General features: G+C 45.5%; 6 protein-coding genes and 1 pseudogene across 6 annotated transcripts; 2 read left to right on the top strand and 5 right to left on the bottom strand.

Annotated features, from left to right (window-relative positions):
• Positions 1-10,381: 10,381 nt before the first annotated feature.
• LOC142396056 (trace amine-associated receptor 13c-like) lies at positions 10,382-11,488 on the bottom strand. Its single transcript, XM_075478597.1, has 3 exons — positions 11,319-11,488; positions 11,077-11,189; positions 10,382-10,800 (listed from the first exon to the last, which is right to left on the bottom strand). Exons 1-3 carry the CDS (start codon positions 11,486-11,488, stop codon positions 10,382-10,384), a joined length of 702 nt encoding a protein of 233 aa, XP_075334712.1.
• Positions 11,489-73,498: 62,010 nt separating this feature from the next.
• Positions 73,499-77,966, bottom strand: LOC142396055 (uncharacterized; annotated as a pseudogene).
• A 423-nt stretch (positions 77,967-78,389) lies between these two features.
• LOC142396054 (trace amine-associated receptor 8a-like) lies at positions 78,390-81,830 on the top strand. Its single transcript, XM_075478596.1, has 4 exons — positions 78,390-78,463; positions 78,554-78,892; positions 80,640-80,828; positions 81,017-81,830. The coding sequence occupies exons 1-4, from the start codon at positions 78,390-78,392 to the stop codon at positions 81,828-81,830; spliced, it is 1,416 nt and encodes a 471-aa protein (XP_075334711.1).
• A 4,048-nt stretch (positions 81,831-85,878) lies between these two features.
• On the top strand, positions 85,879-112,551 carry LOC142396269 (alpha-tectorin-like). Its single transcript, XM_075478824.1, has 19 exons — positions 85,879-86,052; positions 87,935-88,003; positions 89,432-89,529; positions 90,683-90,910; positions 90,978-91,061; positions 95,531-95,636; positions 95,714-95,843; positions 95,918-96,161; positions 98,451-98,607; positions 98,813-98,900; positions 100,193-100,255; positions 100,374-100,576; positions 102,356-102,493; positions 103,976-104,163; positions 105,518-105,672; positions 105,773-106,018; positions 106,960-107,122; positions 108,434-108,526; positions 111,774-112,551. Exons 2-18 carry the CDS (start codon positions 87,958-87,960, stop codon positions 108,524-108,526), a joined length of 2,430 nt encoding a protein of 809 aa, XP_075334939.1. The 5' UTR covers positions 85,879-86,052; positions 87,935-87,957; the 3' UTR covers positions 111,774-112,551.
• A 993-nt stretch (positions 112,552-113,544) lies between these two features.
• LOC142396053 (trace amine-associated receptor 13c-like) lies at positions 113,545-114,732 on the bottom strand. The gene is made up of 2 exons (XM_075478595.1): positions 114,539-114,732; positions 113,545-114,403 (listed from the first exon to the last, which is right to left on the bottom strand). The coding sequence occupies exons 1-2, from the start codon at positions 114,730-114,732 to the stop codon at positions 113,545-113,547; spliced, it is 1,053 nt and encodes a 350-aa protein (XP_075334710.1).
• Positions 114,733-127,823: 13,091 nt separating this feature from the next.
• Positions 127,824-128,996, bottom strand: LOC142396052 (trace amine-associated receptor 13c-like). The gene is made up of 2 exons (XM_075478594.1): positions 128,803-128,996; positions 127,824-128,667 (listed from the first exon to the last, which is right to left on the bottom strand). Exons 1-2 carry the CDS (start codon positions 128,994-128,996, stop codon positions 127,824-127,826), a joined length of 1,038 nt encoding a protein of 345 aa, XP_075334709.1.
• A 9,184-nt stretch (positions 128,997-138,180) lies between these two features.
• Positions 138,181-139,368, bottom strand: LOC142396051 (trace amine-associated receptor 13c-like). Its single transcript, XM_075478593.1, has 2 exons — positions 139,175-139,368; positions 138,181-139,039 (listed from the first exon to the last, which is right to left on the bottom strand). Exons 1-2 carry the CDS (start codon positions 139,366-139,368, stop codon positions 138,181-138,183), a joined length of 1,053 nt encoding a protein of 350 aa, XP_075334708.1.
• Between the last annotated feature and the right edge of the window lie 4,811 nt (positions 139,369-144,179).

The raw sequence follows: 144,179 nt of genomic DNA, 5'->3' as shown, positions 1-144,179 counted from the left end.
CACAACATCCCTAGTTGAGGTCATCAGAGCCCCATCCCCACCAAACACGATTTTGATGGTGCACCGCTTTCCCCGGAATCCGCCGGATGGTGGATCAGAATCTCCGGGAAGCAGACACCCTTTCCATTTTTAAGACCAGGCTTAAAACTTTCCTTTTTGATAAAGCTTATAGATAGGGATGGCTCAGGTGATCCTGAAACATCCCATAGTTAAGCTGCAGAATTGTGGTCATTAACTCGTGTTGCCCTGTTCCAACAGGTATCCTTTAAATGGTGTTACAGTGTTTTTTCCCATCTGTTCTGTCTTCTTAAACCCCAGCTGGTCGAGGCGGATGGCCACCCTTCCTGGTACTGGTTCTGCCAGAAGATTCTTCCTGTTAAAAGGGAGTCGTTCCTCTCCTCCTTTCAAGCGTCAGTCTTCAAACTAAGGCTGTTGGACAAAGGCACTTTTTCAAGTCCGACTTCTTAAAGGACGATCTTCGTCTGGACGGCACCTGTAGGTGTAAAGTGCCATCTTTTTACTAACCATGTGCTTCATTCCCGTTCTTTCCTCTCGGTCTCGGCCACCACGCAGATGCAGAGTCAGACCCAGAGGACTGGACCCCACTAACCTTATCCATCCTTCTCTCTCCACTCGTGTTGAGCAAGTGGTGGCAGGGGGGCTGTGGAACTGCCAATCTGCTGTGCAAAAAGGCTGAGTTTATCTCAGGCTATGCATCCATGCTCTCCCTTAACTTTCTTGCTCTAACAGAGACCTGAATCACCCCAGAAAACACTGCCACGCCCGCAGCTCTGTCTGATGCGTACTTTTTCTCTAACACTCCCAGAGCTGCGAGGCGGGGCGGTGGTACTGGCCTGCTGATTTCCAAGGACTGGAAATACTTTCTTTATTCCCTCTCGTAATTGTCTCCCTCCTCCTTTGAATATCATGCTGTCACTGTCTCTCACCCGGTCAAGCTCACCATCGCTGTACTTTATCGCCCACCAGGCCCTACTGGGGACTTTCTAGAGGAGCTAGACACTCTTGTCTCTCACTTCCCTGATGATGGCTCCGGCCTCATCCTTCTCGGTGACTTCAACATCCAGACAGAGAAGCTTCACCCTCTTGTTTCTTTTCTCTCCTCCTTTGACCTCTCTCCCCATCTCCTCCTACCCACAAGGCTGGCAACATACTGGACCTTATCTTCACCAGGCACTGTTCTAGCACCAACCTCTCTGTCACTCCTCTTCATCTCTCTGACCACTACTTCATGTCCTACACCCTCTCCCTCTCCTCTCCTCCCTCTCGACTTCCCCCCACCCACATGGTATCTAGTCATCACAATCTACGCTTTCTCTCCCCCACTGACTTTTCCTCTTCTGTTCTCTCTGCTCTCCCTGCCCCTGAATCTTTTTCTCTTCTATCCCCTGACACCGCTACTGATCTTCTTCTCTCCTCTCTGGACAAACTCTGTCCCCTCACCTCCAGGCCTGCAGGCTCAGCTCCACCTGCCCCTTGGCCTGCAGGCTCAGCTCCACCTGCCCCTTGGCCTCCAGGCTCAGCTCCACCTGCCCCTTGGCCTCCAGGCTCAGCTCCACCTGCCCCTTGGCCTGCAGGCTCAGCTCCACCTGCCCCTTGGCCTCCATGCTCAGCTCCACCTGCCCCTTGGCCTCCAGGCTCAGCTCCACCTGCCCCTTGGCCTCCAGGCTCAGCTCCACCTGCCCCTTGGCCTCCAGGCTCAGCTCCACCTGCCCCTTGGCCTCCAGGCTCAGCTCCACCTGCCCCTTGGCTGTCGGACTCAGTGCGTTCTGAGAGGCGGAGCTTGAGGGCGGCTGAGCCCAAATGAAAGAAAAGTAAGCTCCCTGAGGACCTTCTTGCTTTCCACTTTCTCCTCCTCTCTCTCTGCTGTTAAAACTGCCTTCTACTGTAACTGTAGCAGCATAGATGCATGACCAGTTCCCTCACCTGCCTGTAGGCATGCTGTCAATTATTCAATCAGAGGAGTGGCAGTATAAAAGGAGCCCTCCCTCATGCTTTCCCTGTCTGCTTCCATTGAATTGTCCGCTACCGGGTTAGGGGTCATTTTCTCGACAAGTGGTGGCCGTTGTGCATCCCTGGCTCCAGTGGCTCTCGGGGTGCTGTCTCCCCTCGCGGTGTTAACAGGTGGACTGCCGCCTGGGTCGCTCTCCTCTCCTCCTCCGGAGCGTGTGTCTGTGTCATAAGATGCCGTTGTAATTCTGGTCGCACTGACCGGTAGGCTGGAGACACTGCTGCTCTGCACGGAGCTTTTATCCTGCTGCTCTGCACGGAGCTTTTATCCTGCTGCTCTGCACGGAGCTTTTATCCTGCTGCTCTGCACGGAGCTTCTGATCCTGCTTTACTGACTGACAGTTCGTCCAACCTGCTCGGGGTTTTTATCTATCGCCGATAAGTATTGCCTGAACAAGGTCTTGCTTGGGATTCCCTGTTTTAATGTTGTAATCGAGTGCTTCAGCCTTAACGGCTGCGCCCGGCGCCGACGGACGGCGGTCTGAGCGCTGTGCCTGACGCACGGAGGGTCTCTGGCAGTTTTAATTGATTTTGAGGTTACACTCCCTTAGTTTCTGTTTTGTTTTCTTTGTTAGTTTCCGTTAGCTACTTTGAGATAATTTGTATATTGTTTTCTTTTGGAATACATTTGTATTTTGGTTTTGTTTATTTCTTTTTCAGTTACTAAATTGACCATTATTAAGATTTGTTTATCTCCTTCTCAGTGCTGGCGTCTGGTGGCTGGGTGCTGGTGGTCCGGGTGGTGGTCTTCCCCCTTTCTTTTTGCTGTGTTCCTTTGGGATTTGAGTTCTCACATTTTGGTGCCTTTAAGTTGGTTTGTTGTTTCTTTATATATTTTAGTTAGGATTCTGCCCCCCTTCTCACTAGCCCCTGTTTCCCCAGTCACGCTCAGCACTGTTTAGGTCTTCTTTTTTTCTGTATGAATGTTTTTAAATCATATTATAAAAAGACAACGATTATAATAAAAATTATATCTTTTTGTGTAAACATCGAACTACGTCTTCTCATTCCTAGTATATTGAACCTGCGTGTCCTTGAACCTAAACTTAATAATTCTCTGGGTGAAATTCCTGGACTGGCGTTGTTGGATCACACCGAAAACCATTTGAGCTTAACTTAGTCTGCTCGGCTGCCACAAGTTGGCGTTGTCGGCAGGATTTACTTTGAACGAAAGACGTATGTTCCATGTTTTGATTCCTTTATTGTTTGTGCACTTATATATATATATTTTTTTTCTTGTGAGCAGGTTGGAGTATTTCAGAAGCAGAGCAGCAGTGGTTTCCAGCGGATCATCTTGGGGTGGGGCCAGAGATGAGATCAGGTATCGCTCTAGCGTGGAGAGAGGGGACCCCGTTAGAATACTAGCCATTTTGCAGGAGCTGTATGGGTGTTCAGAGTCCTGTGTTGCTCTGCAGGAGGCTTTCTTCTCCAGGAAGCAGCAGGAGGGTGAAACTCTTCAGGAGTTCTCCCTTGTATTGATGGGTCTTATGGAGAAGGTGAAGCAGCGTGTGCCTGCTAGTATGACCAACACAGGACCTCTTCTGAGAGGCCAATTTGTCGAGTATGTGTTGGACAGTTCCCTGTGCCGGAGTTAAAACAGCTGGTTCGCAGTCCCGTTCCGCTTCAGTGTCGGAAAACTAGCGCCCACCGAACTGCTGAGTCACAGTTTGGGTGGGGCCACCACTGGCTCACAAGTGGTTCCCGCTAACTTGGAGGCTTCCAAGCTGATTGCATTTAGATATGTACATGTGTGGAGTGAAGGTTTCTGACTTGATTGATACTGGTTCCATGGTGTCTACAGTTTCTGAGAGCTTCCTCCACCAGCATTTGGAGCCATGGGGTCCAGAGCGTTTTCAATGCTGTCATTGGTTGGAGCTCAGGGCTGCCAATGGCTTAGCGATTCCTTACCTTGGTTACTAGGAGCTTTTTATGCAGCATGGGACCGACTGGTTGAGAAGGAGGGAGTCCTCTATCGCCAGATGTTCCGCCCAAATGGCGCTGAAGCCGTGCTTCAGTTGTTGCTGCCCAGCACATTAACTAGTGAAGCCTTGACCCAAGAGCATGGGCACCAGGGAGTAGAGCGGACGTTGGCGCTCCTCCGGTCCCGATGCTATTGGCCTGGCATGTCCTCTGATGTGGCTCGATGGTGCCAGACCTGTGAGGTGCCAGGTTGCCAAAGATGTCCATTCCAGGGCTAATAGCTACATGGGACGTTTGTTGGCATCATGCCCTAACGAGATCCTAGCCACTCTAGAGCCTGCCTGAAACGGTGTGGAAAATGTCTTAGTCATGACAGATGTTTTCAGTAAGTACACAGTAGCTGTTCCACCCATGATCAGCGTTCCCCCACTGTGGCTAAGGTTTTGGTTTTAGAATTATTTTAGACGTTTGGTGTCCCTGCTCGGTTACACTGACCAGGGCCGTAACTTTGAAAGTACTCTGATACAACAGCTCTGTACTTTGTATGCCTTAATTCATCCATCGTCAGGACGACGATGCAAATAGGGGGGGTAGAATGTAGCAGCATAGATGCATGACCAGTTCCCTCACCTGCCTGTAGGCATGCTGTCAATTATTCAATCAGAGGAGTGGCAGTATAAAAGGAGCCCTCCCTCATGCTTTCCCTGTCTGCTTCCATTGAATTGTCCGCTACCGGGTTAGGGGTCATTTTCTCGACAAGTGGTGGCCGTTGTGCATCCCTGGCTCCAGTGGCTCTCGGGGTGCTGTCTCCCCTCGCGGTGTTAACAGGTGGACTGCCGCCTGGGTCGCTCTCCTCTCCTCCTCCGGAGCGTGTGTCTGTGTCATAAGATGCCGTTGTAATTCTGGTCGCACTGACCGGTAGGCTGGAGACACTGCTGCTCTGCACGGAGCTTTTATCCTGCTGCTCTGCACGGAGCTTTTATCCTGCTGCTCTGCACGGAGCTTCTGATCCTGCTTTACTGACTGACAGTTCGTCCAACCTGCTCGGGGTTTTTATCTATCGCCGATAAGTATTGCCTGAACAAGGTCTTGCTTGGGATTCCCTGTTTTAATGTTGTAATCGAGTGCTTCAGCCTTAACGGCTGCGCCCGGCGCCGACGGACGGCGGTCTGAGCGCTGTGCCTGACGCACGGAGGGTCTCTGGCAGTTTTAATTGATTTTGAGGTTACACTCCCTTAGTTTCTGTTTTGTTTTCTTTGTTAGTTTCCGTTAGCTACTTTGAGATAATTTGTATATTGTTTTCTTTTGGAATACATTTGTATTTTGGTTTTGTTTATTTCTTTTTCAGTTACTAAATTGACCATTATTAAGATTTGTTTATCTCCTTCTCAGTGCTGGCGTCTGGTGGCTGGGTGCTGGTGGTCCGGGTGGTGGTCTTCCCCCTTTCTTTTTGATGTGTTCCTTTGGGATTTGAGTTCTCACATTTTGGTGCCTTTAAGTTGGTTTGTTGTTTCTTTATATATTTTAGTTGGGATTCTGCCCCCCTTCTCACTAGCCCCTGTTTCCCCAGTCACGCTCAGCACTGTTTAGGTCTTCTTTTTTTCTGTATGAATGTTTTTAAATCATATTATAAAAAGACAACGATTATAATAAAAATTATATCTTTTTGTATAAACATCGAACTACGTCTTCTCATTCCTAGTATATTGAACCTGCGTGTCCTTGAACCTAAACTTAATAATTCTCTGGGTGAAATTCCTGGACTGGCGTTGTTGGATCACACCGAAAACCATTTGAGCTTAACTTAGTCTGCTCGGCTGCCTCAAGTATTCAAACTTCTGCTTCCAAACCCAAAAAACTTGACAAGAAGGTTAACCATATCCGATCTTCCTTCCCTCACCCCCCAGCTGTCTACACCACCCACACTTGTCGTTTTCCCACCCCTCCCTCTCTGTCCCACTTCTCTCCCCTCTCTGCTAGGGGTGGAACGGTACAAAAAACTCACGGTTCGGTATATTTTCGGTACAGTGCCGAAGGAGGCGTGTAGCGAGGTTCGAGCTCATGTAATAGATATCTGAATCCTGCCTCTTCTACAGTGGAATATGGGCGCATAGCAGATGCGATGTAAATTCCAATTGCTTCGGTGATTTTTTTTGCTCTGCATGTATTCGTATCCAGGGGTTGTTGTAATACATTTGGGAGACGTAATTGGTCGGGTCTTTTCATGGTTCTATAGAATTCATCTGACGGAGGTGTGTGGTGGTCGGTAGCTACGCCCCATGTCATGCTATCACGGCTGAAATGTTTCCTCATACCAAACAGAGAGAACCGGCGTATGTTTAATAAGTTAAACTTACACGTTGTCTCCTTTGTCTGCGGCGCTCTGCTCTCCTTTCTTCCTTCATGAAACGAAGAAGTTTGGCCTGCGCTTGATCCTGACTCTCTGTGAGCTCTTCCAGCCTCGATATTAGACGCCTGATGTGATGTCCATGATTAATATCACCATCATGCAGACCATGAACACGGTGGCCTCCCCGCTCTCCATATTAGCTTCTTTGTGGTGTTTTTTCTTCTCTCGGGTTTTTTGTTTTGTTTTGTTGTTGAATGTGGCGCTAAACGGCTAACAGCTAACACGTCACTGACGCAGACGGCTGCGCACGGCGCATCAGTCCCGACTCATGTGCGAATGCAGACTGAAACAGTTCCGCTGGGGAAGGACAGTTATCAGAACGAAATTCGAGTAGGACAGTTCTGATAACTGCGTTCTTATAACTACTCTGTCCGAAAGCGTATATCTCTACGGACCAATCAGAGCTTGCATGTGGCAGTGTTTAAATGGGTCCTGAAGGAAACTCTTGCAAAATAACAGTTCCGCGTTCAGATCAATATTAAACTTCTGAACCGTGTGTATTCTGCGTGGCAATGCGCGTACCGTAACGTGACGGTTCGGCACGAATACATATACCGTGCCGGCCCTACTCTCTGCAAATGAAGTCCTTCACCTTCTAACATCTAGCCGTCACACCACATGTTCCCTTGACCCAGTCCCTTCCCCTCTCCCTCATTCTGCTGCACCTAATCCTCTTCCTTACCTGACCCACCTCATTAACACGTCTTTGACATCAGGCTCTTTTGCATCTGCTTTCAAGACTGCCAGAGTCACTCCTCTTCTATAGAAACCAGCTCTTGACCCTTCACACATGAAGAACTACAGACCGGTATCCCTGGGGTGTCTCTGGCTCTGCACCCTGCATGTTCTCATCCTACCTGACAGGTCGCTCCTACCAGGTAACACTGAGAGGGTCTGTGTCAAAACCACGTAGGCTCACCACTGGGGTTCCGCAAGGTTTGGTCGTGGGTCCTCTTCTTTTTTCTTTCTACACATCATCTCTTGGTTCTATCATCCACTACCATAACTTTTCCTACCACTGCTATGCAGATGACACCCAGCTGATTCTGTCTTTTCCCCCTTCTGACAACCAAGTGGGGGCACAGATTGCTGCGTGCCTGGCAGACATCTCGGGGTAGATGTCGATGGACCACCTTAAGCTCAAACTGGACAAGACTGAGCTGGTGTTTCTCCCGGGGAAGGGCTGCCCGTTCAGAGACCTGGCCCTCACCATGGATGACTCCGTGGTGACGTAAACTTGGACTGCGAGGAATCTGGGTGTGACCCTGGACGACCAACTGTCGTTCTTGGCAAACATCGCATCAGTGACCCATTCCTGCCGATTCCTCCTCTACAACATCCGGAGGATTTGCCCCTTCCTCACCGACAAGGCAGCACAGGTGCTCATCCAGGCGCTTGTCATCTCCCGCCTGGACTACTGCAACTCGCTCCTTGCTGGCGCCCCGGCTTCTACCATCAGACCTCTGGAGCTTATTCAGAAAGCCTCTGTTCGTCTGGTGTTCATCCTCCCCAAGTTCTCCCACACGACTCCCCTTCTACGCTCTCTACATTGGCTCCCTGTAGCTGCTCACATCCAGTTTCAGACTCTGGTGCTGGCCTACAGGGCAGTGGAAGGAACAGCTCCTTCATACCTCCAGGCTATGGTCAAGCCCTACACCCCCGCCCGACCACTTCGGTCTGCGGCCTCCAGGCGGCCGGCTGCCCCGTCACTCAGCTGTCACTGCGCACCATCGATACGGTCACGGCTTTTCTCTGTTCTGGCACCCCGATGGTGGAACGATCTCCCGACTGATGTCAGGACAGCTGAGTCGCTGCCCATCTTTTGCTGCATGCTGAAAACCCATCTCTTCAGGAAACACTACCCAGATCTCCTAAATTGTCTTTGTTTTCTAAATTATCTTCCCATTTGACTAGGTACCTAACTTACTCTAGCACTAGTTATGCTCTTAGCTGTTTGGTTTTGGAAGGAAATGCACTTATGATTTCTTGTGACCTGAAGTTCCTTTGCCTACCGGTGTGGAACACAATTATTGTAAGTCGATTTGGATAAAAGCGCCTTCAAAATGAGAGTAATGTAACGTAATTTAACAATCCATGGCTTGCACAGAAATCCAAAAACAATGCACCGCTTTGGTTCAGATAAGGGAGACCGATTCTACCAATCACACCTCTCCAGGTCACCCCATCATTGCCAACATGGACATTGAAGTCCCCCAGAGGAGCAATGGAATCCCCAGATGACACCCCCCCCCCCCCCCCCCCCCCCCAGGACACCACCCAAAGACTCCAAGAAGGCCAGGAAATCTGAAGTGCTGTTTGGTGCATACGGACAAACACCAGTCAGAATCTTCCCTTCCTGCAGCCCCAGTGAGGTGACCCTCTCACTCACGGGGAGATCTCCAGCATGGAGGTGATAAGCAGGGGGCTTGTGAATATCACAGCTCCAGCCCAACGCCTCTCACCCTGGGCAACACCAGTCTATTACAGTCCAGCCCCTCTCCAGGAGTTTGGTGCCAGAGCCCACTCTGTGAATGGAGGTACCAACTTTATCTAGTTGGTATCACCCAACAGCTTAACCCCACCTTAAGGTGGCGGTTCTATGGAGGGGTCTTTTTTTTTATGTCCTGTTAACCTTTTCAACTGCTGCCAGTCATTTTTTTTTTGATTACTCCGTACCTTTTCTATTGCAGTCAGGAAGACATCATCCTAAATTTCTTTACCATCTTATTCCTCAACATAACAAAAAGTCTGTGATGAGCTGACTTAGTGTTATTATCAGTTTTGATATGATCCCCTTCTTTCATCAGTTTTAAAATATTCATGTTTATCCAATGTGTTTGATATTTTTGTGATTCATTTCATGATTAAAATCTTCTATAATGGTCTTTGTTGTTTTGGCAGTGTGTCCCTTCTGTTACTGTTCTTTTGAAAAAAAAATCTGTCCAGAGGGATGATGAACTGTGTGAACAAATGGCTGAAGTGACGGCAGAGTTATGTTTCCCTCTACTGGCATTTCCTTCCCCTAAAACTCAACTGGACTGAATTGTTGTCACTCCTCGCCATTTACATTGTTAATCAAAGTGCTTTGACTCAACACTACTTCAGACTGAGCAGGCTAATCCAGGAGTAAAATACACTTCAAACTTCCAGTAAATCACATTCAGCTTCTCTTAAAAGAAAGTTGTAAAACGTTTACATTTTCTGGTAACTCCTGGTGCACCTTTATACGGTTTATCAGGGAAAGCGTTTGTTATTTTATTACAGTTTTTCTTTAACTAATAAACCTTTAATGCGTTTCAAGAAGCTGTTTATTGTACATAGAGAATAAAAAGATCACGCACATACACAGCAGAAATCAGTTTACTAAAACTATTGATTAGAAATTGATCTAAATTGTTATATCGCATACGATGAATATGTCACATTTTATCAAATGAAGCAATCTGTAAATCTGTAAGCAAGTATTTGAGATGATGGAGTTGATGATTACCCACCACTTATTATTCCAGATGAAAAATCTCCTCCACACTGATGTGCGAATAAGTTACTGCAGGTTTAAATCCAAATAAGTACTCTATTCAAACTCTTGATAAACGATTGAATGAAGATTGTAATTAAATGATGAGATTAGAGGTAACTTGTTCTTGTTTGTCACAGAAATGAAATGCATGTAATATCACCTAAAACAAAGAACAAAAGAGACTTATTTGAGTTATTAGATGTGCTTTAAGATTTTCTCTCAGTGACTCCGTTCTCTTCATTATGTTGACCTCGCAGGCTTCTGTAACCTAAGTGTGAGTGATAGTTTGACTAATATTCAGAACATGGGGTGAAACAGGGTATGAAAAATAGTAAAACTGATACTGTAAATAAGAAACACAATCTAGGAAAACACTGCAACAACAAAGAGCTGTGGCTGCTTTTATTTCAGATTTGTGAAGAACTCAGGGGTCTGTCAGTTGCTTTCTTATAGAAGTTAAAACAAATACTCACTTTTGGAGACTTACATGAGCTGTGCACTCTTTACAGGATGTTGTGCTGACAGGAGCCGGCCTTCAGTATCTGAAGGGTAAGAATTAGTTTAACAGATTTCCTGAACCACGGGTAAAACAGGGCATAGATCAGAGGGTTAAAGCAGGAGTTAGAATAGAACAAACACGTAAAAAATGCAGCTGATGCAGTACTGATCTGTGTTTCATTTAGTGAACTGCAATAATAAGGCAACAGACATGTTAGAAACACAGCAACAACGACTCCAAGAGTCCTGGCTGCTTTCAGTTCAGATTTCTTAACATTTACTCTCCCTGAGCTGTGAAGTGTGACAGCTGCAAGGTGAGAGCGCATGGCACGAGCCTGAGATACAGCCACCACAAACACCCTCAGGTACAAAACTACCAGGGTGGTTATAGGGATAATAAAGAACAACAATATGTCCAAAATTCCTACGAAAGAATCAAAAACAACCACACACTCTGCAGAGCAGTCATTTTCTCCGCTTGATATTTTCATATTATTTATCAGCCCAAAGGCAAAGAGAAACGAAAAGCTCCAACACACTGAAACACATATTTGAACTCTTTTTAAAGTAACTTTGGCAGGGTAGTGCAGAGGGTAACAAATAGCCACATAACGGTCAAGTGTTATGAGCATCATGGTTTCTATTGAGGTACAGGTAACAACATAGGCAACAATAAAATACACAACACACATGAGGTCACTGAGATACCAGCAGCCATCGATGAGGAAAATCTGAAGGACTATAAGGAAGCCGACGAAGAAATCTGAGAAAGCCAGAGAGAGGAGGAGGAGGTTGGTGGGGGTGTGGAGCTGCCTGGAGATGAAACAGTAGTATTATTTGACACTCACAGAAAGCACATGACATAAACCTAAAACATAAATCTAAAACACTTTTGCTTTTGTAAGTGTAGCATATGCAAAACACCTGAAAACATTTGATTACTTAAAGTGTGAGATGGAGATGATGACCAGCAGGTTAAGAGTCACGGTGAGCACAGAGATGCAGGACAGTGTGATGTAAATGATGATGGAAACTGAGCGAGGACGTCTGCTAGTCCTGCAGGAGGAGTTCAGAAGTTCTGGAAAGCAGATCTCAGATTCTTCAGTTTGCATCTTTAGAAAGAGGAGATCTGACTGTGTTCTGTCAGAAACTGTTTGTCACATAACAGATTTATTCCTCCTCACCTTCCACATTGCTCCTCCTTCACTTGACAACAGTTGTCTTAGTGACCGCCTGCAAACACAAGGCCTGGTCACAGTCCAAGGAAACAATCTTATCTTAGCAGTGGTTAACCCAGTGTGGGTAAGAAATTCTGTATCGGGGCTCTTTACACCAAACAAATGTGAAGAAACATTCCCAACAAGAGGCCTCTGTCGGCTCCTCTCTTTAAAACAGCATCTGAATAAACAAAATATGACTCAAATACACCAAAATGATGCTTTCCAACAACTTGGCAGGATGCAGAATATACATCTGCACAAGAAGACAGCTAACCAAAATCCTGAAGGGAAATCTCATAGCGGCAGTATCAATTATTAAGGATATGCTATTGCTGTAGCTAGATGATCAAATATAATACAAATCTGATGACAAACATATAGGACATTTAAGTGTAGCGGAGAAGCTGATGTGGTAGAATTCAGAGGTCAACATCGTGGGTTGGGGTGTTTTTATCGTCTGATCCTCACTTTCTTCCCACCACCTGACCACTTTGGGAAAGCATTGCTTGTTTCAGAGAAATGGAGATGACAAATAGGATGAGATTGTTTTAAGTTAGCCATTTACCTTCTGTTGTCACTGCAGCCTCTCTTCTTGTGCACACTCTCACTTCGCTGAGCAGCCGATCAGAATGAGCTCTTTCACTGACAGACATGCCACAATTCTACATGTTCATGTCATCTGAAAAATATGAGGATGGAGTCAGACAATGCTTATAGGGTATACACACCGAAGACACACACAAAAACAGACTTTCTGTCACAAGGTAGAGAGTTTTGGATGACAGTCAACTGTACCTGCTGCTATACACCAAACACAGTCAGCAGGTGGAGACAGTACAGAGAACACACATGAGGGAAAAGGGAAATGGAAACACAAGGGGAAAACTCAATATGCCAGAAGCCAATGACACTTTCACCAACAGTCCAGATGCTGGCTGCAGGGCAGCAGGATTTTGTTTGGTGTGGCATCTTCTATTATGCCTAGGAGCTCCAGGTTAGATAGAAGGCCGGAGTTAGCCCAGCTCCAATAGCTAACAACACCTAAATATGACTTGTGTGAAGTGTAGAAAGTGAACACACTGACCGAGCTTCTCACCCTATCTCTAAGGGAGAGCCCACACACCCTGCGGAGGAACCCCATTTCGGCCGCTTGTATCTGCGATCTCGTTCTTTCGGTCACTACCCACAGCTCGTGACCATAGGTGAGGGTAGAAACGTGGATTGACCGGTAAATCGAGAGCTTCGCCTTCGGGCTCAGCTCCTTCTGCACCACGACAGGCCGGTGCAGAGCCCGTATTACTGCTGTCAGCGCACCGATCCACCTGTCAATCTCCCGCTCCTTTCGTCCCTCACTCGTGAACAAGCTCCCAAGATACTTGAACTCCTCCACTTGGAGAAGGATCTCATTCCCACCCTTTTCCGGCTGAGGACCATGGTCTCGGATTTGGAGGTGCTGATTCTCATCACAGCCGCTTCACAGTCGGCTGCAGACTGTTCCAGTGAGAGTTGAAAGTCACAGCCCAAAGATGCTTACAGAACCACATCATCCGCAAAAAGCAGAGACCCGATTCTGAGGTTGCAAAACCGGACCCCCTCAACGCTTTGGTTGCGCCTTGAAATTCTGTCCATTAAAAGTACGAACACAATCGGTGACAAAGGGCAGCCCTGACGGAGTCCAACCCTCACCGGAAATACATCCAACTTACTGCCGGCAATGTGGACCAAACTCTGACACCGGTCATACAGAGACCCAACAGCCCCAATCAAGGGGTCCGGCACTCCATATTTCCGGAGCACCCCCCACAGGACTCCCCGAGGGACACGGTCGAACGCCTTCTCCAAGTCCAAAAAACACATGTAGACCAATTGGGCGAACTCCCATGCACCCTCCAAGATCCTGCTGAGGGTGTAGAGCTGGTCCACTGTTCCTCGACCAGGACAAAAACCACACTGCTCCTCCTGAATCGGAGATTCAACTATAAGACAGATCCTCCTCTCCAGAACCCCTGAATAGACCTTACCAGGGAGGCTGAGGAGTGTGATCCCCCCGTAGTTGGAACACACCCTCTGGTCCCCCTTTTTAGAGAGGGGGACCACCACCCCGATCTGCCAGTCCGGAGGCACTGTCCCCGATGTCCATGAGATGTTGCAGAGGCGTGTCAACCAAGACAGCCCTACAACATCCACAGCCTTGAGGAACTCCGTACGGACCTCATCCACTGAGGAGCTTTTCGACCACCTCGGCACCCTCAGCCCCAGAAATGGGAGGCCCCACATCCGAGCTCCCAGACTCTGCTTTCTCATTGGAGGGTGTGTTGGTGGGATTGAGGAGGTCCTTGAAGTATTCCCCCCACCGACTCACAACATCCCTAGTTGAGGTCATCAGAGCCTCATCCCCACCAAACACGGTTTTGATGGTGCACCGCTTTCCCCGGAATCCGCCGTATGTTAGATCAGAATCTCCGGGAAGCAGACACCCTTTCCACTTTTAAGACAAGGCTTAAAACTTTCCTTTTTGATAAAGCTTATAGTTAGGGATGGCTCAGGTGATCCTGAAACATCCCATAGTTAAGCTGCTATAGGACTAGTCTGCTGGGGGGCCTCATCTGTCACACCTTTCCTTACTTTATCTCTTTTTCCCCCATTTCATTTCCCAAATGATATTATGTATATGTGACATTATTGTGGTCATTAACTCGTGTTGCCCTGTTCCAACAGGTATCCTTTAAATGGTGTTACAGTGTTTTTCCCATCTGTTCTGTCTCCTCAAACCCCAGCTGGTCGAGGCGGATGGCCCCCGTTCCTGAGTCTGGTTCTGCCAGAAGATTCTTCCTGTTAAAAGGGAGTCGTTCCTCTCCACAGTCACCTCATGCACACTCAGGATCGGAGATTAGACTGAAGACAAGTTTTGGTGCAATCTGTTGGTTTCCTTAGCTAGGATATTGTTTTAGAATTGGCTCTCTATGAATAAATTGGATTAATTTGAAAATAATTATTATTAAAATTAATTGAATTCCAATTGGCTTGAATTGGACTATACTGTTTAAGTGCCTTGAGATGACATTTGTTGTATTTGGCGCTTTATAAATAAAACTGAATTGAATTGTTATTGGTCCTTAAAGACTTGGGACTTGGCTTGGAAAAACTTACTTGCGAACATGTCTTCCAAGATATTCCCAGTTCACCCCCACTACCAGTTTGGGCTTACCAGATATCTCCATCAGTCTTCCCTTTTAGTGGATCCAACTCACTACCAAGTGGAGATCGGTTGACAGATCAACCCCTCTCTTTGAGGTGACCTGGCACCAGGTACACTTATGGACAATTAAAAATCTCTTTTTAGTCAGCCCAGGTAGTGTATTAGCTCAGTGTGTGTTTTAACTTTTGGAGGTACTGTGAACTCCTTGATTCATCCAGAATAAGTAAGTACATTTTTTTTTGTGTACCAGGCTGCTTTTTGCTATACTTTGACTGCTAAGTAGGCTTGCTGCTGGTGTAGTTTTACTATGTGATAAAAACCCCCATTGAAAGTAGTTTCAGCCAAGAGTGGCCCATTTGCCTGTTAATCTGTAGGGGGACTCTGCATGACCCAAGTTCTTTTTAGACAGCCCAGGTAGTATGTTAGCTCAGTGTTTGTTTTAACTTTTAGAGGGACTGTAAACTCCTTGATTCATCCAGAATAAGTAAGTACATTTATCTTGTGTATCAGGCTGCTTTTTGCTATATTTTGACTGCTAAGTAGGCTTGCTGCTAGTTTAGTTTCACTGCGCGATAACAGCCCCCATTGAAACTATTTTCAGCCAAGAGTCGCCAATATGCAATAAGTGAAGCAGTTCAAAGAAACTCCTGTTGTTTGCAGCATCAGCTTTACAGCGTCAGTCTTCAAACTAAGGCTGTTATACAAAGGCAGTCTACTTTTTCAAGTCCGACTTCTTAAAGGACGATCTTCGTCTGGACGGCACCTGTAGGTGTAAAGTGCCATCTTTTTACTAACCATGTGCTTCATTCCCGTTCTTTCCTCTCGGTCTCGGCCACCACGCAGATGCAGAGTCAGACCCAGAGGCCGGGACCCCACTAACCTTATCCATCCTTCTCTCTCCCCTCGTGTTGAGCAAGTGGTGGCAGGGGGGCTGTGGAACTGCCAATCTGCTGTGCAAAAAGGCTGAGTTTATATCAGGCTCTCCCTTAACTTTCTTGCTCTAACAGAGACCTGAATCACCCCAGAAAACACTGCCACGCCCGCAGCTCTGTCTGATGCGTACTCTATCTCTAACACTCCCAGAGCTGCGAGGCGGGGCGGTGGTACTGACCTGCAAAGTTCCAAGGACTGGAAATACTTTCTTTATTCCCTCTCGTAATTTTCTCCCTCCTTTGAAAATAATGCTCTCACTGTCTCTCACCCGGTCAAGCTCACCATCGCTGTAGTTTATCGCCCACCAGGCCCTACTGGGGACTTTCTAGAGGAGCTAGACACTCTTGTCTCTCACTTCCCTGATGATGGCTCCGGCCTCATCCTTCTCGGTGACTTCAACATCCACACAGAGAGGCTTCACCCTCTTGTTTCTTTTCTCTCCTCCTTTGACCTCTCTCCCCATCTCCTCCTACCCACAAGGCTGGCAACATACTGGACCTTATCTTCACCAGGCACTGTTCTGGCGCAAACCTCTCTGTCACTCCTCTTCATCTCTCTGACCACTACTTCATGTCCTACACCCTCTCCCTCTCCTCTCCTCCCTCTCGACCTCCCCCCACCCACATGGTATCTAGTCGTCGCAATCTACGCTCTCTCTCCCCCACTGACTTCTCTTCTGTTCTCTCTGCTCTCCCTGCCCCTGAATCTATTTCTCTTCTATCCCCTGACACCACTACTGATCTTCTTCTCTCCTCTCTGGACAAACTCTGTCCCCTCACCTCCAGGCCTGCAGGCTCAGCTCCACCTGCCCCTTGGCCTCCAGGCTCAGCTCCACCTGCCCCTTGGCCTCCAGGCTCAGCTCCACCTGCCCCTTGGCCTCCAGGCTCAGCTCCACCTGCCCCTTGGCCTCCGGGCTCAGCTCCACCTGCCCCTTGGCCTGCAGGCTCAGCTCCACCTGCCCCTTGGCCTCCAGGCTCAGCTCCACCTGCCCCTTGGCCTCCAGGCTCAGCTCCACCTGCCCCTTGGCCTCCAGGCTCAGCTCCACCTGCCCCTTGGCTGTCGGACTCAGTGCGTACTGAGAGGCGGAACTTGAGGGCGGTTGAGCGCAAATGGAGGAAAAGTAAACTCCCTGAGGACCTTTCCACTTTCTCCTCCTCTCTCTCTGCTGTCAAAACTGCCTTCTTCTGTAACAAAATTCAATCTTCTGCTTCCAACCCCAAAAAACTCTTTCAAACGTTCTCGTCCCTCCTCCAACCCCCACCCCCCCTTCCCTCCTCCCTGACGATTTCGCCAACTTCTTTGACAAGAATATTTACCATATCCTATCTTCCTTCCCTCACCCCCCAGCTGTCCACACAACCCACCCTTGTCGCTCTCCCTCTCTACCACCTTCTCTCTTCACCTTGTAAAATCTAGCCGTCCCACCACATGTTCCCTTGACCCAGTCCCTTCCCCTCTCCTTCTTTCTGCTGCACCTAATCCTCTTCCTTACCTGACCCACCTCATTAACACGTCTTTGACATCAGGCTCTTTTCCTTCTGCTTTCAAGACTGCCAGAGTCACTCCTCTTCTAAAGAAATCAGCTCTTGACCCTTCACACATCAAGAACTACAGACCGGTATCCCTGGGGTGTCTCTGGCTCTGCACCCTGCATGTTCTCATCCTACCTGACAGGTCGCTCCTACCAGGTAACACTGAGAGGGTCTGTGTCGAAACCACGTAGGCTCACCACTGGGGTTCCGCAAGGTTCGGTCCTGGGTCCTCTTCTTTTCTCCCTCTACACATCATCTCTTGGTTCTATCATCCACTCCCATAACTTTTCCTACCACTGCTATGCAGATAACACCCAGCTGATTCTGTCTTTTCCCCCTTCTGACACCCAAGTGGAGGCACGGATTGCTGCGTGCCAGGCAGACATCTCGGGGTGGATGTCGATGCACCACCTTAAGCTCAAACTGGACAAGACTGAGCTGGTGTTTCTCCCGGGGAAGGGCTGCCCGTTCAGAGACCTGGCCATCACCATGGATGACTCCGTGGTGACGACAACTTGGACTGCGAGGAATCTGGGTGTGACCCTGGACGACCAACTGTCGTTCTCGGCAAACATTGCATCAGTGACCCGTTCCTGCCAATTCCTCCTCTACAACCCCGGAGGATTCGCCCCTTCCTCACCGACAAGGCAGCAAAGGTGCTCATCCAGGCTCTGGTCATCTCCCGCCTGGACTACTGCAACTCGCTCCTTGCTGGCGGCCCGGCTTCTACCATCAGACCTCTGGAGCTTATTCAGAAAGCCTCTTTTCGTCTGGTGTTCATCCTCCCAATGTTCTCCCACACGACTCCCCTTCTCCGCTCTCTACACTGGCTCCCTGTAGCTGCAGCATCCAGTTTCAGACTCTAGTGCTGGCCTACAGGGCAGTGGAAGGAACAGCTCCTTCATACCTCCAGGCTGTGGTCAAGCCCTACAACCCCGCCTGACCACTTCGCTCTGCGGCCTCCAGGCGCCTGGCTGCCCCGTCACTCAGCGGTCACTGCGCACCATCGATACGGTCACGGCTTTTCTCTGTTCTGGCACCCCGATGGTGGAACGATGTCCCGACTTATGTCAGGACAGCTGAGTCGCTGCCCATCTTTCGCCGCAGGCTGAAAACCCACCTCTTCAGGAAACACTACCCAGATCTCCTAAATTGTCTTTGTTTTCTAAATTATCTTCCCATTTGACTAGGTACCTAACTTACTCTAGCACTAGTTATGCTCTTAGCTGTTTGGTTTTGGAAGGAAATGCACTTATGATTTCTTGTGACCTGAAGTTCCTTTGCCTACCGGTGTGGAACACAATTATTGTAAGTCGATTTGGATAAAAGCGCCTTCAAAATGAGAGTAATGTAACGTAATTTAACAATCCATGGCTTGCACAGAAATCCAAAAACAATGCACCGCTTTGGTTCAGATAAGGGAGACCGATTCTACCAATCACACCTCTCCAGGTTACCCCATCATTGCCAACATGGACATTGAAGTCCCCCAGAGGAGCAATGGAATCCCCAGATGACACCCCTTCCAGGACACCACCCAAAAACTCCAAGAAGGCCAGGAAATCTGAAGTGCTGTTTGGTGCATGCGCACAAACACCAGTCAGAATCTTCCCTTCCTGCAGCCCCAGTGAGGTGACCATCTCACTCACGGGGAGATCTCCAGCATGGAGGTGATAAGCAGGGGGCTTGTGAATATCACAGCTCCAGCCCAACGCCTCTCACCCTGGGCAACACCAGTCTATTACAGTCCAGCCCCTCTCCAGGAGTTTGGTGCCAGAGCCCACGCTGTGAAAGGAGGTACCAACTTTATCTAGTTGGTATCACCCAACAGCTTAACCCCACCTTAAGGTGGCGGTTCTATGGAGGGGTCTTTTTTTTCATGCCCTGTTAACCTTTTCAACTGCTGCCAGTCATTTTTTTTTGATCACTCCGTACCTTTTCTATTGCAGTCAGGAAGACATCATCCTAAATTTCTTTACCATCTTATTCCTCAACATAACAAAAAGTCTGTGATGAGCTGACTTAGTGTTATTAGCAGTTTTGATATGATCCCCTTCTTTCATCAGTTTTAAAATATTCATGTTTATCCAATGTGTTTGATATTTTTGTGATTAATTTTATAATTAAAATCTTCTATAATGGTCTGTGTTGTTTTGGCAGTGTGTCCCTTCTGTTACTGTTCTTTTGAAAAAGTAATCTTCCCAGAGGGATGATGAACTGTGTGAACAAATGGCTGAAGTGACGGCAGAGTTATGTTTCCCTCTACTGGCATTTCCTTCCCCTAAAACTCAACTGGACTGAATTGTTGTGACTCCTCGCCATTTACATTGTTAATCAAAGTGCTTTGACTCAACACTACTTCAGACTGAGCAGGTTAATCCAGGAGTAAAACACACTTAAACATTCTCTTAAAACTTCCAGTAAATCACATTCAGCTTCTCTTTGAAAGTTGTAAAACGTTTACATTTTCTGGTAACTCCTGGTGCACCTTTATACGGTTTATCAGGGAAAGTGTTTGTTATTTTATTTCAGTTTTTCTTTAACTAATAAACCTTTAATGCGTTTCAAGAAGCTGTTTATTGTACATAGAGAATAAAAAGATCATGCACATACACAGCAGAAATCAGTTTACTAAAACTATTGATTAGAAATTGATCTAAATTGTTATATCGCATACGATGAAAATGTCACAATTTATCAAATGAAGCAATCTGTAAATCTGTAAGCAAGTATTTGAGATGATGGAGTTGATGATTACCCACCACTTATTATTCCAGAAGGAAAAATCTCCTCCACACTGATGTGCGAATAAGTTACTGCAGGTTTAAATCCAAATAAGTACTCTATTCAAACTCTTGATTAACGATTAAATGAACATTGTAATTAAATGATGAGATTAGAGGTAACTTGTTCTTGTTTGTCACAGAAATGAAATGCATGTAATATCACCTAAAACAAAGAACAATAGAGACTTATTTGAGTTATTAGATGTGCTTTAAGATTTTCTCTCAGTGACTCCGTTCTCTTCATTATGTTGACCTCGCAGGCTTCTGTAACCTAAGTGTGAGTGCTAGTTTGACTAATATTCAGAACATGGGGTGAAACAGGGTATGAAAAATAGTAAAACTGATACTGTAAATGAGAAACACAACCTAGGAAAACAAAGCAACAACAAAGAGCTGTGGCTGCTTTTATTTCAGATTTGTGAAGAACTCAGAGGTCTGTCAGTTGCTTTCTTATAGAAGTTGAAACAAACACTCACTTTTGGAGACTTACATGAGCTGTGCACTCTTTACAGGATGTTGTGCTGACAGGAGCCGGCCTTCAGTATCTGAAGGGTAAGAATTAGTTTAACAGATTTCCTGAACCACGGGTAAAACAGGGCATAGATCAGAGGGTTAAAGCAGGAGTTAAAATAGAATAAACACATAAAAAATGCCGCTGATGCAGTACTGATCTGTGTTTCATTTAGTGAACTGCAATAATAAGGCAACAGACATGTTAGAAACACAGCAACAACGACTCCAAGAGTCCTGGCTGCTTTCAGTTCAGATTTCTTAACATTTACTCTCCCTGAGCTGTGAAGTGTGACAGCTGCAAGGTGAGAGCGCATGGCACGAGCCTGAGATACAGCCACCACAAACACCCTCAGGTACAAAACTACCAGGGTGGTTATAGGGATAATAAAGAACAACAATATGTCCAAAATTCCTACGAAAGAATCAAGAACAACCACACACTCTGCAGAGCAGTCATTTTCTCTGCTTGATATTTCCACATTATTTAACAGCCCAAAGGCAAAGAGAAACGAAAAGCTCCAACTGACTGAAACACAGATTTGAACTCTTTTTAAAGTAACTTTGGCAGGGTAGTGCAGAGGGTAACAAATAGCCACATAACGGTCAAGTGATATGAGCATCATGGTTTCTATTGAGGTACAGGTAACAACAGAGTCCACAATATAATACACAACACACATGAGGTCACTGAGATACCAGCAGCCATCGATGAGGAAAATCTGAAAGACTATAAGGAAGCCGACGAAGAAATCTGAGAAAGCCAGAGAGAGGAGGAGGAGGTTGGTGGGGGTGTGGAGCTGCCTGGAGATGTAACAGTAGTATTATTTGACACTCACAGAAAGCACATGACATAAACCTAAAACATAAATCTAAAATACTTTTGCTTTTGTAAGTGTAGCATATGCAAAACACCTGAAAACATTTGATTACTTAAAGTGTGAGATGGAGATGATGACCAGCAGGTTAAGAGTCACGGTGAGCACAGAGATGCAGGACAGTGTGATGGAAATGATGATGGAAACTGAGCGAGGATGTCTGCTAGTCCTGCAGGAGGAGTTCAGAAGTTCTGGAAAGCAGAACTCAGATTCTTCAGTTTGCATCTTTAGAAAGAGGAGATCTGACTGTGTTCTGTCAGAAACTGTTTGTCACATAACAGATTTATTCCTCCTCACCTTCCACATTGCTCCTCCTTCACTTGACAACAGTTGTCTTAGTGACCGCCTGCAAACACAAGGCCTGATCACAGTCCAAGGAAACAATCTTATCTTACCAGTGGTTAACCCAGTGTGGGTAAGAAATTCTGTATCGGGGCTCTTTACACCAAACAAATGTGAAGAAACATTCCCAACAAGAGGCCTCTGTCGGCTCCTCTCTTTAAAACAGCATCTGAATAAACAAAATATGACTCAAATACACCAAAATGATGCTTTCCAACAACTTGGCAGGATGCAGAATATACATCTGCACAACAAGACAGCTAACCAAAATCCTGAAGGGAAATCTCATAGTGGCAGTATCAATTATTAAGGATATGCTATTGCTGTAGCTAGATGATCAAATATAATACAAATCTTATGACAAACATGTAGGACATTTAAGTGTAGCGGAGAAGCTGATGTGGTAGAAATCAGAGGTCAACATCATGGGTTGGGGTTTTTTTATCGTCTGATCTTCACTTTCTTCCCACCACCTGACCACTTTGGGAAAGCATTGCTTGTTTCGGAGAAATGGAGATGACAAATAGGATGAGATTGTTTTAAGTTAGCCATTTACCTTCTGTTGTCACTGCAGCCTCTCTTCTTGTGCACACTCTCACTTCGCTGAACAGCCGATCAGAATGAGCTCTTTCACTGACAGACATGGCACAATTCTACATGTTCATGTCACCTGAAAAATATGAGGATGGAGTCAGACAATGGTTATAGGGTATACACACCGAAGACACACACAAAAACAGACTTTCTGTAACAAGGTGGAGAGTTTTGGATGACAGTCAACTGTACCTGCTGCTATACACCAAACACAGTCAGCAGGTGGAGACAGTACAGAGAACACACATGAGGGAAAAGGGAAATGGAAACACAAGGGGAAAACTCAATATGCCAGAAGCCAATGACACTTTACCAACAGTCCAGATGCTGGCTGCAGGGCAGCAGGATTTTGGTTGGTGTTGCTTCTTCTGGGTGCCGCTGATCCTACAAACTGGATTATGCCTAGGAGCTCCAGGTTAGATAGAAGGCCGGAGTTAGCCCAGCTCCAATAGCTAACAACTCCTAAATATGACTTGTGTGAAGTGTAGAAAGTGAACACATTATCTTTAAGATACTTCCATGCGCATTGCACCTTGTATAATTCCTTCCACTTTCTAGAAAAATTTCTCTCTGATCCATCCATCCATCATCATCTGCCGCTTCTTTGGGGATCGGGTCGCGGGGGCAGCAGCTTGAGTAGAGAAACCCAGACGTCCCTGTTCCCGGCCACTTCCTCCAGCTCTTCTGGGGGGACCCCGAGGCGTTCCCAGGTCAGCCAAGGGACATACTCTCTCCAACATGTCCTGGGTCTTCTCCGGGGCCTCCTCTCAGTGGGACGTGGCCGGAACCCCTCATCAGGGAGGCGTCCAGGAGGCATTCTCACCAGATGCTCGAGCCACCTCATCTGACTCCTCTCGATGCGGAGGAGCAGCGGTTCTACTCCGAGCCCCTCCCTGATGACCGAGCTTCTCACCCTATCTCTAAGGGAGAGCCCAGACACCCTGCGGAGGAACCCCATTTCGGCCGCTTGTTCCTGTGATCTCGTTCTTTCGGTCACTACCCACAGCTCGTGACCATAGGTGAGGGTAGGAACATAGACTGACCGGTAAATCAAGAGCCTCGCCTTCTGGCTCAGCTCCTTCTTCACCACGACGGGCCGGTGCAGAGCCCGCATCACTGCAGACGCCGCACCGATCCGTCTGTCAATCTCCTGCTCCATTCGTCCCTCACTCGTGAACAAGACCCCGAGATACTTGAACTCCTCCACTTGTAGAATGATCTCATTCCCACCCTTTTCCGGCTGAGAACCATGGTCTCGGATTCGGTGGTGCTGATTCTAATCCCAGCCGCTTCACTCTCAGCTGCACACTGTTCCAGTGAGAGGAGTGTGATCCCCCTGTAGTTAGAACACACCCTCCGGTCCCCCTTTTTAGAGAGGGGGACCACCACCCCGATCTGCCAGTCCGGAGGCACTGTCCCTGATGTCCATGAGATGTTGCAGAGGCGTGTCAACCAAGACAGCCCTACAACATCCAGAGCCTTGAGGAACTCCGTACGGACCTCATCCACCCCCGGGGCCTTGCCACTGAGGAGCTTTTCGACCACCTTGGCACCCTCAGCCCCAGAAATGGGAGGCCCCACATCCGAGCTCCCAGACTCAGACTCAGATGCTTCCTCATTGGAGGGTGTGTTGGTGGGATTGAGGAGGTCCTTGAAGTATTCCCCCCACCGACTCACAACATCCCTAGTTGAGGTCATCAGAGCCCCATCCCCACCAAACACGGTTTTAATGGCGCACCGCTTCCTCCGGAATCCGCCGGATGGTGGACCAGAATCTCCGGGAAGCAGACACCCTTTCCACTTTTAAGACCAGGCTTAAAACTTTCCTTTTTGATAAAGCTTATAGTTTGGGATGGCTCAGGTGATCCTGAAACATCCCATAGTTAAGCTGCCATAGACCTAGACTGCTGGGGGGCCTCATCTGTCACACCTTTCCTTACTTTATCTCTTTTTCCCCCGTTTCATTTCCCAAATGATATTATGTATATGTGACATTACTGTGGTCATTAACTCGTGTTGCCCTGTTCCAACAGGTATCCTTTAAATGGTGTTACAGTGTTTTTCCCATCTGTTCTGTCCTCTTAAACCCCATATTGTCGAGGCGGATGGCCACCCTTCCTGAGTCTGGTTCTGCCAGAAGATTCTTCCTGTTAAAAGGGAGTCGTTCCTCTCCACAGTCACCTCATGCACACTCAGGATCGGAGATTAGACTGAAGACAAGTTTTGGTGCAATCTGTTTGTTTCCTTAGCTAGGTAAGTGTTTTAGAATTGGCTCTATATGAATAAATTGGATTAACTTGAAAATAATTATTATTACAATTAATTGATTTCCAATTGGCTTGAATCGGACTATACTATTTAAGTGCCTTGAGATGACATTTGTTGTATTTGGCGCTTTATAAATAAAACTGAATTGAATTGTTAATGGTCCTTGAAGACTTGAAACTTGGCTTGGAAAAAATTACTTGCGAACATGTCTTCCAAGATATTCCCAGTTCACCCTCACTACCCGTTTGGGCTTACCAGATATCTCCATCTGTCTTCCTTTTTCTATATTTTGACTGCTAAGTAGGCTTGCTGCTGGTTTAGTTTCACTGTGCGATAACAGCCCCCATTGAGACTAGTTTCAGCCATCTTTTAAAGTGCCATCTTTTTACTAACCATGTGCTTCATTCCCGTTCTTTCCTCTCGGTCTCGGCCACCACGCAGATGCAGAGTCAGACCCAGAGGCCGGGACCCCACTAACCTTATCCATCCTTCTCTCTCCACTCGTGTTGAGCAAGTGGTGGCAGGGGGGCTGTGGAACTGCCAATCTGCTGTGCAAAAAGGCTGAGTTTATCTCAGGCTATGCATCCATGCTCTCCCTTAACTTTCTTGCTCTAACAGAGACCTGAATCACCCCAGAAAACACTGCCACGCCCGCAGCTCTGTCTGATGCGTACTTTTTCTCTCACACTCCCAGAGCTGCGAGGCGGGGCGGTGGTACTGGCCTGCTAATTTCCATGGACTGGAAATACTTTCTTGATTCCCTCTTGTAATTGTCTCGCTCCTCCTTTGAATATCATGCTGTCACTGTCTCTCACCCGGTCAAGCTCACCATCGCTGTAGTTTATCGCCCACCAGGCCCTACTGGGGACTTTCTAGAGGAGCTAGACACTCTTGTCTCTTCCCTGATGATGGCTCCGGCCTCATCCTTCTCGGTGACTTCAACATCCAGACAGAGAAGCTTCACCCTCTTGTTTCTTTTCTCTCCTCCTTTGACCTCTCTCCCCATCTCCTCCTACCCACAAGGCTGGCAACATACTGGACCTTATCTTCACCAGGCACTGTTCTAGCACCAACCTCTCTGTCACTCCTCTTCATCTCTCTGACCACTACTTCATGTCCTACACCCTCTCCCTCTCCTCTCCTCCCTCTCGACCTCCCCCCACCCACATGGTATCTTGTCGTCGCAATCTACGCTTTCTCTCCCCCACTGACTTCTCCTCTTCTGTTCTCTCTGCTCTCCCTGCCCCTGAATCTTTTTCTCTTCTATCCCCTGACAGCGCTACTGATCTTCTTCTCTCCTCTCTGGACAAACTCTGTCCCCTCACCTCCAGGCCTGCAGGCTCAGCTCCACCTGCCACTTGGCCTGCAGGCTCAGCTCCACCTGCCCCTTGGCCTCCAGGCTCAGCTCCACCTGCCCCTTGGCCTCCAGGCTCAGCTCCACCTGCCCCTTGGCCTGCAGGCTCAGCTCCACCTGCCCCTGGGCCTGCAGGCTCAGCTCCACCTGCCCCTTGACCTGCAGGCTCAGCTCCACCTGCCCCTAGGCTGTCGGACTCAGTGCGTACTAAGAGGCGGAACTTGAGGGCGGCAGAGCGCAAATGGAGGAAAAGTAAACTCCTTGAGGACCTTCTTGCTTTCCACTTTCTCCTCCTCTCTCTCTGCTGTTAAAACTGCCTTCTTCTGTAACAAAATTCAAACTTCTGCTTCCAACCCCAAAAAACTCTTTCAAACGTTCTCGTCCCTCCTCCAACCCCCACCCCCCCTTCCCTCCTCCCTGACGATTTCGCCAACTTCTTTAACAAGAATATTTACCATATCCGATCTTCCTTCCATCACCCCCCAGCTGTCCACACAACCCACACTTGTCGCTCTCCCACCCCTCCCTCTCTACCACCTTCTCTCTTCACCTTGTAAAATCTAGCCGTCCCACCACATGTTCCCTTGACCCAGTCCCTTCCCCTCTCCTTCATTCTGCTTCACCTAATCCTCTTCCTTACCTGACCCACCTCATTAACACGTCTTTGACATCAGGCTCTTTTGCATCTGCTTTCAAGACTGCCAGAGTCACTCCTCTTCTAAAGAAACCAGCTCTTGATCCTTCACACATCAAGAACTACAGACCGGTATCCCTGGGGTGTCTCTGGCTCTGCACCCTGCATGTTCTCATCCTACCTGACAGATCGCTCCTACCAGGTCACACTGAGAGGGTCTGTGTCGAAACCACGTAGGCTCACCACTGGGATTCCGCAAGGTTCGGTCTTGGGTCCTCTTCTTTTCTCCCTCTACACATCATCTCTTGGTTCTATCATCCACTCCCATAACTTTTCCTACCACTGCTATGCAGATGACACCCAGCTGATTCTGTCTTTTCCCCCTTCTGACACCCAAGTGGAGGCACGGATTGCTGCGTGCCTGGCAGACATCTCGGGGTGGATGTCGATGCACCACCTTAAGCTCAACCTGGACAAGACTGAGCTGGTGTTTCTCCCGGGGAAGGGCTGCCCGTTCAGAGACCTGGCCATCACCATGGAGGACTCTGTGGTGACGTCAACTTGGACTGCGAGGAATCTGGGTGTGACCCTGGACGACCAACTGTCGTTCTTGGCAAACATTGCATCAGTGACCCATTCCTGCCGATTCCTCCTCTACAACATCCGGAGGATTCGCCCCTTCCTCACCGACAAGGCAGCACAGGTGCTCATCCAGGCGCTTGTCATCTCCCGCCTGGACTACTGCAACTCGCTCCTTGCTGGCGCCCCGGCTTCTGCAATCAGACCTCTGGAGCTTATTCAGAAAGCCTCTGCTCGTCTGGTGTTCATCCTCCCCAAGTTCTCCCACACCACTCCCCTTCTACGCTCTCTACACTGGCTCCCTGTAGCTGCTCACATCCAGTTTAAGACTCTGGTGCTACCCTACAGGGCAGTGGAAGGAACAGCTCCTTCATACCTCCAGGCTATGGTCAAGCCATATACCCCCGCCCGACCACTTCGGTCTGCGGCCTCCACGCGGCCGGCTGCCCCGTCACTCAGCTGTCACTGCGCACCATAGATACGGTCACAGCTTTTCTCTGTTCTGGCACCCCGATGGTGGAACGATTTCCCGACTGAGGCCAGGACAGCTGAGTCGCTGCCCATCTTTTGCTGCATGCTGAAAACCCATCTCTTCAGGAAACACTATCCTATCTTCTTACGCACTTATTTATTTCCTAAATTGTTTTATTTTTCTAAATTGTCTTCCCATTTGCCGCACTTACTCTAGCACTAGTTATTCTCTTAGCTGTTCGGTTTTGGAAGGAAGTTCTTTTGCCTACCGATGTGGAACACGATAAATTGTAAGTCGATTTGGATAAAAGCGCCTTCAAAATGAGAGTAATGTAACGTAATTTAACAATCCATGGCTTGCACAGAAATCCAAAAACAATGCACCGCTTTGGTTCAGATAAGGGAGACCGATTCTACCAATCAGACCTCTCCAGGTCACCCCATCATTGCCAACATGGACATTGAAGTCCCCCAGAGGAGCAATGGAATCCCCAGATGACACCCCCTCCAGGACACCACCCAAAGACCCCAAGAAGGCCAGGAAATCTGAAGTGCTGTTTGGTGCATACGGACAAACACCAGTCAGAATCTTCCCTTCCTGCAGCCCCAGTGAGGTGACCCTCTCACTCACGGGGAGATCTCCAGCATGGAGGTGATAAGCAGGGGGCTTGTGAATATCACAGCTCCAGCCCAACGCCTCTCACCCTGGGCAACACCAGTCTATTACAGTCCAGCCCCTCTCCAGGAGTTTGGTGCCAGAACCCACTCTGTGAATGGAGGTACCAACTTTATCTAGTTGTTATCACCCAACAGCTTAACCCCACCTTAAGGTGGCGGTTCTATGGAGGGGTCTTTTTGTTATGCCCTGTTAACCTTTTCAACTGCTGCCAGTCATTTTTTTTTGATTACTCCGTACCTTTTCTATTGCAGTCAGGAAGACATCATCCTAAATTTATTTGCCATCTAATTCCTCAACATAACAAAAAGTCTGTGATGAGCTGGCTTAGTGTTATAAGCAGTTTTGATATGATCCCCTTCTTTCATCAGTTTTAAAATATTCATGTTTATCCAATGTGTTTGATATTTTTGTGATTCATTTCATGATTAAAATCTTCTATAATGGTCTGTGTTGTTTTGGCAGTGTGTCCCTTCTGTTACTGTTCTTTTGAAAAAAAAATCTGCCCAGAGGGATGATGAACTGTGTGAACAAATGGCTGAAGTGACGGCAGAGTTATGTTTCCCTCTACTGGCATTTCCTTCCCCTAAAACTCAACTGGACTGAATTGTTGTCACTCCTCGCCATTTACATTGTTTATCAAAGTGCTTTGACTCAACACTACTTCAGACTGAGCAGGCTAATCCAGGAGTAAAATACACTTCAAACTTCCAGTTAATCACATTCAGCTTCTCTTAAAAGAAAGTTGTAAAACGTTTACATTTTCTGGTAACTCCTGGTGCACCTTTATACGGTTTATCAGGGAAAGCGTTTGTTATTTTATTACAGTTTTTCTTTAACTAATAAACCTTTAATGCGTTTCAAGAAGCTGTTTATTGTACATAGAGAATAAAAAGATCACGCACATACACAGCAGAAATCAGTTTACTAAAACTATTGATTAGAAATTGATCTAAATTGTTATATCGCATATGATGAATATGTCACAATTTATCAAATGAAGCAATCTGTAAATCTGTAAGCAAGTATTTGAGATGATGGAGTTGATGATTACCCACCACTTATTATTCCAGAAGGAAAAATCTCCTCCACACTGATGTGCGAATAAGTTACTGCAGGTTTAAATCCAAATAAGTGTACTCTATTCAAACTCTTGATAAACGATTGAATGAAGATTGTAATTAAATGATGAGATTAGAGGTAACTTGTTCTTGTTTGTCACAGAAATGAAATGCATGTAATATCACCTAAAACAAAGAACAAAAGAGACTTATTTGAGTTATTAGATGTGCTTTAAGATTTTCTCTCAGTGACTCCGTTCTCTTCATTATGTTGACCTCGCAGGCTTCTGTAACCTAAGTGTGAGTGCTAGTTTGACTAATATTCAGAACATGGGGTGAAACAAGGTATGAAAAATAGTAAAACTGATACTGTAAATAAGAAACACAACCTAGGAAAGCTCAACCTTCTTTTTCTCCTTTAAGTGCAATATATGGATATAATGAGACAACAAAAACACTGCAACAACAAAGAGCTGTGGCTGCTTTTATTTCAGATTTGTGAAGAACTCAGGGGTCTGTCAGTTGCTTTCTTATAGAAGTTAAAACAAACACTCACTTTTGGAGACTTACATGAGCTGTGCACTCTTTACAGGATGTTGTGCTGACAGGAGCCGGCCTTCAGTATCTGAAGGGTAAGAATTAGTTTAACAGATTTCCTGAACCACGGGTAAAACAGGGCATAGATCAGAGGGTTAAAGCAGGAGTTAGAATAGAACAAACACGTAAAAAATGCAGCTGATGCAGTACTGAACTGTGATTCATTTAGTGAGCTGCAATAATAAGGCAACAGACATGTTAGAAACACAGCAACAACGACTCCAAGAGTCCTGGCTGCTTTCAGTTCAGATTTCTTAACATTTACTCTCCCTGAGCTGTGAAGTGTGACAGCTGCAAGGTGAGAGCGCATGGCACGAGCCTGAGATACAGCCACCACAAACACCCTGAGGTACAAAACTACCAGGGTGGTTATAGGGATAATAAAGAACAACAATAAGTCCAAAATTCCTATGAAAGAATCAAAAACAACTATACACTTTGCAGAACAGACATTTTCTCCGCTTGATATTTCCATATTATTTATCAGCCCAAAGGCAAAGAGGAAGGTTAAGCTCCAACTGACTGAAACACATATTTGAACTCTTTTTAAAGTAACTTTGGCAGGGTAGTGCAGAGGGTAACAAATAGCCACATAACGGTCAAGTGATATGAGCATCATGGTTTCTATTGAGGTACAGGTAACAACATAGGCAACAATATTATATACAACACACATGAGGTCACTGAGATACCAGCAGCCGTCGATGAGGAAAATCTGAAAGACTATAAGGAAGCCGACGAAGAAATCTGAGAAAGCCAGAGAGAGGAGGAGGAGGTTGGTGGGGGTGTGGAGCTGCCTGGAGATGAAACAGTAGTATTATTAGACACTCACAGAAAGCACATGACATAAACCTAAAACATAAATCTAAAACACTTTTGCTTTTGTAAGTGTTGCATATGCAAAACACCTGAAAACATTTGATTACTTAAAGTGTGAGATGGAGATGATGACCAGCAGGTTAAGAGTCACAGTGAGCACAGAGATGCAGGACAGTGTGATGGAAATGATGATGGAAACTGAGCGAGGACGTCTGCTAGTCCTGCAGGAGGAGTTCAGAAGTTCTGGAAAGCAGAACTCAGATTCTTCAGTTTGCATCTTTAGAAAGAGGAGATCTGACTGTGTTCTGTCAGAAACTGTTTGTCACATAACAGATTTATTCCTCCTCACCTTCCACATTGCTCCTCCTTCACTTGACAACAGTTGTCACAGTGACAGCCTGCAAACACAAGGCCTGATCACAGTCCAAAGAAACAATCTTATCTTAGCAGTGGTTAACCCAGTGTGGGTAAGAAATTCTGTATCGGGGCTCTTTACACCAAACAAATGTGAAGAAACATTCCCAACAAGAGGCCTCTGTCGGCTCCTCTCTTTAAAACAGCATCTGAATAAACAAAATATGACTCAAATACACCAAAATGATGCTTTCCAACAACTTGGCAGGATGCAGAATATACATCTGCACAAGAAGACAGCTAACCAAAATCCTGAAGGGAAATCTTATAGCGGCAGTATCAATTATTAAGGATATGCTATTGCTGTAGCTAGATGATCAAATATAATACAAATCTTATGAAAAACATGTAGGACATTTAAGTGTAGCGGAGAAGCTGATGTGGTAGAAATCAGAGGTCAACATCATGGGTTTCAAAGTTAAACTGCGAGCTGCGTGGGAGCAGTGGATGACAGAAGGTGAACACACATTCACCAAGGGAGGGACACAGCGCTGGGCGACTTTCGCTACTATCTGCCAATGGATCGTGGATGCCTGGGCTAAGGTATCAGTCTCAACTGTGGTCCGAGCTTTCACGAAGGCTGGTGTTCAGTCGATTGGTACTACTTGTCGAGAATTGTTACTTTGTGGTTTTGCGCATGCGCGGAGCCGATTTTATAAGTTTCGTTTTCGAATCATCACTGAACTGCCAGGTAACAGCAACGACATTGTTTTGTTTCGCTTAATGCGCCTTATAGCCCAGTGCGCTTTATATATGAAAAAAGATCGAAAATAGACCATTCATTGACAGTGCGCTTTATAATCCAGTGCACTCTATAGTGCGGAAAATACGGTAAGTAAGTAATATTTATTTATATAGCACATTTCACAGACAATGAAGGTCACAAAGTGCTTCACAAGAAGTGCACAGAAAACACAACAAAAGTCAACAATAAAAACATACAGTTATTAACAACAATAATAATATTACAAAGTAAAAAACAAACAAAGTGGTCATAAAAACAGCCAATACACTGCTGTGGTTAGAATGCTTGTCGAAACAGATGGGTTTTAAGTCCAATCTTGAAAGCATCCACTGAATCAAGTGACCGTAACGAGAGTGGGAGATCATTCCAGAGCCACGGAGCGACGGCCTGGAAGGAGCGATCTCCTCGGGTCTTAAAATGAGTACGAGGGACCAGGAGAAGATTTTGGTCCTCTGACCTCAGCCTTCGCGAGGGAGTGTACGGACACAAAAGGGCTCTAATGTAGGAAGGAGCCTGACCTTGGAGAGCTATAAAAGTCAGCACCAGGATTTTGAAATTAAAACGAAAAGCCACTGGAAGCCAATGAAGGGACTTAAGAATGGGAGTAATATGGGCACTTCTGTTTGTGTGGGTCAGTAACCTCAGTGCAGAATTTTGGACATGCTGCAAACGAGACAGCTCCTTCTTGTTTAGACACGAAAACAGGCTGTTGCAATAGTCTAAACGAGAAGACACAAATGCATGGATTATCAACTCCAGATCATCCTTGGAAACAAAACTTCTAAGTTTTGAAATATTCCTGAGCTGATAAAAACAGTTTGTCAGCTGTTTTGTATGATGCTCCAGTGACATCTCTCTGTCAAAGATAATGCCCAGATTTCTAAGGCTTGATTTAGCAGACAAGCTTAGATCACCCAAGTATTGCTTGATTCCTGGGATTTCATTGTCAGGGGCAATAACCAGCACCTCAGTCTTTTCGGAGTTTAACTGCAGAGAGTTTGTGCCGAGCCATTGTTTTACTCTCACAATGCAATTCATTAATGAGTCCAGTTTGTGGATCTCAGAGGACTTAAAAGAACAGTAGAGCTGGATATCATCTGCAAAGAGATGATAAGAAACACCAGCAAACTCCTGAAGTATTTTACCCCAGGGAAGGACATAGAGCACAAATAAAATTGGTCCCAAAACAGAACCCTGGGGCACTTCACACAGCAAATCTGCAGAGTCCGAAGTGAACTGGTTTTCAGAGACACTAAAGGTCCTACTTGACAGGTGAACCATGCTAGTACAGGACCAGACAGACCAACCAGGTCACGCAGTCTTGTTAACAAGATTTCATGGTCGATGGTATCAAATGCCGAAGAGAGATCCAGCAGGACTAAGACAGTGCATTTCCTAACATCCGCAGACATCATAATATCGCTTGACACTTTGATCAGAGCAGTTTCCGTGGAATGATGCTTGCAGAAACCAGATTGAAAAGGGTCAAAGATATCAGAGTTCTCTAAAAAAGATGTGAATTGTTCTGCGACCACCTTCTCTAAGAGTTTGGACAAGAATGAAAGTTTTGAGATAGGCCTGAAATTCTTTAGAACAGTAGGGTCCAGATTAGGTTTTTTGAGAAGCGGTTCCACAAAGGCATGTTTAAAAGAGCTGTGAAATACACCAGAGGACAGTGACATGTTTATTAGCTTGGTAATCCAGGGGCCAACGACAGGAAATACTTTTAAAAATAGTCCAAAAGGAAGAACATCAGATGGACAGAAAGAGGGCTTCATCTTGGTTACCAAAGCTAGGATGTAGATCTGTGTTACAGACTTAAAAGAGGACCAGCTTTGACCAACAGGCTCAACAGCAACAGTGTTACACAAATAATTAATTGGAAATTTATCCTTAATGTCCTGAATTTTGCAGACAAAGGACTTTAAAAAATCATTGCTTTCTGCCTTGCAAAAAACAGGGGTACTGGGAGCAACAGGACATACATTAGATTTGATGGTGTCAAACAGAACCTGGGGTCTTTTCTTATTCAAAGTTATCAACTGACGAAAGTATTCAGATCTGGCATTCTTTATCATTTCATTTAAGGAGGAAATAAGTTCCTTGAAGTGCAGTCTATGGACCTCAAGTTTAGAGGACTTCCACAAGCGCTCAGTTTTACGACATACTCGCTTTAGTTCACGAATATTGTTGTTGATCCAGGGAAAAGTAGTCTTCCTACTCACCAGATTAGATTTGGCAGGAGCAACCTGATCTAAGATGGCCTCACAATGACTATTAAAACTGAAAAAGAAAGCTGTCCACATCATGGCAGTCAACAAACAATTTGGAATCGAATATTGAAGAAAACCCTTCAGCTGTATTCTCAGAGAAAATGCGCCTCTGAGACCTAATCACAGAGGACTTCGGTTCAGGGGTAAAAAGTACATCAAATAGAACACAGCTATGATCACTCATGTGGACGTCCTCCACAGAGAGATTGGCGACATTTAGGCAAAGAGAAAAAAACAAATCAAGGGTATGGCCCTTTTGGTGGGTGGGACCAGAAACATGCTGCTCAAAATTAAAAGTTTCTGTCAAGTTTAAAAGTTCAGAGGCTTCACTAGAAGTGCTGTTGTCAACATGAATATTAAAATCACCAATTAATAAAACATTTTCTAACTTTATTATTGAAGATAAAAAGTCACTAAAATCCTTTAAAAAGACGGCAGCATGGCCAGGAGGGCGATAAACCAGCACACAATAAAAACAGTCTGTAGAGCCCATCTTGACCATCTGAGATCAAGGTTTCGCCTGCTAAAAAGATCATTTGGTGAAAATTATTTGTTTGTGATGGAACGGGCGTTGAAAAGACGAAGTCGAGACGAGGATGACGTCACAGACTTTGGTTTCGCTGGACACAGCGGGATTTGCCGAAGGCAAGCGATGCGGTCACGGGGTCTCCAGCTGGGTCGGGAAGACAGCTGATTTGAGTCTACCGTAAACATGGAAAAGCAAGATGACGAAGTATCCCACCACTCGTAACCCCAACGATGCACTGGGTCCCAAAGACCGCCTTCGAGGTCCCCGGAAAACAGCGGCGAGGGCGCACAACACAGCGCCCATTGAGGAGCGGAATCAGCCGCAAACACCTGGCACTGTGATCCGGACCGGCGATCCGTAAATGTGGAGCGCGTCTGCGTTTAACCTGGACACCGGACCCAGAGCCACGTTTCCTCTGTTTCCTCTGTTTCCTCCACGATGCCCGAGACAGCAACACGTATTCAGGTGAGTCCCGTGGGCAAACAAAAGGGGGAGGAAAAGTTTGTTTGTACTTTCCCCAGTCACAAAAGAGGGATTCCATGGACTCCTTTATACCAAAAAGAGACCTACGGTCATAACTAAGAACAGCAGAAACGCATCCAATAGATAATCAGGCTGATATGACCACATATATGACATGAACAATCAGTATAGCTTTGCATAGGAGACGAGCAGTGGCGTGGTCAGGCACAGACGCCATCTTACCCCTGTATTTCCCCCACAACACAAGGAAACAATGGAAACATGAGGGGAAAACTCAATATGACAGAAGCCAAAGACACTTTCACCAACAGTCCAGATGCTGGCTGCAGGGAAGCAGGATTTTGGTTGGTGTTGCTTCTTCTGGGTGCTGCTGATCCTACAAACTGGATTATGCCTAGGAGCTCCAGGTTAGATAGAAGGCCGGAGTTAGCCCAGCTCCAATAGCTAACAACTCCTAAATATGACTTGTGTGAAGTGTAGAAAGTGAACACATTATCTTTAAGATACTTCCATGTGCATTGAACCTTGTATAATTCCTTCCATTTTCTAGAAAAATTGCTCTCTGATCCATCCATCATCTGCCGCTTCTTTGGGGATCAGGTTGCAGGGGCAGCAGCTTGAGCAGAGAAGCCCGGACGTCCCTGTTCCCGGCCACTTCCTCCAGCTCTTCCTGGGGGACCACGAGGCGTTCCCAGGTCAGCCAAGAGACATACTCTCTCAAACGTGTCCTGGGTCTTCTCCGGGGCCTCCTCCCAGTGGGACGTGGCCGGAACCCCTCATCAGGGAGGCGTCCAGGAGGCATCCTAACCAGATGCTCGAGCCACCTCATCTGACTCCTCTCGATGCGGAGGAGCAGCGGCTCAACTCCGAGCCCCTCCCTGATGACCGAGCTTCTCACCCTATTTCTAAGGGAGAGCCCACACACCCTGCGGAGGAACCCCATTTCAGCTGCTTGTATCCGCGATCTCGTTCTTTCGGTCACTACCCACAGCTCGTGACCATAGGTGAAGGTAGGAACGTGGATTGACCGGTAAATCGAGAACTTCGCCTTCGGGCTCAGCTACTTCTGCACCATGACAGGCCGGTGCAGAGCCCGCATCACTGCAGACGCTGCACCGATCCGTCTGTCAATCTCCTGCTCCATTCGTCCCTCACTCGTGAACAAGACCACGAGATACTTGAACTCCTCCACTTGGAGAAGGATCTCATTCCCACCCTTTTCCGGCTGAGGACCATGGTCTCGGATTCGGTGGTGCTGATTCTAATCCCAGCCGCTTCACTCTCAGCTGCACACTGTTCCAGTGAGAGGAGTGTGATCCCCCTGTAGTTAGAACACACCCTCCGGTCCCCCTTTTTAGAGAGGGGGACCACCACCCCGATCTGCCAGTCCAGAGGCACTGTCCCTGATGTCCATAAGATGTTGCAGAGGCGTGTCAACCAAGACAGCCCTACAACATCCAGAGCCTTGAGGAACTCCGTACGGACCTCATCCACCCCCGGGTTCTTGCCACTGAGGAGCTTTTCGACCACCTCGGCACCCTCAGCCCCAGAAATGGGAAGCCCCACATCCGAGCTCCCAGACTCAGACTTGGATGCTTTCTCATTGGAGGGTGTGTTGGTGGGATTGAGGAGGTCCTTGAAGTATTCCCCCCACCGACTCACAACATCCCTAGTTGAGGTCATCAGAGCCCCATCCCCACCAAACACGGTTTTGATGGTGCACTGCTTCCCCCGGAATCCGCCGGATGGTGGACCAGAATCTCCGGGAAGCAGACACCCTTTCCACTTTTAAGACCAGGCTTAAAACTTTCCTTTCTGATAAAGCTTATAGTTAGGGATGGCTCAGGTGATCCTGAAACATCCCATAGTTAAGCATCTATAGGCCTAGACTGCTGGGGGGCCTCATCTGTCACACCTTTCCTCACTTTACTCTCTTTTTCCCCCATTTCATTTCCCAAATGATATAATGTATATGTGACATTATTGTGGTCATTAACTCGTGTTGCCCTGTTCCAACAGGTATCCTTTAAATGGTGTTACAGTGTTTTTCCCATCTGTTCTGTCCTCTTAAACCCCATATTGTCGAGGCGGATGGCCCCCGTTCCTGAGTCTGGTTCTGCCAGAAGATTCTTCCTGTTAAAAGGGAGTCGTTCCTCTCCACAGTCACCTCATGCACACTCAGGATCGGAGATTGGACTGAAGACAAGTTTTGGTGCAATCTGTTGGTTTCCTTAGCTAAGGAATTGTTTTAGAATTTGCCCTATATGAATAAATTGGATTAATTTGAAAATAATTATGATTACAATGAATTGAATTCCAATTGGCTTGAATTGGACTATACCATTTAAGTGCCTTGAGATGACATTTGTTGTATTTGGCGCTATATTCAATTCAATTCAATTCATTTTTATTTATATAGCGCCAAATACCCCGCGACCCGATCGACGGATTCAGCGGTATAGATAATGGATGGATGGATGGATAGCGCCAAATACAACAAATGTCATCTCAAGGCACTTAGATAGTAAGTCCAATTCAAGCCAATTGGAATTCAATTAATTAATAATAATCATAATTCATAAAATAATCCAATTCATTCATATAGAGCCAATTCAAAAACAATTTCCTAGCTAAGAAAACCAACAGATTGCACTGAAAACTTTTTGTTTTTTCGGTCCAATCTCCCGGCCTGAGCGGCGTGCCTGAGGCAACTGTGGAGAGAAACGACTCCCTTTTAACAGGAAGAAACCTCTGGCAGAACCAGACTCAGGAAGGGTGGCCATCCGCCTCGACCAGCTGGGGTTTGAGAAGACAGAAAGGGGGGGGGGGGGGCCGCGGCGGCGGCGGCACTGTAACACCATTCAAAGGATATCTGTTGGAACAGGGAAACACGAGTTAATGACCACAATAATATCACATATACATAAAGAGAGTAAAGTGAGGAAAGGTGTGACAGATGAGGCCCCCCAGCAGTCTAGGCCTATAGCAGCTTAACTATGGGATGTTTCAGGATCACCTGAGCCATCCCTATTCAAGGTAAACACAAGAAACTTGTGCTAACGAAAATAAATAAATAAATAAAGGACCAGACTCAGTGAGTAATTCCCTATACTCCCTATATAGATCCATATATAGAACCATCTTTTACAGCCACAAGCTACCTCAGCCTCTCACCAACTGCACACCAGTCACAGCGGGGTGGGGATGCAAACCCTGGTTCGGGTAGGGGGAGAAATAAAAGAGGTAAGATAAGCGGGAATGGGATTCAAACCCTGGTTCGGGTAGGGGGTAATGAAAGTATAGAAGGTGCCAGAGGTGGAGGCAGGACAAGACACACTAGCAAATTCAGCAGACAAACTCACCTAAACAGTCCTATAATCACTAAAAATACCAGTAAAAACAAAGCCATACAACTCATTCTCACCAACTGCACACTAGTCACAGCGGGGTGGGGATGCAAACCCTGGTTCGGGTAGGGGTAGAAATAAAAGAGGTAAGATAGGCAGGAATGGGATTCAAATCCTGGTTCGGGTAGGGGGTAATGAAAGTATAGAGGGTGCCAGAGGTGGAGGCAGGACAAGACACACTAGCAGACACACTATCAGATTCAACAGACCTAACTATAAGCTTTATAAAAAAGGAAAGTTTTAAGCCTGGTCTTAAAAGTGGAAAGGGTGTCTGCTTCCCGGACATTTACTGGCAGCTTATTCCACAAGAGAGGGGCCTGATAACTGAAGGCTCTGCCTCCCATTCTACTTTTAGAAACTCTGGGAACCTCAAGTAAACCTGCAGTTTGGGAACGAAGTGCTCTGTTAGGAAAATATCTTACAATGAGATCTTTAAGATATGATGGAGCTCGGTCATTAAGAGCTTTATATGTAAGGAGAAGAATCTTAAATTCTATTCTGAATTTAACAGGGAGCCAATGAAGAGAAGCTAAAACTGGAGAAATATGATCTCTCCTGTTAGTTCTCATCAGAACTCTGGCTGCAGCATTTTGGATCAGCTGGAGGCTTTTCAGAGAATATGTGGGACAGCCCAATAATAAAGAATTACAGTAGTCCAATCTTGAAGTAACAAATGCATGAATTAGTTTTTCTGCATCACTCTGAGACAAGATGTTCCTGATTTTAACAATATTACGAAGATGAAAGAAGGCAGTCCTAGAAACCTGTTTTATATGCGAGTCAAATGATAAGTTCTGGTCAAAAATAACTCCAAGGTTCCTCACTGTAGAACTAGAAGCCAAGGAAATACCATCTAGAGTAACTATATAGCTAGACAATTTCTCCCTGAAACGCTCAGGTCCAAAGATAACGACTTCAGTTTTGTCTGAATTTAGAAGCAGACAGTTCTGAGTCATCCAGGTCTTTATGTCTTTAAGACATGCTTGTAGTCTGACCAACCTATTGGGTTCACCTGGTTTTATAGATAAGTACAACTGAGTATCATCAGCATAGCAATGGAAATTTATGCCATGCTGTCTAATAATGTTACCTAATGGAAGCATGTATAAAGTGAAAAGAATCGGTCCAAGCACAGAACCCTGGGGAACTCCATGACTTACTCTGGTGTGTGAGGAAGATTCTTCATTTACAAGAACAAACTGAAATCTATCAGATAAATATGACTTAAACCAGCCTAATGCAGTTCCTTTAATCCCAATAACATGTTCAAGTCTGTGTAATAAGATACTGTGATCGACCGTATCAAATGCAGCACTGAGATCCAACAGGACAAGCACAGACACAAGTCCGCTATCAGAGGCTAAGAGGAGATCATTGGTAACTTTCAGCAGTGCAGTTTCTGTGCTATGATGCACTCTGAATCCTGACTGAAACTCTTCAAACTGATTATTTCTGTGTAAGTGATCACAAAGCTGAGCTGCAACTATTTTTTCAAGAACTTTAGACATAAAAGGGAGATTGGATATAGGTCTATAATGAGCCAACACTTCTGAATCAAGAGTAGGTTTTTTAAGTAAAGGTTTAATTACAGCAACCTTAAAAGTCTGAGGTACATATCCTGTCAACAAAGACAGATTGATCAAATCCAATATGGAAGTGTCAATTAAGGGGAAAACCTCCTTGAACAGTCTGGTTGGGATTGGGTCTAAAACACAAGTTGATGGTTTAGAAGAGACTATTGCTGTTGTTAGCTCAGAGAGATCAACTGGGCAGAAGCCGTCTAAATATAAATCAGGTTCTAAAGATACTTCTAAAGCTGCTGTACTTGATGATACATCAGTGATAATAGTGGGAAGGACTCCATCAATCTTCTCTCTGATAGAAACAATTTTATTAATAAAGAAGCTCATGAAATCATCACTGCTGAGAGTTAAAGGAATAACTGGCTCAGCAGAGCTCGGACTCTTAGTCAGACTGGCTACAGTGCTGAAAAGAAACCTGGGATTATTCTTATTCTCTTCTATCAATGATGAATAATAAGCAGTTCTAGCTTTACGAAGGGCTTTCTTATACGTTATTAAACTATCTTTCCAGACTAACTGAGACTCTTCTAAATTAGAGGAACGCCACTGTCTCTCCAGCTTTCTTGCAGTCTGCTTTAAAGCACGCAGCTGTGAATTATACCAAGGAGCCAACCTCTTCCGGCTGATTACCTTCCTTTTCAGAGGGGCAACATTGTCCAGTGCTGTACGCATTGAAACTATAGTGCTGTCAACAAGAGAGTCAAGTGCTGCTGGAGTAAAGTTTATGTAGTCGTCCTCTGTCATATCTGCACATGGCAGTGAAGAAAAGGATGATGGAATTAATTCTTTAAATCTGGTTACAGCATCCTCTGATAGACACCTTCTATATGTAAATTTCTTCTCAGAAACTGTATAGTCAAGTAATGTAAACTCAAAGGTTATCAGAAAATGGTCAGATAAGACAGGGTTATGAGGGAACACTGTTAACTGTTCACTCTCAATGCCATAAGTCAGCACAAGATCAAGGGTGTGATTAAGGCAGTGAGTCGGTCTGTGAACACTCTGAGAAAATCCAATAGAGTCCCATATAGAATTAAAGTTCATATTCAGGCTGTCATTTTCAACATCTACATGAATATTAAAGTCACCCACTACAATGACTTTATCTGTACTCAGCACTAACTGGGATAAAAACTCTGAGAATTCAGACAGAAACTCAGAATAAGGGCCAGGTGGACGATACACAACAACAAACACAAGAGGTTTCTGTGATTTCCACTTTGCGTGGGAAAAACTGAGAATCAGATATTCAAAAGAGCTCAAACTAATCTTGGGTCTGGGACTGATGAGTAACCCTGATCTGAAAATAGCTGCCACTCCTCCTCCTCTGCCTGTGGTTCGAGGAACGTGAACATTTAAACAGTCAGAGGGAGTTGCTTCATTAATGCTAACATGATCCTCCTGTTTCAGCCAGGTTTCTGTAAGACAAAATATATCAATATGATGATCACAAATCAACTCATTCACTAACAGAGACTTGGAAAGGAGAGATCTGATATTCAGCAAACCACATTTAATAGTTTGATGTTTTTGTTCAGTTAAAGTTTTTGTTTTAATAATTTCTTTTTGCACAAGAGGATTTGCTCCTTTTGTGTTAATCGATTGGGTGGGTAGCAGCAGGTGGGAAGCTGCAGAGAAGTGTGTAAGACTACAACTCTGCATCCTGGTCTGAGCCCTGGGTTGTCATGTTTTAGGGTGGAAAATAAATTCATCCATATTTCTAGAAATGAGAGCTGCTCCTTCCAAAGTGGGATGGATGCCGTCTCTCCTCATCAGACCAGGTTTTCTCCAGAAAGATTGCCAATTATCTATGTAGCCCACGTTGTTTGCTGGACACCATCTAGACAACCAGCGATTGTAGGACGACATGCGGCTAAACATGTCATCACTGGTCAGATTTGGCAGGGGTCCAGAGAAAACTACGGAGTCCGACATTGTTTTGGCAAAATTACACACCGATGCAACATTAATTTTAGTGACCTCCGATTGGCGTAACCGGGTGTCATTAACGCCGACGTGAATAACTATTTTACCATATTTACGTTTATCCTTAGCCAGCAGTTTTAAATAGGATTCTATGTCGCCCGCTCTGGCCCCTGGAATGCATTTGACTATGGCCGCTGGTGTCTCTAATGACACGTTTCTGACTATAGAGCTGCCAATTACCAGGGTTTTGTCCTCAGCGGGTGTGTCGCTGAGTGGGGAAAATCTGTTTGAAGCGTGGACAGGTCGATGGTGAACAACGGGCTTGACTTTAGAGCTATGCCTCTTCCTGACAGTCACCCAGCCACCTTGTAATCCCGGCTGCTCGGGTTCTGCTAGGGGGAGGCTAATTGAGCTAGCTACGCTAGGTGGCTCCACACTGGCTAAAGGGACCTGGCTCGCTATCGGTTGATTTTCAACAGTGCAGAGCCGAGCTTCCAATTCAGATAACCTCGCCTCCAAAACTACAAAAAGACTACATTTGTTACATGTACCATTATCGCTAAAGGAGGCAGAGGAGTAACTAAACATCTGACACACGGAGCAGGTGAAAGCAGGAGATGGAGGAAGAGAACCAGTAGCCATGCTACGCTAGAGAACCAGACACACCGTTAAAAAGTGAAAATAAAGATTGAAGATCTGTAGGAGTGTGTTAGAACAGAACTGTAAGCTATAGAGTTTAAAAATGCAAAATTGTGTAAGTTATAGATAGAAATAAAGTGATTATCAGTACTCCAAGCGGAGCAAGAAATTCCACAGTGCACGAGGAAGGTAACAGGAAGTGATGCAATACGTCTTACCGCAAAGCAAAGCGTCACAGCGTCACTTTCAATTTTCATGTATTATAGATGGGATATATAAATAGAACTGAATTGAATTGTTATTGGTCCTTGAAGACTTGAGACTTGGCTTGGAAAAACTTACTTGCGAACATGTCTTACAAGATATTCCCAGTTCACCCTCACTACCAGTTTGGGCTTACCAGATTTCTCCATCAGTCTTCCCTTTTAGTGGATCCAACTCACTACCAGGTGGTTATCGGTTGACAGATCAACCCCTCTCTTTTTGCTGGTTTAGTTATACTGTGCGATAACAGCCCACATTGAAACTAGTTTCAGCCAAGAGTCATCAATATGCAGTTAGTGAAGCAGTCCAAAGTAACTCCTGTTGTTTGAAGCATCAGCTTTCAAGCGTCAGTCTTCAAACTAAGGCTTTTGGACAAAGGGACTTTTTCAAGTCCGACTTCTTAAAGGACGATCTTCGTCTGGATGGCACCTGTAGGTGTAAAGTGCCATCTTTTTACTAACCATGTGCTTCATTCCCGTTCTTTCCTCTCGGTCTCGGCCACCACGCAGATGCAGAGTCAGACCCAGAGGCCGGGACCCCACTAACCTTATCCATCCTTCTCTCTCCACTCGTCTTGAGCAAGTGGTGGCAGGGGGGCTGTGGAACTGCCAATCTGCTGTGCAAAAGGCTGAGTTTATCTCAGGCTATGCATCCATGCTCTCCCTTAACTTTCTTGCTCTAACAGAGACCTGAATCACCCCAGAAAACACTGCCACGCCCGCAGCTCTGTCTGATGTGTACTCTTTCTCTCACACTCCCAGAGCTGCGAGGCGGGGCGGTGGTACTGGCCTGCTGATTTCCAAGGACTGGAAATACTTTCTTTATTCCCTCTCGTAATTCTCTCCCTCCTCCTTTGAATATCATGCTGTCACTGTCTCTCACCCGGTCAAGCTCACCATCGCTGTTCTTTATCGCCCACCAGGCCCTACTGGGGACTTTCTAGAGGAGCTAGACACTCTTGTCTCTCACTTCCCTGATGATGGCTCCGGCCTCATCCTTCTCGTTGACTTCAACATCCAGACAGAGAAGCTTCACCCTCTTGTTTCTTTTCTCTCCTCCTTTGACCTCTCTCCCCATCTCCTCCTACCCACAAGGCTGGCAACATACTGGACCTTATCGTCACCAGGCACTGTTCTAGCACCAACCTCTCTGTCACTCCTCTTCATCTCTTTGAACACTACTTCATGTCCTACACCCTCTCCCTCTCCTCTCCTCCCTCTCGACCTCCCCCCACCCACATGATATCTTGTCGTCGCAATATCCGCTCTCTCTCCCCCACTGACTTCTCCTCTTCTGTTCTCTCTGCTCTCCCTGCCCCTGAATCTATTTCTCTTCTATCCCCTGACATCACTACTGATCTTCTTCTCTCCTCTCTGGACAAACTCTGTCCCCTCACCTCCAGGCCTGCAGGCTCAGCTCCACCTGCCCCTTGGCCTCCAGGCTCAGCTCCACCTGCCCCTTGGCCTCCGGGCTCAGCTCCACCTGCCCCTTGGCCTCCAGGCTCAGCTCCACCTGCCCCTTGGCCTGCAGGCTCAGCTCCACCTGCCCCTTGGCCTCCAGGCTCAGCTCCACCTGCCCCTTGGCCTCCAGGCTCAGCTCCACCTGCCCCTTGGCCTCCAGGCTCAGCTCCACCTGCCCCTTGGCCTCCAGGCTCAGCTCCACCTGCCCCTAGGCTGTCGGACTCAGTGCGTACTGAGAGGCGGAACTTGAGGGCGATTGAGCGCAAATGGAGGAAAAGTAAGCTCCCTGAGGAGCTTTCCACTTTCTCCTCCTCTCTCTCTGCTGTTAAAACTGCCTTCTACTGTAACAAAATTTAAACTTCTGCTTCCAACCCAAAAAAGCTCTTTCAAACTTTCTCGTCCCTCCTCCAACCCCCACCCCCTCTTCCCTCCTCCCTGACGATTTCGCCAACTTCTTTGACAAGAAGGTTAACCATATCCGATCTTCCTTCCCTCACCCCCCAGCTGTCCACACCACCCACCCATGTCGCTCTCCCACCCCTCCCTCTCTACCACCTTCTCTCTTCACCTTGTAACATCTAGCCACCCCACCACATGTTCCCTTGACCCAGTCCCTTCCCCTCTCCTTCATTCTGCTGCACCTAATCTTCTTCCTTACCTGACCCACCTCATTAACACGTCTTTGACATCAGGCTCTTTTCCTTCTGCTTTCAAGACTGCCAGAGTCACTCCTCTTCTAAAGAAACCAGCTCTTGACCCTTCACACATCAAGAACTACAGACCGGTATCCCTGGGGTGTCTCTGGCTCTGCACCCTGCATGTTCTCATCCTACCTGACAGGTCGCTCCTACCAGGTCACACTGAGAGGGTCTGTGTCGAAGCCACGTAGGCTCACCACTGGGGTTCCGCAAGGTTCGGTCCTGGGTCCTCTTCTTTTCTCCCTCTACACATCATCTCTGGGTTCTATCATCCACTCCCATAACTTTTCCTACCACTGCAATGCAGATAACACCCAGCTGATTCTGTCTTATCCCCCTTCTGACACCCAAGTGGAAGCACGCATTGCTGCGTGCCTGGCAGACATCTCGGGGTGGATGTCGATGCACCACCTTAAGCTCAAACTGGACAAGACTGAGCTGGTGTTTCTCCCGGGGAAGGGCTGCCCGTTCAGAGACCTGGCCATCACCATGGATGACTCCGTGGTGACGTCAACTTGGACTGCGAGGAATCTGGGTGTGACCCTGGACGACATACTGTCGTTCTTGGCAAACATTGCATCAGTGACCCATTCCTGCCGATTCCTCCTCTACAACATCCGGAGGATTCGCCCCTTCCTCACCGACAAGGCACCGCAGGTGCTATTCAAGGCTCTTGTCATCTCCCGCCTGGACTACTGCAACTCGCTCCTTGCTGGCGCCCCGGCTTCTGCAATCAGACCTCTGGAGCTTATTCAGAAAGCCTCTGCTCGTCTGGTGTTCATCCTCCCCAAGTTCTCCCACACGACTCCCCTTCTACGCTCTCTACATTGGCTCCCTGTAGCTGCTCACATCCAGTTTCAGACTCTGGTGCTACCCTACAGGGCAGTGGAAGGAACAGCTCCTTCATACCTCCAGGCTATGGTCAAGCCCTACACCCCCGCCCGACCACTTCGGTCTAAGGCCACCAGGCGCCTGGCTGCCCCATCACTCAGCTGTCACTGCGCACCATCGATACGGTCACAGCTTTTCTCTGTTCTGGCGCCCTGATGGTGGAACGATCTCCCGACTGATGTCAGGACAGCTGAGTCGCTGCCCATCTTTTGCTGCATGCTGAAAACCCACCTCTTCAGGAAAACTACCCAGATCTCCTAAATTGTCTTTGTTTTCTAAATTATCTTCCCATTTGACTAGGTACCTAACTTACTCTAGCACTAGTTATGCTCTTAGCTGTTTGGTTTTGGAAGGAAATGCACTTATGATTTCTTGTGACCTGAAGTTCCTTTGCCTACCGGTGTGGAACACAATTATTGTAAGTCGATTTGGATAAAAGCGCCTTCAAAATGAGAGTAATGTAACGTAATTTAACAATCCATGGCTTGCATAGAAATCCAAAAACAATGCACCGCTTTGGTTCAGATAAGGGAGACCAATTTTACCAATCACACCTCTCCAGGTCACCCCATCATTGCCAACATGGACATTGAAGTCCCCCAGAGGAGCAATGGAATCCCCAGATGACACCCCCTCCAGGACACCACCCAAAGACTCCAAGAAGGCCAGGAAATCTGAAGTGCTGTTTGGTGGATACGCACAAACACCAGTCAGAATCTTCCCTTCCTGCAGCCCCAGTGAGGTGACCATCTCACTCACGGGGAGATCTCCAGCATGGAGGTGATAAGCAGGGGGCTTGTGAATATCACAGCTCCAGCCCAACGCCTCTCACCCTGGGCAACACCAGTCTATTACAGTCCAGCCCCTCTCCAGGAGTTTGGTGCCAGAGCCCACGCTGTGAATGGAGGTACCAACTTTATATAGTTGGTATCACCCAACAGCTTAACCCCACCTTAAGGTGGCGGTTCTATGGAGGGGTCTTTTTTGTTATGTCCTGTTAACCTTTTCAACTGCTGCCAGTCATTTTTTTTTGGATTACTCCGTACCTTTTCTATTACAGTCAGGAAGACATCATCCTAAATTTATTTGCCATCTAATTCCTCAACATAACAAAAAGTCTGTCATGAGCTGACTTAGTGTTATTAGCAGTTTTGATATGATCCCCTTCTTTCATCAGTTTTAAAATATTCATGTTTATCCAATGTGTTTGATATTTTTGTGATTAATTTTATAATTAAAATCTTCTATAATGGTCTGTGTTGTTTTGGCAGTGTGTCCCTTCTGTTACTGTTCTTTTGAAAAAGTAATCTTCCCAGAGGGATGATGAACTGTGTGAACAAATGGCTGAAGTGACGGCAGAGTTATGTTTCCCTCTACTGGCATTTCCTTCCCCTAAAACTCAACTGGACTGAATTGTTGTCACTCCTCGCCATTTACATTGTTAATCAAAGTGCTTTGACTCAACACTACTTCAGACTGAGCAGGCTAATCCAGGAGTAAAATACACTTCAAACTTCCAGTAGATCACATTCAGCTTCTCTGAAAAGAAAGTTGTAAAACGTTTACATTTTCTGTTAACTCCTGGTGCACCTTTATACGGTTTATCAGGGAAAGCGTTTGTTATTTTATTACAGTTTTTCTTTAACTAATAAACCTTTAATGCGTTTCAAGAAGCTGTTTATTGTACATAGAGAATAAAAAGATCATGCACATACACAGCAGAAATCAGTTTACTAAAACTGTTGATTAGAAATTGATCTAAATTGTTATATCGCATACGATGAATATGTCACAATTTATCAAATGAAGCAATCTGTAAATCTGTAAGCAAGTATTTGAGATGATGGAGTTGATGATTACCCACCACTTATTATTCCAGATGAAAAATCTCCTCCACACTGATGTGCGAATAAGTTACTGCAGGTTTAAATCCAAATAAGTGTACTCTATTCAAACTCTTGATAAACGATTGAATGAAGATTGTAATTAAATGATGAGATTAGAGGTAACTTGTTCTTGTTTGTCACAGAAATGAAATGCATGTAATATCACCTAAAACAAAGAACAAAAGAGACTTATTTGAGTTATTAGATGTGCTTTAAGATTTTCTCTCAGTGACTCCGTTCTCTTCATTATGTTGACCTCGCAGGCTTCTGTAACCTAAGTGTGAGTGATAGTTTGACTAATATTCAGAACATGGGGTGAAACAGGGTATGAAAAATATTAAAAACTTATACTGTAAATGAGAAACACAACCTAGGAAAACACTGCAACAACAAAGAGCTGTGGCTGCTTTTATTTCAGATTTGTGAAGAACTCAGGGGTCTGTCAGTTGCTTTCTTATAGAAGTTAAAACAAACACTCACTTTTGGAGACTTACATGAGCTGTGCACTCTTTACAGGATGTTGTGCTGACAGGAGCCGGCCTTCAGTATCTGAAGGGTAAGAATTAGTTTAACAGATTTCCTGAACCACGGGTAAAACAGGGCATAGATCAGAGGGTTAAAGCAGGAGTTAAAATAGAACAAATACAAAAAAAATGCAGCTGATGCAGTACTGAACTGTGATTCATTTGATGAACTGCAAAAATAAGGCAACAGACATGTTAGAAACACAGCAACAACGACTCCAAGAGTCCTGGCTGCTTTCAGTTCAGATTTCTTAACATTTACTCTCCCTGAGCTGTGAAGTGTGAAAGCTGCAAGGTGAGAGCGCATGGCACGAGCCTGAGATACAGCCACCACAAACACCCTCAGGTACAAAACTACCAGGGTGGTTATAGGGATAATAAAGAACAACAATAAGTATAAAATTCCTACGAAAGAATCAAAAACAAACACACACTCTGCAGAGCAAACATTTTCTCCGCTTGATATTTCCACATTATTTAACAGCCCAAAGGCAAAGAGAAACGAAAAGCTCCAACTCACTGAAACACATATTTGAACTCTTTTTAAAGTAACTTTGGCAGGGTAGTGCAGAGGGTAACAAACAGCCACATAACGGTCAAGTGATATGAGCATCATGGTTTCTATTGAGGTACAGATAACAACAGAGTCCACAATATAATACACAACACACATGAGGTCACTGAGATACCAGCAGCCGTCGATGAGGAAAATCTGAAAGACTATAAGGAAGCCGACGAAGAAATCTGAGAAAGCCAGAGAGAGGAGGAGGAGGTTGGTGGGGGTGTGGAGCTGCCTGGAGATGAAACAGTAGTATTATTTGACACTCACAGAAAGCACATGACATAAACCTAAAACATAAATCTAAAACACTTTTGCTTTTCTAAGTGTAGCATATGGAAAACACCTGAAAACATTTGATTACTTAAAGTGTGAGATGGAGATGATGACCAGCATGTTAAGAGTCACGGTGAGCACAGAGATGCAGGACAGTGTGATGGAAATGATGATGGAAACTGAGCGAGGACGTCTGCTAGTCCTGCAGGAGGAGTTCAGAAGTTCTGGAAAGCAGAACTCAGATTCTTCAGTTTGCATCTTTAGAAAGAGGAGATCTGACTGTGTTCTGTCAGAAACTGTTTGTCACATAACAGATTTATTCCTCCTCACCTTCCACATTGCTCCTCCTTCACTTGACAACAGTTGTCACAGTGACAGCCTGCAAACACAAGGCCTGATCACAGTCCAAGGAAACAATCTTATTTTACCAGTGGTTAACCCAGTGTGGGTAAGAAATTCTGTATCGGAGCTCTTTACACCAAACAAATGTGAAGAAACATTCCCAACAAGAGGCCTCTGTCGGCTCCTCTCTTTAAAACAGCATCTGAATAAACAAAATATGACTCAAAACACCAAAATGATGCTTTCCAACAACTTGGCAGGATGCAGAATATACATCTGCACAAAAAGACAGCTAACGTAAATCCTGAAGGGAAATCTCATAGTGGCAGTATCAATTATTAAGGATATGCTATTGCTGTAGCTAGATGATCAAATATAATACAAATCTTATGAAAAACATGTAGGACATTTAAGTGTAGCGGAGAAGCTGATGTGGTAGAAATCAGAGGTCAACATCATGGGTTGGGTTTTTTTTTATCGTCTGATCTTCACTTTCTTCCCACCACCTGACCACTTTGGGAAAGCATTGCTTGTTTCGGAGAAATGGAGATGACAAATAGGATGAGATTGTTTTAAGTTAGCCATTTACCTTCTGTTGTCACTGCAGCCTCTCTTCTTGTGCACACTCTCACTTCGCTGAGCAGCCGATCAGAATGAGCTCTTTCACTGACAGACATGGCACTATTCTACATGTTCATGTCATCTGAAAAATATGACGATGGAGTCAGACAATGCTTATAGGGTATACACACCGAAGACACACAAAAAAAACAGACTTTCTGTCACAAGGTGAAGAGTTTTGGATGACAGTCAACTGAACCTGCTGCTATACACCAAACACAGTCAGCAGGTGGAGACAGTACAGACAACACATATGAGGGAAAAGGGAAATGGAAACACAAGGGGAAAACTCAATATGCCAGAAGCCAATGACACTTTCACCAACAGTCCAGATGCTGGCTGCAGGGCAGCAGGATTTTGGTTGGTGTTGCTTCTTCTGGGTGCTGCTGATCCTACAAACTGGATTATGCCTAGGAGCTCCAGGTTAGATAGAAGGCCTGAGTTAGCCCAGCTCCAATAGCTAACAACTCCTAAATACGACTTGTGTGAAGTGTAGAAAGTGAACACATTATATTTAAGATACTTCCATGCGCATTGAACCTTGTATAATTCCTTCCATTTTCTAGAAAAATTGCTCTCTGATCCATCCATCCATCATCTGCCGCTTCTTTGGGGATCGGGTCGCGGGGGCAGCAGCTTGAGTAGAGAAACCCAGACGTCCCTGTTCCCGGCCACTTCCTCCAGCTCTTCCTGGGGGACCCCAAGGCGTTCCCAGGCCAGCCAAGAGACATGCTCTCTCCAACGTGTCCTGGGTCTTCCCCGGGGCCTCTTCCCAGTGGAACGTGGCCGGAACACCTCACCGGGGAGGCGTCCAGGAGGCATCCTAACCAGATGCCCGAGCCACCTCATCTGGCTCTGCTCGATGCGGAGGAGCAGCGGTTCTACTCCGAGCCCCTCCCGGATGACCGAGCTTCTCACCCTATCTCTAAGGGAGAGCCCAGACACCCTGAGGAGGAAACTCATTTCGGCCGCTTGTATTCGCGGTCTCGTTCTTTCGGTCACTACCCACAGCTCGTGACCATAGGTGAGGGTAGGAACATAGATTGACCGGTAAATCGAGAGCTTCGCCTTCTGGCTCAGCTCCTTCATCACCACGACGGGCCGGTGCAGAGCCCGCATCACTGCAGACGCTGCACCAATCTGCCTGTCAATCTCCTGCTCCATTCGTCCCTCACTCGTGAACAAGACCCCGAGATACTTGAACTCCTCCACTTGGAGAAGGATCTCATCACAGCCGCTTAACAGTCGGCTGCAGACTGTTCCAGTGAGAGCTGAAGGTCACGGCCCGACAGCGCTAACAGAACCACACCGTCCGCAAAAAGCAGAGACCTGATTCTGAGGTCGCCAAACCGGACCCCCTCAACGCCCTGGCTGCCCCTTGAAATTCTGTCCATTAAAAGTACGAACACAATCGGTGACAAAGGGCAGTCCTGACGGAGTCCAACCCTCACCGGAAATACATCCAACTTACTGCCGGCAATGTAGACCAACCTCTGACACCGGTCATACAGAGACCCAGGAGCCCCGATCAAGGGGTCCGGCACTCCATATTTCCGGAGCACCACCCACAGGAGTCCCTAAGGGACACGGTCGAACGCCTTCTCCAAGTCCAAAAAACAGATGTAGACCGGTTGGGCGAACTCCCATCACCCTCCAGGATCCTGCTGAGGGTATAGAGCTGGTCCACTGTTCCTCGACCAGGACAAAAACCACACTGCTCCCCTGAATCCAAGATTCAACTATAAGACAGATCCTCCTCTCCATTACCCCTGAATAGACCTTACCAGGGAGGCTGAGGAGTGTGATCCCCCCGTAGTTAGAACACACCCTCTGGTCCCCCTTTTTAGAGAGGGGGACCACCACCCCGATCTGCCAGTCTGGAGGCACTGTCCCCGATGTCCATGAGATGTTGCAGAGGCGTGTCAACCAAGACAGCCCTACAGCATCCAGAGCCTTGAGGAACTCCGTACGGACCTCATCCACCCCCGGGGCCTTGCCACTGAGGAGCTTTTCGACCACCTCGGCACCCTCAGCCCCAGAAACGGGAAGCCCCACATCCGAGCTCCCAGACTCTGCTTTTTCATTGGAGGGTGTGTTGGTGGGATTGAGGAGGTCCTTGAAGTATTCCCCCCACCGACTCACAACATCCCTAGTTGAGGTCATCAGAGCCCCATCCCCACCAAACACGGTTTTGATGGTGCACCGCTTCCCCCGGAATCCGCCGGATGGTGGACCAGAATCTCCGGGAAGCAGACACCCTTTCCACTTTTAAGACCAGGCTTAAAACTTTCCTTTTTGATAAAGCTTATAGTTAGGGATGGCTCAGGTGATCCTGAAACATCCCATAGTTAAGATGCTATAGGCCCAGACTGCTGGGGGGCCTCATCTGTCAAACCTTTCCTCACTTTATCTCTTTTTCCCCCATTTCATTTCCCAAATGATATTATGTATATGTGACATTATTGTGGTCATTAACTCGTGTTGCCCTGTTCCAACAGGTATCCTTTAAATGGTGTTACAGTGTTTTTTCCCATCTCTTCTGTCCTCTTAAACCCCAGCTGGTCGAGGCGGATGGCCCCCGTTCCTGAGTCTGGTTCTGCCAGAAGATTCTTCCTGTTAAAAGGGAGTCGTTCCTCTCCACAGTCACCTCATGCACACTCAGGATCGGAGATTAGACTGAAGACAAGTTTTGGTGCAATCTGTTGGTTTCCTTAGCTAAGAAATTGTTTTAGAATTGGCTCTATATGAATAAATTGGATTAACTTGAAAATAGTTATTATTAAAATTAATTGAATTCCAATTAGCTTGAATTGGACTATACTGTTTAAGTGCCTTGAGATGACATTTGTTGTATTCGGCGCTTTATAAATAAAACTGAATTGAATTGTTATTGGTCCTTAAAGACTTGGGACTTGGCTTGGAAAAACTTACTTGCGAACATGTCTTCCAAGATATTCCCAGTTCACCCTCACTACCCGTTTGGGCTTACCAGATATCTCCATCAGTCTTCCCTTGTAGTGGATCCAACTCACTACCAGGTGGTTATCGGTTGACAGATCAACCCCTCTCTCTTTGAGGTGACCTGGCACCAGGTACACTTATGTACAATTAAAAATCTCTTTTTAGTCAGCCCAGGTAGTGTATTAGCTCAGTGTGTGTTTTAACTTTTAGAGGGACTGTAAACTCCTTGATTCATCCAGAATAAGTAAGTACATTTATCTTGTGTATCAGGCTGCTTTTTGCTATATTTTGACTGCTAAGTAGGCTTGCTGCTGGTTTAGTTTCACTGTGCGATAACAGCCCCCATTGAGACTATTTTCAGCCAAGAGTCGCCAATATGCAATAAGTGAAGCAGTTGAAAGTAACTCCTGTTGTTTGCAGCATCAGCTTTACAGCGTCAGTCTTCAAACTAAGGCTGTTATACAAAGGCAGTCTACTTTTTCAAGTCCGACTTCTTAAAGGACGATCTTCGACTGGACGGCACCTGTAGGTGTAAAGTGCCATCTTTTTACTAAAAATCTGCTTCTTTCCCGTTCTTTCCTCTCGGTCTCGGCCACCACGCAGATGCAGAGTCAGACCCAGAGGCCGGGACCCCACTAACCTTATCCATCCTTCTCTCTCCACTCGTGTTGAGCAAGTGGTGGCAGGGGGGCTGTGGAACTGCCAATCTGCTGTGCAAAAAGGCTGAGTTTATCTCAGGCTATGCATCCCTGCTCTCCCTTAACTTTCTTGCTCTAACAGAGACCTGAATCACCCCAGAAAACACTGCCACGCCCGCAGCTCTGTCCAGACAGAGAAGCTTCACCCTCTTGTTTCTTTTCTCTCCTCCTTTGACCTCTCTCCCCATCTCCTCCTACCCACAAGGCTGGCAACATACTGGACCTTATCTTCACCAGGCACTGTTCTAGCGCAAACCTCTCTGTCACTCCTCTTCATCTCTCTGACCACTACTTCATGTCCTACACCCTCTCCCTCTCCTCTCCTCCCTCTCGACCTCCCCCCACCCACATGGTATCTTGTCGTCGCAATCTACGCTTTCTCTCCCCCACTGACTTCTCCTCTTCTGTTCTCTCTGCTCTCCCTGCTCCTGAATCTATTTCTCTTCTATCCCCTGACAGCGCTACTGATCTTCTTCTCTCCTCTCTGGACAAACTCTGTCCCCTCACCTCCAGGCCTCCAGGCTCAGCTCCACCTGCCCCTTGACCTTCAGGCTCAGCTCCACCTACCCCTTGGCCTTCAGGCTCAGCTCCACCTGCCCCTTGGCCTCCAGGCTCAGCTCCACCTGCCCCTTGGCCTCCAAGCTCAGCTCCACCTGCCCCTTGGCCTCCAGGCTCAGCTCCACCTGCCCCTTGGCCTCCAGGATCAGCTCCACCTGCCCCTAGGCCTGCAGGCTCAGCTCCACCTGCCCCTTGGCCTGCAGGCTCAGCTCCACCTGCCCCTTGGCCTGCAGGCTCAGCTCCACCTGCCCCTTGGCTGTCGGACTCAGTGCATACTAAGAGGCGGAACTTGAGGGCGGTTGAGCGCACATGGAGGAAAAGTAAACTCCCTGAGGAGCTTTCCACTTTCTCCTCCTCTCTCTCTGCTGTCAAAACTGCCTTCTACTGTAACAAAATTCAAACTTCTGCTTCCAACCCCAAAAAACTCTTTCAAACGTTCTCGTCCCTCCTCCAACCCCCACCCCCTCTTCCCTCCTCCCTGACGATTTCGCCAACTTCTTTGACAAGAAGGTTAACCATATCCGATCTTCCTTCCCTCACCCCCCAGCTGTCCACACCACCCACCCATGTCGCTCTCCCACCCCTCCCTCTCTACCACCTTCTCTCTTCACCTTGTAACATCTAGCCGTCACACCACATGTTCCCTTGACCCAGTCCCTTCCCCTCTCCTTCATTCTGCTTCACCTAATCCTCTTCCTTACCTGACCCACCTCATTAACACGTCTTTGACATCAGGCTCTTTTCCTTCTGCTTTCAAGACTGCCAGAGTCACTCCTCTTCTAAAGAAACCAGCTCTTGACCCTTCACACATCAAGAACTACAGACCGGTATCCCTGGGGTGTCTCTGGCTCTGCACCCTGCATGTTCTCATCCTACCTGACAGGTCGCTCCTACCAGGTAACACTGAGAGGGTCTGTGTCGAAACCACGTAGGCTCACCACTGGGGTTCCGCAAGGTTCGGTCTTGGGTCCTCTTCTTTTTTCTTTCTACACATCATCTCTGGGTTCTATCCTCCAATCCCATAACTTTTCCTACCACTGCTATGCGGACGACACCCAGCTGATTCTGTCTTTTCCCCCTTCTGACACCCAAGTGGAGGCATTGCTGCGTGCCTGGCAGACATCTCGGGGTGGATGTCGATGCACCACCTTAAGCTCAAACTGGACAAGACTGAGCTGGTGTTTCTCCCGGGGAAGGGCTGCCCATTCAGAGACCTGGCCATCACCATGGATGACTCTGTGGTGACGTCAACTTGGACTGCGAGGAATCTGGGTGTGACCCTGGACGACCAACTGTCGTTCTTGGCAAACATTGCATCAGTGACCCATTCCTGCCGATTCCTCCTCTACAACATCCGGAGGATTCGCCCCTTCCTCACCGACAAAGCACCGCAGGTGCTCTTCAAGGCTCTTGTCATCTCCCGCCTGGACTACTGCAACTCGCTCCTTGCTGGCACCCCGGCTTCTGCCATCAGACATCTGGAGCTTATTCAGAAAGCCTCTGCTCGTCTGGTGTTCATCCTCCCCAAGTTCTCCCACACGACTCCCCTTCTACGCTCTCTACACTGGCTCCCTGTAGCTGCTCCCATCCAGTTTAAGACTCTGGTGCTAGCCTACAGGGCAGTGGAAGGAACAGCTCCTTCATACCTCCAGGCTATGTTCAAGCCCTACACCCCCGCCCGACCACTTCGCTCTGCGGCCTCCAGGCCCCTGGCTGCCCCTCACTCAGCGGTCATCATCGACATGGTCACGGCTTTTCTCTGTTCTGGCACCCCGATGGTGGAACGATCTCCCGACTGATGTCAGGACAGCTGAGTCGCTGCCCACCTTTCGCTGCAGGCTGAAAACCCATCTCTTCAAGGAAAACTACCCAGATCTCCTAAATTGTCTTCCCGTTTGACTAGGTACCTAACTTACTCTAGCACTAGTTATGCTCTTAGCTGTTTGGTTTTGGAAGGAAATGCACTTATGATTTCTTGTGACCTGAAGTTCCTTTGCCCACCGATGTGGAACACAATTATTGTAAGTCGATTTGGATAAAAGCGTCTTCAAAATGACAGTAATGTTACGTAGTATAACAATCCATGGCTTGCACAGAAATCCAAAAACAATGCACCGCTTTGGTTCAGATAAGGGAGACCGATTCTACCAATCACACCTCTCCAGGTCACCCCATCATTGCCAATATGGACATTGAAATCCCCCAGAGGAGCAATGGAATCCCCAGATGACACCCCCTCCAGGACACCACCCAAAAACCCCAAGAAGGCCAGGAAATCTGAAGTGCTGTTTGGTGGATACGCACAAACACCAGTCAGAATCTTCCCTTCCTGCAGCCCCAGTGAGGTGACCCTCTCACTCACGGGGAGATCTCCAGCATGGAGGTGATAAGCAGGGGGCTTGTGAATATCACAGCTCCAGCCCAACGCCTCTCACCCTGGGCAACACCAGTCTATTACAGTCCAGCCCCTCTCCAGGAGTTTGGTGCCAGAGCCCACGCTGTGAATGGAGGTACCAACTTTATCTAGTTGGTATCACCCAACAGCTTAACCCCACCTTAAGGTGGCGGTTCTATGGTGGGGTCTTTTTGTTATGCCCTGTTAACCGTTTCAACTGCTGCCAGTCTTTTTTTTTTTGATTACTCCGTACCTTTTCTATTGCAGTCAGGAAGACATCATCCTAAATTTCTTTACCATCTTATTCCTCAACATAACAAAAAGTCTGTGATGAGCTGACTTAGTGTTATTAGCAGTTTTGGTATGATCCCCTTCTTTTATCAGTTTTAAAATATTCATGTTTATCCAATGTGTTTGATATTTTTGTGATTAATTTTATAATTAAAATCTTCTATAATGGTCTGTGTTGTTTTGGCAGTGTGTCCCTTCTGTTACTGTTCTTTTGAAAAAGTAATCTTCCCAGAGGGATGATGAACTGTGTGAACAAATGGCTGAAGTGACGGCAGAGTTATGTTTCCCTCTACTGGCATTTCCTTCCCCTAAAACTCAACTGGACTGAATTGTTGTCACTCCTCGCCATTTACATTGTTAATCAAAGTGCTTTGACTCAACACTGCTTCAGACTGAGCAGGCTAATCCAGGAGTAAAATACACTTAAACATTCTCTTCAAACTTCCAGTAAATCACATTCAGCTTCTCTTAAAAGAAAGTTGTAAAACGTGTACATTTTCTGGTAACTCCTGGTGCACCTTTATACGGTTTATCAGGGAAAGCGTTTGTTATTTTATTACAGTTTTTCTTTAACTAATAAACCTTTAATGTGTTTCAAGAAGCTGTTTATTGTACATAGAGAATAAAAAGATCACGCACATACACAGCAGAAATCAGTTTACTAAAACTGTTGATTAGAAATTGATATAAATTGTTATATCGCATACGATGAAAATGTCAAAATTAATCAAATGAAGCAATCTGTAAATCTGTAAGCAAGTATTTGAGATGATGGAGTTGATGATTACCCACCACTTATTATTCCAGATGAAAAATCTCCTCCACACTGATGTGCGAATAAGTTACTGCAGGTTTAAATCCAAATAAGTGTACTCTATTCAAACTCTTGATTAACGATTGAATGAAGATTGTAATTAAATGATGAGATTAGAGGTAACTTGTTCTTGTTTGTCACAGAAAGGAAATGCATGTAATATCACCTAAAACAAAGAACAAAAGAGACTTATTTGAGTTATTAGATGTGCTTTAAGATTTTCTCTCAGTGACTCCGTTCTCTTCATTATGTTGACCTCGCAGGCTTCTGTAACCTAAGTGTGAGTGCTAGTTTGACTAATATTCAGAACATGGGGTGAAACAAGGTATGAAAAATATTAAAACTGATACTGTTAATAAGAAACACAACCTTGGAAAACACTGCAACAACAAAGAGCTGTGGCTGCTTTTATTTCAGATTTGTGAAGAACTCAGGGGTCTGTCAGTTGCTTTCTTATAGAAGTTAAAACAAATACTCACTTTTGGAGACTTACATGAGCTGTGCACTCTTTACAGGATGTTGTGCTGACAGGAGCCGGCCTTCAGTATCTGAAGGGTAAGAATTAGTTTAACAGATTTCCTGAACCACGGGTAAAACAGGGCATAGATCAGAGGGTTAAAGCAGGAGTTAAAATAGAACAAATACAAAAAAAATGCTGCTGATGCAGTACTGAACTGTGATTCATTTGATGAACTGCAAAAATAAGGCAACAGACATGTTAGAAACACAGCAACAACGACTCCAAGAGTCCTGGCTGCTTTCAGTTCAGATTTCTTAACATTTACTCTCCCTGAGCTGTGAAGTGTGACAGCTGCAAGGTGAGAGCGCATGGCACGAGCCTGAGATACAGCCACCACAAACACCCTGAGGTACAAAACTACCAGGGTGGTTATAGGGATAATAAAGAACAACAATAAGTCCAAAATTCCTACGAAAGAATCAAAAACAAACACACACTCTGCAGAGCAAACATTTTCTCCGCTTGATATTTCCACATTATTTAACAGCCCAAAGGCAAAGAGAAACGAAAAGCTCCAACACACTGAAACACAGATTTGAACTCTTTTTAAAGTAACTTTGGCAGGGTAGTGCAGAGGGTAACAAATAGCCACATAACGGTCAAGTGATATGAGCATCATGGTTTCTATTGAGGTACAGATAACAACATAGTCCACAATATAATACACAAAACACATGAGGTCACTGAGATACCAGCAGCCGTCGATGAGGAAAATCTGAAAGACTATAAGGAAGCCGACGAAGAAATCTGAGAAAGCCAGAGAGAGGAGGAGGAGGTTGGTGGGGGTGTGGAGCTGCCTGGAGATGAAACAGTAGTATTATTTGACACTCACAGAAAGCACATGACATAAACCTAAAACATAAATCTAAAACACTTTTGCTTTTCTAAGTGTAGCATATGCAAAACACCTGAAAACATTTGATTACTTAAAGTGTGAGATGGAGATGATGACCAGCAGGTTAAGAGTCACGGTGAGCACAGAGATGCAGGACAGTGTGATGTAAATGATGATGGAAACTGAGCGAGGACGTCTGCTAGTCCTGCAGGAGGAGTTCAGAAGTTCTGGAAAGCAGAACTCAGATTCTTCAGTTTGCATCTTTAGAAAGAGGAGATCTGACTGTGTTCTGTCAGAAACTGTTTGTCACATAACAGATTTATTCCTCCTCACCTTCCACATTGCTCCTCCTTCACTTGACAACAGTTGTCACAGTGACCGCCTGCAAACACAAGGCCTGATCACAGTCCAAGGAAACAATCTTATCTTACCAGTGGTTAACCCAGTGTGGGTAAGAAATTCTGTATCGGGGCTCTTTACACCAAACAAATGTGAAGAAACATTCCCAACAAGAGGCCTCTGTCGGCTCCTCTCTTTAAAACAGCATCTGAATAAACAAAATAGGACTCAAATACACCAAAATGATGCTTTCAAACAACTTGGCAGGATGCAGAATATACATCTGCACAAGAAGACAGCTAACCAAAATCCTGAAGGGAAATCTCATGGCGGCAGTATAAATTATTAAGGATATGCTATTGCTGTAGCTAGATGATCAAATATAATACAAATCTTATGACAAACATGTAGGACATTTAAGTGTAGCGGAGAAGCTGATGTGGTAGAAATCAGAGGTCAACATCATGGGTTGGGGTTTTTTTATCGTCTGATCTTCACTTTCTTCCCACCACCTGACCACTTTGGGAAAGCATTGCTTGTTTCGGAGAAATGGAGATGACAAATAGGATGAGATTGTTTTAAGTTAGCCATTTACCTTCTGTTGTCACTGCAGCCTCTCTTCTTGTGCACACTCTCACTTCGCTGAACAGCCGATCAGAATGAGCTCTTTCACTGACAGACATGGCACTATTCTACATGTTCATGTCATCTGAAAAATATGAGGATGGAGTCAGACAATGCTTATAGGGTATACACACCGAAGACACACAAAAAAACAGACTTTCTGTAACAAGGTGGAAAGCTTTGGAGTACAGTCAACTGTACCTGCTGCTATACACCAAACACAGTCAGCAGGTGGAGACAGTACAGAGAACACACATGAGGGAAAAGGGAAATGGAAACACAAGGGGAAAACTCAATATGCCAGAAGCCAATGACACTTTCACCAACAGTCCAGATGCTGGCTGCAGGGCAGCAGGATTTTGGTTGGTGTTGCTTCTTCTGGGTGCCGCTGATCCTACAAACTGGATTATGCCTAGGAGCTCCAGGTTAGATAGAAGGCCTGAGTTAGCCCAGCTCCAATAGCTAACAACTCCTAAATACGACTTGTGTGAAGTGTAGAAAGTGAACACATTATATTTAAAATACTTCCATGCGCATTGAACCTTGTATAATTCCTTCCACTTTCTAGAAAAAATGCTCTCTGATCCATCCATCCATCATCATCTGCCGCTTCTTCGGGGATCGGGTTGCGGGGGCAGCAGCTTGAGCAGAGAAGCCCAGACGTCCCTGTCCCCGGCCACTTCCTCCAGCTCTTATGGGGGGACCCCGAGGCGTTCCCAGGCAAGCCAAGAGAGATACTCTCTCCAACGTGTCCTGGGTCTTCTCCGGGGCCTCCTCCCAGTGGAACGTGGCCGGAACCCCTCATCAGGGAGGCGTCCGGGAGGCATCCTAACCAGATGCCCGAGCCACCTCATCTGGCTCTGCTCGATGCGGAGGAGCAGCGGTTCTACTCCGAGCCCCTCCCTGATGACCGAGCTTCTCACCCTATCTCTAAGGGAGAGCCCAGACACCCTGCGGAGGAAACTCATTTCGGCCGCTTGTATCTGCGATCTCGTTCTTTCGGTCACTACCCACAGCTCGTGGCCATAGGTGAGGGTAGGAACATAGATTGACCGGTAAATCGAGAGCTTCGCCTTCTGGCTCAGCTCCTTCTTCACAACGACAGGCAGGTGCAGAGCCCGCATCACTGCAGACGCTGCACCGATCTGTCTGTCAATCTCCTGCTCCATTCGTCCCTCACTCGTGAACAAGACAATGAGATACTTGAACTCCTCCACTTGGAGAAGGATCTCATTCCACCCTTTTCCAGCTGAGGACCATGGTCTCAGATTTGGAGGTGCTGATTCTCATCCCAGCCGCTTCACTCTCGGCTGCAGACTGTTCCAGTGAGAGCTGAAGGTCACGGCCCGACGACGGTAAACAGAACCACATCGACCCGATTGTGAGGTCGCCAAACCGGACCCCCTCAACGCCCTGGCTGCGCCTTGAAATTCTGTCCATAAAAATTATGAACAGAATCGGTGATAAAGGGCAGCCCTGACGGGGTCCAACCCTCACCGGAAATACATCCAACTTACTGCCGGCAATGTAGACCAACCTCTGACACCGGTCATACAGAGACCCAACAGCCCATATCAAGGGGTCCGGCACTCCATATTCCCGGAGCACCACCCACAGGACTCCCCAAGGGACACGGTCGAATGCCTTCTCCAAGTCCAAAAAACAGATGTAGACTGGTTGGGCGAACTCCCATCACCCTCCAGGATCCTACTGAAGGTGTAGAGCTGGTCCACTGTTCCACGGCCAGGACGAAAACCACACTGCATCTCCTGAATCCAAGATTCAACTATCCGACAGATCCTCCTCTCCAGTACCCCCGAATAGACCTTACCAGGGAGGCTGAGGAGTGTGATTCCCCTGTAGTTAGAACACACCCTCCGGTCCCCCTTTTTAGAGAGGGGGACCACCACCCCGATCTGCCAGTCCGGAGGAACTGCCCCTGATGTCCATGAGATGTTGCAGAGGCGTGTCAACCAAGACAGCCCTACAGCATCCAGAGCCTTGAGGAACTTCGTACGGACCTCATCCACCCCCGGGGCCTTGCCACTCAGGAGCTTTTCGACCACCTCGGCACCCTCAGCCCCAGAAATGGGAGGCCCCACGTCCGAGCTCCCCAACTCTGCTTCGTCATCGGAGGGTGTGTTGGTGGGATTGAGGAGGTCCTTGAAGTATTCCCCCCACCGACTCACAACATCCCTAGTTGAGGTCATCAGAGCCCCATCCCCACCAAACACGGTTTTGATGGTGCACCGCTTCCCCCGGAATCCGCCGGATGGTGGATCAGAATCTCCGGGAAGCAGACACCCTTTCCACTTTTAAGACAAGGCTTAAAACTTTCCTTTCTGATAAAGCTTATAGTTAGGGATGGCTCAGGTGATCCTGAAACATCCCATAGTTAAGCTGCTATAGGCCCAGACTGCTGGGGAGCCTCATCTGACACACCTTTCCTCACTTTACTCTCTTTTTCCCCCGTTTAATTTCCCAAATGATATTATGTACATGTGACATTATTGTGGTCATTATCTCGTGTTGCCCTGTTCCAACAGGTATCCTTTAAATGGTGTTACAGTGTTTTTCCCATCTGTTCTGTCTTCTCAAACCCCAGCTGGTCGAGGCGGATGGCCACCCTTCCTGAGTCTGGTTCTGCCAGAAGATTCTTCCTGTTAAAAGGGAGTCGTTCCTCTCCACAGTCACCTCATGCACACTCAGGATCGGAGATTAGACTGAAGACAAGTTTTGGTGCAATCTGTTGGTTTCCTTAGCTAAGGAATTGTTTTAGAATTGGCCCTATATGAATAAATTGGATTAACTTGAAAATAATTATTATTACAATTAATTGAATTCCAATTGGCTTGAATCGGACTAGACTATTTAAGTGCCTTGAGATGACATTTGTTGTATTTGGCGCTTTATAAATAAAACTGAATTTAATTGTTAATGGTCCTTGAAGACTTGAAACTTGGCTTGGAAAAAATTACTTGCGAACATGTCTTCCAAGATATTCCCAGTTCACCCTCACTACCCGTTTGGGCTTACCAGATATCTCCATCAGTCTTCCTTTTTCTATATTTTGACTGCCAAGTAGGCTTGCTGCTGGTTTAGTTTCACTGTGCGATAACAGCCCCCATTGAGACTAGTTTCAGCCATCTTTTAAAGTGCCATCTTTTTACTAACCATGTGCTTCATTCCCGTTCTTTCCTCTCGGTCTCGGCCACCACGCAGATGCAGAGTCAGACCCAGAGGCCGGGACCCCACTAACCTTATCCATCCTTCTCTCTCCACTCGTGTTGAGCAAGTGGTGGCAGGGGGGCTGTGGAACTGCCAATCTGCTGTGCAAAAAGGCTGAGTTTATCTCAGGCTATGCATCCATGCTCTCCCTTAACTTTCTTGCTCTAACAGAGACCTGAATCACCCCAGAAAACACTGCCACGCCCGCATCTCTGTCTGATGATTACTTTTTCTCTCACACTCCCAGAGCTGCAAGGCGGGGCGGTGGTACTGGCCTGCTGATTTCCAAGGACTGGAAATACTTTCTTTATTCCCTCTTGTAATTGTCTCGCTCCTCCTTTGAATATCATGCTGTCACTGTCTCTCACCCGGTCAAGCTCACCATCGCTGTACTTTATCGCCCACCAGGCCCTACTGGGGACTTTCTAGAGGAGCTAGACACTCTTGTCTCTCACTTCCCTGATGATGGCTCCGGCCTCATCCTTCTCGGTGACTTCAACATCCAGACAGAGAAGCTTCAGCTCTTGTTTCTTTTCTCTCCTCCTTTGACCTCTCTCCCCATCTTCTCCTACCCACAAGGCTGGCAACATACTGGACCTTATCTTCACCAGACACTGTTCTAGCGCCAACCTCTCTGTCACTCCCCTTCATCTCTCTGACCACTACTTCATGTCCTACACCCTCTCCCTCTCCTCTCCTCCCTCTCGACCTCCCCCCACCCACATGGTATCTTGTCGTCGCAATCTACGCTTTCTCTCCCCCACTGACTTCTCCTCTTCTGTTCTCTCTGCTCTCCCTGCCCCTGAATCTATTTCTCTTCTATCCCCTGACAGCGCTACTGATCTTCTTCTCTCCTCTCTGGACAAACTCTGTCCCCTCACCTCCAGGCCTCCAGGCCCAGCTCCACCTGCCCCTTGGCCTCCAGGCTCAACTCCACCTGCCCCTTGGCCTCCAGGCTCAGCTCCACCTGCCCCTTGACCTTTAGGCTCAGCTCCACCTGCCCCTTGGCCTCCAGGCTCAGCTCCACCTGCCCCTTGGCCTCCAGGCTCAGCTCCACCTGCCCCTTGGCTGTCGGACTCAGTAAGTTCTGAGAGGCGGAGCTTGAGGGCGGCTGAGCGCAAATGGAAGAAAACTAAACTCCCTGAGGACCTTCTTGCTTTGCACTTTCTCCTCCTCTCTCTCTGCTGTTAAAACTGCCTTCTACTGTAACAAAATTCAAACTTCTGCTTCCAAACCCAAAAAACTCTTTCAAACTTTCTCCTCCCTCCTCCAACCTCCACCCCCTCTTCCCTCCTCCCTGACGATTTCGCCAACTTCTTTGACAAGAAGGTTAACCATATCCGATCTTCCTTCCCTCACCCCCCAGCTGTCCACACCACCCACACTTGTGGCTCTCCCACCCCTCCCTCTCTGTCCCACTTCTCTCCCCTCTCTGCTAGGGGTGGAACGGTACAAAAAACTCACGGTTCGGTACGTACCTCGGTTTGGACCCTACGGTTCGGTACATTTTCGGTACAGTGCCGAAGGAGGCGTGTAGCGAGGTTCGAGCTCATGTAATAGATATCTGAATCCTGCCTCTTCCACAGTGGAATATGGGCGCATAGCAGATGCGATGTAAATTCCAATTGCTTCGGTAATTTTTTTTGCTCTGCATGTATTCGTATCCAGGGGTTGTTGTAACACATTTGGGAGACGTAATTGGTCGGGTCTTTTCATGGTTCTATAGAACGAATCTGACGGAAGTGTGTGGTGGTCGGTAGCTACGCCCCATGTCATGCTATCACGGCTGAAATGTTTCCTCATACCACACAGAAAGAACCGGCGTATGTTTAATAAGTCAAACTTACACGTTGTCTCCTTTGTCTGCAGCGCTCTGCTCTCCTTTCTGCCTTCATGAAACGAAGAAGTATCGCCTGCGCTTGATCTTGTCTCTCTGTGAGCTCTTCTAGCCTCGATATTAGACGCCTGATGTGATCGTCCATGATTAATATCACCATCATGCAGACCATGAACACGGTGGCCTCCCCGCTCTCCATATTAGCTTCTTGGTGGTGTTTTTTCTTCTCTTGGGTTTTTTGTTTTGTTTTGGTGTTGAATGTGGCGCTAAACGGCTAACAGCTAACACGCCACTGACGCAGACGGCTGCGCACGGCGCATCAGTCCTGACTCATGTGCGAATGCAGACTGAAACAGTTCCGCTGGGGAAGGACAGTTATCAGAACGAAATTCAAGTAGGACAGTTCTGATAACTGCGTTCTTATAACTACTCTGTCCGAAAGCGTATATCTCTACGGACCAATCAGAGCTTGCATGTGGCAGTGTTTAAATGGGTCCTGAAGGAAACTCTTGCAAAATAACAGTTCCGCGTTCAGATCAATATTAAACTTCTGAACCGTGTGTATTCTGCGTGGCAATGCACGTACCGAATCATGACCCCCGTACCGTGACGGTTCGGCACGAATACATATACCGTGCCGGCCCTAGTTTCTGCAAATGAAGTCCTTCACCTTGTAACATCTAGCCGCCCCACCACATGTTCCCTTGACCCAGTCCCTTCCCCTCTCCTTCAATCTGCTGCACCTAATCCTCTTCCTTACCTGACCCACCTCATTAACACGTCTTTGACATCAGGCTCTTTTGCATCTGCTTTCAAGACTGCCAGAGTCACTCCTCTTCTAAAGAAACCAGCTCTTGACCCTTCAGACATCAAGAACTACAGACCGGTATCCCTGGGGTGTCTCTGGCTCTGCACCCTGCATGTTCTCATCCTACCTGACAGGTCGCTCCTACCAGGTAACACTGAGAGGGTCTGTGTCAAAACCACGTAGAGTCACCACTGGGGTTCCGCAAGGTTCGGTCCTGGGTCCTCTTCTTTTTTCTTTCTACACATCATCTCTGGGTTCATTCATCCAATCCCATAACTTTTCCTACCACTGCTATGCAGATGACACCCAGCTGATTCTGTCTTATCCCCCTTCTGACAACCAAGTGGAGGCACGGATTGCTGCGTGCCTGGCAGACATCTCGGGGTGGATGTCGATGCACCACCTTAAGCTCAAACTGGACAAGACTGAGCTGGTGTTTCTCCCGGGGAAGGGCTGCCCATTCAGAGACCTGGCCATCACCATGGATGACTCTGTGGTGACGTCAACTTGGACTGCGAGGAATCTGGGTGTGACCCTGGACGACCAACTGTCGTTCTTGGCAAACATTGCATCAGTGACACGTTCCTGACGATCCCTCCTCTACAACATCCGGAGGATTTGCCCCTTCCTCACTGACAAAGCACCGCAGGTGCTCATCAAGGCTCTTGTCATCTCCCGCCTAGACTACTGCAACTCGCTCCTTGCTGGCACCCCGGCTTCTGCCATCAGACCTCTGGAGCTTATTCAGAAAGCCTCTGCTCGTCTGGTGTTCATCCTCCCCAAGTTCTCCCACACGACTCCCCTTCTCCGCTCTCTACACTGGCTCCCTGTAGCTGCTCGCATCCAGTTTAGGACTCTGGTGCTACCCTACAGGGCAGTGGAAGTAACAGCTCCTTCATACCTCCAGGCTATGTTCAAGCCCTACACCCCCGCCCGACCACTTCGCTCTGCGGCCTCCAGGCGCCTGGCTGCCCCTCACTCAGCGGTCATCATCGACATGGTCACGGCTTTTCTCTGTTCTGGCACCCCGATGGTGGAACGATCTCCCGACTGATGTCAGGACAGCTGAGTCGCTGCCCATCTTTCGCTGCAGGCTGAAAACCCATCTCTTCAAAGAAAACTACCCAGATCTCCTAAATTGTCTTCCCGTTTGACTAGGTACCTAACTTACTCTAGCACTAGTTATGCTCTTAGCTGTTTGGTTTTGGAAGGAAATGCACTTATGATTTCTTGTGACCTGAAGTTCCTTTGCCCACCGATGTGGAACACAATTATTGTAAGTCGATTTGGATAAAAGCGTCTTCAAAATGACAGTAATGTTACGTAGTATAACAATCCATGGCTTGCACAGAAATCCAAAAACAATGCACCGCTTTGGTTCAGATAAGGGAGACCGATTCTACCAATCACACCTCTCCAGGTCACCCCATCATTGCCAATATGGACATTGAAATCCCCCAGAGGAGCAATGGAATCCCCAGATGACACCCCCTCCAGGACACCACCCAAAAACCCCAAGAAGGCCAGGAAATCTGAAGTGCTGTTTGGTGGATACGCACAAACACCAGTCAGAATCTTCCCTTCCTGCAGCCCCAGTGAGGTGACCCTCTCACTCACGGGGAGATCTCCAGCATGGAGGTGATAAGCAGGGGGCTTGTGAATATCACAGCTCCAGCCCAACGCCTCTCACCTTGGGCAACACCAGTCTATTACAGTCCAGCCCCTCTCCAGGAGTTTGGTGCCAGAGCCCACGCTGTGAATGGAGGTACCAACTTTATCACCCAACAGCTTAACCCCACCTTAAGGTGGAGGTTCTATGAAGGAGTCTTTTTTGTTATGTCCTGTTAACCTTTTCAACTGCTGCCAGTCATTTTTTTTTTTGATTACTCCGTACCTTTTCTATTGCAGTCAGGAAGACATCATCCTAAATTTCTTTACCATCTTATTCCTCAACATAACAAAAAGTCTGTGATGAGCTGACTTAGTGTTATTAGCAGTTTTGGTATGATCCCCTTCTTTTATCAGTTTTAAAATATTCATGTTTATCCAATGTGTTTGATATTTTTGTGATTAATTTTATAATTAAAATCTTCTATAATGGTCTGTGTTGTTTTGGCAGTGTGTCCCTTCTGTTACTGTTCTTTTGAAAAAGTAATCTTCCCAGAGGGATGATGAACTGTGTGAACAAATGGCTGAAGTGACGGCAGAGTTATGTTTCCCTCTACTGGCATTTCCTTCCCCTAAAACTCAACTGGACTGAATTGTTGTCACTCCTCGCCATTTACATTGTTAATCAAAGTGCTTTGACTCAACACTACTTCAGACTGAGCAGGCTAATCCAGGAGTAAAATACACTTCAAACTTCCAGTAAATCACATTCAGCTTCTCTTAAAAGAAAGTTGTAAAACGTTTACATTTTCTGTTAACTCCTGGTGCACCTTTATACGGTTTATCAGGGAAAGCATTTGTTATTTTATTACAGTTTTTCTTTAACTAATAAACCTTTAATGCGTTTCAAGAAGCTGTTTATTGTACATAGAGAATAAAAAGATCACGCACATACACAGCAGAAATCAGTTTACTAAAACTGTTGATTAGAAATTGATCTAAATTGTTATATTGCATACGATGAAAATGTCACAATTTATCAAATGAAGCAATCTGTAAATCTGTAAGCAAGTATTTGAGATGATGGAGTTGATGATTACCCACCACTTATTATTCCAGATGAAAAATCTCCTCCACACTGATGTGCGAATAAGTTACTGCAGGTTTAAATCCAAATAAGTGTACTCTATTCAAACTCTTGATTAACGATTGAATGAAGATTGTAATTAAATGATGAGATTAGAGGTAACTTGTTCTTGTTTGTCACAGAAAGGAAATGCATGTAATATCACCTAAAACAAAGAACAAAAGAGACTTATTTGAGTTATTAGATGTGCTTTAAGATTTTCTCTCAGTGACTCCGTTCTCTTCATTATGTTGACCTCGCAGGCTTCTGTAACCTAAGTGTGAGTGATAGTTTGACTAATATTCAGAACATGGGGTGAAACAAGGTATGAAAAATAGTAAAACTGATACTGTTAATAAGAAACACAACCTAGGAAAACACTGCAACAACAAAGAGCTGTGGCTGCTTTTATTTCAGATTTGTGAAGAACTCAGGGGTCTGTCAGTTGCTTTCTTATAGAAGTTAAAACAAACACTCACTTTTGGAGACTTACATGAGCTGTGCACTCTTTACAGGATGTTGTGCTGACAGGAGCCGGCCTTCAGTATCTGAAGGGTAAGAATTAGTTTAACAGATTTCCTGAACCACGGGTAAAACAGGGCATAGATCAGAGGGTTAAAGCAGGAGTTAGAATAGAACAAACACGTAAAAAATGCAGCTGATGCAGTACTCATCTGTGTTTCATTTAGTGAACTGCAAAAATAAGGCAACAGACATGTTAGAAACACAGCAACAACGACTCCAAGAGTCCTGGCTGCTTTCAGTTCAGATTTCTTAACATTTACTCTCCCTGAGCTGTGAAGTGTGACAGCTGCAAGGTGAGAGCGCATGGCACGAGCCTGAGATACAGCCACCACAAACACCCTGAGGTACAAAACTACCAGGGTGGTTATAGGGATAATAAAGAACAACAATAAGTTCAAAATTCCTACGAAAAAATCAAGAACAACCACACACTCTGCAGGGCAGTCATTTTCTCCGCTTGATATTTCCATATTATTTATCAGCCAAAAGGAAGAGAGGAAGGATAAGCTCCAACTGACTGAAACACAGATTTGAACTCTTTTTAAAGTAACTTTGGCAGGGTAGTGCAGAGGGTAACAAATAGCCACATAACGGTCAAGTGTTATGAGCATCATGGTTTCTATTGAGGTACAGGTAACAACAGAGTCCACAATATAAAACACAACACACATGAGGTCACTGAGATACCAGCAGCCATCGATGAGGAAAATCTGAAGGACTATAAGGAAGCCAATGAAGAAATCTGAGAAAGCCAGAGAGAGGAGGAGGAGGTTGGTGGGGGTGTGGAGCTGCCTGGAGATGAAACAGTAGTATTATTAGACACTCACAGAAAGCACATGACATAAACCTAAAACATAAATCTAAAACACTTTTGCTTTTCTAAGTGTAGCATATGGAAAACACCTGAAAACATTTGATTACTTAAAGTGTGAGATGGAGATGATGACCAGCAGGTTAAGAGTCACGGTGAGCACAGAGATGCAGGACAGTGTGATGTAAATGATGATGGAAACTGAGCGAGGACGTCTGCTAGTCCTGCAGGAGGAGTTCAGGAGTTCTGGAAAGCAGAACTCAGATTCTTCAGTTTGCATCTTTAGAAAGAGGAGATCTGACTGTGTTCTGTCAGAAACTGTTTGTCACATAACAGATTTATTCCTCCTCACCTTCCACATTGCTCCTCCTTCACTTGACAACAGTTGTCTTAGTGACCGCCTGCAAACACAAGGCCTGGTCACAGTCCAAGGAAACAATCTTATCTTACCAGTGGTTAACCCAGTGTGGGTAAGAAATTCTGTATCGGGGCTCTTTACACCAAACAAATGTGAAGAAACATTCCCAACAAGAGGCCTCTGTCGGCTCCTCTCTTTAAAACAGCATCTGAATAAACAAAATATGACTCAAATACACCAAAATGATGCTTTCAAACAACTTGGCAGGATGCAGAATATACATCTGCACAAGAAGACAGCTAACCGAAATCCTGAAGGGAAATCTTATAGCGGCAGTATCAATTATTAAGGATATGCTCTTGCTGTAGCTAGATGATCAAATATAATACAAATCTGATGACAAACATGTAGGACATTTAAGTGTAGCGGAGAAGCTGATGTGGTAGAAATCAGAGGTCAACATCATGGGTTGGGATGTTTTTATCGTCTGATTTTCACTTTCTTCCCACCACCTGACCACTTTGGGAAAGCATTGAGAAGTAGGAAGAGATTATTTTAAGTTAGCCATTTACTTTCTGTTGTCACTGCAGCCTCTCTTCTTGTGCACACTCTCACTTCGCTGAACAGCCGATCAGAATGAGCTCTTTCACTGACAGACATGGCACATTTCTACATGCTCATGTCATCTGAAAAATATGACAATGGAGTCAGACAATGCTTATAGGGTATACACACCGAAGACACACAAAAAAACCACACTGCAGCCTTTCTTCTTGTGCACACACTCACTTCGCTGAACAGCTAATCAGAATGATATCACATCCATGGGTTTTTTCGCCATGTTTTTATTTCATGCTTAGTTTTTAGTTTTATCAGGTTTTTAAGTTTATCTTTTATTTTGGTTTTTAGTTCCTGTTTAGTTCTTATTTTCATCATGTTTTAGTTTTATCTCATACCTTAGTTTTCTAGTCCAGGTCCGGTATTTAGTTTAGCCATGCTTTCCCCATACTTTCTGTTGCTCTGCCATCACCTTCATTCACTTCTTTCCAGGTTTCCTCATTGTTTTTGCCAGATCCTACCAGTCGATATCTTTCATCCCAAGCTAAGTAATTTCAAGTCAAGTTCATTGTTTTTTAATAGCCTTAGTCATGTTGTATTATGTCACAGTTTAGTTTGTTATCCGGCTCAGTCGTGCTTTGTGTTAACCTTGTTTTGAAAAATAAATCCCAGTTTGCCTTTTTGACGTTGCATCCACCCAAACCTGACAGAAGGATCTGGCACACCATGGACGCGGCAGATGTCCAAGCCTTTTGGGTGCTGGTCGGTGACCTTCTTTGTTTGGAGCAGGAGAATAGCTCGTGGCAGAAATTGGAGGTGGACAATGACCTCGCGGTTCTCCAGACATGGGCTGTGGACCTGTCACACGTCTGGGCGGAGTTGAGGAGTGTACAGCGCGCTGCGGTGCTGGACATTTTCGGCATGGAGCCAGGAAAAGTAGCCGCGCTGTACACGTCCTACCTCATCTCTCCAGCATCACAGCCCAGAGAGTCCCAGCCCAGAGGGTCCCAGCCCAGAGGGTCCCAGCCCAGAGAGTCCCAGCCCAGAGAGTCCCAGCCCAGAGGGTCCCAGCCCAGAGAGTCCCAGCCCAGAGAGTCCCAGCCCAGAGAGTCCCAGCCCAGAGGGTCCCAGCCCAGAGAGTCCCAGCCCAGAGAGTCCCAGCCCAGAGGGTCCGAGCCCATAGAGTCCCAGCCCATAGACCCCCAGCCCAGAGAGTCCCAGCCCAGAGAGTCCCAGCCCAGAGAGTCCAATCCCAGAGAGTCCCAGCCCAGAGAGTCCCAGCCCAGAGAGTCCCAGCCCAGAGAGTCCAATCCCAGAGAGTCCCAGCCCAGAGAGTCCAATCCCAGAGAGTCCCAGCCAAGAGGGTCCCAGCCCAGAGAGTCCCAGCCCAGAGGGTCCCAGCCCAGAGAGTCCCAGCCCAGAGACCCACAGCCCAGAGACCCACAGCCCAGAGAGTCCCAGCCCAGAGAGTCCCAGCCCAGAGGGTCCCAGCCCAGAGAGTCCAATCCCAGAGAGTCCCAGCCCAGAGAGTCCCAGCCCAGAGAGTCCCAGCCCAGAGGGTCCCAGCCCAGAGAGTCCAATCCCAGAGAGTCCCAGCCCAGAGAGTCCCAGCCCAGAGAGTCCCAGCCCAGAGGGTCCCAGCCCAGAGGGTCCCAGCCCAGAGAGTCCCAGCCCAGAGAGCACCAGCCCAGAGAGCCCCAGCCCAGAGAGCTAGAGCCAGAACCCAGAGAGCCTGAGCCCATAGAGCCCACAGAGCCAAGAGACCCAGAGCCCCTCCCTCCCATCCAGGTTTTGGGATGTCTGTGATACATCCCTTTAAGGGGGGGCTCTGCCATCACCCAATTTCTGGCCGCCAGCCAGACCGCCTTCGGTTCCTGCCGCCTCGTCGCTATTAGTCTGGCCGTCCACCAGATCGGCTCCTCCCGCCATGTCGCCGGATGTCTGGCCGCCCGCCGGACAGTCTCCGGTTGCTTTTCCCCATAGTTTCTGTTGCTTTGCCATCACCTTCATTCACGCCACCTGTGTTTTTCCCTTCAGCTGCACTCACTCAGTCAGTATTTAGTTTCCATTAGGGAAAAGGGAAATGGAAACACAAGGGGAAAACTCAATATGCCAGAAGCCAATGACACTTTCACTAGTTCTAACATACACATTCGTGCAACTTAAGACACATCATCAGTGTTGACACCTGGGTTCACTGGGTGTTTCGGGTCTCACAACAGACACCCTCGCCCAGGGGACCCAGCCGGGGGTGATCAAGTCCCGGCTTGTGTCTTAAGAGCATTTGCCCACGGGTCGCCCCGCTTGATCCACAGCCATCTGGACGCCTTTTCTGCTGCGTCACTGATGTTCTTGATGGCTCTCCTGTTTTGCAGTCCTTTCAGTCCCAGCATCTTGAGTCCCCTGATAAGAGACTGGCCAGCGAATCCTCTGCATCCGACCTCGATGGGGTTGCATCGGGTCCTCCATCCCCTGCTTCGGCATTCACTGGTCAGCTCCTCATACTTGGCCCTCTTCCTCTCAAAGGCCTCCTCTATCCTGTCTTCCCAGGGGACAGTCAACTCCAGCAGGACCACTTGCCTTGCTGTTTCCGACACCAGGACCATGTCTGGCCTGAGTGTGGTCACTGCGATGTTCTCCGGAAACTTGAGCTGTCTCCCTAGGTCGACTTTCAACTGCCAGTCCCTGGCTGTTGCCAGCAGTCCCCCTGGTTCGCTCCTGAGCTGCTGTGGCTTCTCCCCAGCCCTAACAAAGGCGATGGCCTGCCTTGTTGGTTGTAAGTGTTTGCTGGTGGAAATCCCTGTGCTGATGGCCTCAGCAATGACCCGTAGCACCTGGTCATGGCGCCACCGGTAGCGCCCCTCACCTAGTGCTCTTGGGCAGCAGCTCAGGATGTGCTCCAGCGTTCCAGCTCTTTGGCAGAGAGGGCACAGTGGGTTCTCAGCCAAGCCCCAGCGATGGAGGTTGGATGGGCTTGGGAGGACATCGTAGACCGACTGGATGAGGAATTTGATCCGGTGTGGCTTAGATCGCCATAAGTCTGTCCACGAAACCTTCCGGGCCGCTGCCTCCTCCAAACGGGTCCATGTCCCCTGCTGACACATCCCTACAGCCCTACTGCTGCGGACTTCCTCCACCCCTGCCCGGACCTCCTCCAGGATCAGCTGACGCCTCTCCTTCCCCTTGGCCTTGTTGTAGGAAGGCCTAGGGTTGCTCCCTAATCCTGCCCGCCCGGTTGCCACTGTTCCCACCAGCTCGCTGTGCCGCAAGCGGGACTCGGCCTGGTTTACTGCCTCTTCCTGCCGGTCCTCACCCCTATGCCAGCCGAGGAGACTTTGATGTCACTGGAGTCCCTATACAGCAGCACCTCTCTTGCTCGGGTAACCTTGAACTCCTCTGTCAGACTGTTGAAGGGTAGTTTAAGTTTGTTGTTCCTCCCGTACAAGGCGATGCTGCTAAGGCTTCGTGGTAGGCCCAACCACTTCCGCAGGAAAGAGCTGACCTTCCTCTCAAAGCACTCGACAGTGGTAATTGGCACATTGTAGACCAGCAGTGGCCAGAGGAGTCGAGGCAGGATATCATGCTGGTAAAGCCAGGCTTTAAATATGCCTGGTAGCCCTGACTTGTCCACTGCCCTCGGCCAGGTTCCCAACTCCTCTGATGTTGCTTGGAGTGCTGCAGTGTCCCTCAAGGTGCAATCATAGATATTGCCCAGGCTCTTGACTGGCTTCTCTCCCACAGATGGAATCTGTGGGAGAGAAGCCAGTCTTCTATTGAGAAGCGGTACTTCTCTGACACCTTCCCCTTTTTCACCACCAGGGACCTGGACTTGGCTGCTTGAAGTTCATCCGGGCCCAGCGGATGAGATGCTCCAGGTCTTGGGGGATCCATCTACAGCCCGGGACAGATGTTGTCGTCACCGTCAGATCATCCATAAATGCTCTGATGGGGGGCTGTCGCATACCGGAGTTGGTGAGTGGTCCTCTACATTCCACCTCTGCTGACTTCACCAGCATGTTCATGGCCAAGGAAAGCAATACCACAGAAATGGTACATCCTGTGATAATGCCTTTCTCAAGCCGATGAAATGCAGATGTTACTGTTCCAGAAGTGACTCTCAAACTGAAGCAGCTGCAATAGTCCAGTATGAGGTCCTTGATCTTGCCTGGAACGTGGTGTAGGTCAAGCGAGGTTTCCACCAGCTTGTGTGGCATGGACCCGTAGGCGTTGGCAAGGTCGAGCCGAAGGACTGCCAGGTCTCCTTTGTCGTCCCGTGCCTCCCGGATCAGCTGGGTGACAACTCCTGTATGTTCGATGCATCCTGGGACCTTTGGGACGCCTCCCTTCTGCACAGAGGTGTCTATATACGTGTTCCTCAGGAGGAACTCCATCAAGCGCCGGGCAACAATACTGAAGAATATCTTGCCCTCAACGCTGAGGAGTGAGATGATCCTGAATTGCTTGATGGTGATTGAGCTCTCCTCCTTTGGAATCCAGACCCCCTCTGCGTGTCTCCACTGCTGTGCCACCTTTCCCCTTCTCCAGATGACCCTGAGGATTGTCCATAGTCGCTTCAAGAGTCTGGGGCATCTCTTGTAAACCATATATGGCACTCCGCTGGGGCCTGGTGTTGAATTTGACACCAACAGTCCAGATGCTGGCTGCAGGGCAGCAGGATTTTGGTTGGTGTTGCTTCTTCTGGGTGCCGCTGATCCTACAAACTGGATTATGCCTAGGAGCTCCAGGTTAGATAGACGGCCTGAGTTAGCCCAGCTCCAATAGCTAACAACACCTAAATATGACTTGTGTGAAGTGTAGAAAGTGAACACATTTTCTTTAAGATACTTCCATGCGCATTGCACCTTGTATAATTCCTTCCACTTTCTAGAAAAATTGCTCTTTCATTCAAAGGTGTATTTTTTTGTCTTTTTATTATTATTTTTTAAACAGGCTGTTTTGATCATACAGTCACAGTAGATGTATGGCTGATTTGCACAAATATTTAAATTGGACATTGTGTAACAGTGACAGGAGACGCTGAAGTTAGCTCCAGGCGGGTCGAAATGTGAGGCAAGATTAGCATATTTTTAGATCCACATTCACTGAATGAAAAAAGAAGATGGAAAGTCATATCCCGAGTTTTTTTCCCTGGCAAAATCTTTAAGATGTACAATTTGGAGGTACATAAATTATAATTTAGAAAATTTATAACCGCTGGATTTGGCTCCGCTGCCATTAAGCCTTCAGCTGTCCTTGTTAAGAGGAGGCCAAGCTAAAACCTTTAATTATAGACTTTGATAATGTGCAGACGTCTAGACCACTAGGCAACGCCCCCGAAACTCGGCTTCATGCGGCACGGGTCATCTAATACGCAAAGCTTTCACATTGCTCGATGCAGGATGAAGTGGCAATTTGGACCCGCGATGGTAGCGGATCTCAGTGTGAAAACAGCTATACTCTCTCATACATGTCCTGGGTCTTCTCCAGGGTCTCCTCCCAGTGGGACGGGCCCGGAACACCTCACCAGAGAGGTGTCCAGGAGGCATCCTAACCAGATACCTGAGCCACCTCATCTGGTTCCTCTCGATGCAGAGAGGCAGCGGCTCTACTCCGAGCCCCTCCCCGATGACCGAGCTTCTCACCCTATCTCTAAGGGAGAGCCCAGACACCCTGCGGAGGAAACTCATTTCGGCCGCTTGTATCTGTGAGCTCGTTCTTTCGGTCACTACCCACAGCTTGTGACCATAGGTGAGGGTAGGAACATAGATTGACCGGTAAATCGAGAGCTTCGCCTTCTGGCTCAGCTCCTTCTTCACCTCTACAGGCCGGTGCAGAGCCCGCATCACTGCAGACGCTGCACCGATCCGTCTGTCAATCTCCTGCTCCATTCGTCCCTCACTCGTGAACAAGCCCACGAGATACTTGAACTCCTCCACTTGGAGAATGATCTCATTCCCAACCCGGTGAGGGCATTCCACCCTTTCCTGGCCGAGGACCATGGTCTCAGATTTGGAGGCGCTCATTCTCATCACAGCCGATTCACTCTCGGCTGCAAACCGCTCCAGTGAGAGCTGAAGGTCACGGCCCAACGACGCTAACAGAACCACATCGTCCGCAAAGAGAAGAGACCCGATTCTAAGGTCGCCAAACCGGACCCCCTCAACGCCCTGGCTGCGCCTAGAAATTCTGTCCATAAAAATTATGAACAGAATCGATGACAAAGGGCAGCCCTGACGGAGTCCAACCCTCACCGGAAATACATCCAACTTACTGCCGGTAATGTGGACCAAACTCTGACACCGGTCATACAGAGACCCAACAGCCCATATTAAGAGGTCCGGCACTCCATACTCCAGGAGCACCCCCCACAGGACTCCCCAAGGGACACGGTCGAACGCCTTCTCCAAGTCAACAAAACACATGTAGACCAGTTGGGCGAACTCCCATGCACCCTCTAAGATTCCTGCTTAGGGTGTAGAGCTGGTCCACTGTTCCACGGCCAGGCTGAAAACCACACTGCTCCTCCTAAATCCGAGCTTCGACTATCTGACAGATCCTCCTCTCCAGTACCCCCGAATAGACCTTACCAGGGAGGCTGAGGAGTGTGATCCCCCTGTAGTTGGAACACACCCTCCGGTCCCCCTTTTTAGAGAGGGGTACCACCACCCCATCTGCCGGTCCGGAGGAACTGTCCTCGATGTCCACGCAATGTTGCAGAGGCATGTCAACCAAGACAGCCCTACAGCATCCAGAGCCTTGAGGAACTCGGGACGGACCTCATCCACCCCCGGGTTCTTGCCACTGAGGAGCTTTTCGACCACCTCAGCAACCTCAGCCTAAGAAATGGGAAGCCCCAAATCTAAGCTCCCCGACTCTGCTTCCTCATCGGAAGGCGTGTGGGTGGGATTGAGGAGGTCCTTGAAGTATTCCCCCCACCAACTCACAACATCCCTAGTTGAGGTTAGAAGAGCACCGCCCTCACCATACACGGTTTTGACAGTGCATGGACCCACCGGATGGTGGACCAGAATCTCTTCGAGGCCGTCCATAAATCGTTCTCCATGGCCTCACCGAACTCCTCCCACGCCCGAGCTTTTGTATAGGGATGTAACAGCCAGGATAGGGAAAGCAAGAGCAGCCTTCATCATGCTTAGGAACGTCTGGGCCTCCAGAGTGATTTGCATAGCCACCAAACTCCGGATCTTCAACTCAAATGTCAAGTCAGTATTGCTCTACGGATCCGAGACATGGAGAACCACAAAAGCAACACAACACAAGATACAAACATTTATAAACACTTGTCTGAGAAGGATCTTTAAGATCAAGTGGTCAGACAAGATCAGCAACCTGGAGCTGTGGGATAGAGCAGGACAAAACCCGGTGGGAAGCCAGATCCTCAAGAGAAAATGGTCTTGGATAGGGCACACCCTTAGGAAGACACCATCCAGCATCACAAACCAGGCTCTAACCTGGAATCCACAGGGTAAACGAAGGAGAGGAAGGCCAAAAAACAGCTGGAGAAGAGACACGGAGGAGGAGATGAGGAGCATAGGCAACAGCTGGCAAGACCTAAGAAAGAAGGCCCAGAGACGAGTGCAGTGGAGGACAATCATCGGTGGCCTATGCTCAGGCATGAGTAATGGGCCTAAGTAAGTAAGTAAGTAATATAGGTTACAATTTCTTCAGTCACTTGACACTTTGACTTGAGTCAAAAGACTTGAGACTTGACTTGTTATCTATATCTATATATCTATAAAACCAGATGAACCCAATAGGTTGGTCAGAATATAGTTCTACAATGGTCTGTGTTGTTTAGGCAGTATTGTTTTGACATTCTTCTTCCTGGTCTCTTCCCAACAATAAACCCATCCCATCCAATCTGCTGAACGGAAGTTCTTGTGTTTATTTTTGGGTATTTCTGAAGTATAATTGTCCTTAACAAGAGAGCTAAATAGCTCTTTGGTTAGTTTGGTGCATCTGAGGGATAAGCAGGAATGCAATGACAAATCTACACTTGTGTCAATGCCTGTCTTCCTATGACCAACAGGTCCTCAGACACCCCTCTTCCCATCAAGAATATCCAGCTCCTCCTCAGGGGTTTCAAGGCATTCTTTCACGTATATAGATGTAACCCACTGTCTCGGCACGTCCGCTGCCAGACCCTCTGCACCCTCCCTGGACTGCGTCGTGATTTTGTTTTTATGTGTCGTGTCGTGGAGTGTCGTGCGGAGGGAAGCAGGCACTGGAGACAGGATTCTGGATTGTAAGTCCGAGACCTTTCTCGTTATTACTCACAGTAACACCCGACTGCATGGTAACCACACTTACCTTTTGGGGGAAAGGTAGATGAACACTCATAAAAAAAATTAATCTCCTAGTCAAACAATAAAACGTAAAAAAAAATATATCACAAAATAAAATCGCTGCCAAACCATACAAAATACAGCATCTGTGAATAAATAAACCACCAACAAAAAACTTACATTTCCGTCCGGCTCACACTGCCCACACTTGCATGCTAGCCACACACTCACAGCCACATCCTACAAAGATGTCAAACAGTAAGAAATCACAACATTAAAAACAACAGCGGACTTTAGTCTGACATGTGACTGACCAATAAGCGTGAACAAATCAACAAAAAAAGGACAGTTTCAACATAATATCCGAATAAAAATGCAGGACGCCTGACCATGCAAAGGTAGATGAACACTAAAAAACATGGCATCCCACACGGGGCAAACCTAAAAAAACTACCTGTGAGCAATGCCACAGTGGCGTAAACAGGTAACTGCCTTACATAGAGTAAGTGTAAGGTTATGTATATAATCTCTCCAGCATGTTCAGGGTCTGCCCTGCAGCCTCCTTCCAGCTGGAGTCAAGTCGAGTCTTTTACTGTCAGATGCACAGAACAACAGAGTCGGACTGGGCACTGAAATTCTTAGGACAGGACACCGTACAGCAGCTACCATAACAAGATGTAACATGCCGTAACATGTCATGTCATGAGTACTCTAACAAAGACAGTAACAATAAATAGCCAATGTGCATACTACAAAATACATTTTACGCTAATTACAAGAGCTGTACTGAACATATAATACACATAATAGCCTATGCTAGTCTAAGACCTATACTAACCTAGAACACAAGGTAAAATAAAAAGTACAATATTGTGCAATATTGCAAGTTGCAGTGCAAACAGCAGTGGATTTATTTTTTATTTACGTATCAGAAAAACCTCCAAAGGGACGCAACCATGAGCCAATCGGGGGCTAAAATGTGACTGAAAAAAACGTGTTGCATGGAAACTGAACAAACAGATGACATGGAGAAAAGGGATAAATGAGCTAGATCACGGACAGGTTTGGTCACAAAGCTCCCTGAGCTCTGCAGCTTCTCTACTCGGCCTCTTTCTCCAACGATGGAGGAAACTGAACTCTGCTTCCCACACATCAACTCCTCCTGTAGGAAGCAGAAGCGCTCACACACTGAGGCTGTGCTTTCTTACACCTTACTGTCCTTCATCTCTCTGCTCACTACAACTCTCAACCTGCTCGTCATCGTCTCCATCTCCCACTTCAAGTACCAACACATTTATTCACCTTATCCAAGTAACACAAATAAATGAATGTGTTTAACTGCTGAAAATATTGTTTCATTTTACACTGCTTTTACTGTTTGCATGTTAATCATATGTGCTGATTGTTTAATGTGGCTTTTCAAAAACTGCTGAACAAAGGATTTGATGTGATGCTCCTGTTTTACTCCAGGCAGCTCCACACCCCCACCAACCTCCTCCTCCTCTCTCTGGCTGTCTCAGATTTCTTTGTTGGGCTCCTCATGTCCTTTCTGATCATCCTCACAGACGGCTGCTGGTTTCTCGGTGACCACACATGTGCCCTCTATGGCAGCGTAAGCTACGTAGTTACCTTTGTTGCAGTGGGAACAATGGTGCTCATATCAGCCGACCGCCATGTGGCTATCTGTGACCCTCTGCATTACCACCAGAAAATCACTGTCAGAAGAGTCTACGTCATTAATGTCCTGTGCTGGACCTGTTCCGTGTTATACATCTCTGTGATGTTTCGGGATGAATTCAAACAGCCAGGCAGGTACAATTCCTGCTATGGAGAGTGCGTCATTGTGTTTAACTACACTGATGCAATCATTGACTTTATTTTGCTCTTTGTTTTCCCCGTTACTGTCATCATAGTTCTGCATGTGAGAGTTTTTGCGGTGGCTGTGTCTCAGGCTCGTGCAATGAGGTGTCATATTGCAGCGGTCACGCTCAAGCGCACGTCGGTGCACGTCAGGAAATCTGAGATAAAAGCTGCCAGAACTCTTGGTATAGTTGTTATTGCATTTCTCATATGTTACTCTCCAATGCCCTGCTCGTATTTTGTTCAAAAGGAAAACTCACTAAACACTGCATCCTTGCCAATAGAAATCTGGCTTTTACATATAAATTCTTGCCTGAACCCATTGATCTATGTTTTTTTCTATCCCTGGTTCAGAAAATCTGTTAAGCTCATTGTTACACTGAAGATACTTCTGCACGGCTCCTCTAAATACAACATACTGTAGAGAGACGGTGTTCAACACCAGAGCCTGAAGTGCCTATATGTCTTCAAATGACATTAGTTTTCTCTCTTTAGTCCTTTAACATGGTGTTACACCATCTTCACTGTAACCCACGTACTCTGTTAATGGCCTGAGTCAAAATAAATGTTTCGAGCATTCATGCATCTATAGTATATTTCTTTTAAACATTAAACAACATGAAACATAAACGCGTTTTATATACCACTTGAAAATCAAAACTTAATGTATTTAAATGAGCCAGTCATACAATTCTTCAAATGTATTTAAATGTAGGGTCCTGAAATCCCTCTTGCTAAACAATACTCTGTTATATTAGCTGCAAAGCAGTGCATAAAGGACATGCTGCAGCTGCGGGTATCAAATAGCAGGCGGGTTAGCAGGTGAGGCCTGTTGTGGAGTAAGACAGCTGCTGTGTTTAAAGTAGAAAACAGCCTCATCTTTGTTTGTGACTGTATCATTTATGGTGTGAAATTTAAAGTACTTCCAAATACCGCTTTGCTGTATTCACGTTAGCAGGCTGAAGTAAATGGACTGTAAATAGTCTGTTCCTATGTGGCGCTTTTCTACTTTGTTTTACCACTCATACAGCACTTAGTGTGTCAGACCTGAACTTTAACCAAGCAGGAGGGTTTCCTCTAAGTGCATTTTATGAGAGATTTCTTTATCTAAAAGTGGAAAGGCCTCAGACTACATTTTACACCCATCAGGTAAATAGTTTAAACGCCTTATATGTGGCCAATAACATGATACATTATGAACAGCTGGAAGTCAGACTGGATTTATGGTGTAGGAAAGATTAATCCATTGTTCTGCCAGTTCTGACACACACACACATAAGGCCTATATTCAGAAGAACTGTTGAAAACATGATAAATGCAACCTGCTGAGTTAAAAATAGCTATGAATACTCTGCTTTGTTACTCTTCTTTGGGCTCAGCCTGTGAGTGATCGGCCACACCTGAGCTTTCCGTCTGTTCCCCCCGAAAGGTAAAAGAAATAATCGGTCACACTATTTACAAAGAATCTGTCAAACTCATTCCTGCCTTGTAACATTCCAGAGCACATCTGTCCTCAGATGGGATGTTTCTTCTTTTGTGCTACGCAAGTCTTTTAAACACAGTACACGTCCAACCAGTTATCTTCTGTCATGTAAAAATAGAAAGTACAAACTCTTTGTAATGTTTTACATTTCAGGACAAAACAGAAAATCTCCGGTTGTCACAATGAGGTGAAAGAAAATCTGGTTCTAATCAGGTGTTAAAGGGATAGTTCGCCTCTTTTGACATGAAGCTGTATGACATCCCATATCAGCAACATCATTTCTGAACATCTCTTACCCCCTGCTGTGTCCTGTGAGCAGAGTTCCAGCCTCGTTTTGGTGTTGATGAAGGTAGACCGGTTAGTTGGCTGGGGTTTAAAAAATAAAGCGTTTTGCTTCTCAGAACAATATGCGTTCAACAGAGTAATACATTTGCATCACAAAATGGTTCTCCAGGAAAAAGTCAGACCTCGCATCGCTTGGCCCTATTTTCTCTCTCTTTGTATCACTGCTTGCTGTGTAGACCGAAGTGCAGACCGAAGTGCAGACCGAAGTGCAGACTGTGCTTCCAAGCAGCAAACACCGTAACAGGCGTGGCTGTCGGCAGGTAGCTGTACGCATTGATATGAAGGGAGGCAAAAATAGCGCCAAGCGATGGTGAGGTCTGACTTTTTTGGGCAATGACAGTAAGACCTGGAAAGGGGTGATTGGAAGGAACGGCCCCCCGATCTGAATCACAGTGTTTTGTTATTGGACTTCTGTGCTTGTCATGGACTGTCCATAGAACACCATGTTCAGGCATAAGGGTGTCCATATGTGCACTTGGCACCAGGACGCCCTGGGCCGCAGCTGATGGGTACCGACAGGCCAAGCGGAACGGTTGCAGAGGCTCTGGGGGTAAGCGGGGCTCTGGGTCTGGGTCTCTTTGCTCAAGCTGCTGCCCCCACGACCCGATCCCCAGGGAGGGGAAGATGATGGATGGATGGGCCCCACCCCACTTGGCGACCGACCACTTAATTACTCTTTCGGTCGCACTCCGAACAGTTGACTGACACAGCTGGCAATGGACATATGCGTGATTAGTTATGACTGATAATAATCATAGAATGAATACACAAACATCATCAAATGAATAAATAGTTCTGTCAGAACCACTCTCCTCAAAACGAGACGAGAAACAGAGACGAATTTCAGAAGCTTATTCTGAATGCATACAATTTGTGTTTGGCGGTATGGCTCTGTTCGGAGGAAGTTCCCGACTTTTCCATGAGCTCCATGGAAGCCAGACAGGGAACAGCAGCATCCTCAGGTGGAGTGCCTTCCATTTGCTGTAAAGGCAACAAACCCCCTGGAACAGAGCAAGCAACAATGAACAACAGTATGACATTGTTGGCAATGAGTAGTCGGTGGAGCAGGGGAGGTGGTGGGTGCAAGCAGAGAGCAAAAAAAAGCAGTGACAGCAAACCAAGTTTAAATGAAGTACCCCAAATGCCAGCATCCAATTGCGAGCAGGAGCTGATTACCCAATTGAGCGCAGCTGGTTGTGGAGCCATAGGGGTTGGGTCGGCGTCAGCCAATAGGCAAAGGGCGCATTGACTACGTGGTCTGCCAGAACTACCGCGATGCTCCATTTTTGTACCATAATTACAGAAAGAGGTTACTGGCACTTCACTTCCATGAAAGCGATCTTTACCACGTCCTCTCCTGTCCGGCTATATTTGGTTCCATTTTTTTTGCAGTATTTTCGTTGATTCAGTATGTTTAGATTATTTCTTTATCAAATCACTGATAAGTGATTTCAGGGGGGATTAGGTGGGAGAGCAGAGCCTTGACACTGCTCCAATTACACATTGTGCCTTGTTGTGCTCGAACCATGCATATTGTTTGAGGTTAGGATGAGTTCTGTCTAGATAATGGCGAAAATGAGGGCCTCAGACAGCAGGTGCGGAGGAGAGATTGGGTTTGGGCCCCGTACGCATTGAATGATACAGAAGTGTATAAGAGGTTGTCACAAACTGAGGTTAAAGGGAATTTCCATGCATGCTGAAAATGTACATGTCTCTGTGACGGTCTGTTCAATAAATTCCCCATAAGAGGCTGACGAGAGAAACCGTGGAGCTTAAATGCACAAGAGACCAATAAACAAGTTATTTCAGTTGTGGTGATTGATTACAGGAAACCATGAGTGTGTGGAAGAGCTAAGAGATCCTGGATCAATCATCTCAATAAGAACAACACTTGTACTGTGATCTAGATCGCTTCCTATCAATGAAATTCATCAGCGCTCCTCCCATTTGTGCCATATAAAAGCAAAACCAACAATTAAGTTAAACAAACAGTAAAACCCCTAAAAACATGTAAAACCCCTTAATCATCCGTTATTGTGGATGTTTGTGAGCTGTGTTAAAAAACAGTTTTTGTTCGAAGAGAAGAGATCGAAGAGAACAATTTTCTCTTCAAACCTTTTCCTCCATCTCTCTTTACCCCTTTCTCTTTTTTTTTCTTCTTTCTCATCTTTGTGTCTATTACAATCGAAATAAACCCAAAGCAATTTCTAATAAAGTTTTATATACCATGGGGAACATCATGGCGAAAGCCAAATTGCTCCGCTTGTGAAAGAAAATCTGTTGGGCCTTACCTTAACATTCAGATGAGAATTCTGAGTGCCACACAGCCGGACAGGACACGTAAAAAACAAACAAAATAAAACAGTTTTTGAGACAGTTAGCCGTGTATTTGACGCACCTGTATATATTCTACCCGATGGCAGAATATTAAAGAAACACAGAACCCCCCTTTAACTCTGCACCTCGTCACCAATTATGAAGTCATGGGAGTTCACTGCAGCCTTGCATGCAAACCAGTAGCACAAACACAGAGCCGTACGTGATGAGGCATTGATGAATTTGACACCTGAAATTGTCACGTTGCAACCGCAGAGCTCTTCAGTAAGTCTCGGCAGATTACAGTCCTTTGAAACAGGAATGTTCCCCGACAGAAGTCAGCGTGGGAGAACAAAAGTGTAAAACAACAACCTGTGAGGCTGCGTTCACTCTGCTGACGAGTAAACTCATTGGTGGATTCAGAGCCAGCAGACAGAAAAACACTCCACAGGAGCTTCTTCTCAGACAGAGCTGTCCTGCTGTCCCACAATCCACCCACAGGGTAAGAAACATGCAGACTTTTGGCTCAGTTTTGCCCTGAAATGCTTTTTGAATTAATCTTCATCATCACCGTGACTCTCACAGATTTGAGGATCTTCAGAGAAGACCGAATCAGGTCAAACCTTTACTCAAGCTAAAGATCTGGAAGATAAACACGCAGGATTTCTTTGTCTGATACATGAATAGTTCCTTCTAAGGAAGCGATATGCAGACACTGATATTTTAATTTAGGTGATTCTGGTGTTTTGTGTTGCAGTGGAAGCTTATTTTGCTTGATGTGAACGAACAAACCGCTGTGATTTATGGCAGTTTTCATCATCATTGCTATTATATCGACATCATTTGCATGTAGATTAACACACTGAAAAAAACAACTCATGAGATTTACTTAAAAAACCCTTTGTAAGTATTTGCACTCAAAAGATTTAAGCAATATTTAATGCTGCATTATTAAGTAAATTTTACTCACCATAAAACATAACATGTTTGAAGATATTTAGTAACATTTACTTAATTACATCTAAGTTTTAAGTTATATTTATTTAAACAAATTAAGTAAACTCTACTTGTTTTTCGTAGGCAGGAACATCATCTTACTATAAATTTTATATATCTGTAGTATTTGCTGTTATGAAGTAACTTAGTAGATTTTAACGATACACTTTCAGAGTAAAGTTTATGCAGTATTTCTAGGTTTATGTACATAAAACTATTAAACATTTAAATTGTATGAGGAAGCCTGAGTAAAACTTACTCTTCCCCCATAATTCATGTGTTACGTTAATAAAATGTTTAATTTTACTTAAGAAGCTCGAGTTCTTACTGAATCTTAAAAATACAAGGTAGAGATTATGACAGTTACTCTAATAGAGTTTACTTCACCAAAAAGTCCCTTTTTTCAGTGTATCTCACAAAGGCATAATATCTATTACGTATATGAAACTCTCCTCTTTTCAGACGGCATCTCTTCATGCATTGAGAGAAGCGTGGCAGGCTGATCTGAACCTACAAATCAGAGATACTGAATGGTCAGATGTATTCTCAAGGATACACTCCTCATCAGTTTGTGCCAGACACGGCCTACTTCAGTTCAAAGTAGCACACAGACTGCACTTTTCTGCAGCCAGAACCGCAAAGATGTATCCAACAACTGATGATTCATGTAATAGATGCAGTTTTTACACCTGCAACCTTGGCTCACACCTTCTGGTCTTGTCCGAGGCTTTCGGGTTATTGGTCCTCTATGTTTGATGCCCTATCAATGATATTTAAAAGAATAATAAACCCCAAACCCTCTCACAGCCATGTTTGGTATTCAATGTGAGGATGACCATCTTCCTAGGGCACAATCTGATGGCGTCGCTTTTGTCACCCTCATAGCAAGAAGAATAATTTTACTTAATTAGAAGCAGGCTGCTCCACCCTCCTACAAACGTTGGGTTAGAGATACGTTACAACTCTTGAAGCTAGAAAAGATTAGACTGGCTTTACGACGTCCTAATAATAATTTCAGGTGGTTATAGCAACATTTTATTACATACCTGCTCGGACAAGTAAGAAGTTTTGATCTATATGTCATGTATATATTGTCATTCATCATTACTGAAAACCACATGAATGTTCTCTCACACGTCTTTTGTTTTGTCTTCATTTCTTCAATTAATATTTCTTATTTATTTATTTTTTCTGCTTGTCCCCTTGGGGTGGGGGGGTGTTCTTATATTTCTGTATGTCTGATATATAAATTTTAATTGTAAAAAACAATGAACAAAGTGGGTAAAAAACATGGATGGATGAATGATGAGATTAGAATTTTTTCCTTATAGATCACATCTAAAACAACAAAAAAAAAACGTTTTGAAGACTTGGCCCGTGTGTTTCAGGTCTCTGTGAGCAGACGGCCAACATGTTCTGCTTCATGCTACATCTGGCTGCATTCAGCGTGCTGGCAGGTAAGATGACTTCAAACACATCCACAATTATTCCCTTCAGTCTTGAAACTCATCAGGTATTAAGGAGGTCATCATGATATGAAATGAACCCCAAAAAAAACTTTTTTTAATGTGCAGGTCCACCATGCTGAGCTGGATTTGTTAGTTTTCTGGGTGCTGGTGAGCAGGTCCCAGCTGCCAGTTTAGTCTACAACTATTTCCTCACTAATATTCAGAGGTGGATAGAGCAGCCAAAAATTGTACTCAAGTAAAAGTACCGTTTCTTTAGAATAATATGACTCAAGTAAAAGTAAAAAGTAAAAAGAAGTCATCCAAATAATCACTTGAGTAAGAGTAAAAAAGGTGAAAAAAATACTCAAGTACTGAGTAACTGTTGAGTAACGTCTGATTTATTTGTTAACACAAGCATTCAATCAGACAGACAAAAATACTAAATAATCATCTTTAGGCAAATTAGAGTTCATCCAATTGATAAATTAAATTAAAATGAATTAATTAATTACAAAATAGCTTAAATTAAAAATAATCCAGGTAAATTCAACAACTTTAATATACAATAAAAGAGACTTAGGAAATGTTTAAAACATATGTAACCCATATGTAACCTAAAAAACAAACATTCACCTATCCATGGGGGAAAAACGAGTTTAGGAAACTTAGCGCTACATGTTTCCTCAAGTTAGATGTTGAGTTTCTGCTGAAATGTGCGTTTGTTTTGGTTGCCACAGAAGACACATAATGTAGCTGCTGTTTCTCACTCTTTGTAAGGTAAACATGCTTTCAGTATGAGGCCTCGTCTGCGTCTTCATTTCCCACCGTTGGTTCTGACATTTTTCATCTGTTTCTTTGTTTGTTTGCTACGACTGCTAATGCTAAAGCTAACCCAGACTGCACGGCTGCGTCTGATTGGTGGAACACAGTCAGGTGGTAGAGCCTTTGGCGGAAGTCTCTCTCTCTGTCAGAATAAAACATTAAAATGAGGCGTACGCGGGGGGATAAAAATAATGAGGCGTAGAATACCAAAGAGGTAAGAAGAAAAGTAACCAGCTCATTGTAGCCTAATGTAGCGGAGTAAGAGGACAGTTTCTGCTGCACACATCTACTCAAGGAAAAGTAAAAAGTATAGTGATTTAAAACTACTCCTAGAAGTAGAATGTTTTCAAAAACTTACTCAAGTAAATGTAACTCGTTCCTACCCACCTCTGCTAATATTTGATGCTACTTGTTGAAGAGGTTGAACTTGCTTGGTTCCTCAGTGACACATTATGGAATACATCCTTGTCAGACATGACTTTAGAGATATCACGGCCATTAACGAGTAAAGCTCGACATAAACTCGCACACTGCAACATGTTGAATACCTTTTCTTGGGCTGCTGGTGAGAGAACGGCGATGTTATCTGCAAAGTTACTGTCTCCATATCATCAGAGGCAGCTGCAGCATACCAGACTTTTACCAGTTCTGGAGAGATGAACATCACTTCCTGCCCCATCACCTACTATGGAAAGAAATATGACAAACTATACGTGAGTAGGATGTTGTTGTTTTTTTTTTTTTAAATGTGTGCATATTCTTCTGCATCCAAGTCCACTGCTGATTATCCAGCAGGAAGATAACAATATATATATAATATGGGAAAAAATGCCACCTAGCGACAGCCGCGCCTGTTACGCTGTTTGCTGCTCGGTCTGCACAGCAGGCAGTGATACGAAGGGAGAGAAAATAGGGCCGAGAGATTGTGAGGTCTGACTTTTTCCTGGAGAACCATTTTGTGATGCAAATGTATTACTCTTTTGAACGCATATTGTTCTGAGAAGCAAAACGCTTTATTTTTTAAACCCCAGCCAACTAGCCGGACTACCTTCATCAACACCAAAACGAGGCTGGAACTCTGCTCACAGGACGCAGCAGGGGGTAAGAAGATGTTCAGAAATGATGTTGCTGATATGGGATGTTATACAGCTTCATGTCAAAAAGAGGCGAACTATCCCTTTAACATCACCATCATGCAGACCATGAACACGGTGGCCTCCCCGCTCTCCATGTTAGCTTCTTGGTGGTGTTTTCTTCTTCTCTCCTTACATTTCGCGGGTTTTGTTTTGTTCTGTTTTGTTGTTGAATGTGGCGCTAAAGTAACACGTCGCTGTCGCATCAGTCCTTGTCAGGGTCCAACTCATGTGCAAACTGAAACAGTTCCCCTGGGGGAGGACAGTTATTATAACTGCTCTGTCCGAATGCGGCTACTGTCAGATGAGCAGAATGACCCCAGTGTTCAGAGCTCACCTCATTGGACTGATTCTTGTGAGATGCCCTTCGGTCCAAGTTCCATTTGCTCCCGGTTCCACAGCCTTTGCCCTCTAGATTCATTCCTCCTGCTGTTAGAAATATCACTGGAGCAATATATGTAAAGTAAAGATTCAGTGCTTGGGAGCCAAAATGAAAGCTGGCAGCCGGATCTCATGATGGAACTGTGACTGTGACACAGCTGCCTTCTGGACAAATGGACGAACACAGGTACAGTTTCAGGTGAAACTGTGTCATGAGAACACAAAATGTGACCAATGGGCCTCCTCCATTTCAAAAAAAAATGATCAATGAAAACATTTATAATTCCAAGTTATCATGTTCAGATATTCAAGTTGCTGATGTTCGGTTATTGTTTCCGCCGCTGCTGAACAGGTGGGCTTCAATGCAAACAGGTTTGCAGTTTGCTTCAAAGGCTCATACACACCTGGAATCCAAAATGACTGTATTTTGATGTCTGGAGGGACGGCCGACAGAGGCAACCTGTCAGTACTCACCAGAGAAATACCAACTGGATCTGGAGTTCATAAACTTCTGCCAAACCTCAAGTATGCTGGGAAATGTGTCAACGTAATACCCCTGAGAGACGGCCAACAGTCTGAGGTGAGTGTTGCTATCGTTAGAGAAATGTACAGAAAGGAATCAATAACAAGTCATTTCTTGTTGCCAGATTGGACAAGTGGAACTCGGCAACTTTCACCAGCAGTCGATTCTGGCAATAAAGACATATTCTGGATACACGAGCATGAATGTGGTACGTATGAGATGTCACAGTAGCAGAACAGATACCACAGAGGATTCATGATCAGTGGCGGCTCCTGGCATTTTTTTAGGGAGTGCAATTTCCCCCCCTTATGTCCATAAGTACCATAAAAGTCCAGAGGACTGAGGTATATTTGTCTAGATAGCAAGACTATTTCCCTAACTTGTTTGTGCCATTATATTCAGGTATCAGATATCAATTTTAGGCAATATCTCTTTTGTCCACCAGATGGCAACACTGAACTAGTTAAAAGTGTCAAACTAGGGAAGTTACATTGTGAAACCTTCAAAGCAAAACATTTGCCAGTTAATAATTTGCCAATCAGTTAATATTACACCTTAACCATTATTTATTTATTTTCCTCATATTGTTCCAGGATTCTATGAAATAAGTGAACATATAAGCTCTAAATGATAAGATTCATTCAGTTTTCATTCTAAAGAATGTAATTAAAATGACAGCATATAAATCCAAGTCAAGTGTTTATGGAAGTTTTGGAAAATATGACTTAGAAAAGCATAACCAGTTGTCAAACATGGTTAAGTGCAGCTTACTTATCTGAGATTTCTCTCTTTTTTAAATGTAATACTGCACCATTAACAATGAATGTGTCATTATACATTCTGCTGTTATTGTCAACATTATATAAAAGATTTAAATCATTACAAGTCAATGACTGAGCACAAAAGGTTAAGTTATTTAGCTACATCAAATACTACCTGGAAAAATAGCAGGGTTGGTGGAGCCCTGGGTTTCATCTCTGCCTCGCAAGGCGAGCTCGAAAATCCCGCAAAATTCTTCCAAACTTCCTTCTCCGCATTAGAATGACGACTAAAGGGTACTTCTTTCAGAAACACTAGGCAAGGCATCTTTATTTATAGCGCATTTCATTCCACAGGCAACTCAATGTGCTTTACATAAAGACAAGGCATTTAAAAGAACAGCATAAAGCAGCAATTTAAAGAAAAAACAAATAGAATACAAATTAAAAACACAGTTAAAAGCAATCAAAGAAGAGGGGAAAAAGAAAGATATAAACTCAACCATAAGCACACGGAAAGAGAAATGTTTTTAACCTGGATGTAAAAGTGCTTCCAGTTGTGGCTGATTTCAGTTCTGCTGGTAGTTTGTTCCAGTTGTGTGCAGCATAACAGCTAAAAGCTGCTTCTAAGGGTCCAGTTTGAACTCTGGGCTCCACTATCTGACCTGAGTCAGTAGATCTCAGAGCTCTGCTGGGTTTATACTCTGCCAGCATTCATGTGTTCTGGACCTAAACCGTAGCAGAACTCTAAAATCTATTCTGTATCTGAGCGGGAGCCAAAGACCTGAGAACTGGGTGATGTGATGTGATCTCTTTGTTCTGGTTAAAACTCGGGCTGCAGCGTTCTGAATGAGCTGCAGCTGTTTGAGACTCTTTTGGGGGAGTCCAGTCAGAAGACCGTTACAGTAGTCAAGTCTGCTGGAGATGAAAGCATGAATCAGCTTCTCCTGATCTGTTTGGGAAACACTACCGTATTGTTGCACTCCACACTCGCCATCTTCTTCGTAGAATGTTCATGGTCTCACGCAGCAGACGTATGACGAAAGCACGTCGTTTGTGCGAGCACATAAACCCTCATAGGAAATGTATTGGGAGCATGATTTTGGAAAAAAACCGACGTACCATTAATGTCAATGGGAGATTTCTGGTGCAAATTCGACCCTGACAGAAATGGCAGCACCAGGCGCCACCTTAAAGGATAAGACCGGTTTTTTGACATTGGGCCCTTGATTTCACATTATAACATGATGTTCTACTCACCCCTGCTTGTTGTTGGTCATTTGGAGCTGTTCCGAAGATATTCGCGAGGCGTCTGGCTGCTCTCTTGAGATATTCGGCCATGAAACGGTTTCCTATGGGCAAGTTCATACAGGCACAAACTATGCTGTTTATAATTTATTAATTACTCTACACCAGCACTGATAACGTGGAGGTGCGTCGCTTACTTAAAAAAATCCGGGTTACTAATTTAGAATTTTAGCCGAATGAATAAATAGGCAGCAGGTCTGTGGGCTGTCTGTGGCAGTAGCACGACGATGACGTCAGTAACACCCACTTTACGACAAAAAAATCAAAATTACAATAACCCGGATTTTTTTAAGTAAGCGACGCACCTCCACGTTATCAGTTCTAGTGTAGAGTAATTAATAAATCATAAACAGCATAGTTTGTGCCTGTATGAGCTTGCCCATAGGAAACCGTTTCATGGCCGAATATCTCAAGAGAGCAGCCAGACGCCTCGCGAATATCTTCGGAACAGCTCCAAATGACAAACAACAAGCAGGGGTGAGTAGAACATCATGTTATAATGTGAAATCAAGGGCCCAATGTCAAAAAACCGGTCTTATCCTTTAAAGCTGCCGTCGGCAACTTTTTTTTTGTCATATTAGCTTGAACTGTCATGGGATTCTGGAAGTAGAATATTAAATAGGCTGTTTGGGAAAAATCCCGAATTCTGTAGCTCCCTCTGAAGCCTGTAATCGTGCTCGCAAAAATTGAGCGCTCCCGGCTGTTTTTAACCAATCACGTTAGGTTTATTATTGATCTATTATCTGAGCAGAACAGTCACCAACCATGCTGAGCGTGAGTCTGCCCCAGCTTGTGTACGCGCACACTGGTGTGAACTCACGTGCACAACCTCGTCCACAGAGGGGGAGGGGCCTGAAAGTTGTATCAGTTCGAATTTTCCGACTTTAGACTCGGAATTTTGAAAACCTGCCGACGGCAGCTTTAATCTGATTGGACAATGACATATACAACCAGTTTGCCTACAGTAGATCAGTCCCGCCTTAGCAACTAGATTAAAAAAAAACTCCGTGTTTGGTCGTGCGTCGCACAAATCGCCCCTATGAAGGAACCGCCGCTGTTCATGATAGACATTGGTGCATTTCATCATAAACACACACGAGCTGATGCAGGAAACCAAAGATCAGCATCCATCATCCACACTCATCCTTCATTAGTTCGTGTGTTTCCTTTAACAGTTCATTTAGGTTACAGTATCCTTTTTAAGGTGGTTAAAGATGAGTATCAGTGCTTTTATTCCCTGCCTTGGCATCCCCCTATGCTCAGCCGTCAGAGATGGAAGTTAGTGTTGACGCGAGTAAAGCCATTAAACGAGAAAAGGGGATGTGTGGAGCTGTGGGCGTGTTCTGCCGTGCTTAACAATGTAAATGAGCAGGAAATAAAGTAGAATTTTTCTGATTTACTGTCAAACTGGTGGAGAGGGGAAGGAATAATCAGACAGTCGTGAGAACACTTTGACTTTGCACTCTTTTAAAGGGATAGTTCGCCTCTTCTGACATGAAGCTGTGTAACATCCCATATCAGCAACATCATTTCTGAACATCTTCTTACCCCCTGCTGCGTCCTGTGAGCAGAGTTCCAGCCTCGTTTTGGTGTTGATGAAGGTAGTCCGGCTAGTTGGCTGGGGTTTAAAAAATAAAGCGTTTTGCTTCTCAAAACAATATGCGCTCAAAATAGGGCTGAGCAATCTTATCGATACTGTGATATATATCGATATTTCGTATCTATTTTATTTAATTTATTTTTTTATTTAATTTACAGGTGATATTTCGTTTCCCGATAAAGTATCGATTTTTCAGCCGCAAGTATCGATTTATTTTTTTAATTTAAATTTATTTTTTTATTAAAGTTTTTTCTTTTTTAAAGCAAACTTTATTTAAAAGTCAGACGTTACGTTACAATGAGTGAAAACACAGTACATTAAGGTAAAATAACACAATGCCAGGGGGTCACATTATACAAAACGGTGATAAATTAGTTGATAAAAATGTTGTATAAAGTGCACGGCTCTCACGTTTGTGACATGTTCGTTTGTTTCTGTTTGTCTGTCTGGCGGTGTTGTCCTTCCGGTTCAAAGGTCGGACCACCGGTCCAATCAGCGATGATTCATATCAAATCACACTGTCCCTTTTTTTTCCCCGGAAAATGATGTAAGTGTATCGAATCGTATCGTTGGCTGAATATCGAATCGAATCATCTTGTATCATATCGTATCGAAGGCTGAATATCGTGTATCGTATTGTATCGTGAGATTAGTGTAACCAGAACTCTGCTCACAGGACGCAGCAGGGGGTAAGAAGATGTTCATAAATGATGTTGCTGATATGGGATGTCATACAGCTTCATGTCAAAAGAGGCCAACTGTCCCTTTAAAGCCTTAGGAAGTGACTGTGTTCGAACTGTACCACGATGTGAGTCAGACATTTTTATCTGCTCTTTGAATTCCAACTGAAACTTTTCGCTCACTAAGAAGCCAAACTCGTCAAAGGAAAGCCTTCAGCCGCGGGTGAGATGTTTGGTGTTCACAATGCGCCGTAAGTCCCACGAATCGGCCACGGAGGGGAACTCTTCTCAGGGTTTGTGTTTCAATCCCGACTTTTCTGGCACCTTCCAGGAGGCCGACGCACTCGTTGACGGCCTCACAGTTTCAGCACAGACGTTCCAAACATCGGAGACCAACAGAGGCGTCGTCACAGACGTGAGTGGATGCAGACTCTCAGGTGGGATTCAACGCCTCAGAAAGGTCAAACCGTCCTTTTCTGAGTTTCTGAACTCGGTTACTTTTCCGAACTTGCAGGTCGGGTTTATCAGACCAACACGACCGCGCACGACCCGAGTATCTGCTCGACTGTGACTTGTGATGCGAGTGGAGTCGCAACAGCTGTCAGCGATTGTGGTCCCATGGAGCGTTGCCGGGGCAACGGCAGGTAAACATTTAAAGGACGAAGTGCATTTCATCTGGTTTGTGATGTAATCGCCTGTCCTTCCGCACCTGCTCCAGCTGTGCCTTGAACGCCGTGTGCACGGTGACCGGCTCCACCGTCATCGACTTCACCGGCAGAAACCAGCCTGTCCCGGACCGCTGTGGCTACGCCCTGCTCAGGTCCCCGTCCCTCCCAGGCCTCCAGGTGGTCGGGGTTTTTAGGGAAAGGCGCCGTAAAGATGCGAGTTTGCTGGACAGCGTGATTCTACAGCTGGACAGAGACGGCGTAGAGATTTCCCTGAATCAGGGCAGCATAGTTCAGGTGATTTACTGGCTTCAACAAGCTCCTTTCTGATGCGTTTCTCACTGTGTTAACTAACTAAGTAAGTAACTCACTAACTAACCTTCAATGCAGAAACCACCAGGTGTTTTTCACACATGCAGCAGCTGATGAAGCGTCCTACAGCAGGCAGCACACTGAATAACTCCCCTTTAACTGCATGTATCCATTAAGCAAAACTAGGGCTGGGCAACGATTAAAGTCTTTAATCTAATTAATCACATGATTTCCCTGATTAATCACGATTAATCACATTTGTACGCTGAATCCGAAAGTAGTGTATAGCTTTTAGCATTTAGCTTTATTTTAAATGTGCTGCCATATGAATGAAAGTGCCATAACATTTGTTGTGCAAACACACTTTTAACATCAGCATCTTTCTGTAGTTTTTATGTAGAAGCCTCGCTCCACTGTCTGTTTCCTTGAATGACTTGCTGCTATCAGTTGTGTGTTTTGCCTTTAAGTGATATTTTAGACTGGAACTACTACGCTGAGAAGACAATTCAACTTGGCAGTGTTTACAGATGACTTTGGTTCTGTCGACTCCGCCGTCTGGAAGAACTTTAAAATGAAAATGGCCGAGTAAAAGTTCCGTACCCTTCTCCATGTTTGGTGGATCCGCCGATTACTTTCTTTTCCTGTTCCACAGCAGACAGCAGCAGACTTTTACAAAATAAAAGCCTGTGAGCAGCAGACTTTTACAATTAAAAAAAACCTGCGTTAATGCGCGATAAAATATCAACTCGTTAATTATTTAACGACGATAAATGTGATGATAACGAGTTAACTCGCCCAGCCCTGAGCAAAACACAGAAAAGCTTGTCACTCATGTGTGGACTGACAGTATAATTGCGTGTGCAGAGTGTTGCATCAATGCTACATGCAAACAACACCCACAACTTAAAAATAGTGACAACAGCCACAATAACCCGAGCTCAGATGGACATTGCTTATTAGGATAAAACAGGACACAGATATGCGAAGAGGTTATAAATCAGTTATATCTTTATGACATTAAATTTGTCAGGAGCCCCTTGAGGTGTCTGATACTCAAGAGAACAGCTGAAAAGGACCATCTCTAAGGCCACTGAGCGTATGTGTCCCCAACCAGAGATAGCATGTAGTCAAATATGGAGATTCAGAGGGAAAACACATTCCAGAGAAATGAAGTCGTATGCATTGTTTCCCGGCTAGATGCCTGGAAGAAAAGAGACCTGGAGCGTCTTCACCATATAGGGATAAATAAACACCCATAAAAAGAGGCTTCACCCTCTGGAGGACAGAGATTTAATTCAGACATTCGGAGACGGACCTGATGAATGCAATAAAGGTTTCTATGTTGGATTAAGTCCGTGTCAGCAGAGTTCTTCATCACTCATCACCACATCGGCTCGGCGACCATCCCTCATATTTGCAACACCCTTACATGGGCTGTGTTCGAAACCGCCTACTACATACTTCCATACTGCATACTGATCGATCAGACGGTATGCAGAGCGTTTACCCACAATGCACTTCACTCCTGCCCGAGCAGAAATCAGCCGGCCTGAAGCTGATTTCTCTTAAGCTCTAAACTCTGTAAACTTTAGCAACATTTGAAACATTTTCAGGTGAGAAAGTAGTCGTTTAGATCCCCAACGTGTTGAAAACCTGACAAAATACCGGCTGTTTACAATTTTGTTCCCACGAATTCGGCGCTACTAAAGCTAGCCGCAGTGAGCAACGCACTTCCGGTTATTTTCACAAAATAAAATACCCGTTGCCTTTTATCATAGGGAAAGCCATTACAATACAATTGGTGCTTTTGTTTTGAAAACAGGAAGTGAACCTACCGTCGTTGTAGCTAGCTTGAAACTGTCGTTTTGACAGGAAATGAGGATCGGCGACGTCACGTTACGTTGCATCTTGGGTAGTTTGAGTATGAGTAGTAACCTCATGGTGCATACCCAACATTTAGGAGAATCTAGTATGCATCCGGGAACTTCTCGCTTACTCAAACTCGCATACTAACTCAGAAAGTTAGTATGAGAAGTAGGAGAAGTATGCGGTTTGGAACACAGCCATGGTGAGGTCTTGGGATGGGATGCCATGCACAGGCATGAGTCTCTGCTTCTAGGACCCTCCGATGTGAGGCTGTGTCCAACAGACACATGATTACCCTTGCTGCTGTCTTCAGACACATCTGATGAAGCCTATAATTGTTCATTTGTCTCGGGCCAAACATTTGAAGTATCACTGTGTCCTCCATTCTGTTCTTCTGCTGCGATGAAGCTGGACGTCGAAGTGCTGACACTCAGCGCCACGGCTCAGCGGGTCCACGGCGTGGAGCTTTCCAAGGACCACACAGGGGTGACTGCGAAGATGACAACCTCCGACCGCACCGTGTCAGTCCTCTTTGATGGCTACACCACAATAATCCATGTGACAGGTACGCACAAAAGTAAAAAATATCAGGTCGAAGGTCATCCAGGCCGTGGCCTCCATCTCGTTCCCTTATCGGTGGAAAGTGACTCCACAGGAGAACAGAAATATATTAAAATAATATGCATATAGTGGTTTAGTTCTAACCATAACCTAATTAAGTGATGTTATGATAATAAAAAAAAAATCAGTCTTGTCTCCTCACTCTGTAGGGCCGAGCGGAGCACCTTTGGATGGTTTATGTGGTGATTCAAGCACAACTCTGAGCCAGGAAAGAGTTTCCAAACACAGTGTCTCAGAGTAAGACCTCGTTTTTTCTTTTTTACTTTGTTTATTAAGCTTTTTTCACAATAGAACACAAACATACAGGAACACTCAGAACAGAATCCCATCCCCATGAAATAAAAAAAAAAAAAATTTATTAAAAATACAATAAAAAAAAAAATACATAGATAAATCACAATAAAAAAAAGATAAATAGATGAGTAAATCTAAGACAATGTATGTCCAGAATCAGAATCAGAAAAGGTTTTATTGCTAAGTAATTTGTACATCACGAGGAATTTGGCCTGGTCTGTTTGGTGCCATAAGAACAAAACAAAAAATATAATAATAATAGAATAATGTAAAAAATGTAAAAAAATTAAATATATGTGCAAAGTATTTGTAAGAAGAGTGCGTTAATGTAACGCACTCTGTAATGACAGCGAGACAGAACGTTAATATATAAGGGGTCGGGGGGGGTACAGCGGGCCTTGTTGGTGAGGCCAACTGCAGAGGGGAAGAAGCTGTTCTTGTGGCGGGAGGTTTTGGTCCTGATGGACCGCAGCCTCCTGCCAGAGGGGAGTGCCTCAAAAAGTTTGTGTCCGGAGTGGGAGGGGTCGGCCACAATCTTGCCTGCACGCCTCAGCGAATGTTGTAAAAGAAGACATATGAATATAAAAAGGAAAGAATGTTACAGAAAAAAAAAAAACAAGCAAGCAAAAAAACAGAGATACAGCACATACAGAATATTATGGGTTGTCATCTAAACACAATGAACTCAGTGGTTGTCCCAGTTAACTTGATTCATGCAGCTCTGATTTCTCTTCCACATATCTCAGAAAAGGTTGCCAAATCTTTTTGAATTTACCAGCTGAACCTCTTCTATTTTTTCCAATTTCATATGATAAAAGGTACTTCTAATCCAAAGTGTGTGGGATGGAGGGATGAAGGCATCCTTCCATTTTAGAAGGATTAGGCGACGGGCGAGCGAGGTACAGAAAGCCAGGAAGTCATACTTTTGGGAATTGTTCAAACCATAAACAACGGACGGTTTTCCAAAAAGAGCTGTGATTGGGCAGGGGGCTACAGACACCCCCAGAACCTCAGAAAGTGTTTTAAACACCGAAGTCCAACAGGTCGACAGTTTGGAACAGCTCCAAAACGTGTGTAAATATGAGGACGGGGTCGTTTTACAACGGTTGCACGCTGGATCTGCATCTGGGAATCTCTCTGATAGTTTCTCGTGCACATCGTTTGAGGGGAACAGCTGCTGCTTTCCTATAAAATGAACGGCCATTTCTCTGTTTTATGTCATTTTTGCTCCACAGCTGTGAGACCAAATATGTTGAACCTGCTGACGGTACAATCAACTGCAACTCCTCCACTGAATGGTGACTACAGCTTTCACCCATTTCCCAGAAATGAAACCTGAGCACCGTGCTCCTGTAACCACGTGCTGTGCTTTCTGTCTCTGATGGCCCGTTTTTCTCCCCTGTATTGTTGAAACAGGTGTACTCGCTTGCAGGAGGCTCCGTTCACTACATGCAACTCGTATGTGGACCCGCAGCCTTTCATTAATGCCTGCACACAAACTTTGTGCAACTACCCTCCAACAGATGGTCTCACGTGCCAGTTCCTGGAGGCCTACACCAAGACCTGCAGGATCTACAGCAACGTGACAGTGGAGGGCTGGAGGTCAAAGACTGACTGCTGTAAGACTTTTCCACTCATTCTTGTTCTTCAACGTAAACTGTGTGCAGGACGCCAAGCAGGACAGAGGGGAGGACACAGGTGTTGAGTTCAAAAGTGGTTTTTTATTTACCCAAACATGAAAAAAGATGAACAAAATCAACAACTGAACCGGCATGCCAATAAAAGAGGTCAACTCAAGATACTAAAGTAAAAAAACATCACTGAGAGGACTCAGACAGAGAGACACAAACAAAACTGACCTAATGAAATGACACATAAGGGCCCTTAAACACTGTTTAGCTAAACCATTCACACACAATAGGGGAAAACAAAAAGGCTGCCACATAACTACTAACACAACCCCACTGAGATGCATCTAAACACCCCCTTCAGTTCCCCCCACTTGACATGAAGCATTGGTTCAGTCCAATCAGGCCATCAGCAGTACTTCCTGCATCTCAGCCTGTAGCCACGCCTTTTGCCCATCAGGAAGGGGAAGCCAAACACCAAACCCAGGTAACTCCAACACAGAAAGAAAGTATAAATACAACATAAGACTGAATTTACCTTGCTGTGTTAATATGTGTGCACTCCATATAAACCTTGCAAGGTAATAAAAGTAACAAACTACAACACATAATAAAATTAAAGAATATTCAAAGTAAAAATTACAAAGTAAATTAAAGAAAACCAAATTGTGGTAGGGTGTGGCTTGCCATCACAACTGATATGAAGTTGTAATCGCTAAAAAAATGAGAAAACCAAGTCTTTCCATCTTTTTGAAGCGGTATTTCTTTATTTTCCTTTAAGCCAACATGGTATTTCAAGGTGGCCTTTAAATAATTATATTGGCATATCCACAACTTGTAGAGTGGATGTGTTTTAAAACATTTATAACCGTCTAATTACATCTCTATATACGAACCGTGTAAAGCATAAATGTGATGTTTGTTGAACCAGAGCACGAGATGTCCAGGAAACACGTTACAGATGTTTTATGCTGCGTCTACACCAAGAGCGACCTACGCTACCTGGTAGCGGAGGTAGTTGGAGAAGCTTCGCTTGAGAATTTGCTTTGGTAGCTTTGTTCGCTTGTGACGTCACATTTAGAATGTTCAATTCTTAAAGGCCCCGCGGCTGTGCAGCACCCCCGCGGAAAAGAACATGAGGAAAGAGAGGGCAGGGACACGAATAAACGTGTTGTTATTTACAATTTCTTATACAAGGTATACATCACGTTACAAATGATGTAAAACTACATTAGGTACACCTGAGAAGAGCAGGAACAGCAGAGGCAGCTGTGAAAAATGAAATGAATCCGAAATAAAACTTAATTGCAGTGAGAAAGGTTTGCGTGGGGTTACTACACTATTGTATAGAAGCACTCGACACGGCAATTGCAACAGTCTCAGGATTAAACAACTATTGTTTGGATAGGAACCAAAGTTTACACATCTGTTTCCGCGAACCCCGCGGATTGTCGGACCCCTACAATCTGTGGATTGTCATTGCTTTTCGCCGAACCGCGTCATAGCTCATTACCATAATGTTAGCTTGAGTTTAATCGCTGGAATCCGCTCTGGTAGCTCAGGTAGCTCACCCTCCATAGAGAAATAATGATTTCCGGCGCTCAGGTAGCGTAGGTTGCTCTTGGTGTACACGTAGCATTACAGTTCAATGCTGTAGTCTGAAGTCAGAATATGGTAAATGTTCCTTCACTAGCTGCTGTGAAGCTGCTGGATATCAGAAGAGCATCTGTGTAAAAAGGTTCTGACTTGTTCATGCATTTGTGTTGACAGCCATTGTTCCTCAGGCAGTCTGCCGGGATAAGTTCTGCAGTGATCATGAGTTCTGTGGTGTGGACAGCGTCAGCAGAGAAACCCGCTGCCTCTGCAGGGCCATCTTTGCCTCAAAGTACAAACCCATGAACAGCTTTGGTAAACGACTCTCAGACTCTCAGACATCAATGTTTTCTAGTGGATATTACTCTGCAAAAGTCTTGATTTGAGCCTCATTTCTTTCTGTTCCCTTCCAAGCAGCCAGACTTTTTTCAAATCTTTTAAAGTGTCCCAATCAGCAGTTCTGCAGCTTCCTGAAGCTCTTTCAGAGTTTCTCTTTAGACTTTTTCTGCTTCTTCCCTCATCTTCAGTCCAGTTTTTTCTTTGTTAAGCCACTTAACTCTGAGCTATGAACCATTCAGGCAGGAAAAAGGCTCCTAACTCAAGGGATGAACCAGTGTTGTGTCCACACAGAACAGACAACTCAGCAAAGAAGCCATTTTAAACTGGATCTTTAGGCTCTTTGTTCCCAGCAGCCTGTCACAGAGACACATCATTTGTTCCCATTACTTTAGCTGCATCTGTGAAAAACAGCTTCATAGTTTCAACTTTTTTGTACATTTACGTTTAAAACTGCTTTCAGTTACCAAAAGAGTCAAATTAATATATGAAATTCAGTTTAAAAAAAATCCTAATCCCAACATAATTAACGTTATCATGTCTAAAAGTAGGAAAAAAACAGACAATAATAAGAATTATGATATTCAACATCAATAAAAAGTAAATAAGATTCAATTTAAAGCTTAAAAAAGGAATATAAGATATAATCTAATGACTAATTATGGAACAATTAATATAAATGACATGATTAAACTGTTTTATGCCACCAGAAATTAATAATCTAGAAGCTCTTTGTGGGTTTTAGACTGGAATTAAGATTTGTTCCCATTTCTTTAGCTGCATGTGTGAAAAACAGCAAAGATAACACAGTGTGACAGACAGAAAACAGGATTTCTGCAGCAACAAGGTGATTCCCAAAGAGCTGTTAGCTGAAAACTTGGCATATCTCAGCATGGTGTGCAGTGTGTCCTTAAAACATTTGAGGAAACTGGACAAGTGGAGGACAGAAGAAGAAGTGTCAGGCCTAAAGAACTATCTCCAGCAGATGAACAGGATCTGAAAGTGATGTCCTTAAGAAAGAGGAAAACATCCAGCAAAGCCCTGACACAGGAGCTGAGAGATGCATCTGGACCTTCAGCTGATCCATCTGCTGTTGGCCCAAGCCTCATCAGAAATGGGCTCCATGGAAGGGTGGCTGTCAGGAAGCCGTTCTTAAGGAAGGGAAACAGGGAGAAAAGGCTGAGCTGGGCCAAAGGACACAAGAAGTGGGCTGAAAATCAGTGGCAGCAGGTCTGATGGAGGGATGAATCCTCCCCAGAGCCCGGAGCTCAACATTACTGAAGCAGTGTGGGATCATGTTGGCAGAGAACGCAACAAAAGGCAGCCCACATCCAAAGAATGAGAAGGGGTTTATCAAGACATTTGCAGAGTACTGTACATAACCATCACAACGACACATATTACTCTGTCTAAAGTCACCTGTGCTAACGATGAGAGACTTGTTCTGTTCTGTATGTTTAGGTGAGCCGGTGGTCTGTGGGAAGAAGTCGGCTTCTTTAACTATGGCTAACTGTCTGTTAAAGAACAAAGGCATCGACTATTCTTTGTTACACCTCAATGACCAGACCTGCACAGGTGAAATGGACGATGTCACCCACATGGTGACGTTTGGCTTCAACAGTGACGACACATGTGGTACAGTGATCATGGTAGGTATCCTCTTTGGGTTGTTCATTTGTTCTCGAATTGGATCTGGAGGATATATACTGATTACAAATTAAAAACAGGTGATGGGTAATCAAACAAGACACAGCTGTGGAGCAACCAAAGCCCGACAGCAAGATCAGCTGAAAGAACTAAAGGAAATGTTGTTTAAGATAAAAACAGGAGGTGAAATTAAGATCAACACGGGAAGCCCAAAACAGAAAGAAAGAAAGAAAGAAAGAAAGAAAGAAAGAAAGAAAGAAAGACAGACAACAGATTCATCATAACTAGGGCTGGGCAACAATTAAAATGTTTAATCTGATTAATCACATGATTTCCCTGATTAATCACGATTAATCGCATTTGTACGCAGAATCCCAAAATGAATCCAAAAGTAGCGTATAGCTTTTAGCATTTAGCTTTATTTTAAATGTGCTGCCATATGAATGAAAGTGCCATAACATTTGTTGTGCAAACACACTTTTAACATCAGCATCTTTCTGTAGTTTTTATGTAGAAGCCTCGCTCCACTGTCTGTTTCCTTGAATGACTTGCTGCTATCAGTTGTGTGTTTTGCCTTTAAGTGATATTTTAGACTGGAACTACTACGCTGAGAAGACAATTCAACTTGGCAGTGTTTACAGATGACTTTGGTTCTGTCGACTCCGCCGTCTGGAAGAACTTTAAAATGAAAATGGCCGAGTAAAAGTTCCGTACCCTTCTCCATGTTTGGTGGATCCGCCGATTACTTTCTTTTCCTGTTCCACAGCAGACAGCAACAGACTTTTACAAAATAAAAGCCTGTGAGCAGCAGACTTTTACAGAATAAAAGCCTGTGAGCAACAGACTTTTACAAAATAAAATAAATAATAAAACAGGGGTTGTCCGTGGCGTAAAATCAAATCAAATTTATTTGTAGCACATTTCATGTACAAACAATTCAAAGTGCTTTACATAAAATAAAAGCATTAAAATACATAAAAGAATATAAAGAGAAACAAATAGTGGGTTGAGCAGCCGCCCCATGTACAGAGGCTAAAGTCCTCGCTGCAGCTGGCCCCGGTTCGAGTCCCACATCGGACGGCCCTGTGCTGCGTGTCGTTCCCCCTCTCTCTGCCCCCTGCTTCCTGTCTCTCTGAACTTTCCTATCCATTAAAGGCACAAAAGCCCCAAAAAATAATAAAAACCTGCGTTAATGCACGATAAAATATTTATCGGCGTCAAATAATTAACGAGTTAACGCGATAATAACGAGTTAACTCGCCCAGCCCTACTCATATCCTTTGTGAATATAGAATTAAACATTCACAGCAGGCACACATGAAGGTGCAATATCAATGTGTACATATGAACCTGCAGGCAAACACCAGCCATATCATCTACAAGAACACCATCATGACACAGAACGTCTCAACATCTGGAGAAATCAGCCGTCACGATATGGTTCGAATGGACTTCTCCTGTTATTATGGTCAGCCAGATGTGAAGAGCTTGGCCATCAAACTCGGACACAGGTGTGTAGTGAGCAGGAAGAGTATCAGCAGGACCCACTTACGTCTCACTTCTCTGTGCAAAATGAAGCTTTTAGTTAGGAAGTATGCCTCTGCTTTCCAGCTCTGTGATTCAGCACATTTCCTCTGGAGAGTGGAATTACACTCTGACCATGGAGGCCTACACCAACCCTGACCAAACGCAGCCTGTTGACTCAAACACCGAAATCCGGCTGAATGAAAAACTCTGGGTTGAGCTGAGGGCAGGTGGACTGGATGAAAACATTGTTGCTGTGGTAACCGACTCGTGCTGGGCAACCAATCAGCCTTCACCAAGTGGAAGCCTGAGATACGACCTGATCATCGATGGGTGAGACTCGCAGTGCTGATCATCAGGGATGGGAATTGATGAGATTTTTACGATTCCAATTGCATTTTCGATTCTGCTTAACGATTCGGTTCTTTGTCGGTTCCCTTATCGATTCTCATTTGGAGAAAAAGGACAACAAACCGGTCGATCAGCATCAACTTTGTTTAGTTTAGAAGTAACACGAGTCATGACCTCACAAACCCAACAACGGTGAGGTCCACATTGGTCTATCCTGGCCTGGGTAATTTAACTCTTCCCTGCTCTGGTGAAAGGAGAAGCTGGAGGTAGAGGTGAACTGGGGGTAGTACCACCAGCCTCTGGCTCTGAGCCAGTCAGGCTCTGTCTCTCATGATTTCATCTAAATGTAATGCCTGAGAAGGCATTCATTTAACCTTAACCGTTACTAACAGCAGCTTTTACAATGAGGCAAATGGTGCTAACATGATAGGCGTTTGTTAGTTAGTTACCTGCAGTGTTAGCTGAGGACATGCTAACGCTGCTAACGTTGCTGGGTTCAGATTCACCAACGTTAGTCCGGAGCAGATCGAAAACGCGACATTCATTCATAGTTATTGCATGTTGGTAGTATTTCCTCCCTTTGGTGAAATATTCACTTTGCAAGTTGCCCTGTTGTCGTCTTTTTTAGGGATGTGTAACCAAACTTTCCAGCGTTTGTACCGCTTGGGCGCCATGTTTACTGTTGGCTGCTGGCTGCACTGGACTCGCCACGCAACGTTGCGTGGTGACGTCATTCGCGCCCACTGGAATCGATAAGGGAATCGTTTGCAAAATCGCCGAACGATTCCAAGGAATTGAAACACTGGGAACCGGTTCTCAACAAGAACCGGTTTTCGATTCCCATCCCTACTGATCATCCATCAGACCTGTGTTGCTTGCTGCTGGCCAATCTCTACCATGTCTGCTTTACTGTGTCCGAGCAGCTGTCCGAACCCTGACGACCACACGGTGAAGGTTGAGGGAAATGGACTGGGAACCTCTAACTACTTCTCTTTCAACACGTTCCAATTCTCTGGAGAGAACAGCAACGTCTACTTGCACTGCAAAGTAGAGTTGTGCATCAGGCAGAGCGATAACTGCCTCCAGGTAAAGCCTGTTTCACAATGAATGAACATAAAAGCACCAATAATCATGTTCCATTTCTAATCTAATACCGGCAATAAAAGAACAATCTATCTAACTGATGATAGGGATGCACCGATCCGCTTTTTTCACCTCCGATACCAATATCTGAGGTTTAGTTTCGGCCGAAACAGAAAAACAAAGGGTAAGTTTCATAGTGTGGAAAAGACTGGGATCATTCTTTTGTGCAAGGCAATATAAGCCTTGACTTAAACATTTCTTTCCTATTTCTTAAAAAACAAATAAACAGATATAAATGTACTGAATTACTTATTTATTTAATAATTGTGCACCAGTAAAACAATCTTTACCATAAAAATATAACAAGTGTTACTGGTTCAGTCAGTGCAAGTAAGGATTCAAAATCTAATATAAAACAGAATATTAAATAATAAAGGAGCTGAAATTGAGAAAAAACAACAATAGCTTCACTAGCTTGTTAAAAATAAACAAAAAAACTAAAATCAGAGGTAGTCCTAACATCTTTTTTTCACCACTAGAGGGCGCAGAAGGCCCTTGGATGAATGCCAATGCTGGACAGGACAAGGTGGAAAAAATTAAATAAAATTTTAAAAGTTAAATAAATAAAAATAAATTTAAAAAAATCGCCCGATATGGATCGGCCAATTGTCACGATACCTGAATTCAAATTCTCTTTAATTCTCTTCGATATTGGAACCGATATCCGATCCAAATATCTGATCGGTGCATCCCTAACTGATGATGTCATATTTTGGATATACTGTTGGGCCTCAGAAGCTGAGCATGAGGGATAAATATATGAATAGAATAGGGTTAATTGTTATATTGTAATTTAATTAGTATATGGTACATATGGTATATATTTATTCATGGGGATAGTTATATATATATATTCATATATATATTTATATTTACAAGGATATGTGTGCAGTATATATTTATTTTTGTGATTATATATTTATTTAGGAAGTGTATATATGGCATATTTTTATATAGGTGTATTGTAGTTAGGATATTTACAAACTGAAGAGTAGTTAAAAAGGGGTGGGAAACTAAAAAAGTACTTCTTCCCATTCCTTTTTCGAACAATGTGTGGTGTTTTGTTATGTATGAGCACTTTATGTGATTGAATTTTTTTATTATTTTTTTTTATTTCTCTTTTTCTTTTTCTTTCTTTTGTATGTACAAACAGTTACATACATTTTGTTTTTTATACATGTTCGAAAAAATCTAAAAAAAAAAAAAAGAAGAAGCTAATCCCAGACAAACCTAAAACGAAGTCTTTTCTTCCAGAGATGTAGTCAGGGTCAGAGAGAGCGCAGGTCTGCCATGCCAAAACATGAGGATACCCACCCTGGCTTCATCACAATGACCTGGACTTATTAGGTAAGTTCAAACCACCTGGTTATCACCGTGCACTGAAGAGCATTCATCCCCCAAAAATCATCATGATCATTTAAAATGTTTTGGCCGGTGGGAAGGGTCTGAGCAGCATCCGTGTGAATGTGACACCGCAGCTTTTCACAGCAGAACGATGACTCTATCAGTCAGTGTTTTTCATCTTGTGAGAAGCTGGTGTAAACAAAAGTACAAGAACGAAGTGAGAGTTGAGCATTTTAAGGAGTTAGAGGTGTTAGGATAAATCCAAATGAGTGCACTCTGGACGGGGACTGCCTTGTTTCTAGGAGCAGAGGTTCCTGAGAAGAACAGAGTGGTCCAGAAGGAGCTGTAGGCAGCATGAGTGGCTTGAGTTTGATTCAGGTCAGGTCAGGTCAGTCTACATGTTTTATATGACACAAAAGTAAAACTAATTATTGTGTTACAAGCTTTAAAAATCATAAAAACATGTTAACCTGACTAAAATGATATAAAATCAAAGCTCTCAAAGCTGGATTAACACACCCAAATATAATATGGCTGCATGTGTAGACTCAACGAGACTCAAAAAGTGGCTAAGGTGCTCTGCAAATGACCCACAGTTCCCATTCCAGGATATGAACTGGAAATGACAGATGCCGAGGAAAATTCAGTCACAACTAAGAATAACCACAAAGGGTAAAATCCATCCATCCGTTTTCTACACCTACATGATCCAGAATAAGCTGGAGACTTTCCCAGCAGCCATCGGTGAAAGGCTGGTAACAGTAAAACGTACGATACTTCTGAAATGTACTCAGCTGTAAATACATCTGATTAACGATGTTAACCCTAACCCCAACCCTAACCCAATCCTAAAAATGAAAAAAATTAATTAATTAAATTTTTTAAATTTAAATTTACATTTTTTTTTAAAAATTGTAAAAAAAATTTAAATTGAAAAAAAAAAAAATCAATTTATCATTTTAATAATTTTCCCCAAATACCAAATTAGACCCCCTACCACCCATTACATAACCTTCCCTCCCACATACCCGAACTTTAAGGGTCACAGGGCCTAAAGCCCTAACCATAAGTCCACCACTCCAAGCCACATTTTTGAAAATATTAATTTTAATAATTTGACAAATTATATGAATATTTTTAATAATTAGTCCTGAAATTGTTTAAGAAAAACTAGCTTAGCTTCCTGATAGTGTGGAAATACATTTGGCATCTCCAGACTAACAGCGTTACAAAAAACCTCAACGTAGGATCACAAAATAGAAAAATAAAAACAGGAAAGGGCCAAAATCGCTTACTTCAGCATCAACAAACCACTGAAATGGATTCAAACAATATAACCGTATAGATTCAAGCCCTATTTGCGTACATCCTACAAGTACACCTACGAGAAGGAAAACCAAACTCAGAAAAGGACGCTAAACACGAGGAAACGTTAGAACAAGGGCTGGGACTTTAGCGCGTTAATTTCGATTAATTAACTACACACATATTAGCGCGTTAAAAAAAATAACGCATTTTAATCGCACACTATAATTTAAAAAATTTTTTAAAAAAAATTAATTTTTTTAAATACAGACGGATGGAAGCGTTGACAAGAGCGTGGTTGTGTGCAGATTATGCAACAAGGAATTTGCGAATCACCGCAGCGTATCAAGCCTCAAATATCACCTCAACGCTAAACATGTAGCAGCTAGCGTGGAAGCTAACGGGGGCACAACGCAGCTTAACATCCAAGATTCTATATACTGTGTTTTCATGCATGCTACATTCAGATTTCAAATAGGGATATGTTCTGTGTTTGTTGAAATATTGTTGAAAATGTTAATTTTCTAAAGGATAAAGTATATGCCGTGTTGTTGCAGCCTGCTTCCTGTCTCTCTCCAACTGTCCTATCATTAAAGGCATAAAAAACCCCAAAAAATATTTAAAAAAAGAAAAAAAACACGTTTATCTACTCACGATTTTTTTATTTATTTTTTTATTTATTTATTTGTTTATTTAGTCATTTATTATTATTATTAGTTAGTAGTAGTTCTTTCTACTAGAATTGGTATTATTATTGTTGTTGTTGTTGTTGTTGTTAATACAATCATTGTAAATATTTTAAAAAATCTTGAGCTACTTGACTAATTTGAATTTCCCCCATTGGGGGATGAATAAAGTATTTTTCTATTCTATTCGATAACAGTTTGGTGAAAGTCGGCGTCCTTCGGAAGATATTTAGATCACTGGAGATCGGCGTATATCCATATAACGGGAAAGAACAGAGACAATACAGCCTTTGAATAAGGCATTATCTGTCTTTATTTCACCAATACTTTAAGACCAATGAATGAATGAACGCGCACTATTGCACTGTTAGCTCAGAGCTGCCGTGTTGTTGTTATCGGGGGGCTTATAGGAAGCTTTCTACACAAGCGTCTACTGGGATGACGTCATCGGCGTGCAACGCTGCAACACAGCTTAATCTGCCACTTCACATCCGTTCTGCCCCCTCTCTACTACAGTTCAAAAATAATCTAAAAACACATCTCTTCTCCATGTCCTCCTCTTCTTAAACCCACCCCTCTGGCCCTACCCTTCCCCCCTTCTTTTCTTTTGTTAAGCGACCATGGGTACCTTGAAAGGCGCTATATAAGTCCAAGTTATTATTATTATTATTATTATTCACTCCGGTAAGGATCGTCCATCGTACGTCAGAATCTGATAAATATCCTGCCATGTTGCACAAAGCTAGCAGCAGCAAACTCCGGGTGAAGTTAGCCAACCGTCACAGAGTGAATGAGCGGCGCATCAATGACGTCATCCCAGTGGACTCGTGTGTAGAAAGCTTCCTATAAGCCCCCCGATAGCCCCGGATAACAACAACACGGCAGCTCTGAGCTAACAGTGCAATAGTACGCGTTCATTCATTCATTGGTCTTAAAGTATTGGTGAAATAAAGACAGATAATGCCTTAATTAGAGGCTGTATTGTGTCTGCCCTGTTCTCTCCGTTAAATGGATATATGCCGATCTCCAGTGATCTAAATATCTTCCGAAGGACGCAGACTTTCACCAGACTGTTATCGGTGAGTAGATGAAGGTATTTAATGCCAGAAATAAGGTTTAAAAGAACCAAACTTCTCCTTTACAGACAAATTGGTATTTATAAGCAGAATATCATCACAAAATAGATGATTCCTTTCGTTCAGTTTGATGACACATCTGCATTTTAAGTAACTATAGCTCACATTTGGTTATCTTTCTAGGTTTGTGAGGAGGCTCAGACTGACGTGATCGAGATGGTTTTGTCCCACTGAAGTCATTTATCAGCGCTTTAAAGGTTTAAAAATGGTTAAAATGGTGCTATCTAAGTTGGGTCTTCTTTAGTGATTTACAGATGAATGAAAGCTACAAGAAGCCGATGTTGTCTGATCTTATGGGGTAACGAATCACTTTTGGGAAATAGGGTACAAACACTGTCATAGATTTATAAACTCTTTTATGCTTCAGTGAGTTTTTCAGACCAGGTTAGAAGTTGAAGTTATATTCTGAATGCTTCATCTATCTTTCTTATGATTGTATCACATGTAACCTGCATGCAACTGATAATGAGAATACATTTCTCAGAATCATGTGTTCTTTGGTCTTATTCTTTTGATATATGAACTAAGTTCCCAAAAAGTTGGATGCTTTGTAAAATATTAACAAAAAACAAAATGCGGTGATCTTTAAATCTGATAATCCAATAAAACAATCGTGAAGAATCAAAGAAAATATACCAGATGTTAAAAATGAGACATTTGACTAATTTATGGACTATCCGCTCATCTTGTTACCATGGCAGCAACACGTCTCATAAAAGTTGGGACTGGACAACTTTTCAGGACAATCTAATTATCTATTTACACAGGCACACATCTCTCATGTTTCCTGTGAAATTGGTGTTGATGAAGTCAAAATCCAGGGAGCAAATACATCAAATGACACGTGATAACTGTTAAAAGTTTGAGACCACAGCATCCTGTTAGAATCTATATTTTAGTTCTGTTTTGGGTCATATCAGAAGTAGACTGTTGTTGGGTAAGCCAGCTGCTGAATGCTGATTGCTGCTGATAGTCTCCACCTGTGGCTCATTTCCTGGCTTCGGTACTTCAGCTCCAGTTCCTCTTCTGGTCGGCACCAGATGGTTGTTTCAGCTTCAGTTGACTCTATGGCAGCTAGTTGTACTATGAGAAAAGCAGATACCATGTGTGAGAATGGTTTACGATGTCTTATTTCAGCTTTACTGAAAGTTTCATAACCTTGTGTGGCTTGTGATCTCATAGTAGAAGACATAAATAGCGATAGCATCATTTTTTTAACTCAGACAACTCTCTGTCAGCTTTCTGATATGTTGTGAAGACTTGTCTCCTTCCTGCAAGAATAAATGTTTTGTGTTAATTGACTCCAGTGGAACAGAGAAGCCACTCTGCACAGCCAGCACAATCCCCTTCATCAAACCTTCTGAATATCACCGGAAGTCAGTCCAAGAATTAAAAGCTCAAGTAACTAGTCATTCATTCAAGCTCGTGTCCCAAACTGAAGAGATTCTGTTTAACTGGTTTCTCCCCTCCGGAAAGCAAAGACCCACCACAGGAGCAATCCCAGAAACCAGGGCATTTACCTTTTACTAGCACCTTTGTAAATAAATCACTTATCCTTCACTAACCCTTCACTGTTTTCTCTACAGATGTTTCATGTGAAAATCTTCCAGGGGCAGAGATATGAATCATATCTTTTCTGTATCTCTGTAGAAAATACATTCAATTACCGTTCAGTGTACACTTAAAAATGTCTGTAACTGAGCTGTTTAGGTCCTAATAACCACAGAACTGTAATAATTATCGACACTGTGTTAAAAGGAAAAAATACCTTCTACCAAAACAGATGTACGGCACAGAGAGCTGATCTCAGTGTCATTATGAGGACACAGAACAACTTTAATTCAGTTGGAAATGTTTAGTGAAGAATAATAATGATCTGAAACGGCATAATTGTTCAACCTACAGGTTTTATTGCTGTCCCTCCTGAGCGTCCCTTTCGGTGTACGTTGGAATCACGGGAGCCGCGCTTCAACACTCGAAATGTGACAATAAGTTTAATAGATTTTCTAAACCAGGGGTAGAAAAGTGCATAGATCAGAGGATTGACACAAGAGTTCATATAGAACAGGCATACCATAAAAGACATAGAGGAAGCCTTGAGGGAGGCACTTTTACTTAGCATTATGAAACAGTAATATGGGAAGATGCATGACAGGAAAACGAGAACAACAATCCCCAGAGTCACGGCTGCTTTCAGCTCAGATTTCTTAATGATTGTTTTCTCTGAACGCTGCAGTATGGCAGCTCCGATGTGAGAGCGCATGGCCCGAACCTGAGACACAACCACCACAAATACTCTGAAATACAGAAATACGATGATGGAAATGGGAGTGATGAAGGTTATAAATAGATCTGCAACATTTTCAATGAAGCCCAAATAAATCACACATTCTCCAGAGCAGGAATTAAACCTGCCTGGTTGTTTAAGGTTGTCTCTCAACATCACAACAGCATAGGTGAAAGAAGAGATCCAACAGAGAGAAACGCAGATATGAACTCTCTTTGAGGTGACTTTGGTCGGATAATGAAGGGGATCACAAATCGCTACATAACGATCAACTGATATGAGCACCATGGTTCCTACGGAGACAGATGTAATTATTATGGTCACAACACAAAACATGACACACGGCAGGTCACCAAGATACCAACAATCGTCTATTAACATGATCTGACTGGCCATGGAAAAACCCACGAAGAAATCTGAGACAGCCAGAGAGAGGAGGAGGAGGTTGGTGGGTGTGTGGAGCTGCCTGGAGAGGACGCAGAGAAACACAAGTATCAGTGGTTTTAGTCAAAATGAGTAAAAAGCAACAGTTTAAACATCTGCAGATCAAAAGCATATGTTCAGAATAACTTCCTGTTCCAGTGGTTGAAAGAGGATTTACCTGAAGTGTGAGATGGAGATGATGACCAGCAGGTTAAGAGTCACGGTTAGCGGAGAGATGCAGCACAGTATGATGTAAATGAGGATGGAATCTGACTGAGGACGGCTGGTCTTCCTGCAGGAGGAGTTGAGGAGTTGTGGAAAGCAGAGTTCAGCTCCGTTCATCATGAAGGACTGAAGGAAAGAGCTGATCATCACTGGCAGCGTTTCCTACACATCTCAGTGTTTTATAGATTCTTTTATGCCTCTGACATTGCGTGTATCTAAGAAACAAAGATCCCTCCCCTCATGTTTCTAAATATAGTTTTATTTATTACTTAGGATGGAGGTTACAGCATGTGGTTGAAAAATTGGTGGTCTTAAAAAGATATGCCACTCTTAAGCCTTTAAAAAAACATAAATAGCTGTCTTTGAAGTGAACATATTATGTTGGTGTCTGGTTTCACCACCAACTCAAAATCTATGTCTGAAAATGTGACATTCAGCGAGCTGTTTAGTTTGCAGATATATAGGTCACTCTACAAGTTGATCCAGTATGAGGAACCACCAGGGACATATATCAGAATTAACTTCCATATACACATATGAAATTAAACTCTTCCACATACGATACTCAAAACCTTGCACAAACACTAGTGAAAAGCTCTCACATAAACTAGTGAAAACATTTACCTCTTATATAACCTACTGAAAAGCTTTCATATGAACTGGTGAAAAGCTTTACCTTTCATATATACTAGTAACAAGCTCTCATACACACTACTGAAAAGCTTCCATCCATCCATCCATTATCTTCCGCTTGTCCGGGGGATCGGGTCGCGGGGGCAGCAGCCTGAGCAGAGAAGCCCAGACGTCCCTGTCCCCGGCCACTTCCTCCAGCTCTTCTGGGGGGACCCCGAGGCGTTCCCAGGCCAGCCGAGAGACATAGTCTCTCCAACGTGTCCTGGGTCTTCCCCGGGGCCTCCTCCTAGTGGGACGGGCCCGGAACACCTCACCAGGGAGGTGTCCAGGAGCCATCCTAACCAGATGCCCGAGCCACCTCATCTGACTCCTCTGGATGCGGAGGAGCAGCGGTTCTACTCCGAGCCCCTCCCGGATGACCGAGCTTCTCACCCTATCTCTAAGGGAGAGCCCAGACACCCTGCGGAGGAAACTCATTTCGGCCGCTTGTATTCGCGATTTCGTTCTTTCGGTCACTACCCACAGCTCATGACCATAGGTGAGGGTAGGAACATAGACTGACCGGTAAATCAAGAACTTCGCCTTCTGGCTCAGCTCCTTCTTCACCACGACGGGCCGGTGCAGAGCCCGCATCACTGCAGACGCCGCACCGATCTGTCTGTCAATCTCCCGCTCCATTCGTCCCTCACTCGTGAACAAGACCCCGGGATATTTTAACTCCTCCACTTGGGGAAGGATCTCATTCCCGACCCGGAGAGGGCATTCCACCCTTTTCCGGCCGAGGACCATGGTCTCAGATTTGGAGGTGCTGATTCTCATCCCAGCCGCTTCACACTCGGCTGCAGACATTTCCAGTGAGAGCTGAAGGTCACGGCCCGACGACGCTGACAGAACCGCATCGTCCGCAAAAAGCAGAGGCCCGATTCTGAGGTCACCAAACCGGACCCCCTCAATACCCTGGCTGTGCCTACAAATTCTGTCCATAAAAATTATGAACAGAATCGGTGACAAAGGGAAGCCCTGACGGAGTCCAACCCTCAACGGAAATACATCCAACTTACTGCCGGCAATCTGTACCAAACTCTGACACCGGTCATACAGAGACCCAACAGCCCCGATCAAGGAGTCCGGCACTCCATACTCCTGGAGCACCCCCCACAAGAGTCCCCGAGGGACACAGTCTCACAAAACACATGTAGACCGATTGGGCGAACTCCCATCACCCTCCAGGATCCTGCTGAGAGTATAGAGCTGGTCCACTGTTCCACGACCAGGATGAAAACCACACTGCTCCTCCTGAATCCGAAATTCGACTATCCGGCGGATCCTCCTCTCTAGTACCCCCGAATAGAACTTACCAGGGAGGCTGAGGAGTGCGATCCCCCTGTAGTTAGAACACACCCTCCAGTCCCCCTTTTTAAAGAGGGGGCCCACCACCCCGATCTGCCAGTCCAGAAGCACTGCCCCCGATGTCCATGAGATGCTGCAGAGGCGTGTCAACCAACACAGCCCTACAACATCCAGAGCCTTGAGGAAGTCAGGACGGACCTCATCCACCCCCGGGGCCACCGAGGAGTTTTTTGACCACCTCGGCAACCTCAGCCCCAGAAATGGGAGGCCCCACGTCCGAGCTCCCCAACTCTGCTTCCTCATCGGAAGACGTGTCGGTTGGATTGAGGAGCCCCTCGAAGTATTCCCCCCACCGACTCACGACATCCCTAGTTGAGGTCAGCAGAGCCCCGCCCTCACCATACACGGTGTTGACGATGCATCGCTTCCCCCCCTGAGCCGCCGGATGGTGGACCAGAAAATCTTTGAGGCCGTCCGGAAATCATTCTCCGTGGCCTCCCCGAACTCCCCCCAAGCCCGAGTTTTTGCCTCAGCAACCGCCGAGGCTGCGTTCCGCTTGGCCTGTCGGAACCCATCAGCTGCTTCCAGAGTCCCACTGGCCAAAAAGGCCCGATAGGACTCCTTCTTCAGCTTGACGGCTTCCCTCACCACTGGGGTCCACCAGCGGGTTCGGGGATTGCCGCCACGACAGGCACCGACCACCTTACGGCCACAGTTCCGGTCGGCCGCCTCAACAATGGAGGCACGGAACATGGCCCATTCGGGCTCAATGTCCCCCACCTCCCCCGGAACATGGTTGAAGCTTTGCCGGAGGTGGGAGTTGAAACTCCCTTACAGGGGATACCGCCAGCCGTTCCCAGCAGACCCTCACAATACGTTGGGGCCTGCCAGGTCCGACCGGCTTCCTCCCCCACCAGCGGAGCCAACTCACCACCAGCTGGTGATCAGTTGACAGTTCCGCCCCTCTCTTCACCCGAGTGTCCGGGACATACGGCCGCTAGTCCGACGATACAACCACAAAGTCGAACATCGAGCTGCGGCCTAGGGTGTCCTGGTGCCAAGTGCACTCTCCAGTGCCTCCTCCAGGGACTCCAAAAAGTGTGGGTACTCTGAACTGCTGTTCGATGCATAAGCACAAACAACAGTCAGGACCCGTCCCCCCACCCTAAGGCGGAGGGAGGCTACCCTCTCGTCCACTGGGGTAGACCCCAATGTACAGGCGCACAGCCGGGGGGCAATAAGTATGCCCACACCTGCTCTACGCCTCTCACCACGGGCAACTCCAGAGTGGAAGAGAGTCCAACCCCTCTCGAGGAGGCTGGTTCTGCAGCCCAAGCCATGCGTCGAGGTGAGTCCGACTATATCTAGCCGGAACCGCTCAGCCTCGCGCACCAGCTCAGGCTCCTTCCCCAACAGAGAGGTGACGTTCCACGTCCCAAGAGCCAGCTTCAGTAGCCGAGGATCAGACCGCCAAGGTGTCCGCCTTCGGCTGCCACCCAGCTCACAAGGCACCCGACCCCCTTGGCCCCTCCCACGAGTGGTCAGCCCGTCGGAAGGGGGACCCGTGTGGTTTCTTCGGGCCGTGCCTGACAGAGCCCCACGGGCACAGACCCGGCCACCATGCGCTCGCCGGCAGGCCCCACCCCTGGGCCTGGCTCCAGGGGGAGGCCCCGGTGACCCACGTCCGAGCAAGGGTACACGGTGTCCAATCATTTTATTCATCATAGGGGGTGTTTGTGAGCTGTTCTTTGTCTGGTTCCTCTTCTAGGATCTGATTGCCATGGGTGATCCTACATCGGGCTTAAAGCCCCGGGCAACATAGCTCCCAGACTCATTGGGGCACGCAAACCCCCCCAACACGGTAAGGTGACAGCTTTCATAAAAACTAGTAAAAAGCTCTCATACACACTACTGAAAAGCTTTCATACACACTACTGAAAAGCTCTCATACACACTAAAGAAAAGCTCTCATACACACTAGTGAAAAGCTCTCATACAAACTAGTAAGAAGCTCTCATACACACTAAAGAAAAGCTCTCATACACACTAGTAAAAAGCTCTCATACAAACTAGTAAAAAGCTCTCATACACACGAGTAAAAAGCTCTCATACACACGAGTGAAAAGCTCTCATACACACGAGTGAAAAGCTCTCATACACACTAGTAAAAAGCTCTCATACACACTAAAGAAAAGCTCTCATACACACTAGTAAAAAGCTTTCATACAAACTAGTAAAAAGCTCTCATACACACTAAAGAAAAGCTCTCATACACACGAGTAAAAAGCTCTCATACAAACTAGTAAAAAGCTCTCATACACACTAAAGAAAAGCTCTCATACACACTAGTAAAAAGCTCTCATACACACTACTGAAAAGCTTTCATACACACGAGTAAAAAGCTCTCATACACACTAGTGAAAAGCTCTCATACACACGAGTAAAAAGCTCTCATACACACGAGTAAAAAGCTCTCATACACACGAGTAAAAAGCTCTCATACACACTAGTGAAAAGCTCTCATACACACTACTGAAACGCTCTCATACACACCACTGAAACGCTCTCATACACACTAGTAAAAAGCTCTCATACACACTAAAGAAAAGCTCTCGTACACACTAGTAAAAAGCTTTCGTACACTCTAGTATAAAACTCTCGTACACTCTAGTTAAAAGCTCATACACACTAGTGAAAAGCTCTCATACACACTAAAGAAAAGCTCTCATACACACTAGTAAACAGCTCTCATACACACTAAAGAAAAGCTCTCATACACACTAGTAAACAGCTCTCATACACTCTAGTGAAAAGCTCTCATACACTCTAGTGAAAAGCTCTCATACACACTAGTAAAAAGCTCTCATACACACTAGTAAAAAGCTCTCATACACACAAGTGAAAAGCTCTCTTACACACAAGTGAAAAGCTCTTTTACACACTAGTAAAAAGCTTTAATACACACTAGTAAACAAACTCCAGGAACTTGTTAACATCTAGGTGACTTTAACCCACTAATTAATCTCTCTCATAAAGACTAGTAAAAAGCTCTCATACACACGAGTAAAAAGCTCTCATACACACGAGTGAAAAGCTCTCATACACACGAGTGAAAAGCTCTCATACACACTAGTAAAAAGCTCTCATACACACTAAAGAAAAGCTCTCATACACACTAGTAAAAAGCTTTCATACAAACTAGTAAAAAGCTCTCATACACACTAAAGAAAAGCTCTCATACACACGAGTAAAAAGCTCTCATACAAACTAGTAAAAAGCTCTCATACACACTAAAGAAAAGCTCTCATACACACTAGTAAAAAGCTCTCATACACACTACTGAAAAGCTTTCATACACACGAGTAAAAAGCTCTCATACACACTAGTGAAAAGCTCTCATACACACGAGTAAAAAGCTCTCATACACACGAGTAAAAAGCTCTCATACACACTAGTGAAAAGCTCTCATACACACTACTGAAACGCTCTCATACACACCACTGAAACGCTCTCATACACACTAGTAAAAAGCTCTCATACACACTAAAGAAAAGCTCTCGTACACACTAGTAAAAAGCTTTCGTACACTCTAGTATAAAACTCTCGTACACTCTAGTTAAAAGCTCATACACACTAGTGAAAAGCTCTCATACACACTAAAGAAAAGCTCTCATACACACTAGTAAACAGCTCTCATACACACGAGTGAAAAGCTCTCATACACTCTAGTGAAAAGCTCTCATACACACTAGTAAAAAGCTCTCATACACACTAGTAAAAAGCTCTCATACACACAAGTGAAAAGCTCTCTTACACACAAGTGAAAAGCTCTTTTACACACTAGTAAAAAGCTTTAATACACACTAGTAAACACACTCCAGGAACTTGTTAACATCTAGGTGACTTTAACCCACTAATTAATCTGAACTTCAGATAGAGATTGATTTATCACTTTGGCAATCCTGTATCCTCCATCACATGAGATTCAAAATGTTTCTTTGGGAATATTTGCATGTAAGCGCTCCTCTGCAGGAGCTGTTGTATCAGAATACAGCCGCTGCTCGTCATGGCGTTCTCACTCAGTTCGGGTCAGATTGCTAAGATCTGTATGCATACAGATGCCTTCTACACAAAGGCAAAGAAATTAGTGTTCAGGTTAGAAAATTGGACACTTTTCTGGGAGGTGAATGTATTCAACTATAAATGAGAAACTGCCCTGCAATAAGTTTGCTGTAAGTTTTTATTCTGAATATTTCATATCTCAAATGAAGGCCACATGTTGTCAAAGCTGTTCAGGTTGCAGCTAATGGAGGTCATCCCTTCACAGTACATGGTGAGTAATGACAAGCCAAAAAATACAAAATATGTAGTTTTAACATACATGATGAAAGAGAAAGCTTCCCTGTTGCCCCTTATTTTCCGTTTAAATACAGTCAATCACAAAATATGCCACTAAAACACTTTTTCTAACTTAGAATCACTCATTTCACTTTTCCCAAGTAATCACTTCACCAGAGTTCATTAGATTAAATTAATCAAGTGACTCAAAAGCCCATCATTTAGCTTATTTAGGCAGATCTCTCCCTCCTTATAAGTGTTTGTGTGTTAAATATCACTGACGGTGTAAAGATAAACCAGAAATCTTGTTGGAACAGGTATGAGACTTCAGTGTGCTGATAAACATGCAAAGAAATAAAAACAAAGTGTAATTATGTAGGAAACACAGAAAGAAAAATGTAATTGTACAATTTTTGAGCCTGAAAGTACATGTTGGATTGTGGATAAATGTAGGTATTTGGGATATGTATCAATGTTAAAGTTTAAAAAGTGTTCATCTACTTTGTAGAACATAAACACACACTGGGCTCTGAACAACTCAATGTGTGAAGCCCATTAGCTGCTCTTAATGACTGGGTGGCTCTCTGAAGTTTTCACACCTTCTCTCATTAATGTCAGATGATGACATCAGTGCAATCAGATGTTAACTCCAAGGCAAAACAAGCTGCAACATTACAGGGTGACAACCATGATGCAACAATTGCTCAGTACACCAAGAAAGTTGGTGTACAAAACTTATAGAATAAACTTATAGGATCTTTTTAGTGAACATCTGAAAGAAATATTTCTTTCTTTACATAAAGATGTCACAAGAACTTTGGAACTTTGTTTCTATTAACTACGTCATCATGACGTACACATCTGGAGAAGTAACTGCTGCTGTTTCAACTTTTCAGGACAATCTAATTATCTATTTACACAGGCACACATCTCTCATGTTTCCTGTGAAATTGGTGTTGATGAAGTCAAAATCCAGGGAGCAAATACATCAAATGACACGTGATAGCTGTTAAAAGTTTGAAACCACAGTATCCTGTTAGAATCTATATTTTAGTTCTGTTTTGGGTCATATCAGAAGTAGACTGTTGTTGGGTATGCCAGCTGCTGAATGCTGACTGCTGCTGACAGTCTCCACCTGTGGCTCATTTCCTGGCTTCGGTACTTCAGCTCCAGTTCCTCTTCTGGTCGGCACCAGATGGTTGTTTCAGCTTCAGTTGACTCTATGGCAGCTAGTTGTACTATGAGAAAAGCAGATACCATGTGTGAGAATGGTTCACGATGTCGCAGGATCAAGGGAAGAAGGCCTTCTATTAGTGATGGGTCGATGAGACGTCACTGACACCTCCTGGATCTTAAAAATCATTACTGGCAACCCAGTGACAGACTCAACTGACATACTGGTTTAATGACCTAGTATAGGCTATACAATAAGATCATTTAAGCTATTGTATTTCATAGGGATGGCAGCTGAAGCCTCATGAACTTCCACAGGGTTCATCTGATTGTGCCAGAAATGAACCAAAGTTTTGGGCTTTGAAACCACACAGAACAGTGACATCTGATGGTGCACTGCACGTATCATCTGCTTCAACCAGCCTCGTTGTCCTTGTTATACTTTAATATGTACAAAATGAAAAGCGTAAAAGAAAAAAATTTGATTTATATGAGAAGTGCTTGTGTTACATTGTGAATAATAAGTACAAAGTGAGAGGGGGGTGTGCTTATGGTGGCATTAAATGAAATACAGCTCATTAGGTAAACATGCATTGATACTATAAATGCTATAGAACTACTAGCCACCGTACCTTGAAACCTTTATCTTCCACAATAAAAAAAGGTTGCGCAGCTGTGGAATAATGGCCGTAAGCGCTTTGTTTGTGATGTGTGCTAAATAAACTAGTCCAAAATTAATGTATTGTCCTACATAACTTAGATTCTTAAATGTGCTGCCCCCTTATTTTAAGAAGAGAACTATATTAGCATGCATACCCATAATAATAATAAAGCTTATATTTACACTTGAAAAACAAAAACAAGCAAACATCTTACATCACACAGTAGTATATTGTACAATAGTATCACCTTATTAGGAGAAACCAAGGTGAAGTGATCCCAAGCCACAAAACGTTTCTTGCCAGAAGCCATGGAAAAGTAGCCTGGGAATTCCCATGCTGCTTTGCGCGCAATTTCATTCACACTGCAAAGTCAGCCTGGAAACCACCGCCCTTATTTTTGCCTGAGTTTGGGAACCAATCACAGAACGGGGGGGAGGAAGACGATGACGACGTCTATGCGCGACACCGAAGCTTGTAGAGTGTTAATCCAACATGGCAGCGGACACAACGTTACCGTTCGATGCAGCCTTAGAAAGTGTTTTAAGTAGCTTAGAGCGCAAGTTTACTTTTATTTGACTTTTTTTTCTTCTTCTTCCTCGTCGAATTTCTGTCGTCATCTGGTATAAGTGATACAATTGGCTATGAATCGTGCGCAAAGCAGCATGGGAAGAACCAGACGCCATTTGATAGACATTCGTAGCGCCCAATAAACGGCTCTTGGCATTCGTAAACCACGCCTCAAATACGAGAAAATGCACACCTAGTTTCCAGACCACCATCTCATCGAGATTGTGGACGCGTCAGCCAGGCTAATGGAAAAGAGCAATTAATTCAATTCAATTCTGACAGGGCAACAGAACTGGTCGGGAAACGTCATTTGGGATTCATTCTCCTTTTATAAAGAACAGCGCGCACAAGTGTTCAAACGATGAGCGACCTCTGAACCGTGGTTCGACCAAACAATGCGTTCTGCGCTTCGGACGTCATCAATCACGTGACCAGCGCCATTTGATACACGCCCCGGAACATTGTGCCAAAACACTCTGCTTCACGAAGATAAAACAAGCGCCGAAGCGTCCGTGTCAAACAGGCCATCCCTAGTATTTCATATCTTCATCAAAGTTTAAATATCTTTGATATCTTTCAGGTCATAACATGTAAAAATCAAAATGAAGGTGTTGTGAATGCGAGGATGCTGATGGACTTGTTCTTGAGTCAGGGAGGGGATTTTTTTTTTTTAAATAAATTTTTATCCAAGAAAATGAGTAAAAAAAATGTGAATTAACTATCAATAAAGCGACCATGAAATTTTAAAATGTCTCTAGGCCTACCTGTGTCTGTTCCTGGTGAAGTCCTATTTGTGGTCTCATTTTCGTGCCTGGCTCTGTAATGCCTCAGCATTGAAGAGGTGCTTTTATTAATGTAGGACAGTCCTGTCGAACAAATGTGACATTTACCCTGCCGAAAATAAAACAATTTAAACTGAGTCACTTTGAAATGGATTTGAATTCTGGCAGATCAAGTGGGAACTGTGATGAAACAGGATGAAACGACAAGGAAATAAAAACAAATGCCTTATTTGCTGATATAAGATCAAAATAGTCCCAAACGGCGGAAACTTTTCTTCTTCTTTTTGGCTCCATTAGGTTTGTAGACAAGATGTCCGTTTGAAATGATGAATGATTGTTTTGGCAGAGATGCATCCCGTTGACAGATTCGCTTCCTTTTAAACACAGTTTGACGCGTCGCGTGACAGGCGATACTTCGATCGAAACAGGGTTTTGTTCTTTGAGCTCGACGCATGCGCCGACACATCAGTGTTACCTCCTATCTATCTTACTTCAGCTTTACTGAGTGGCTGTGTTCGAAACTGCATACTACTCCTACTAACTAAGTTAGCATGCGCGTCGAGAGACCTGGTCATTCGGGGCTTCAGCCCCGAATCTCCGGGCTTCAGCCCCGAATCTCTCTGGACTGACATAAAGAAAAATATGTATAATAATAAGAAGAAGAAGAACGAAGAAGAAGAAAAAGAAGGAGAGCTCCGTCACGGGACCACACTTTGAGCGGTGACTACCGCGGCGCTGCTGTCATCATGCAACTTTGTAACCAGCTCAGACCGCAGGATTCTGAGGCGCGGTGAGGCGCGGTGGGGCGGTGGCCGCCGCGCGAGTGAAAATATGCGATTCGCGCGAGTTCAAAAAATCCAACTTTGGCGAAATATTCGCGCCAGACAGCCTATCAGCGTTGAGATTCTGGACGACAGTGAGTGGAGACAGATGGACAGGCGCTGTCTGTGGCATGCAGATGGGACTGCACAAGGAAATTAGCTTCTAAGCTACAATCTGGTGCAGGTCATCTCTTTACTTTGTAATTAATGTACTTTGCACATGGTCCCTGGCAAAATAAAATAAAACAATAAAATCACCGCCTTCTCCAGGAGTTCCGTCTGGATGACGGCCGCCTCCAGCGGCACCCCAGGCCCACCAGGACCCAGCCCGACGACCCGCTCGGGAGGACCGGCGCCGCGATCTCTCGGCAGGACACCATGCCACAGGCGCCCCGCAGCTGAAACGGAGCCGCGGCCCAGCTGCGGAGCGCCTGCAGCCGGCGTCCCGCCGAGAGATCACGGTACCGATCCTCCCGTGGCGGCCACCAAACTGGGTCCCGGCGAGCCCGAAACACCGCTGGAAGCGGCCGCCACGGGAGGATCGGTGCCGTGATCTCTCGGCGGGACGCCGGCTGCAGGCGCTCCGCAGGTGGGCCGCGGCTCCGTTTCAGCTGCGGGGCGCCTGTGGCATGGTGTCCTGCCTAGAGATCGCGGCGCCGGTCCTCCCGAGCGGGTCGTCGGGCTGGGTCCTGGTGGGCCTGGGGTGCCGCTGGAGGCGGCCGTCATCCAGACGGAACTCATGGAGGACCGGCGCCGTGATCTCTCGGCCCAGCTGCGGAGCGCCTGCAGCCGGCGTCCCGCCGAGAGATCACGGCACCGATCCTCCCGTGGCGGCCGCTTTCAGCGGTGTTTCGGGCTTGCTGGGACCCAGTTTGGTGCCACAGCAGGTACAAGGAGCGATCAGCCATGGATAGCCCCTTGAGCTATTCACTCGTTTTTTACTCGCGCGAAAGAGGCGTTTGAGGCGATGGAATTTAATTTACACCTGCGGCAACGATCGCGCGATGAAGGCGGTGCGAATATTCTCATCGCGTTTGGTGTGAACGCACCAGGCTAACAAAGACACAATGTCAGCATTTGGATATATGGATCTCGGCATTTTATCAAAACATGAATGCCAACATTCACAGCTCGGCATTCAACATGTTAAGCAGCTGGTCATGAACTGTGTTAAATTTTCATTTTAACACCCCCTTTTTTTAAAAAAAATCCCGGGGGAAAAACCCCCTGACCCCCGTTAAAAATTATTTTCATGTCTGGGCTACAGCCCCGAATGTTTGCTCAAGCTACAGACGCCCCTGTAAGTTAGTATGCGAGTTTGAGTAAGCGAAAAGTTCCCGGATGCATACTAGATTCTCCTAAATGTTGGGTATGCATCATGAGGTTACTACTCACACTCAAACTACCCAAGATGCAACGTAACGTGACGTCGCCGATCGTCATTTCCTGTCAAAACGGCAGTTTCAAGCTAGCTACAACGAGGGTAGGTTCACTTCCTGTTTTCAAAACAAAAGCACCAATTGTATGGTAATGGCTTTCCCTATGATAAAAGGCAACGGGTATTTTATTTTGTGTAAATAACCGGAAGTGCGTTGCTCACTACGGCTAGCTTTAGTAGCGCCGAATTCGTGGGAACAAAATTGTAAACAGCCGGTATTTTGTCAGGTTTTCAACACGTTGGGGATCTAAACGAATACTTTCTCACCTGAAAATGTTTCAAATGTTGCTAAAGTTTACAGAGTTTAGAGCTTAAGAGAAATCAGCTTCAGGCCGGCTGATTTCGGCTCGGGCAGGAGCGAAATGCATTGTGGGTAAACGCTCTGCATAAAGTCTGATCTATTTAGTATGTAGTATGTAGTATGCAGTATATAATATGTAGTATGTAGTATGTATGTATACAGTATGTAGTAATCAGTATGTAGTGTGTAGCATGTAGTATGTAGTAATCAGTATGCAGTATGTAGTAATCAGTATGCAGTAGGTAGCATGTAGTATGTAGTAATCAGTATGCAGTAGGTAGTATGCAGTATGTAGCATATAGCATATAGCATGCAGTGGCCAAAATTTGCCCTTTGACCCAAAATGGCCACCTCCTTGTACGTTTTTAGAGCATACCTCCAAGAGACTTTTGTTCTTGATGTGAGGCGATCTCCATACATACCGAGTTTCAGATCTCTACGATGTACGGTTCGGGCTATCTCACGTTAGGTGGCGCTGTAGAGCAGTTTGGCGACGCCCACTTTCGACTCCATTAAAATCATGCAGTTTCACGCGGGGGACAATTTTGGGTAAAGTTTGGGGAGTTTTCGAATACGTTCAGGCCTCCCCATTCGCGATTCCGCGTGGAGAAGAAAAAGAAGCCGGAATAATGGTGAATTCCTGCAGATACAATAGGCCTTCGCAGCGCTTAGCTGCTCGGGCCTAATTACCGTTCAGTGTACGCTTAAAAATGTCTGTAACTGTGAGCGTTTTAGGTCCTAATAACCACAGAACTCTAATAACTATCGACACTGTGTATAAAGGAAAAGATATCTTCTACCAAAACAGATGTACGGCACAGAGAGCTGATCTGTACGGAAGAGTATTAGGGCCAGGCATAAGAAAAAATAATAATATTTTGCCTGTAGAGATTAAAGTCGACATGTTGAGAATAAAGTCGAATTTTCGAGAAAAAATTTAACTCCTCTGGTCCATCATCTAATTACTTTATTTTCGACATTTCGACTTTATTCTCGACAGGCAAAATATAAATATTTTTTCTTATGCCTGGCCCTATTACTCCTCCGTATATCTGTGACATGAGGACACAAAACAAACTAAGCTGAGTGACATGAACTTTAATCAAGTTGGAAATGTTTAGTCACGAATAATGAAGATCTGAACCGGCATTATTGAAGTTCAACCTACAGGTTTTATTGCTGTCCTTCCTGAGCGTCCCTTCGGTGTACGTTGAAATCACGGGAGCCGCGCTTTAACACTCGAAATGTGACAATAAGTTTAATAGATTTTGTAAACCAGGGGTAGAAAAGTGCATAGATCAGAGGATTGACACAAGAGTTCATATAGAACATGCACACTGCAAAAGACATAGAGGAAGCCTTGAGGGAGGCACTTTTACTTGTAATCGTGACACAGTAAAATGGGAAGATACATGACAGGAAAACGAGAACAACAATCCCCAGAGTCACGGCTGCTTTCAGCTCAGATTTCTTAATGATTGTTTTCTCTGAACGCTGCAGTATGGCAGCTCCGATGTGAGAGCGCATGGCCCGAACCTGAGACACAACCACCACAAATACTCTGAAATACAGAAATACGATGATGGAAATGGGAGAGATGAAGGTTATAAATAGATCTGCAACATTTTCAATGAAGCCCAAATAAATCACACATTCTCCAGAGCAGGAATTAAACCTGCCTGGTTGTTTAAGGGTGTCTCTCAAAATCACAACAACGTAGGTGAAAGAAGAGATCCAACAGAGAGAAACGCAGATATGAACTCTCTTTGAGGTGACTTTGGTCGGATAATGAAGGGGATCACAAATCGCTACATAACGATCAACTGATATGAGCACCATGGTTCCTACGGAGACGGATGTAATTGTTACGGTCACAACCCAATACATGACACACGGCAGGTCACCAAGATACCAACAATCGTCTATTAACATGATCTGACTGGCCATGAAAAAACCCAAGATAAAATCTGAGACAGCCAGAGAGAGGAGGAGGAGGTTGGTGGGTGTGTGGAGCTGCCTGGAGAGGACGCAGAAAAACACATGTATCAGTGGTTTTCATCAAAATGAGTAAAAAGCAACAGTTTAAACATCTGCAGATCAAAAGCATATGTTCAGAATAACTTCCTGTTCCAGTGGTTGAAAGAGGATTTACCTGAAGTGTGAGATGGAGATGATGACCAGCAGGTTAAGAGTCACGGTGAGCAGAGAGATGCAGCACAGTATGATGTAAATGAGGATGGAAACTGACTGAGGACGGCTGGTCTTCCTGCAGGAGGAGTTGAGGAGTTGTGGAAAGCAGAGTTCAGCTCTGTTCATCATGAAGGACTGAAGGAAAGAGCTGATCATCACTGGCAGCGTTTCCTACACATCTCAGTGTTTTATAGATTCTTTTATGCCTCTGACATTGCGTGTATCTAAGAAACAAAGATCCCTCCCCTCATGTTTCTAAATATAGTTTTTTTTATTACTTAGGATGGAGGTTACAGCATGTGGTTGAAAAATTGGTGGTCTTAAAAAGATATGCCACTCTTAAGCCTTTAAAAAAACATAAATAGCTGTCTTTGAAGTGAACATATTATGTTGGTGTCTGGTTTCACCACCAACTCAAAATCTATGTCTGAAAATGTGACATTCAGCGAGCTGTTTAGTTTGCAGATATATAGGTCACTCTACAAGTTGATCCAGTATGAGGAGCCACCAGGGACATATATCAGAATTAATTTCCATATACACATATGAAATTAAACTCTTCCACATACGATACTCAAAACCTTGCACAAACACTAGTGAAAAGCTCTCACATAAACTAGTGAAAACATTTACCTCTTATATAACCTACTGAAAAGCTTTCATATGAACTGGTGAAAAGCTTTACCTTTCATTATATACTGGTAACAAGCTCTCATACACACTACTGAAAAGCTTTCATCCATCCATCCATCATCTTCCGCTTGTCCGGGGGATCGGGTCGCGGGGGCAGCAGCCTGAGCAGAGAAGCCCAGACGTCCCTGTCCCCGGCCACTTCCTCCAGCTCTTCTGGGGGGACCCCGAGGCGTTCCCAGGCCAGCCGAGAGACATAGTCTCTCCAACGTGTCCTGGGTCTTCCCCGGGGCCTCCTCCTAGTGGGACGGGCCCGGAACACCTCACCAGGGAGGTGTCCAGGAGGCATTCTAACCAGATGCCCGAGCCACCTCATCTGAGCAGCGGTTCTACTCCGAGCCCCTCCCCGATGACCGAGCTTCTCACCCTATCTCTAAGGGAGAGCCCAGACACCCTGCGGAGGAAACTCATTTCGGCCGCTTGTATTCGCGATCTCGTTCTTTCGGTCACTACCCACAGCTCGTGACCATAGGTGAGGGTAGGAACATAGACTGACCGGTAAATCGAGAGCTTCGCCTTCTGGCTCAGCTCCTTCTTCACCACGACGGGCCGGTGCAGAGCCCGCATCACTGCAGACGCCGCACCGATCCGCCTGTCAATCTCCTGCTCCATTCGTCCCTCACTCGTGAACAAGACCCTGGGATACTTTAACTCCTCCACTTGGGGAAGGATCTCATTCCCGACCTGGAGAGGGCATTCCACCCTTTTCCGGCCGAGGACCATGGTCTCATATTTGGAGGTGCTGATTCTCATCCCAGCCGCTTCACACTCGGCTGCAGACGTTTCCAGTGAGAGCTGAAGGTCACGGCCCGACGACGCTAACAGAACCGCATCGTCCGCAAAAAGCAGAGACCCGATTCTGAGGTCGCCAAACCGGACCCCCTCAACACCTTGGCTGTGCCTAGAAATTCTGTCCATAAAAATTATGAACAGAATCGGTGACAAAGGGAGTCCAACCCTCACAGGAAACATGTCCGACTTACTGCCGGCAATCTGTACCAAACTCTGACACCAGTCATACAGAGACCGAACAGCCCATATCAAGGAGTCCGGCACTCCATACTCCTGGAGCACCCCCCACAAGAGTCCCCGAGGGACACAGTCTCACAAAACACATGTAGACCGATTGGGCGAACTCCCATCACCCTCCAGGATCCTGCGGAGGGTATAGAGCTGGTCCACTGTTCCACGGCCATGATAAAAACCACACTGCTCCTCCTGAATCCGAGATTCGACTATCCGGCGGATCCTCCTCTCCAGTACCCCCGAATAGAACTTACCAGGGAGGCTGAGGAGTGCGATCCCCCTGTAGTTAGAACACACCCTCCAGTCCCCCTTTTTAAAGAGGGGGCCCACCACCCCGATCTGCCAGTCCAGAAGCACTGCCCCCGATGTCCATGAGATGCTGCAGAGGCGTGTCAACCAACACAGCCCTACAACATCCAGAGCCTTGAGGAACTCAGGACGGACCTCATCCACCCCCGGGGCCACCGAGGAGTTTTTTGACCACCTCGGCAACCTCAGCCCCAGAAATGGGAGGCCCCACGTCCGAGCTCCCCAACTCTGCTTCCTCATCGGAAGGCGTGTTGGTAGGATTGAGGAGGCCCTCGAAGTATTCCCCCCACCGACTCACGACATCCCTAGTTGAGGTCAGCAGAGCCCCGCCCTCACCATACACGGTGTTGACGGTGCATCGCTTTCCCCCCCTGAGCCGCCGGATGGTGGACCAGAAACTCTTTGAGGCCGTCCGGAAATCATTCTCCGTGGCCTCCCCGAACTCCCCCCAAGCCCGAGTTTTTGACTCAACAACCGCAGAGGCCGCGTTCCGCTTGGCCTGTCGGTACCCATCAGCTGCTTCCAGAGTCCCACTGGCCAAAAAGGCCCGATAGGACTCCTTCTTCAGCTTGACGGCCTCCCTCACCACTGGGGTCCACCAGCGGGTTCGGGGATTGCCGCCACGACAGGCACCGACCACCTTACGGCCACAGCTTCGGTCGGCCGCCTCAACAATGGAGGCACGGAACATGGCCCATTCGGGCTCAATGTCCCCCACCTCCCCCGGAACATGGTTGAAGCTCTGCCGGAGGTGGGAGTTGAAACTCCCTTACAGGGGATACCGCCAGCCGTTCCCAGCAGACCCTCACAATACGTTTGGGCCTGCCAGGTCTGACCGGCTTCCTCCCCCACCAGCGGAGCCAACTCACCACCAGGTGGTGATCAGTTGACAGTTCCGCCCCTCTCTTCACCCGAGTGTCCGGGAAATACGGCCGCAAGTCCGACGATACAACCACAAAGTTGAACATCGAGCTGCGGCCTAGGGTGTCCTGGTGCCAAGTGCACTCTCCAGTGCCTCCTCCAGGGACTCCAAAAAGTGTGGGTACTCTGAACTGCTGTTCGATGCGTAAGCTCAAACAACAGTCAGGACCCGTCCCCCCACCCTAAGGCGGAGGGAGGCTACCCTCTCGTCCACTGGGGTAGACCCCAATGTACAGGCGCACAGCCGGGGGGCAATAAGTATGCCCACACCTGCTCTACGCCTCTCACCACGGGCAACTCCAGAGTGGAAGAGAGTCCAACCCCTCTCGAGGAGGCTGGTTCTGGAGCCCAAGCCATGCGTCGAGGTGAGTCCGACTATATCTAGCCGGAACCGCTCAGCCTCGCGCACCACCTCAGGCTCCTTCCCCAACAGAGGTGACGTTCCACGTCCCAAGAGCCAGCTTCAGTAGCCGAGGATCAGACCGCCAAGGTCTCCGCCTTCGGCTGCCACCCAGCTCACAAGGCACCCGACCCCCTTGGCCCCTCCCACGGGTGGTCAGCCCGTCGGAAGGGGGACCCGTGTGGTTTCTTCGGGCCGTGCCTGACAGAGCCCCACGGGCACAGACCCGGCCACCATGCGCTCGCCGGCAGGCCCCACCCCTGGGCCTGGCTCCAGGGGGAGGCCCCGGTGACCCACGTCCGAGCAAGGGTACACGGTGTCCAATCATTTTATTCATCATAGGGGGTGTTTGTGAGCTGTTCTTTGTCTGGTTCCTCTTCTAGGATCTGTTTGCCATGGGTGATCCTGCATCGGGCTTAAAGCCCCGGGCAACATAGCTCCCAGACTCATTGGGGCACGCAAACCCCCCCAACACGGTAAGGTGACAGCTTTCATAAAAACTAGTAAAAAGCTCTCATACACACGAGTAAAAAGCTCTCATACACACGAGTGAAACGCTCTCATACACACGAGTGAAACGCTCTCATACACACGAGTGAAACGCTCTCATACACACTAGTATAAAGCTCTCATACACTCTAGTATAAAGCTCTCATACACTCTAGTATAAAGCTCTCATACACTCTAGTATAAAGCTCTCATACACTCTAGTATAAAGCTCTCATACACTCTAGTAAAAAGCTCTCATACACTCTAGTATAAAGCTCTCATACACTCTAGTATAAAGCTCTCATACACACTAGTAAAAACCTCTCATAAACTCTAGTAAAAAGCTCTCATACACACAACTGAAAAGCTCTCATACACACAACTGAAAAGCTCTCATACACACAACTGAAAAGCTCTCATACACACAACTGAAAAGCTCTCATACACACAACTGAAAAGCTCTCATACACACAACTGAAAAGTTCTCATACACACAACTGAAAAGCTCTCATACACACAACTGAAAAGCTTTCATACACACTAGTAGACACACTCCAGGAACTTGTTAACATCTAGGTGACTTTAACCCACTAATTAATCTGAACTTCAGATAGAGATTGATTTATCACTTTGACAATCCTGTATCCTCCATCACATGAGATTCAAAATGTTTCTTTAGGAATATTTCCATGTAAGCACTCCTCTGCAGGAGCTGTTGTATCAGAATACAGCCGCTGCTCGTCATGGCGTTCTCACTCAGTTCGGGTCAGATTGCTAAGATCTGTATGCATACAGATGCCTTCTACACAAAGGCAAAGAAATTAGTGTTCAGGTTAGAAAATTGGACACTTTTCTGGGAGGTGAATGTATTCAACTATAAATGAGAAACTGCCCTGCAATAAGTTTGCTGTAAGTTTTTATTCTGAATATTTCATATCTCAAATGAAGGCCACATGTTGTCAAAGCTGTTCAGGTTGCAGCTAATGGAGGTCATCCCTTCACAGTACATGGTGAGTAATGACAAGCCAAAAAATACAAAATATGTAGTTTTAACATACATGATGAAAGAGAAAGCTTCCCTGTTGCCCCTTCTTTTCCGTTTAAATACAGTCAATCACAAAATATGCCACTAAAACACTTTTTCTAACTTAGAATCACTCATTTAACTTTTCCCAAGTAATCACTTCACCAGAGTTCATTAGATTAAATTAATCAAGTGACTCAAAAGCCCATCATTTAGCTTATTTAGGCAGATCTCTCCCTCCTTATAAGTGTTTATGTGTTAAATATCACTGACGGTGTAAAGATAAACCAGAAATCGTGCTGGAACAGGTATGAGACTTCAGTGTGCTGATAAACATGCAAAGAAATAAAAACAAAGTGTAATTATGTAGGAAACACAGAAAGAAAAATGTAATTGTACAATTTTTGAGCCTGAAAGTACATGTTGGATTGTGGATAAATGTAGGTATTTGGGATATGTATCAATGTTAAAGTTTTAAAAGTGTTCATCTACTTTGTAGAACATAAACACACACTGGGCTCTGAACAACTCAATGTGTGAAGCCCATTAGCTGCTCTTAATGACTGGGTGGCTGTCTGAAGTTTTCACACCTTCTCTCATTAATGTCAGATGATGACATCAGTGCAATCAGATGTTAACTCCAAGGCAAAACAAGCTGCAACATTACAGGGTGACAACCATGATGCAACAATTGATCAGTACACCAAGAAAGTTGGTGTTCAAAACTTATAGAATAAACTTATAGGATCTTTTTAGTGAACATCTGAAAGAAATATTCTTTCTTTACATGAAGATGTCACAAGAACTTTGGAACTTTGTTTCTATTAACTACGTCATCATGACGTACACATCTGGAGAAGTAACTGCTGCTGTTTCAACTTTTCAGGACAATCTAATGATCTATTTACACAGGCACACATCTCTCATTTTTCCTGTGAAATTGGTGTTGATGAAGTCAAAATCCAGGGAGCAAATACATCAAATGACACGTGATAGCTGTTAAAAGTTTGAAACCACAGTATCCTGTTAGAATCTATATTTTAGTTCTGTTTTGGGTCATATCAGAAGTAGACTGTTGTTGGGTATGCCAGCTGCTGAATGCTGATTGCTGCTGACAGTCTCCACCTGTGGCTCATTTCCTGGCTTCGGTACTTCAGCTCCAGTTCCTCTTCTGGTCGGCACCAGATGGTTGTTTCAGCTTCAGTTGACTCTATGGCAGCTAGTTGTACTATGAGAAAAGCAGATACCATGTGTGAGAATGGTTCACGATGTCGCAGGATCAAGGGAAGAAGGCCTTCTATTAGTGATGGGTCGATGAGACGTCACTGACACCTCCTGGATCTTAAAAATCATTACTGGCAACCCAGTGACAGACTCAACTGACATACTGGTTTAATGACCTAGTATAGGCTATACAATAAGATCATTTAAGCTATTGTATTTCATAGGGATGGCAGCTGAAGCCTCATGAGCTTCCACAGGGTTCATCTGATTGTGCCAGAAATGAACCAAAGTTTTGGGCTTTGAAACCACACAGAACAGCGACATCTGATGGTGCACTGCACGTATCATCTGCTTCAACCAGCCTCGTTGTCCTTGTTATACTTTAATATGTACAAGAAAAAAATTTGATTTATATGAGAAGTGCTTGTGTTACATTGTGAATAATAAGTACAAAGTGAGAGGGGGGTGTGCTTATGGTGGCATTAAATGAAATACAGCTCATTAGGTAAACATGCATTGATACTACAAATGCTATAGAACTACTAGCCACCGTACCTTTAAACCTTTATCTTCCACAATAAAAAAAGGTTGCGCAGCTGTGGAATAATGGCCGTAAGCGCTTTGTTTGTGATGTGTGCTAAATAAACTAGTCCAAAATTAATGTATTGTCCTACATAACTTAGATTCTTAAATGTGCTGCCCCCTTATTTTAAGAAGAGAACTATATTAGCATGCATACCCATAATAATAATAAAGCTTATATTTACACTTGAAAAACAAAAACAAGCAAACATCTTACATCACACAATAGTATATTGTACAATAGTATCACCTTATTAGGAGAAACCAAGGTGAAGTGATCCCAAGCCACAAAACGTTTCTTGCCAGAAGCCATGGAAAAGTAGCCTGGGAATTCCCATGCTGCTTTGCGCGCAATTTCATTCACACTGCAAAGTCAGCCTGGAAACCACCGCCCTTATTTTTGCCTGAGTTTGGGAACCAATCACAGAACGGGGGGGAGGAAGACGTCTATGCGCGACACCGAAGCTTGTAGAGTGTTAATCCAACATGGCAGCGGACACAACATTACCGTTCGATGCAGCCTTAGAAAGTGTTTTAAGTAGCTTAGAGCGCAAGTTTACTTTTATTTGACTTTTTTTTCTTCTTCTTCCTCTTCAAATTTCTGTCGTCATCTGCTATAAGTGATACAATTGGCTATGAATCGTGCGCAAAGCAGCATGGGAAGAACCTGACACCATTTGATAGACATTCGTAGCGCCCAATAAATGGCTCTAGGCATTCGTAAACCACGCCTCAAATACGAGAAAATGCACACCTAGTTCCCAGACCACCATCTCATCGAGATTGTGGACGCGTCAGCCAGGCTAATGGAAAAGAGCAATTAATTAAATTCTGATAGGGCAACAGAACTGGTCGGGAAACATCATTTGGGATTCATTCTCCTTTTATAGAGAACAGCACCCCCAAGTGTTCAAACGATGAGCGACCTCTGAACCGTGGTTCGACCAAACAATGCGTTCTGCGCTTCGGATGTCATCAATCACGTGACCAGCGCCATTTGATACACGCCCCGGAACATTGTGCCAAAACACTCTGCTTCACGAAGATAAAACAAGCGCCGAAGCGTCCGTGTCAAACAGGCCATCCCTAGTATTTCATATCTTCATCAAAGTTTAAAAATCTTTGATATCTTTCAGGTCATAACATGTAAATATCTAAATGAAGGTGTTGTGAATGCGAGGATGCTGATGGACTTGTTCTTGAGTCAGGGAGGGGATTTTTTATTTTTTTTTTATAAATTTTTATTCAAGAAAATGAGTAAAAACAATATGAATGAACTATCAATAAAGCGACCATGAAATTTTAAAATGTCTCTAGGCCTACCTGTGTCTGTTCCTGGTGAAGTCCTATTTGTGGTCTCATTTTCGTGCCTGGCTCTGTAATGCCTCAGCATTGAAGAGGTGCTTTTATTAATGTAGGACAGCCCTGTCAAACAAATGTGACATTTACCCTGCCGAAAATAAAACAATTTAAACTGAGTCACTTTGAAATTAATTTGAATTCTGGCACATCAAGTGGTAGACAAGATGTCCGTTTGAAATGATGAATGATTGTTTTGGCAGAGATGCATCCCGTTGACAGATTCGCTTCCTTTTAAACACAGTTTGACGCGCCGCGTGACAGGCGATACTTCGATCGAAACAGGGTTTTGCTGTTTGAGCTCAACGCATGCGCCGACACATCGGTGTTACCTCCTATCTATCTTACTTCAGGTTTACTGAGTGGCTGTGTTCGAAACTGCATACTACTCCTACAAAATTTTTGAGTTAGTATGCAAGTTTGAGTATGTAAGAAGTTCCCGAATGCATACTAGATTCTCCGAAATGTTGGGTATGCATCATCAGGTTACTACTCATACTCAAACTACCCAAGATGCAACGTAACGTGATGTCGCCGATCGTCATTTCCTGTCAAAACGGCAGTTTCAAGCTAGCTACAACGAGGGTAGGTTCACTTCCTGTTTTCAAAACAAAAGCACCAATTGTATCCTAATGGCTTTCCCTATGATAAAAGGCAATGGGTATTTTATTTTGTGAAAATAACCGGAAGTGCGTTGCTCACTGCGGCTAGCTTTAGTAGCACCAAATTCGTGGGAACAAAATTGTAAATAGCCGGTATTTTGTCAGGTTTTCAACACGTTGGGGATCTAAACGACTACTTTCTCACCTGAAAATGTTTCAAATGTTGCTAAAGTTTACAGAGTTTAGAGCTTAAGGGAAATCAGCTTCAGGCCGGCTGATTTCGGCTCGGGCAGGAGCGAAATGCATTGTGGGTAAACTCTCTGCATACTGTCTTATCAATGAGTATGCAGTATGCAGTATGGAAGTATGCCGTATGCGGTTTTGAAAACAGCCAACCCTTCACTGTTTTCTCTACAGATGTTTCATGTGAAAATCTTCCAGGGGCAGAGATATGAATCATATATTTTCTGTATCTCTGTAGAAAATACATTCAATTACCGTTCAGTGTACACTTAAAAACGTCTGTAACTGAGCTGTTTAGGTCCTAATAACCACAGAACTGTAATAATTATCGACAAGAAAAAAAATACTTTCTACCAAAACAGATGTACGGCACAGAGTTGATCTCAGTGTCATTATGACGACACAGAACAACTTTAATTCAGTTGGAAATGTTTAGTGAAGAATAATAATGATCTGAAACGGCATAATTGTTCAACCTACAGGTTTTATTGCTGTCCCTCCTGAGCGTCCCTTTCGGTGTACGTTGAAATCACGGGAGCCGCGCTTCAACACTCGAAATGTGACAATAAGTTTAATAGATTTTGTAAACCAGGGGTAGAAAAGTGCATAGATCAGAGGATTGACACAAGAGTTCATATAGAACAGGCATACCATAAAAGATGTAGAGGAATCCTTGAGGGAGGCACTTTTACTTAGCATTATGAAACAGTAATATGGGAAGATGCATGACAGGAAAACGAGAACAACAATCCCCAGAGTCGCGGCTGCTTTCAGCTCAGATTTCTTAATGATTGTTTTCTCTGAACGCTGCAGTATGGCAGCTCCGATGTGAGAGCGCATGGCCCGAACCTGAGACACAACCACCACAAATACTCTGAAATACAGAAATACGATGATGGAAATGGGAGTGATGAAGGTTATAAATAGATCTGCAACATTGTCAATGAAGCCCAAATAAATCACACATTCTCCAGAGCAGGAATTAAACCTGCCTGGTTGTTTAAGGTTGTCTCTCAACATCACAACAGCATAGGTGAAAGAAGAGATCCAACAGAGAGAAACGCAGATATGAACTCTCGTTGAGGTGACTTTGGTCGGATAATGAAGGGGATCACAAATCGCTACATAACGATCAACTGATATGAGCACCATGGTTCCTACGGAGACAGATGTAATTGTTATGGTCACAACACAAAACATGACACACGGCAGGTCACCAAGATACCAACAATCGTCTATTAACATGATCTGCCTGGCCATGAAAAAACCCACAAAGAAATCTGAGACAGCCAGAGAGAGGAGGAGGAGGTTGGTGGGTGTGTGGAGCTGCCTGGAGAGGACGCAGAGAAACACAAGTATCAGTGGTTTTCGTCAAAATGAGTAAAAAGCAACAGTTTAAACATCTGCAGATCAAAAGCATATGTTCAGAATAACTTCCTGTTCCAGTGGTTGAAAGAGGATTTACCTGAAGTGTGAGATGGAGATGATGACCAGCAGGTTAAGAGTCACGGTTAGCGGAGAGATGCAGCACAGTATGATGTAAATGAGGATGGAAACTGACTGAGGACGGCTGGTCTTCCTGCAGGAGGAGTTGAGGAGTTGTGGAAAGCAGAGTTCAGCTCCGTTCATCATGAAGGACTGAAGGAAAGAGCTGATCATCACTGGCAGCGTTTCCTACACATCTCAGTGTTTTATAGATTCTTTTATGCCTCTGACATTGCGTGTATCTAAGAAACAAAGATCCCTCCCCTCATGTTTCTAAATATAGTTTTATTTATTACTTAGGATGGAGGTTACAGCATGTGGTTGAAAAATTGGTGGTCTTAAAAAGATATGCCACTCTTAAGCCTTTAAAAAAACATAAATAGCTGTCTTTGAAGTGAACATATTATGTTGGTGTCTGGTTTCACCACCAACTCAAAATCTATGTCTGAAAATGTGACATTCAGCGAGCTGTTTAGTTTGCAGATATATAGGTCACTCTACAAGTTGATCCAGTATGAGGAACCACCAGGGACATATATCAGAATTAACTTCCATATACACATATGAAATTAAACTCTTCCACATACTATACTCAAAACCTTGCACAAACACTAGTGAAAAGCTCTCACATAAACTAGTGAAAACATTTACCTCTTATATAACCTACTGAAAAGCTTTCATACATCAATCCATTATCTTCCGCTGGTCCGGGGATCGGGTCGCGGGGGCAGCAGCTTGAGCAGAGAAGCCCAGACGTCCCTGTCCCCGGCCACTTCCTCCAGCTCTTCTGGGGGGACCCCGAGGCGTTCCCAGGCCAGCCGAGAGACATAGTCTCTCCAACATGTCCTGGGTCTTCCCCGGGGCCTCCTCCCAGTGGGACGGGCCCGGAACACCTCACCGGGGAGGCGTCCAGGAGGCATTCTTACCAGATGCCCGAGCCACCTCATCTTACTCCTCTGGATGCGGAGGAGCAGCGGTTCTACTCCGAGCCCCTCCCGGATGACCGAGCTTCTCACCCTATCTCTAAGGGACAGCCCAGACACCCTGCGGAGGAAACTCATTTCAGCCGCTTGTATTCGCGATCTCGTTCTTTGGGTCACTACCCACAGCTCGTGACTATAGGTGAGGGTAGGAACATAGATTGACCGGTAAATCGAGAGCTTCGCCTTCTGGCTCAGCTCCTTCTTCACCACGACGGGCCGGTGCAGAGCCCGCATCACTGCAGACGCTGCACCGATTTGTCTGTCAATCTCCTGCTCCATTCGTCCCTCACTCGTTAACAAGACCCCGAGATACTTGAACTCCTCCACTTGGGGACGGATCTCATTCCCGACCCGGAGAGGGCATTCCACCCTTTTCCGGCCGAGGACCATGGTCTCAGATTTGGAGGTGCTGATTCTCATCACAGCCGCTTCACACTCGGCTGCGAACCGCTCCATTGAGAGCTGAAGGTCACGGCCTGACGACGCCAACAGAACCACATCGTCCGCAAAAAGCAGAGACCCGATTCCCCTCAACGCCCTGGCTGCGCCTAGAAATTCTGTCCATAAAAATTATGAACAGAATTGGTGACAAAGGGCAGCCCTGACGGAGTCCAACCCTCACCGGATATACATCCAACTTACTGCCGGCAATCTGTACCAAACTCTGACACCGGTCATACAGAGACCCAACAGTCCCTATCAAGGAGTCCGGCACTCCATACTCCAGGAGCACCCCCCACAAGAGTCCCCGAGGGACACAGTCTCACAAAACACATGTAGACCGATTGGGCGAACTCCCATCACCCTCCAGGATCCTGCTGAGGGTATAGAGCTGGTCCACTGTTCCACGGCCAGGATGAAAACCACACTGCTCCTCCTGAATCCGAGGTTCGACTATCCGGCGGATCCTCCTCTCCAGTACCCCTGAATAGAACTTACCAGGGAGGCTGAGGAGTGTGATCCCCCTGTAGTTAGAACACACCCTCCAGTCCCCCTTTTTAAAGAGGGGGCCCACCACCCCGATCTGCCAGTCCAGAGGCACTGCCCCCGATGTCCATGCGATGCTGCAGAGGCGTGTCAACCAACACAGCCCTACAACATCCAGAGCCTTGAGGAAGTCAGGACGGACCTCATCCACCCCTGGGGCCACCGAGGAGTTTTTTGACCACCTCGGCAACCTCAGCCCCAGAAATGGGAGGCCCCACGTCCGAGCTCCCCAACTCTGCTTCCTCATCGGAAGACGTGTCGGTTGGATTGAGGAGGCCCTCGAAGTATTCCCCCCACCGACTCACGACATCCCTAGTTGAGGTCAGCAGAGCCCCGCCCTCACCATACACGGTGTTGACGATGCATCGCTTCCCCCCCCTGAGCCGCCGGATGGTGGACAAGAAAATCTTTGAGGCCGTCCGGAAATCATTCTCCGTGGCCTCCCCGAACTCCCCCCAAGCCCGAGTTTTTGCCTCAGCAACCGCCGAGGCTGCGTTCCGCTTGGCCTGTCGGAACCCATCAGCTGCTTCCAGAGTCCCACTGGCAAGAAAGGACCGATAGGACTCCTTCTTCAGCTTGACGGCCTCCCTCACCACTGGGGTCCACCAGCGGGTTCGGGGATTGCCGCCACAACAGGCACCGACCACCTTACGGCCACAGCTCCGGTCGGCCGCCTCAACAATGGAGGCACGGAACATGGCACATCCAGGCTCAATGTCCCCACCTCCCCCGGGACATGGTTGAAGCTCTGCCGGAGGTGGGAGTTGAAACTCCTCCTTACAGGGGATTCCGCCAGCCGTTCCCAGCAGACCCTCACAATACGTTTGGGCCTGCCAGGTCTGACCGGCTTCCTCCCCCACCAGCGGAGCCAACTCACCACCAGGTGGTGATCAGTTGACAGTTCCGCCCCTCTCTTCACCCGAGTGTCCGGGACATACGGCCGCAAGTCCGACGATACAACCACAAAGTCGAACATCGAGCTGCGGCCTAGGGTGTCCTGATGCCAAGTGCACTCTCCAGTGCCTCCTCCAGGGACTCCAAAAAGTGTGGGTACTCTGAACTGCTGTTCGGTGCATAAGCACAAACAACAGTCAGGACCCGTCCCCCCACCCTAAGGCGGAGGGAGGCTACCCTCTCGTCCACTGGGGTAGACCCCAATGTACAGGCGCACAGCCGGGGGGCAATAAGTATGCCCACACCTGCTCTACGCCTCTCACCACGGGCAACTCCAGAGTGGAAGAGAGTTCAACCCCTCTCGAGCAGGCTGGTTCTGGAGCCCAAGCCATACGTCGAGGTGAGTCCGACTATATCTAGCCGGAACCACTCAGCCTCGCGCACCAGCTCAGGCTCCTTCCCCAACAGAGAGGTGACGCTCCACGTCCCAAGAGCCAGCTTCAGTAGCCGAGGATCAGACCGCCAAGGTCTCCACCTTCGGCTGCCACCCAGCTCACAAGGCACCCGACCCCCTTGGCCCCTCCCACGGGTGGTCAGCCCGTCGGAAGGGGAACCCATGTGGTTTCTTCGGGCCGTGCCTGACAGAGCCCCACGGGCACAGAACCGGCCACCATGCGCTCGCCGGCAGGCCCCACCCCTGGGCCTGGCTCCAGGGGGAGGCCCCGGTGACCCACGTCTGAGCAAGGGTACACGGTGTCCAATCATTTTATTCATCGTAGGGGGTGTTTGTGAGCTGTTCTTTGTCTGGTTCCTCTTCTAGGATCTGTTTGCCATGGGTGATCCTACATCGGGCTTAAAGCCCCGGGCAACATAGCTCCCAGACTCATTGGGGCACGCAAACCCCCCCAACACGGTACGTTTACAGCTTTCATACACACTAGTAAAAAGCTCTCATATTCACTATTGAAAAGATTTCATGCAAACTACTGAAAAGCTCTCATACACACTAGTAAAAAGCTTTCATACAAACTAGTAAAAAGCTCTCATACACACTAATGAAAAGCTCTCATACACACTAGTAAAAAGCTTTCATACAAACTAGTAAAAAGCTCTCATACACACTTCTGAAAAGCTTTCATACACATTAGTAAAAAGCTCTCATACACACTACTGAAAAGCTTTCATACACACTAGTAAAAAGCTCTCATACACACAAGTAAAAAGCTCTCACACACACAAGTAAAAAGCTCTCAAACACACTACTGAAAAGCTCTCAAACACACTAGTAAAAAGCTCTAAATACACTCTACTAAAACACTCTCATACACATTAGTAAAAAGCTTTCATACACACTACTGAAATGCTCTCATACACACTACTGAAACGCTCTCATACACACTGGTAAAAAGCTCTCATACACACTACTGAAACGCTCTCATACAAACTACTGAAATGCTCTCATACACACTGGTAAAAAGCTCTCATACACACTACTGAAACGCTCTCATACACACTAGTAAAAAGCTTTCATACACACTACTGAAAAGCTCTCATACACACTCGTGAAAAGCTCTCAAACACACTAGTAAAAAGCTCTCATACACACTACTAAAAAACTCTCATACACACTAGTAAAAAGCTTTCATACACACTACTGAAATGCTCTCATACACACTAATTAAACGCTCTCATACACACTACTGAAAAGCTCTCATACACACTAGTGAAAAGCTCTCATACACACTAGTGAAAAGCTCTCAAACACACTATTAAAAAGCTCTCATACACACAAGTAAAACGCTCTCATACAAACTACTGAAAAGCTTTCATACACACTAGTAAAAAGCTCTCATACACACAAGTAAAAAGCTTTCATACACACTACTGAAATGCTCTCATACTCACTACTGAAACGCTCTCATACACACTGGTAAAAAGCTCTCATACACACTACTGAAACGCTCTCATACACACTAGTAAAAAGCTTTCATACACACTACTAAAAAGCTCTCATACACACTCCTGAAAAGCTCTCATACACACTCCTGAAAAGCTCTCATGCACACTCCTGAAAAGCTCTCATACACACTACTGAAAAGCTCTCAAACACACTAGTAAAAA

The sequence above is a fragment of the Odontesthes bonariensis genome, chromosome 12 (genome assembly GCF_027942865.1).
Source record: "Odontesthes bonariensis isolate fOdoBon6 chromosome 12, fOdoBon6.hap1, whole genome shotgun sequence".
Lineage (NCBI taxonomy): Eukaryota > Metazoa > Chordata > Actinopteri > Atheriniformes > Atherinopsidae > Odontesthes > Odontesthes bonariensis.
The sequence above is the reverse complement of the archived record's forward strand: the minus strand, read 5'-3'. Positions and strand labels throughout refer to the sequence as shown.

Excerpts from the sequence above, each read along its gene's own strand:
- LOC142396056 (XM_075478597.1), bottom strand. The coding sequence starts at position 11,488 with ATGCAAACTGAAGAATCTGAGATCTGCTTTCCAGAACTTCTGAACTCC. Across the intron at positions 11,190-11,318 it reads ATCTCCATCTCACACTTTAA|GCAGCTCCACACCCCCACCA; the intron begins GTAATCAAATGT and ends TTTCATCTCCAG. Across the intron at positions 10,801-11,076 it reads CGATGGCTGCTGGTATCTCA|GAATTTTGGACATATTGTTG; the intron begins GTGACCTCATGT and ends ATTCTTTCGTAG.
- LOC142396054 (XM_075478596.1), top strand. The coding sequence starts at position 78,390 with ATGCTTAGGAACGTCTGGGCCTCCAGAGTGATTTGCATAGCCACCAAA. Across the intron at positions 78,464-78,553 it reads ATCTTCAACTCAAATGTCAA|GATCTTTAAGATCAAGTGGT; the intron begins GTCAGTATTGCT and ends TTGTCTGAGAAG. Across the intron at positions 78,893-80,639 it reads GGCATGAGTAATGGGCCTAA|CTTCTCTACTCGGCCTCTTT; the intron begins GTAAGTAAGTAA and ends TGAGCTCTGCAG.
- LOC142396269 (XM_075478824.1), top strand. The coding sequence starts at position 87,958 with ATGTTCTGCTTCATGCTACATCTGGCTGCATTCAGCGTGCTGGCAG. Across the intron at positions 91,062-95,530 it reads GATACACGAGCATGAATGTG|GAGGCCGACGCACTCGTTGA; the intron begins GTACGTATGAGA and ends GGCACCTTCCAG. Across the intron at positions 95,637-95,713 it reads GAGTGGATGCAGACTCTCAG|GTCGGGTTTATCAGACCAAC; the intron begins GTGGGATTCAAC and ends CCGAACTTGCAG.
- LOC142396053 (XM_075478595.1), bottom strand. The coding sequence starts at position 114,732 with ATGATCAGCTCTTTCCTTCAGTCCTTCATGATGAACGGAGCTGAACTC. Across the intron at positions 114,404-114,538 it reads ATCTCCATCTCACACTTCAG|GCAGCTCCACACACCCACCA; the intron begins GTAAATCCTCTT and ends CGTCCTCTCCAG.
- LOC142396052 (XM_075478594.1), bottom strand. The coding sequence starts at position 128,996 with ATGATCAGCTCTTTCCTTCAGTCCTTCATGATGAACAGAGCTGAACTC. Across the intron at positions 128,668-128,802 it reads ATCTCCATCTCACACTTCAG|GCAGCTCCACACACCCACCA; the intron begins GTAAATCCTCTT and ends CGTCCTCTCCAG.
- LOC142396051 (XM_075478593.1), bottom strand. The coding sequence starts at position 139,368 with ATGATCAGCTCTTTCCTTCAGTCCTTCATGATGAACGGAGCTGAACTC. Across the intron at positions 139,040-139,174 it reads ATCTCCATCTCACACTTCAG|GCAGCTCCACACACCCACCA; the intron begins GTAAATCCTCTT and ends CGTCCTCTCCAG.